This window comes from Manacus candei, unplaced genomic scaffold (genome assembly GCF_025592945.1).
Source record: "Manacus candei isolate 608988 ecotype Guabito, Panama unplaced genomic scaffold, ASM2559294v1 h1tg000041l, whole genome shotgun sequence".
Lineage (NCBI taxonomy): Eukaryota > Metazoa > Chordata > Aves > Passeriformes > Pipridae > Manacus > Manacus candei.
In genome coordinates this window covers 644,584-766,479 of record NW_026138089.1, presented here as the reverse complement: position 1 = coordinate 766,479, position 121,896 = coordinate 644,584, and the positions used below count along the sequence as shown (strand labels likewise).

The following is a 121,896-nucleotide window of genomic DNA, read 5'->3' as shown; positions in this document are numbered from 1 at the left end:
TGCTCAGATTACAGAAGAAAATCAAACTGAAACTAAAAAGCCCAAACCCAAAGCAAACAACTGCGTTTATGTGCTATTGAAACCAGTTCTTTGGAAAATAAAAATGCACTGCAAGTATTTATGTGCTTAAAGAATGTGTTTCAAGTGTGTTCACTACCTTATAAATATTTAAAAAAAACAAACCCATGGGGATGTATTAAGAGGTGGAAAAACCTTCCATTTGAGTTCAGTTTAGAGAACAAGAGGTCAAAAAGCTGCATGTGCAACAAGAGTACCATTTGCAGGAATCTGCATTGCATAGGCAGTTGAAAACAAGTAACCTCTTCATAAATGTAACATTTTGGGAAAATGAATTCAACTTTCTCATAATTAAGTTCTCCAAATTCAATAGGAGACTTCATTATTTCTGCCAGGCTGGAAATTGTTATAACAGGTATATCTAACTTCCAGAATCACTCCTTCTGTCATGAATAATATATACAAGGCTCCCAACTAGCACTTAAGCTTTATTTTCCTTCCCCCCCCCCCCTTTCATATGTTCTTCAGCAGGAGAATAGAATAGTTAACAACTTAAGATGTATTGTGTAGACTTGCCTCAGTGAAATCTGAGTCAGAAGCAGAAGAAATTAGTCCACACAGATTATCCACGCTCCTTCCTTTAAAGGAAGCTAATTCCTCTAAAACTGTCTCAGTCAAGTGTGGCCTCACACCTCTTACTCTAAAGGTACAGCCACAGCTCCACCCTTCCTTCCCCTGCAGGCAGCTTCCCTAAGACAGTGCCCACTATCCGTACTCTGCAAATAGGAACGCTCATGTATTGTACAATAAATACCACAGAAAAAAAATGGTCTATTCAAATGCTGATAAGGAATGTAAAAGAAGAGAGAGCACACTTGTTGAATGACCTAGGAAGAATAAGCTATTCTCCCTGACTCTGTATTTTCTAGTGTCAGATTAAATTATTTCCCCCTTGAGTCTGATTTACTTGCATGTCTACGGCAGGTAAAGAAATATCATAGGTTATTGCTGCCAACCCTTCTGCTCCTTCTTAGACACACACAGGCATTGTTAAAGAACACCTAAGGAAATGGTAGATCTGCACCTCCTAGAAAATCTCTGTAACTCAGTAATCCTTATAAACTGTACATAGGTGCAGTAGTATTTCAGGTTTTGCATAAATATCAGTCACATTCCTTCCTCCCTTTCTGGATCCTGAGAGATTTCAACCCTTGTTGGAAATAATCACATCTTATCTTGAGTTAAAATACACTCAGAACACAATACTGCAGTTTTTAAAAGATACAAAAGAAATAATACGAACCGCACACTTTTCCTAGGAATTATACTGATTAATTCAGATTTAACTAAGATACCATGGGATTCATTCCTTGAATTGCTAATCTACAATTAGCAATTGTAGGAGATCCTGTAGCCTTGCATGAGCTTTCCTAGCGACCTGCAGCTATTGCCAGTGGCATTAGAGTAGAAGTTCCATGTAGCATACACCACGAGAAGTGAGGGAAGTTGAGGGGGGATATCTGACAAAGCCAGGCAGGATCACTATAATCTTCTAGTACAAACTGCTGTGAATCCTTCTCTAAGGTTTGCAGCACACTCCTGAGCAAATTTATCTCTCAACTGTAGCCAGTCTTGGCTATAAAATTTAAGAATAATAGAGAATTCTTCATAATATTTGATAAGTGGTTCCAGTGTTTCATTACTCTCAGTCCTGAAAATGTTCATTTTACCACTAAACTGTACTTGTCTCATTTTAGATTTTGTAATTATGGGCTGCAATGAAATCCCCTGCTATTACATATTAGTGGTTAGTGTTGTTCACATCCCTGCCAAGGCTTTTAAGTGCCAGCTGAAGCACTAACAAACAAAACAAGGAAACTTCGGAAGAGCCGGGTAAGATGTCACACAGAGCATTCCCAAGTGGCAGCAACCAGATTTTGCTTATCAGGGAGTAACAGTGGCAAAACACCCTGAGTTTGGACACAGACCAGTAATGGGGAAGTCACAGCGCAGGCAAATCAGTTTAATGCTGTCTGTGGGGGCTGATTTACTGGCACTGTAAACTGGCAACTTTCTGATTGCTCCAGTCAACGTTGTTGGCTTTTGCAATTCCATCACGGGTCTTGCAACACCAGGGGTTTTTCCTGAAGCGCGAGTTACCAGCAGGTACGCAAGGTAGGGAGACCGAGATTCCATTTTATTAAGTCAATGAATATTTCTGCGCAACGCAGGGCAAAGCTTCAAGAGATGAAAAGCCGCTTTGGGGCTGTATCATAGATAAAAATATCATATCTCGGCCAATGCTGTGGTCACTCAGTTTTGCAGTAATACAGAATACGCGGCAGTATTCCCTCTGAACACAAAGATTCCCAGTGGACGTCCCGGCTTGGCGTACCCCGAGCGGGGATATCCCGCCTCAGAGAGCGAGGGGGTTGTTCCGATTACGAGAGAAACAGGTTTCGCTCCAGGGAACGACGCCTCAGGGCACAAGTGACCCCAGGCTGGTGCCCGGGAGCTGGTTCAGCGGGATCCCCCGGGAGCCACACGGTCCCCGCTCTGCAGCCGCCTCGGCCCTCCCACCTCCCCCCTCACGCCAAGGGGCGCCGGGGCGGGGTGAGGGGCGGGGCTGAGGGCGTGACGCGAACGTGCGTCATGTGACACACCCCCTCGCGCGCCCCCGGCCCCGCCCCTCCCGCTCCGCCCCCGCCGCGCCCCGGGCGGTGATTGGCCGCGCACCGACAATGCGCGCGGCAGCGCCCCCCGCCCCGCCCCCGCCGCCGGCTTCACCCGCCAGCCACGCGCCGCCGGCCGCGAGCTGCCCGTGCGGCGCCGGCGCGGCCGTTACGGGCGTTGAGCGACCGGCCCGGGGCAGCCGAGCGGGCACCGAGCGGGGGCGGGCGGGCTCATGGCCGCGACCGACCGGACAGCGCTGGGGCCGCTGGTGGGAGCCATCGATCAGGGCACCAGCTCCAGCCGCTTCCTGGTGAGCACAGCGCGGGGAGATCGGGGCGGCGCCGGAGGCAGGCAGCACCCCCCATACGGCCTGAGGGGGGGACCCGCGGCTCCTGCGCCTTCTCCCCCCTCCGCCCCGGCGAGGTCCTTGGCCGTGCCCTTGGGGAAGGGCAGGGGGAGCGGGCCCGCAGGGCCGGGGTGCGCTGACCCGGCTCCTGCCTCTGTGCCGCCGGTGGCCCGGGGGTGTTCCCGCCGGTGTCCCGGTGCCGCATTCCCGCCGGGAGCAGCGCCCGTCTCACGGAGCGCGGCCGGGAGCGGTCCCAGGGCGAGCCCCGGACCAGCGTCTCTGCTGCTCCACGGGACCGCGAAATCCCGCTGCTCCGAGCAGGCTGCGCTTTAAATCTCTGCCCTTTTAAATCTGCGGGTCGAGTGTCTCGCCCTGAACGGAATCAAACGGACGTGGTCCTCCGGCATTAGAGAGGTAGATCCGTGCGAGTTCAGGGACTGTGATTAGCTGCTGTTCAAACAATGCGATGACTCCGCTGTGCTCCCCTCTAAAACCTACCCGGGCCTGCTGAGTGACTGCTGCGGTTCCAGCCCTCGTGTCAGTGCATCCTGTGCACTGTAGGTATTCAGGTGGCTGAACCTGCACACCTTTGTGAAACACCGACTTGTTTAAACACTGGAGGAAGAGAAGTTTGTTTAAGAATGGAACAATTAATATATTAATCGTATATATAAGCCTTGAAGGATCTAGTTATTTGTATATTATGCAATAGACTGTAACTAATGTTATTATATATGAAAGGTATGGTATAAGCTTCCTGCTTGCAAATCTCTACAAATGCCCTGTCCCTTAGTCAGTAAGTCATGGTAATTTGACTTACTTGAATCCCACTGATAAATTCCTCCATGAAAGGGATAGAGATAATGACTAGATATAAAATGTTGTCAGATATGCACAGTATTGAATTGGGAAGTTGAATGTTTTGGTTTGCTTTCTTTTTTTTCTTTTTTTTCTTTTTTTTTTTTTTTTTTTGGTGAAATGTTCTTTCATGAAGCAGGAGACTAGAATATCTTCTTGACCTGTGTTACCGTTGTTACTCAATATCACGACCTTCATGGGATTGTCAAATGACAAAACACAGATCTGGGGGTGGAGAGAAACTCCAAACTGACAAATGACACCAGTAGGCTGTCCTGAATGCCAGTCAGGAGTCCTTTTTGGGAACAAGTCTAAAGAAGTTCCCTGTAACACATGAAGATAAATTCTATCTGCTCTTACATATACGCCAAGTTAATTTTTTCTTGTCCTGAAAGGATAACACGAGTAGAACTAAAAGAGACACTGCAAACTTTAAATTTATATGTACGTGCTTTTTACAAGTTCCTCTTACAAGGAATTTCTTACACTAGACACATTCATTGATGGCTTGTATGCAGTCAGGGGGCATTTTGCCTGTCTGCATGAGATATGTTTCCTCTGTTTGAGGAATCAGGTGCTCCCTAATTTTTTCAAAAAGTGTAGTGTGTCTGTCACTCTTCAATTCTTCTTGTATCTGTCTCAGTTTCTCTCAACTCATGTCAAAATACAACATTGTCTTAAACTTGGCAGTGTGATCATACTATTGTGATAATGAAGTTACGTGGATTAGAGCAAATAAGATATGTGATCACTGAGTTAAATCAGAACATGGAGGAGAGGGAAAGAAGAGGGCAAAGTGTGCAAGGATCTGCTACAAGCCACATTGGTCATGCAGATAACAAGTGTATCTGGAGAATTCTGTACTGGAAAGGGACTGCTACAGTTAGAAGAGAGACTTCGCTCTGAAATATTTTAAGCCAAAATATAATGTAGCGTTGTATGTGCTTGAGTTGTTTCCTTGGCTCTCTTATTGCCTCTTGATCTTTTACCATTAGTTGTTTTGCTGGCCTTTCTCAATGATCTCTCTACAGTTTTTTTTTCTGTAGTGCTTCCGACAATTTTTGTCTCCGCCAAGTCACAAGCCAAAATCAAGTTGTTGTTTACTTTGCCTATGTAGTTTTTTAAGGTGGGAGACAGATGATTTCGACCAGGTTAAAGAGTTCTGGGTGAAAAACTGACTGGTCCTATGAGGCCAAAGAGTAGTGTCAGCAGTTCAGTCTAAATTTACAACTACTGGTGGCAGATTTACCAGTGGCGTTCCACAGCAGTCAGCAATGAGGGCTGATACCCCACAGTATTTTCATCAACAGCTGTGGGGATGGGTTCAAATGCCCTCTCAGATGGAGGCAACCAGTTGTCTGCACCTCTCCAATCATAGTTTGTAGAGAACACAGAACCAGCCTTTTCTCAGACATGCATAGAAAAAGACAACGCACGATGAACACAAGTTGTAGCAAGTAAAGTTTCAAATAGATGGAAAGAAGAAATGTTTCACTATAAGGACCCAGAAAGTCTGTGGAATTTCCAGCCTTGCAGATACTCAACACCTCATGAGAAAAGGCCCTGAACAACATGGTCTTAAATTTAGTGAACAGTGAGTTGAGCTAGATGACCTCCAGAGATTAGTTTCAGAACAAATTATTCTGTGTAGGGGCACAAGTTTTCAGTCTGTTAGTGAATGAGGAGTCTGTGTGAGCACAAGTGATTAAGCACCAGAACTCAGGTGCATTTCTGTTACTGTCACTCCTTATTTATCTTTGCTTCTCATGCAAAACACACATGCAGTTTTAGTTTATGCTGTAGCTTTATCCTTCAGGAACCCTATTTTGTATCTCTACTTTGATAAGCTACTTTTGCAAAATTAACTATGTAACTATTTTTGAGCTTGCAACTTTTCTGTTAAGTTCAGTTGAACCTGGATAACAGATTCAGAGTTACCAGAGAGAGCTCAGTGGTTCAAGTACCAGTGGAATTATTTAAGGCTCATTTTCTTAAAGATACAAAGCAGGAAAATAAATTGAGTAGGCTAAACAAGTGTACACAGAAAACTAAATTCTGGCTGAGATGTTTTGTCAAATATTTTCATCAAATACTTGCATTTCTCATGTTCCATTTTACATTATTCATGAATCATATAAAAATCCACTATAACTTCTTTTGCAAAAGTCTAAGGCTCAATAGCTAATGGTGAGCTGAACCACTGTTTGATCTCTTGAAAAGTACTTGCTGGATAAAATCTTTCTGACATTTTATCCAGGAACAGCAAGAATTGAAATATACAGTGAAGTACCTGTACAGTACTAGGTTTGTCAGGCAGACATAGAAAATTTTTTTCTCACCCTTATGAAATATTTCTTTCTTCCTTTGTTTCATCTCCAGAAGAAGCATTCAAATAAAGATATATCACACTGCAAGCATTCTTTTCAATAAACAAAAACTGATTTTAGGTAAGGAAGAGATTAGTACCTACAGAGCTTACCTTTCAGAGGGGAATTCATTTCACCTCTCTACTGAAGTAACATGACCTTTTGGGAAAAAGCAAAACTTGATTGCATAGCTAGCCAAGAAGGGTTAAAAATATTGCAAATACATTTTTTTCTCTAGCTCCTATCACTTAAAATGCAGTGCAGTTTTGTGCTTTAATCCCATAATCATGAGCAAGGGAGGTCTGTTCATCAGGAGTCTTCCAAGAAAGATGATTTCTCGGAGACTCATTAAACTGTACTTATTCATAAATTCTGACTATCTGCATTCCTGGTTAAATGCTAAAGAGAGAATTATTGTTTGTCTATCATCCTTACCTCAACTGGGTTGATTTCAATGCAATTGCAGAACTCCAGATCTGAGCTTGTTTGCCTGCAAAGCCATGGCTGTTTCAGCTTAACAGAAACTCATGAGGATACAGCAAAGACTAACAAAAATAGCTTTTCTGTAGGCAGAGTTAGGTTACAAAAGTTGAGAGCCATGGAAAGTTACTTCTAAAATCTGTTTTCTATATTGTCTTTTCAGGTGTGCAGCTTCTTGCATCACTTCTGTGAGCCTCGTATTTCTTTTCATTCTTTGAAAATTGTTATAATGGATTGATAATAATTTTTTTCCACTAAGATAATAAAAACTGAATGTAATATGTAATAATATGTAATACGAGTAACTGCACCCCTTCATGTGATGTATTATATTAAAGATCCTATAAAGAGCTTGAATTAAGTGCTCAGCCCTTGTACTTGTCTGCTTGCTCACATACAGCATGGCTAAGTAGGTCTTTCTTCTCTCCAGTCTTGAGACTCAAGGCTCAAGCTCTAATTCTTTGTTGGGAGTGGAGAATGGGTGTTATTTATGCCTTCTTTATTCTCTCACCAGATAATTTAGTACATATCTGGTGACTTTCACTTTCATCTCTGTTCAAGATAGCTCTACGTGTCCAAATAGCATAGACAATTCTTTCATGACTACTGCTGATAAAATAAGGACAAAACTGACTTTGACTGTTTCCCCCATTCTACAAAATGCAAGAGATCGGTATCATAAATTTGAACCAGTTCTTAATCAATATGAAAGGAATGAAAGCCTCTGCTCCCAACAAATTACAGAAATATACTTTAAACCTGTTCCAAGAGGAATATATTGACCTTATCTGAATTATTCACAGAGTCACAGAATAGACTGAGTTGGAAGGGACAAGGATCATCGAGTCCAACTCTTAACCCTGCACAGGACCATCCCCAAGAGTCACACTATATGCCTGAGAGTATTATCCAGATGCTTCTTGAACTCTGTCAGGCTTGATGCTGTGACCACTTCCCTGGGAAGCCTGTTCCAGCATCTAACAACCCTCTGGGTGAAGAACCTTTTTCTAATATCCAACCTAAACCTCCCCTGGCACAACTTCAGGTCCTCTCACTGGTCACCACAGAGAAGAGATCAATGCCTGCCCCTCCTCTTCCCCTCACGAGGAAGTTGTAACTGCAATGTGGTCTCCCCTCAGTCTTCTCTTCTCCGGGCTGAACAGACCAAGTCACCTCATCTGCTTCTGGTACGGCTTCCCCTCAAGGCCCTTCACCATCTTTGTTGCCTTTCTTTGGACACTCTCTAACAGCTTAATATCTTTCTTATATTGTGGCGACCAAAGTTGCACACAATATCATATTTACTGTCACTTACTTCCCTATCTCACCAGTTGAAGAAAAACAGGGATTATATAGGAGAATTTTTTTTTACAACAATTGGGAGGTTTTGGAGGGAGTGGGCAAGGAAGGCTGTGAGGTCCCATTTGCTATATTTAATTTCTACTTTATTTATCATCTTTTATGTTTAAATTTAATGACTCTTTCATATTTGGCATCTTTTCACGCATCAGAATTCTATTTATCAGTGTAGAATCATAGAATCATAGAATGATTTGGGTTGAAAGGGACCTTTTTTTTGCATACCTTCATGTCAAGGCTGAACTGGTACATGAAACATAGATAAGTAAATATAGCAAAAAGAATATGGTGGTACTCTCTCTACGTAATCTTTCCAACTGCTAGGAGAAAAGAACAATCACATACCTTTTTAAGACTTCCCTTCTCAGCAGTGGAGAGTGAAAATTAGCTTTCAGTGTTTTCCAGAGGTTGTGCTGTTTTCGTCATCGGAGGTTTTCAAGACTTACCTACGAAAAAAGCCCTTGAGCAACCTGGTCTAATCTCATAGCTGATCCTGCTTTGAGCAGGAGGTTGTACTAGAGATCTCTTGAGGTCCCTTTCACCCTGAATTTTTCAGTGATTCTACTGTATAAGTAGAATGTTTCTAAACTTCAAAGTTTTACTCTGAAGATACACTTCAATGTTCCAAAGAAACTGGAGAATCAGAACTTCATCTCCTTTTTGTCAGAATTGTTCTAATAGTTTCAGAGTAAAGTGTACTGTCTAAATGTAATCAAGAGCTTATGGATTAAAAGCTTTAAGAGAAATTCCTAAAATTTGTGGAATGAGAAGAGAGCATTAACAAGGAAGTCTAAAAAAGATTAAGTTGTATCCTGGAGGGTAGATGGGTATAACTGAAATTTGTTTCTTTAGCATGTGAGTGGTTTCTAAATCTGGTTCAACTCTGCTTGTCATAAAAATTAATATGATGTCCTTCTGACATGTTCTGCAGTTCACCTGAACCTGTTGTTAGATTTTACTTTCCAGGTCCCTGAACATTCTTCAAGCAAAAGATTCTGCATGATGCTTGTGAGAAAGAGCCCTTTACATAGGAATATCATCATTGCCCACTCAGTTACTCTGGGTTACTCATTGTACAGTTGAGATGGATGTTTTACCAGGTGTCATCTTAACTTGGCCACAGCAGAGATTCCTTTTGGAAACAGGCTGCTGATGGTTAATGAAGATTGTTGAGCGTTCCACCTGACCTACTGCAAGGCAGAACCTCTAACTTATGATTCCTTAAGAACACCTGTTAAAATAGTCCTCATGATTCTCCACTCTGCTGGTTTTTGTTGTAGTATATCCAAATTTAAGCTACTTTTCTGCATGTTCTTCTCTTTTTTAATGTATTCTGTTGCTGCAGTGGCATTCTTTTCTTATCAGGTTGTTCATGAGCTCCGTACTTGTAGATTTTTTTGAGGTAAACTGGGTTCTGCCTGAGTGCTTTTTCTCTCTTCACAGTTTGGTCCCTTCTGTGATTTCTCACAGATTCTCGCTCTTCTTAAAAGTGAGCTAACCCAAGAAAACACATAGCTCTGGCATTACACTATCACAACAGCAACTAAAGAAATGTTATTGCCAACACCAAGGGGTATTCTACTGGGAGATATTCTAAAATGCATCTACAACCACCACAATAAAAAATGTGATTCTTTCCCAATCCATCAGGAAAAAAAACCAGTTGTGATTGACAGACTGACAGTAAAGTTTACCAAAATACTCTTTGCCTATCTTAATTACAAAAATGCATATATCTGAACCTAGGTTATATAGATAGCGGAGTTGCTGATAGACAATTACTATCCATTATCACAGCACTGTATTTGTTCAAAAGAATAAATGTTAATTGATTGTTTAAACTTCTGTGTTCACAGAAAATTCCGTTGTGCAATTTATTTGCAGGTTTTTAATGCAAAAACGGCAGAGCTCTTGAGTCACCATCAAGTCGAAATAAGTCAAAAATTCCCTAGAGAAGGGTATGAATTTTTTTTTGTTTTTTATTTGTGTAGAGCTTATGTATTTTTATCTGTGAGTGATCAAAACTCAAGTTGATTAATAATTATTAAGAGCATAGTATCCGCCATAAAAGACTGTATTGTAGGAAAAATGGCATAAAATAACTCACACTGGGTGTTCAGTATATGCCTTGAGTTACAAAAAATAAAAATACTTACTGTTTTGCTCTGATCACTCGTTACTGTATTTAATGTCTAAACTTCAAAGTTTAAAACTAAAATTTAAATGAGACTTAGCATCTCATTTAAGGGGGTCATTTTTACAATTTAGTCATAGTCTTCAGCTCGATCCATAGAAATATCTTAGTTTGTTTTCTGAATGAGTTTTTTTTTGTTTATTTGTTCCTAACTGACCTACCATTTGCTGCCAATGTCCCCCATGTGGAGTAAAACAAAACAAAATTCTTTGCTTTCTGCAGATGCATTTTTGTGAAAATGCAGCTTACAGTTTAAAAAGGGTTTGAAATTCCTTATATTTTCCTAGATACGTAAAACATGTTTTGTAGTTATAATTGTATCAAAATGTTCAGCTTATTTTTCAGACTAGAATTTCTTTTTTTTAATGTAATTTTTTTGCTAACTGGTGTTTACTGTTTGTTAAAGATGGGTGGAACAAGATCCAAAGGAAATATTAAACTCTGTCTTTGAATGTGTGGAGAAGACCTGTGAAAAACTGAAACAACTGAACATAAACATCTCTAACATAAAAGGTACTTAGGGGTAACTGAGGCCTTTAACATACTCGTGGTTGAGCAATTCAGATTCTCTAGTTTTTAAGTTAATAAGTAGAAAGGTGGCAGCATGTGCAGCCTCAAATAAAATGTTAAATTGGAGTTAAAAGAAGGTTTTTTGGGAGGAATAAGGAGAAAATAAGTCCCTTGTGTATATTAGCAATGCAGACTTAACCTAATCTTGTAAAATCAAAGACAAGTGATAAATGAAGAAATTCTGAAATTTAATTTAGGACTTATTGGGAAAAGCTAGTTTTGCTGTCAGTGTTGTTGCTATCTCAGTTTGTGACCAAAAAAAGAGAGAGAGATTTAGAGCATATAGGTCAAGCAGTAAAAGTTGAAAGATGAGTTTTTAGAAGTAACACTTCTAGATTATAACATGAAGTTGGAAGCTTTTTGTTTCCCATTTACTTTCCTCTTTTCCTTACCTGTCCCTCTCTCCTCTCCACCTCTCCTTTCTGCCCCTCACCCCCCTCCCCCCAAAAGAGGAAATCAAACCTTCTGAAAAGGATACTTCTTTCTATTTTGTCCTGAAGCCATTGGAGTCACTAATCAGAGAGAAACGACAGTGGTTTGGGACAAGACAACTGGAGAACCTCTGTATAATGCTATTGGTAACTACTATCCTTTCTGAATATGTAATATCATAATACAAGCATGTTGTGGAAAAAATACTTTCCCAGTTTCCTGTACAGATCTCGTTATGGCCTAGCCTACTAATTTCTTTGATTTTTTGATATCTGTGTCATAAGCTGTGTGTTTGTATACATACCAGTGCAGTTAAAAAAACTCTATTCCATGAAAATTCTAACTTAATAAATATCTTTATGGGTTTTCAAAAAGCCCCCAGTGTTCCTGAGGGGCTCCTTGGTTCCTTGCATGTAATGAAGTTCTGACTTGTGCATAATCACTTCCTTCAGAATTTTCAGAATGCTGTTGATTTAACTATAAAGGAAAATTGTGTTAAGTGGGTTTAAAGAATCCTATTGATCAGATTTTGCCAGCTGAAAAATAGTAATTGTCTAGAATTGCTCTTTTAGGCCGTGTCAAGTGACAGATACAGTTTAGAATGGTACCACTGAAAAACCAGGACTCTTCTATATTCAAATATGTGTAGTTAACAGCTTTATCTTAAGCCCAGCTATACCTTAATAACTGATATGGTCCTTTAGTTCAAAGTTTATAAAGGAATAGTAAATAATCAACCTGCTATTTGTTTTTTAACCTCTTACTTTAGTCACAGTCATCTGCTGCAAAGTAGCGTTAGTCATTTGCTTATACTCTGAACAAGTATATATCCTATTATGTAGAAAATTCTGTTTGATTTCTCAAATAATTTGTTCTTCTAAATTAAATGAGTTTACCTAACCATTTTTAATTTTTACAACAATGCATTTAAAATACACTGGCAATACAATATTCTTTCAACTACATGAAAAGATAAAAATAGACAGAAATTTACTGGCAAGAGTTGTAATTCTGTAGAAGTAGCCTGTACATGTCACTTTTTGTGTATTAAATCTGTTGATCAGTTAATTTTATTCATGTTTTTAGTCTGGCTTGACCTGAGAACCCAGTCAACGGTTGAACGTCTTCTTAACAGAATTCCAGGAAAAAACAAAGCCTTCTCTAAGGTAAGAGATATTCCAGAACATTTAACTGCTACAGTATATTATGTTTTGGATACATATATTTAAAATTCTCCAAAACAAAGTAAGTCAGTTGTAGCTTCTAATCCCTCCTTAGCTTGCCAAGTAATAAAAAAATGTGCGTAATACACTGATCTCAGACTAGAAAATGTTTCATTAACGCTTCTTACACATTTCACTAGAGAAGTTAAATGAGTAATAGTGAGACTCAATCATGTGCTATCCAGCCAATGATAAGTAAACATCACACAGAAAAATTAAGATCATGTAGAAAAAAACGGTTTGGGAAATAGTTTATTGATGTGAAATTAATTACCTATTCTCATCTTATGCCTTAATATTGAAATCTATTGCAGCCAATCTGATAACTGGAAAGATAGTTCACAAAGAGCAAATTCATTTTTATATATATGAGTATATATATAACAACTTGGAAAAAATGCTTGCTAAAAGGTGTCACAATTCTTTGATTAATATTGTCCTTGACTGATTGTATAAAAATTATGCATTTTTTATATTCTAAGTTTCTTGTAGGCAGGAAATGGGTCTCAAAAAACATACAACTTTTCTTCATTTTGAAATTCTAGTAGAATACAAATTTCATCTTTCCCATGTCTTGCTCATTTTTGTTGTTGTGACTTGTTGTCAAGTCATACGGAGATGTCCTAGATAAGACAGGACTTCTGCAAACAACTTTTCCACGTAAATGATCTTTGAACTGCATTTAGATCAGCTTTGATCTTTGTCCATTAATGCACTGGTTATTTGCTTTTGCTGTTGTATGCTTAATTAAATAACAAGTTCGTGTAATTTCTCTTGAGTTTTGCATCTTTGCTTTTTCACTTACTGCCACCATTTTTAAATACAACTACAGTATTTATGGAAAAGATACTTTCATGGCATTAAAATGATTTTTTTTTTAACTTTACAGTTTAAGACTGGCCTTCCACTTAGCACTTATTTTAGTGCAGTGAAACTTCGATGGCTTTTGGATAATGTGGAAGAGATTAAGAAAGCGGTTGATGATGGAAGAGCTATGTTTGGTACTATTGATTCATGGCTTATATGGGTATGTATTTGTGAATTTATTATCACTCCTTGTAAAACTAAGTTCTATGTCACGCAAATTCCCATGCAAAGTATTGTGATACAGCACTGTGATAGAGTACAGGGACACACTGGGATCACACAATTATGTTAATACAACCTACGAAAGAAATTCCATTAAAGTTCCTTGCAAGATGAACTTTTACTGTCCCTCTATCACTATATTTTTTTATAGATTCTTGTATGTAGTTTGCCATTATGTAGGTTGCTGTAAAATTTTACTCACACTTCCAGAAGAATCTTGGGCTCTAGGAAGTTGTATTAGGTCTGCCTCTTTAGTTGTTGCAGAAATATCAGAGTTCCCAGTCCCAAGCTAAAAGCTTTGTGACTTAGCATTTTTTTTGTAATTCGTTGAAGGAAGCCTATATCTTTCCTTGACAAATACTGTTATTTTTTTGTTCAGAGTTTGACAGGTGGGAAGAATGGAGGAATTCACTGTACAGATGTAACCAATGCCAGTAGAACGATGTTGTTCAACATTCATTCCTTGGAGTGGGATCCTGAGCTCTGCCAGTAAGCTCATTTTTTCAGTATTACTGTTAGTTAGACACTTTCTAACTCATTTAATAGTAAGAATCTCTTATACAGACTAAGATCAGCAGTTACTTTTTTATTTACTGTTGACATTAGTGACTAAGATTTGTTGTTCTCCAGATGTCCAGTTTACAATGGTCTGGATTAACTAAAAGTAGCAGAATCTGTCTGTAGGTGGAGGCCTGGTTCATGTAAACAGTGACATTTAATAGTTTATTACTTAATCAAATTTGTGAGGCAGTTACAATGATAATGTCTCTATTTTAAATATATATTTATTACCAACTGTATTATAAAGATATTGTTAGAAGAGGAATGACTTCCCACATGAAAGAGTTGCATATGTCCTCAAAATATTGAAATATATGCTGGTTTACTCCAAAAATCAATGTAATGTACTGTAACAAGTGGAAAAACACATAACTATGGATTAAACCCTAGAAATCAAAGTTCCTTTTATAGGTTTGGGTTTTTTTTATTTCTTAAACTTAAACTTATTTAAGAAAAAAATTGTAAGATGTTTTCTGATTTAGCACTGACCATATATATACATTATTTTGTATTGTGTTCAGGTTCTTTGAGATTCCTATGGAAATACTTCCAAAAGTACGAAGCTCCTCTGAGATATATGGCCTGATGGTATGTTTTCTAGTATTTGTATGAAGTTAATCTTGTAAAAATACAACTGTATCAATATGGATTTGACAGAATTTCTATAGATTAAGACTAATGACTTTTTCTAGACCCATATTGTTTGATTTCTGATTAGTGTGTTGTTATCTACTGTTGTATAATATTATATGAAGTTGAAAATTTGTTTACTTTGATACAGCACCAACTCTTCTGATATAGTGGCATCTAATTTATTAGCTTCAAAACTGGATAAACTGTATGTTTGATTTTGCATTCTTTTTCCTGGTAGACTGTGCTATTTTTAATTAAGAACATAGAGACATTTTATAATTAAGACAAGTTATGAGCTTTTTATTTCAAGTATAACTCTAACTTCCCTGAAATGTAAATATTTTTGCTAATGTGTTAATGGAAGTGCCACTAGAAGTCATTGCTGACTTATTTATGTGAAGGTCAGATGGGAGTGAATTGTATTAAGCTGAATGATTGAGGTAAATGGAAAAAGATACTACCTGACCACTACAACAGAATTGCTCATCACTTTAAATGTGAACTTCTGTTTCTCTTCCCTTTTCCTTCCATTTTTTTTTCTTTTTCTTCCTTTTGCTGGCTGTAGAAAATCTGTCCTAGCCTGGTGAGTAGAGGCTTCCATTAGGCTCACCACCTATATCTTACCCATTCTGCTCAGACGCTGTGCATTTTCATTGATTTAAGGATTAGTAAAAGTGCACTTTCTAGATCAATAAATTTGCCATGTATTTCCAAATCTGAAATATTAAAATTAAAGTTCATGCCAAAATTATTTCTAAAATGTGGTCTTGATGTATGTGTTTGTCTTAATTTGCAGACTGTTGAATATTTCTTTTTATAGTGAAATAAAAAATACGGCCACTGGTTAAGAGGTGTTGGCTATATCGTTTTATAAATGAGAAAATAAGGCCATTTTGTCTAAAAAAATATTAATTCTATTATAGTTAAATATCAGATTCATGCAGAGTTTTTTAGTGAATTTATAAATGCAGTTAACATAAATCCATTTAATTAAAATGGGAATTAAAGAAAAAAATATTCAGATTGGAAATACACTTGCATGGCTTTACTGCAAATGCATTTTCATCATCACACAAAGGAACAATTTAAAGAAAGAAGTTGAAATTGTCAAGAAATAGTTAAACAATTAAATGATACCCTCATTAAGTTTGCAGATGACACTGGGTTGGGTGGAAGTGTTGATCTGCTGGAGGGTAAGAAGGCTCTGCAGAGGGATCTGGGCAGGCTGGATTGATGGGCCAAGGCCAACTGTGTGAGGTTCACCAAGGTCAAGTGCTGGATCCTGCACTTGGGTCACAACAACCCCAGGCAACGCTACAGGCTAGGGGACGAGTGGCTGGAAAGCTGCCCAGAGGAAAAGGACTGGGGGGTGCTGGTTGACAGCACCTGAACATGAGCCAGCATGTGCCGGGGTGGATAAGAAGGGCAATGGCATCATGGCTTGTGCCAGCAATAGTGTGTGCAGCAAGGCCAGGGGAGTGATCATCCCACTGTACTCAGCACTGGTGAGGCTGCACCTCAAATCCCACATTCAGCTTTGGGCCCCTTGCTGCAAGAAAGACATTTGAGGTGCTGGAGCATGTCCAGAGAAAGGCGATGGAGCTGGTGAAGGGCCTGGAACACAAGTGCTATGAGTAGCAGCTGAGGGAGCTGGGGGTGTTCAGTCTGGAGAAAAGCAGACTCAGAGGAGACCTTATCGCTCTCTAAAACTACTTGAAAGGAGCTTGTGGTGAGGTGGGGGTCAGTCTCTTCTTCCAAGTAAGAAGTGATAAGAGCCTTCACAGCAATGGTTGTCAAGCATTGGAAAAGGCTGTTCAGGGAGATGGTGGAGTCACCATACCTGGTCTGGAGGTACTTAAAAGACACGTTGATGTGGCCCTTAGGGACATGCTCTAATGATGGAGTTGTCAGTGCTGTGTTAATGGTTAGACTTGATGATCTTAGAGGTCTTCTCCAACATAAATGACTTTATGATTCTGTAGCAGAAATATAACTGAAAAACTCTGTGGTAGTATTTGGAAGAAAGTCTCTATGAAGCTCAAAATGCTGTGTTGTAAAATCAGACACGTCTTCACTTAGGGCGTCACCACAGTCACAATTTTTTCTAGTCACTTTACCATTTTGCACTTTAGCATTTTACACTTGGCATTTACCACACAGATTACACGGAACTTAATTATCTGTATAGTATGATTTAAAGAGAATTTATGGTAAAAACTTTTGAGGTGACATAAAGTGTATCTCTAAAATTCCCTGCTTTCTGTTTCTTAGTGTTTTAGACATGAGCTGCATTAAGCTGAATTTGAGTGTACACCTGAACTGAACCATGTTATTTACATGGTTGTTTTGCTTTGAGCATTAGAAGTTTAGCTTCTTTTTCATTGCCTTCAATTGTAGTCATGGAAAGCTAACTCAGAGCTTTTTTTCTCTTTTTGCAAAACAGAAATCTGGAGCTTTGACAGGAGTACCAATTTCTGGGGTAAGTCCTTCTTCAATCTAGATTCTAGTATGAAAACCTGATACTGCAGGAAAAAAGCTTCACAGGAAAAAGCTTTAAGATGAGTGAGTTCTGCTATGAATTAAGTTGGTGGTTTTTACTTCAGGTTAAACATGAAGTAAAATTTGGAACATGAATTATTGGTTGGCTTGATTTATCATTATTAAGGCCTGGCTGTGGAAATACAGCTGATAGCTTTAATGCATGTGTGTAGTGCTGTTGGAAACTTAGGTTCTCTAAGTAAAGAAGTAACATTACAAAGTGGAAGCAAGCTCTGCTTCATACATATAAAAGAAGTTCTGTATATACGTAGTCCAGAAATGCTGGGCAGATTCTCATCTTTTTCCAATACAACATACATAAAGATAGTAAATTTTATTTTATTTCTCTAAATTGTTCACCATAAGTAGTACAACACATTTCGTTTTTAGTTCTTACAAAAGGAAGAATAATAAAAAGCATAACTTGTCTCTATAGGTTTTTCCTCACTTTCAGTTGCCTGTGTGGTACAAGTAGATTCAAGTTACAGTGAAATATATCTGTTCACAGTCCTTTTTCATGCACATAATTCATGTGCTGACATTTGCTAAAAGAAAATGTCTCCCACTTTCAGTGCTTGGGTGACCAGTCTGCTGCGCTCGTTGGGCAAATGTGTTTTCAAGATGGGCAAGCAAAAAATACGTAAGTTGTTATTAAAGTTGTAAGATAAACACTGCTCTGTTTTGAATTTAGTATTATGTTATTTTTCAAGCTCGCTGCCAAATGCTTTTGTAGTTAGCAGATCTACTTTTTGACTGTACTGACCTACAATGTAAACCATGTCCTGACTTTATTATATAAAGTAGCGAAGGGGTTGAAGTTACGTGGCTTGTGAGGTATATTTTGGAACACAGCCACTCTGAGAAAAACACCTCTGTGTGACAGGAGGTTTTCATTTTAAAATTTTCCAAAAGAGAGATTAAAACAGTTGCAGGTATCATTTAAATTGTGACCTAAAGTTAAGTGAATAGAAGCCTATGAGTTAAATTGCATAGACTTGAATGGCACAGCACTGCTGGATGGAAGAGGTTCGTTTCAGTTGCAGTACTTAGTTTTGCTTCTCTGTCTAGCTCAGCATGGAGAATATTGCGTTTGTTTTTTCCTATTTTTCAGCCTCTTCATGTCCCCTGTTTAAAATAACTGATCAGTTAAATAGGGCAACTGGTGTAATCAAACACTCATTTGAGAAAAAGCTCTCTGCTTAAATGACTTACTGTTCCATTTACAACCACGTGCTTTATGGAGCATGTAGGTACATGCACAGTATGGGACTTTCACAGGTATAATTACACATTCATCTATACTTGCGGCTAATTGACCTCCACTTTTTATTTTATATTTATGCACAAATTGAATGTTTAGTGACCTTGTGTTTTAGTAAAACAAACATGGTTCTAAGTAATATTATCACAACGTATTTTTACAATAAATGCTTTTATAACACAAGAGACCTTTTGAAAAAAAAGTGAACGGCACTAAACTAAAAGGTAACAGTAAGATTTTTTAGCTTATCTGTGTTATTGCTTTACTCTTTTTCTCTCCAAATATTACTGAAGACTATCTGAATACTGTTTTAAGCTATTAATTTTTGGGGGTTTAGAAAGGTAGGGAACTCATAATTTCTCAGAATAAATTAGAGTGTATTGTAGGATTTTGTACTCCTTTTATTAAACTGTCTGTATGCACGTGTACATGTACACATATACGTGATGTGGTCTTCAAATGAGAAACACACCATTTTTAAATGTTTTTGAATAGAATATATTTAAAGAAAACCCTCTTCTTTATGACAGGGACAAAGTTTCTTGAAATCTCCCCTTTAATATTGTGAAATATTTATTTTATAAAGTAGCTTTCATAATCAGCTTAAATTGAAGTAGGTAAACACTGCCACCAAAGAGGAATTCACACTTAGTTTTCAGCCATATCTGCTACTTGATAAAGTGTTATACAAAAAATAACCAGAGAGAGAGGAATGTGACTAGATTTTTCAGCTTCGGGCTGCATTTAAATCAACCTTTTTGAGGATGGTTTTATCATCAGTTAATGATAAAATAACCTTCAAGGGTCAAAATGTGGTGTCTTGATTCTCCACGAGGGACTCATGGATTGATGAGTTGCAGCAACAGGTCTAACATTTTGGTCTAACTTTGCTTTGCTTTCATGCCAGGTACGGAACAGGCTGTTTCTTGCTCTGCAACACAGGTCAGAAGGTCAGTTGCATTTTTTAGTTGTTCCCTTTTATTTTTTTACAATCTTTATTTAAGTTCTTGAATACAACTGTATGTTAGCCTTTCTTAGACTTACTAACTACAATCGTGTTGCCAGACATAAGGAAAAGCACAGACTAAAATCTGAAAGAATAGAAAATAATTGTTTGTTGAAGGTATTTCAGTAAGACTCCATTTCCTAGCTCATTAAGTGTCCAAACAGAACTTTTCATAGCAAGTTTCTTGCTCTTTCCCTATACAAGTTTCTTAACATCACACAGAGAGGCTCAAGTGTTGTGTTACTTTAACCACAGGCCTTCTTCCTTCTCTTGGCTATTTTATTTCTTCTCTTTACTTTTCTCTCATTATTTCTTTGTAGTTGGAGTTGAATAAATAACTCAAAGCTTTGGCTTCCTTCTCATTTCCATCTCCTTCTAAAGATCCCCAATTCTTTGCTATAAGGAGGCTGGAAAGATCTGTGGCAGCTTGTGGAAATGAGAATTAGCACCACCAATCTGATGGTTCTATGACAGATGTTTATTTAGAGTGACTGATAATGTACTATGTTTAAATTTTCCATATTTCATTTGAAGGTTTGGTTTCTTGTTTATTATAATTTGAATGTTTTAATTTAAATATTTCCTGCCTCTGCTCATGCTTTACCTTTTTTTTCCCATTTCCTCATTTAGTCTGTGTTTTCTGAGCATGGTCTTATAACCACAATAGCTTACAAACTGGGCAGAGACAAACCTGTTTGTTATGCACTAGAGGTAAGTTCAGTAGTTTCTTCCTTTTTTTAGTGATACATGTTCTTGTTTACTTCTGTTATCTGGTATTTTTATGTTATCTGGAGCTGCATGGAAATGTTTTAGCTTGTGTGCCTCAAGGTTTATGTGTGGTTTTGGTTATCCCTATCTCAAATCTGTATCATGTAATCTAATAAAATATTTCTTCATTGCTTCATTTATATTTTCAGAGCAAGATGGTGAAAACTTTTATTTTGTTATTCATTCTCTCAAATCCTTAATGAATGTTATAAATAAATAAACCAGAAAGATTTCTGTACTAAATTTGGTTTAAGAAAAGAGGGGGGAAATACTAGTGTTTCAGTTATCTTCTCATAATAAAAGTCATAACAAATGTTTTTTATTTCATTGTAATGAATTTTACTTCTACTTTTAAAAATCTGAACCAAATTTCTGGGACAAAAATCCTCTAACAATTTAGATTTTTTTTACCTACTTAGATTTAGATACCTACTTACAGAATTTAGTTCCTTGGTTCTGCACACAAGTCTGAGGGCATACAAATTCTGTAGAAAATTGTATTTTTACATCAGGGTTCATTGTTTTAAAGCTCTGCTGCTGAAGCACAGATCAGCTGAGCACCTATTTGGCACTAAAGCTTTATTGGGAACAGCAAAATAATTACTCTTCCACCTGTGCTGCTTAAGTGGACTAATTATTATAATCTAATAGTTATTCTCGAAACAGATATACTGAATTCTCTGCTGATGTTGAGCTTTTGCAGACACCCTATGTTTTCCATGAGAAACAAAGACAACACACAGAATTTTTTTCACTGGGAGAATAGTTTGTGGCTTTTAGTACTTTACTAGGATGTAGGAGGCTGCGTTCATTTCCTTTCCTAAGGAAAGTGAATCTTGCATTTGACATGTTCTGTCAAGCTTTGGGATTTTTATTTTGTGTGGGTGTGTGAGAGGTTTGTTTTATTTTTAAGCCATGTTCTGGAACTGTCTTGAGAGTGATTTTTATTTCTGTATGCTGAAACACGTGCACATGTGCTTTGCTTCTTCGCCTCCACGTCTTTATTGATATTGTCTGAAAACACAGCTTCAACAGAAGATGTTGAGTGTCTTTTATCCTATATCCATGGTAGAATCATCCACAGTCTGCTGCTTAAGACACTTCCCAGAAAGGCAAAAAATATGGATTCAGCCCTTTCTTTTAAATCAAACTGGTATCTTGTAACAGTAATAACCAACTGCTTAGAAAACACCCCTGCCCCTTCCAGCAATGGCTTTGAATGAAAATACAATACTGCTCCTGCTTTACTGGACACTTGGTCTGGTAAACTTGAGATTGTCTTGTGAAGAAGTCCATTTGCACTTTGGAGTGAGATAAGAGCCATGTCATTTATCTGTGGTATGATGGAGCCATGCAGGGCCAAATTCAAAAATTCAGAGCAATTTTTCTGGCAAATGCACCAGTGCCTAAATTTTCTGTCTTTCTGGTCATTTGTATTTAGACTGGATGTAATCAGTCTTGTTTCTTTAAATCAAAGCATAAAAATCTTATTTTGTCAGGAAAAGAAGTCTGAGGCTACTGGACCTCATAACTGTATATTCAGGAGAAGACATAAATTAGAAAGACAAGAAGACTGCTTAGGAAATGTCAGTGTAACTTCCCCTCATGGAAAAAAGCACACAATATGTACCTTTTCTGCATGGAACCTGTGTAATAGGCTGCCCTTTTTACACTGCAGTCTCCAGATGCCAAGAAACTTGTGGGTTAGTTGTGAGCATTCTTGGGAATGCTTCAAGCTGTGACTGTAAGCCTGCAGTTTGAGGCCACAGCTACCCCTCCTCTCCAGTCGTTTAAAAAGGAACACAAAACTACCAGTTGTTGTCTCCTAATGTGGTGATTTTGTTTCCTTCAGGGATCTGTTGCAATAGCTGGTGCTGTTGTTCGTTGGCTGAGGGACAATCTGGGCATCGCTAAGTCTTCACAGGAAGTTGGTGAGTATCTACAATTTGGAACTGTTCAGGTTTTAAAGTTTTCCAGTGTCATAATGTCTCTATTGGTGAATGAAAACTCAAAATATTAAAGAAAAGATGGAAGGTGCGTGTATTTCGCTATGTTTAAGTAATTTGCTTTGCATCCATGAACTCACTGTTATTGATACATGTATTTCATAGAGCCTCTCAATACAGCCTTGGAAACTTCGTTCTTTTGCAATCTGTACTTTTTAGTAGTTTCCCTAGCAAACAGATATTCAGTTGGATACTATATATACAATGTATCTCCTGGTTTCACGTGGTGTTGACTTTTCCAGAGTCAAGAGTATTTAAGTCTGTATTACAGGAATCAGCCCATATTTGATCCTGAACCTACATATTGTTGTCATAAACATGAGAACTTGAGGCCCTACATGTGCAATAATTTATGTAGAAGGCTTCATATCCATTGAGTTAGAGACCTCAGTTTGCAAAGTTGCCTCTTAAAAGGAGTTGTGAAGGAGAGTAATCTGTTTTGGCTAAGAATACAGTAATCCTTTAGCAGTTGCACAGCTGATGTTTTCTGATTGAGCTGAACTGAACAAACTGGTGTGTGACATTATAGAAACTAGGAATATATCAAATTTTGGAAAAGGAAAAAATATCAGAAGCATGCAAGGGCATAAGTTTGAAAATGATTAATTTAATAAGATTTAGGACTAAAAAGAGATTCCTTACATATTTTTAATAATTTGATACCTTATTGAAAGGTGGAAAAATTTAGAATTAAAATTTTATATAAAACTTCAAAGATTAAGCAAAAACTTAAAACATCATTCTGTTTTTCTGAAAGAAAACTTTGCAGATCATACAGCAGAATATAAACTACTGTCACATGAATTAGTCAGTTGTTGAGACACTACAGTACCTCTTCACAGGTTTGACTAGACCTTTGGAAGGTTTCAGTTTCAAGAACTTTAACCTTATCAGTGTTGGTAAAGTCATGTAGGACTTCATCATCTCTTTATGTTTCCCTAAACATGTCCTTCCTTCTCCCTTCACTTTTTTAACTCTTATACTTCACTCCTTTTAAGTGGAGTATAAAAGTACCATTTTAGAAAGACTTTTTAAAGTTTCCCTGCTATTTTTGTCTAGTACTATACTCCTCTGATCAATGCAAACAAAAAATTTACAAAAGCAGAAAAAAAATGCTTTCCTTTCTTGTTCTAGAAATGAGCTACACATAAGCATTATTTCCTTTACAGTTCTAGATGTCTTAATATAATTTTTTTAATTACAAATATTTTAGTATTGAGTTCATATATCCACAGTTATTACTCAGATATTAAGAAACTTTAGAATTCTTTGTAGGTGGCCTTGTGATTTAAATACGTAAGCTGAGAATTTGGAACTCTAAATTCATTTGAAGTTAATGGGAATTTAGTTCTTAACTCCCTTTGGTCTTGATCCAGTTTCACTTGCTTGTCTTGACTCAAATGTAAGAAAAGTGTGACCTTTTGGACTGCTTTGAAGATTGCATTCTTTACCCACAGGATAACCTTTGAAAACCTCATGGAATCTAGGTCAGAATATTGAGCACATAATTTGGGGGTTTGGTTTTGATTTTACATTTTACATTTCCCACAATTCCTTATGCTCCATATTCCATTCATACTGTTGCAAACAGAAAATTAGTTAACAAGGAGCAGAGTGCCAGCACTAGTTGTATTTTTTAATTGTATACATGGCTTGATTATTTTTGTAGCTACCTAATATATTCTGAATATTTGTCCAATTTAAATAATAACAGTTTTAAGTGATGTATTTAAGTGTTGGTACAGTTGTGAAAAGCTAACTGAAACCTGTTTGTGTGTGTGTGCATTAGAAAAACTGGCTGCAGAAGTGGGGACTTCTTATGGCGTCTACTTTGTGCCAGCATTTTCAGGACTGTATGCACCATACTGGGAACCCAGTGCAAGGGGGTAAGGATCTGACTGAACACTGCATTTGCAGAGGATTTTAATCATTTTGCAAATCTACCACGCTTGTCCTTCCAGGCATGGGAAATTGTTCTTTTTGTTCCTTTGATGTGTCCAGATACATCATTCTCTGTGGTATCTTAAAGAAACTACTGAGTTTCTGTTTTGTATTTAACCTGTTCAAAACAACAATTGCTACTGGGAGAAAAAGCAGGATTAGCCAGCTCAGCTACTCATCCTCCTCGCCCCTTCTTGCCCCCCTCTGAAAAAAAAAAAAAAAAGGAGGGGGGAAGGAGGGCAGGGAAAAGAATTTCTGGTTCTGAAAGGATTTTCATCTCACTAAAATTAGAAGAGGAGGTCTGCATTCTTGTGAGCTGTCAGGCAACAAAAGTAGGAAAGGAAGAATATAGTGCTGATTAGTCGTTTGAGTTCAGTTTCAGGCTACTTAAATCCTTCTGACTTTTTCTCCTTCCCCTTATACCCAGCTTTCTTTCCAGTCTATTGAAAACTCTTTTCTACTCCTTTTTTCCAACCCCTTTCTAGATAGTTCAGATGTAACTAGCTGTAGCAGTAGCCTTTCATTTGTCTTTTCTGCTGTTGTAAGCTTGCCTACTGTTCCTGGAATCACATGTGCCATGGGAATCACAGAAGCATATAAATTTATATATAAAATAACTTCCCTAGAGTGAGAAAAGAAGTCCTAAAGGATATCTAGTTCCCAAGGTTTCAAGTAGTTTCATCTTTAGAATTTATATGCTTCTTGTACGTAAGTAAAACAAAGAATCTTTGAGATAGATGTTTTTACCATTTTTCAGATCACAGTGCTTAACTTTTTATCTGTTAAAAGCTGATCTTTGGAATGGTAACAACTAAAACTGCCCTTTAATATCTTTGAACTTGCATGTATCCACGTATACCAAATACAGCAGCTTTTCTGTGTAGCATACTGCTGTTCCTTGAATGCTGAAATAGGATAAAAGGATGGTTATTTGCTCTGCTGCAGTTCAGAGTACATTGACAGAATTCATCTTACTCATGGGTAGATTTAGCAGAATTTCCATATCCAAAAACCTCTTTGAAGGTTCAGAAACAATGAATGGCCAAAAAGATCTGAAAACAATTTCAAGCATTTAGAGCACAGCACTGACCCAAACTGTGCTTTTCCATAAGAACTGAAAGCAATAGAGAATTTATTAAGATTATAGTGATAATTAATATTATTTTTAAAGATAAATCAGTCTCAAACTTTTTTTTAAGGCAGACTAGAATTTGTGGGGGTATTTGTGTGTGTGTATGGGTGAATATATATCCATCTGCATGCAGATTGGCAAAACCAAATTAATTTATGGCACCTTAATTGATTGGAGCCTGAAAGCACCTTTGTAAGGAAAAGGAGAGAGTTTAGATTAAAGAAAAACAAGCTTTTTAATATTAAAAAGGAGTCCTCATACAATGGACTGTATGAACTTTGAATTAGAAGACCTAGGTCTGAAGTAACAGTGTATGTCTGCTAAGAAGTGTGTCCTAACTTTGGGGTTTTTTCTCTCTCAACAGTATTATCTGTGGCCTTACTCAGTTTACAAATAAAAAACACATCGCCTTTGCTGCACTAGAAGCTGTCTGCTTTCAAACACGAGAGGTAAAGGAAAATTGGGTCCTAAATTCATTGTAAGTTAGTATGATAACAGGAACTGTAGCTCTTCAGGAAAAGAAGAGATTTAAAAGATGTAATGAAGTTTAATCATATGCTTTATATTGTACCTCAATGCTATTCTTGTCTTTGCTTATTGCTAATGTTGAAAAATTGTTCTTGTGGATTTATATAAGATTGACTGGTGCATTATTTTGGAGTGGCAATGCTGCCTTTTATCAGCACTTAAAATACGGTAAACATATTTTGTGAATATTTTGAGAGGCAGAACATAGAAATATTAAAATGACAAGGCCAACGCCATAACTACAAAGTTTCATTGGTGTAGGAGACTACATTTTACATTGTCTGCTGTGACAGAGGTGGCTTATATTGCTTCTGGTACACAAGAACAAAAATGAGTTAAAGTGAGACAACAGCAAACATACCAAGGGAAATCTGTGTTCACTTCCTGCCCATTACATCCTTCACTGCCTTAGCTGGAATCCTGCAACAGCAAACTGAAATTCTCACAGAGGAAATTAATCCCCCAACCAAATCAAAGGGATTGATATCAGTGTGGGCATTTGAATCTTTGTATCACCATCTACTCCTCCCTGTGTTTGCATTCAGGGTAAAGTTACAGGGAACTAAACTGACAGTCTGGTTTGTTGTCTGCTTCTCTTTCCTTGTCTGTTCTCCCATCCATTCCCTCTCGTGTGACAGCTCAATGAACTTTCCAGCAGAAAATTATCCCTCTTTTTGCTGGGCTATTTTTCCACTGGATTAATGACCTCAGCTGCCTTGCAGAGGAGTGCAGCAAATGTCAGAATGTGAGACAGGGCATGTGGCTGAGAGTAGGAGAGAGGAGAATAAAGCTCTTACACTGATTGAGGGTGAAGTTTACTGTTTGAGCAGATCTAATACTCCCCCATACTTTAGCCAATGTGCTTTTATCACAGTGACAGGAGTGCCTAATCAGGTCTCTGGGTACACTTAAATTAACAGATTAAGTCCTATTGGCACAGATAAAATATGTATACATTTTTCAAAGATACATTATTAGTTCTGTCTTGTCAAAAACAAAGTTCTTTTAATTCCAGTTAAAATGGAAGTCTTCAGGAAATCCCTCAAATTTCACATCCATTGGAGTTCTTGCCTGTTTTATTGTGACATTCTGAGTACTTTATAATTCAAAAAGCTCCTTCCTTATGCAGATAGATGACACTTGTTGTGTTTTTTCTTCCTGAAGGCATTATGGAAAAATAAGCAATTTTTCAGTTCTAAGAGGTGTACAATGCTGTCATTAAACAAAAGTTACATATTTGCTTTTCATCCAACCTCCATACAATAGAGATAGCAGCAGCCTGGTTATGATTTGTTTTATTCCTTTATCTTCCTTGTTTACAACATTATTTTAATTTAATTTTAATCTCTACTGAGTGCATGATGATCCAACATGCTCTTTCACAGTGACAAACAAAACCAGAGCCTCCAACAGCACTGAAGTTCTGAATGGTAAAATAGGCAGATAATATGGAGTTAAACAAATGTAAAATGATATATATGAAGAAAATAAGTAGTGGAGAGCAGTGCTAGTGTAGCACTGCCAGCAAGCTTTGCTGCTGTGCTATGAGGTCTGTTTTCCTGGTTATTTCTAGTGCAGGCCCATGGGCAGATGCTGCCACCATGAAAACTGGCCTTACTCTTACCTTGTTATTTTTAACCTTTATTTATCCTGTGGTAGTTTCTTTAGTTCCTTTAAAGATGTTGTGGTAAGGGACCTTGCTTATTTACTTTCTGGGAATGGGGGGAATCTACTGGACAGTTTGTCTCTATGTAGTTTTTTACTACCTTGCAAGACTACAAGTTTTTTATTCTTTTTTAAATAGCATGTTGACTTTTCCCAGTAAGGATTGTATAACTGGGTACTTTGTGAGCTACAGAACAGGGCAGAATGTGTTGTAGTTTTGGTCTTTTTTGTGATCTGTGTTGCTTTGTCATTTAAAGCTGAGAAAAACACACCTCCTTTTTATTCAAATAAATTGAAAAATTACAGAGAGAAAATCATTCTGCACTTGTTAATCCCTAACTTGTAAACAGAAATTATGTACTAACCTTACAAAGTGCATATGAGACATTTAACTGACTGTTTTTACAAAACTCTGGAAAACCCACTATTCTGTATTTAATGGTGCTTGTAGGGTAATGCTGTGGTGTTACCAGTAGCTAAGGTTTGAGGCAAACCTTATGTTTTTAGGAAATCCTCTAAAAAGCATATTGATAAGTATCAGTGAATTAAATGCTCCACTCATAGTTAATTAGCCTTTTTTCAGCTATCTGCTGTGCTCAAAAGAAGGAACCATAGTTTTATAAAAAATTACACTAACAGTTTATTTTTGCTGTCTATCTGGTTTAATGTAAAATTCTCAGTTTTCAACAACTAACTCAAAATATTTGAAAAGGCTACTCTTTCAAAAGAGTTCAACATTCCTCAGTTCCTACTGAAATGTCTTGTAGGTTGCCAGGTCCATGTTTTAATCTCTCAATTATTTAATGCATCAAATTAGAGGAAGTATCTAAACAACCTAGCTCAGCTAAAGGACTCCATTTATTATTGCTTCTTCCTTTGTTATCTTTGAAAAATGTTGTAGTTGTCATCAGCTTTTCTTCAAAATTCTTCTTCTCAGGCCACATGAGCAGCACATAGGCTACATACAGAGCATCAGAGGAGAAGGATTCCTACACTAGGATTTCTGTAATGAATAGATGCATGTGCTGTATAATAAACAAAACTCTATTGTCACTACTTCTGTTTTGCTCTTTCAATATATAGGAGAGGAGAATGATGTACTTAATGCTCTTCAGCAAGTGCTGAAGTATCAGTATTTAACACTCAGAGAGTATTATGTATTTCTCTGCAATTAAGTTGTAATGTATATTACTCTTACTTAAGATTTTAGATGCCATGAACAAGGACTGTGGGATACCACTAAGTCAGTTACAAGTAGACGGAGGAATGACCAATAACAAAATCCTCATGCAACTCCAAGCAGACATTCTTTGTATTCCAGTAGGTAAGATGAAATTGCAGCTCCTATTTTCTTTTTAAAGCTGCTGAGAGCAGATTGGATGCCTTGTTCAGTTGTTTTTAGATGGATACATAAATCTTTAGTTCTAATGTCATGAAAGTGACTTTCATTACAAATTATCATGATCCTCTCTGTGATTTATTTCAGTAAAACCATCAATGCCTGAAACTACAGCTTTAGGAGCTGCTATGGCAGCAGGAGCTGCAGAAGGAGTTGGAGTTTGGAGCCTGAATCCTGGAGATTGGACAGCAGTGACATCTGAACGATTTGAACCACAGCTCAACCCAGAGGGTAAAACCCTTTTATGTTATCTGAGTTGCAAACTTATCTTTTGACCAACGAGTCAGGTTTTTTCTTTATTGCAGTCTGACATACTGATATAAAATGAATATTCTATGAATATCCTCAAAAATGTTGAAGATCAAGTTGGTGGTGTTTGACTTAGAGAAAAGTGCATTTCCATTGCTCTTTTCTGCTCACATTGGCCAGTAAGATTGGAGGATGGTTAAAACAATGTAGCACCATTGAGGAATATGTTGGGGTTTTTTTTGTCTTCACTTTCAAAGCAGCTTGGAACTGGGCATTGCAGTCAGTAGCTTTGGATTCATAGCAAGTAAAATCAAAGAAATCTTGAAAATTTTTGATGGTGAAAGATGTCTTCTAAGCTCCTGTGCATTTGTGAGTTTTCACAGATGTAGAAAGGACAGACTGACTGTTTTGGGGAGATTCCTTTTTTTGGCTTTAAAAAGCTTACATTAATTAATGGCTTTTAACTATCTTTCTCATCACTTCCTAAGTGCTTGTAGAGGTGGAAAGTACGTACTTGACATAATTAATCCCTGTGCAAGACAAATGCTTTTTTGTCTTTTCAATCTTAATTTTTGGTACATACTTTTGTCTTACAATTTGATTATAATTACTTCTACAATCCCTACTTCAAGACAACATTTTCAACATTGAAGGGTTTCTACACGAATATCAATTGCTTCATTTTGTCCTGCTTGTAAATCTTCTTAATGGTGAACATGCAGAAAATTGATTTTATTTCTTCTTACTGTGCATAACTGTGGAGTTTGGGGTGGAGGTTTTTTAATCCAAAAAAGGATTTTATAATGCTTTTTCTGCAAACAAGCGATACTGTGCTAAAGAGTAGAAAACTAATATTGTAGTGTTTGGTTCTTAAATACTTGTGGTTGTATTCCTTTGCATTGAGAGGCTTTTCTGTTTGCTGGTTCCTTAATTTCAGAAAGTGAATTTCGGTACGCCAGATGGAAGAAAGCTGTACTGAAATCTATGGGCTGGGAGACAACTGAAGCTTCTTCAAATGGTAAACCAAAAATTAATGCAGGTTAAGTATTATTAATTAGCCAGTTAGCCTTTTCTGTTCATGCCATCTCTGGACTATTACAGTGATTTAAAGATCATTATTTAAAACCACTGTGGAAACAAAGCAGGAAAATATGTAGTTCTTCCTCCTGAAAGGAGGGCACAAGTAATATCTTGTAGGGCTCTAAAAACAGAAAATATGAAATCAAGACTAACTGCAGGTTTTGCAGAGTAGCATTGGCTTACAAAAGAAAAAAAATCTTACCTAGAAGAGATACAGCACAATTCTAAGACATTGCAGGGATTTTGTAAACTTTCTTATACTATAACCTCATGTTTCAAAGGAGAAGAGTTTCATCCTATGATTTTTCTTGCCATATCTTGCCTTTGTCATTTGCTGTATATTATAGAGGGATTGATATCCACATCAAAATCTATTTGACTCATAAGGGTTAAGAGCAAGAAGTTATCATAAAGCGAAGAATTGCATAGACCTATTGTTCACACGCAGAGAATATAAAAACACTCTTGAGGGACTGAACAAGATCTTTCTTTTGTAGTATAGGGCTTTCTCATCTGTCAGGTTTGAATTAAATTAAAGCTGCAGTCTTCTATGATCTATAATTTGAATTTATATTTGAACACTATTTCAGGATAAGTTTGCAGTCCTTAATCATCCTATAACACATCATTTGTGGGTTTTATCTCTATTTCATTTCCCTTTCATTGGAAAAACTGTTAGAATGAAAAGTATTAAGTAAAGAATCCTCAAAATATAAACTCCCCCCACAATCCAAAAACTACAGTTGGAGCCCCAAAGCTTCATGAAGTCTCTTTATTCTTGAAAGCTAAAATTTTCCTTTCGCCATCCTATATATTGATTTAAGTATTTTATTTAACACCATGTTTTACAAACAAGTCTGCCAAGGCTACTGGGAAGGGAAACAAGTAATTTAGCATGAGGAACAGGTAATTTAGCATGAGCAACATGAATCACTTCAGAATCATATTCAGTCCATTATGATATGAACTCTGATGCTTCTCCTACTTATATATCTTTATTTCCTTTTGAAGAATAAAAAATTCTGCCTTGAAGAAAGTAAAACTTGATCTTTCCCTTCAGTTCATGTGAAAAGAGACATATTTAGCAAAACTTATCTCAGTGCTTGTCTGGTTTAACACCTGGGGGGAAAATGTTATTTTCCTTAGTTCTTGCTTTGAAGCTTTGTCTTCTGCTTGCTAGGGATAGTTAAGATTGAAGAATATTAGAAATGGGCTCAACCTAGATAGTGCTGACAGTAGAATTTAGATTTGAATTCTTACATTGAGAGTCTGTTTTGAATTGTTGTGGGATTTGTGCATAATTTTTTTAGTTTTTCTGTGCATGTCACTACATTTGTTATCTTTTGCTGTTCATATGATCTTTAACACATATATTGCAATTTATATATATTTCTCTTTTGATTTGCTTGACTGGAAACACCCTCCCCTGGATGACATCAGGTGACACTAGTATCTTCTCTAGTCTGCCTTTGGGTCTTTTTATTATGAGTAGCATGGTAATGTTAATCGGAGCAAAGTACGTCTCAGGTTAGTTATTATTTGATCTAGATCCCTTTAAAACCTATCTGCACTAGTTTAAGTGTTGGGTTGGGGTTTTTTTGTATTCCATCTGTTTGTTTCCAGCAAAAATTACTGATGCTTTTTGTTGTTATGCACACGAATGTTTGAGGGTGTGAATCAGACATAATGCACCTAAGGGAGCCAAGTAAAGGCCATCTCAAATTCATCCTCATGTGCCATGAAATTTGTAGTTGTTAGATGCACATGAAACCTTGAACTCTCCCCTCCCTTTGTATCTATGCAGATTGTACAGTTTCTAAAAGGGATATAGGTTTGGGCAGCCTAGCAGAGTTTTGCATTGCCTGCATTGCAGTGTGCATTGCAGTTAGAATAAGGTTCCATCCTTTATCCTGTATTTCTTCTTGTAATATCTCTAATTATTTTGAGGATCTTGTTTAAATGAAGACTTTTTCTTCTGTGCCCAAAAGGCTTCATGCACCTCTTTGGTTTTTTTGGTCCCCTTGGAACTACTGTATTGTTAGAAATCTTCATCTACTAAATCTATAAAATATTCTTTTTGTACTTTGCTCTTGATGTATAAGTGAATTAATCTTGTCTAGAAGAGAAGAGACCCTAAAAGGCTTATCTGCAGAACTGTGGAAGGGACTGTGTGCATATGCAATGAAGATGCATCTTCAACTTATTAATATATGATTTACTTTAAAAGAAAATTCTTAATATGGATGACATTGTTATTTGCTTATGCCAGAAGTAACACATCTCATTAAAATATTCTTAGGGTGAGAAAAAGAAGTTCATATGTTACTGTCATTTCTTCTTTGTTGTTTCAGAATTTCATTCCAAAGAAAGTATTTTACAGTATAGGCATTGTTGCTGCTTAGTAAGCTGTTTGGGGGTGGTTGTTTGGTTTTCTTTCTTTGTTTTGGTTTTGGTGGGATAGGCAGGGGGTGTTAATTAAACAGACAATTGAGGACTCTAGCATGCTCCTATGATGATGTGTTTCTGTTCTGTTTCTACTCATTCAGCCTGAATTAACTATTCAATTGTTATTTTCCTTGCATGAAATGGACTGTCAGAGCTTGTAGAAGAACTAAAATCAAACTAAACAAATGCTAGGCAAAAATCAAACTGAATAAATGGATTCACATTAATTTACTAACTCTGGAATGTATCTGTGAATGAGAAAAATCTAAAAATCTTGATTGTGAAGAATAAAACAAAAACAGCTGTGAATAAGTGGGTAAATTTTTAACAAGCACAACAAAGCAACTTGAATATAAATTCCAGGTCAAGTTCTTCACCACATGGAGGATACCTAAAATAATATGAAAATCAATGATAAGCGAGGAGATAAGCAACTTAAATTTTGGATTTACTGCTTTTGAACAACAACTAATCACTAACCTGCATATAAATATCTAAACTTGCACTGCTGGAGCTCATAAGAAAAGGTTTCTTTTTCTCCCTTCCTTAAGCTTGTCAATGCCCTTCTGACCCACAAGTGGGAAACATCCCAGCTCACTGTGGCCTTAAGAAACCATTTTGTCCTTGTTTTCAGATAACGGTGACTATCAATATGGTTACTCTTACTATGTATGTATAGTTGCTATGTATACACCAACATAATTACTTTATATAATAACATATTGGTTTACTATTTACATGGTAAGCTTTGGGATAGGAGAAGTTGTGAAAAATTTCCTGCTCATATTTGTTCTAAAAATTATGATGTCTCAAAAGAAATAGCAACAGCAATGATATGTGCAGGTTGTAGTTTTGCCCAGCTGTGTTCTAGGGTAGAATATGATATATAGAATTTCTGTTGCTGATTGGAGCAGGGCTGCTTCCCTCTTAGACAATTTGGTAAATATAGTTCTGCTTTTAAAAGCCAGAACTTGCTGAGCAGACTTTCCTCCTAATTCAGTACAGAAACTCCATTTAATTAATTTGTTACATTCTATCTTTTACTGAAACACTGGAACTCCAACACAGTCATCAGTGTAGTAGGTTTGAGGATTGAATTTAGTGAGGACTGAATTCATCCTTCATGTGCTGAAACAGCAGTAAGTCTTGCATGGCAACAGTCCTGTTGCTGAATGTGTCTCTCTACGGCAGGGCCATGATTTTACAGCTGCTGAAACACGAAGGAAAAATCTGCTGCGCCAGAATAGAGAACACTAACGTGGCAAAACTCCATTTACAGAACTGCTAAGCTGCCTTTTCATGTGGCATCCGATGACTGAATTTGAAGAACAATACTGTATTCCATTATATCATGTCATAATTCCATCAAAATCCAGTCAATTACTTGTACCTTATTTTATGATCTTCATTCTTCTCTCCCAGGGGAGAAAGGGTCATTAGTTTGTTTTATTTCACTATTGAAGCAAACTGTGTGTAGCAACTGGAATACTTATGCTAAGATTTTGTTAAGTTTTTCGGGCTACTTTTGGAAGTGGACACCTGAGAGATTTCAATATATTTTATAGCTGTACATTTTTTTTGGTGGGATGAGGGTACAGTTAACTATAAGGATCCTATATTTTATTAGACTCAAGTTTAAATAAATGCCTTTTCGTACTTCAATTGGCATCTCTCAAGTGAGATATAGCAGGGATTGGCTATATATGGGATCTTATGTGACATCTGGGGTATAAAGTCCTTTGACTTTATTTTCACAGAATGAAATGTCAGTGCTGATAGTAATACTGTATTCTTCCTGCTTAAATACCCTGTGGGGGTATTTTTAATATTTTGTTTGTCCTTTTTAATTTCTTATGTTGTGATAGTTACTGCCAAATTGCATACTGATTTACATATAGGGATAACTATGCAGTTCTATAAGAGAGTTGCAATAATATTTCCCAAATTTCTGGAAGCTGAGCTCTTATTCAGAAGAAAATATGCTTGGATTGCCTTTCTTCGATTCTTCTACTTGTTAAAAATTTACCCATCCTAATCGTGTGGTCTCTGCTCTCCTGCTGTGTTCACATCCCACACACTCAAGCGCTGGCTTATTTGGTGTCACAAGACACATCTAATTTATAATTGCAGTAATTGAAAACAAAAGTTGGTTTTACTGAATTCCTCTTACAGCTCAGCTGTGTTATAAAGTATTGTTAATGTTTTAGAGTAAATTCTATGTTCCTAATGCATGCTTTTTCTTTTTTAAGATAAATGAGACTACTTAGTGGACATGACGGATGCAGCTGATTTTTTTGTCGCGGTTTGTTTTGTTGTCGGAAGAGATTCTACCATCAACGTGATTATGCTACTTGTGTGGTTCAATATATTCATGAATCCACCTGTCACCAGTCTCTGAGTAACCTTCCAGTGGTGCACTGAAAATTCAGTCTTCAGCCCTTCATTACTCTGTTCCCTTCCCCATCAACTCCAACTGCACTGGAGGCCTTTGCGTGGAGTATCACACGTCATCCTCTAAAATTTCACAAACCCAAGGTTTGTTTGAGAAAGTGGTATAACAAAAACCTACTGTCTCTAAGGTAGTGATGGCAGATGTTTAGCTGCCCCTTTCAGGGGTTTGGTACTTAATGCAACACACTGCAGAAAGTTAATGATGCACTATAGAACTTTGTAAACGTCTTACAATTCTTCCTGCTGCTCTGAATTTTCATAGGTCTGTGGTTGCCAGAGATGTTTTATTGTAGTGGCCACTGGTCTGAAACACCTTCAGTGGTACAAACCTTTGAAACACTAGCCCAGAATGGCTAACCAGGAGCACACGGTGCCACTGGTTTGGCAATGAATAGGTTGCTGATATGACCCACAGAGTACTGTTGAAGTGTTCAACCACAAAGTTTAAAAGTTCAGTTTAGCCTCTGCCACATTTACCCATGATAAGTATTTAAGACACAAAGTCTTGTAGTTGTACCTTTAAAGAGATGGGAGTAAAGAGGTGTTTTGTTTAAGGCCATGTTTCGTCTTCATCTAGTTTAGAAAGACAAGTTTGACTCAGCGTGATACATGACAGGACAGCTGCTTGGTCCTCACCAACTGGGAACTCTTAAAGCTACTCTGTACAATGCACTTTTCTTGACCAATACTGCACATATTCTGTTGTCCTGCTTAAGGATATTTTAGTTATAAATCATTATATTTTTGAAAGTTGAAACTAACTTAGTTTTCCTTAAAGAGGGTCCACTCCAAACTAAATATTAGCGCTTTAGTTCTTGATTTCACTTAGTATATCTCAGGGACCACAATCTCCCTTTCAGTTTCCACCTTCATAGTTTTAACAGCAAGTTGTCGCAAAATATGCTGGGACAATCCAAACCCCTGGCTCAGAGGAGTAAGTACTTGGCACCTGAAATGGGACTGGAATTCACGATGTGCTTGTCGACTGAGTCACATCCACTTTGAAACGTTTCATTTTCCACGTGTAAAGGAGTGAGACAATAATCTTACCTTCAACTTTCCTGTTTGTACCAACAGCATCCCAAATGCCAGCTCTTTTGGTTAGGTCAGAGAAAAGGTGTTCTTGTATAGTGCCCTTAGATGGGTATGGAATGGTAGTGAGGCTAAATGTGGGAACAACATGGAGAATTTCAAAGGTGTGTTTAAATGCACTAGGAGTTAAAGGGAGCATTTTTGTGTACATTTGTTCTTAAAGATTTTTGTTTTTAACAAAGTTTGTTTTTCTTTGTTAAACTATGATTAGAGGCTTAGTTTTTAAAAAGATGTTAAATATATGTGTCTGAAGCAATGGATTGCACAGAAGTTCGGGTCTGTACAATATATTTAATATCAAGTGCATATTAATTGCCTTTTTATTGTCAAGTGCAATGACCTTTGAAAATGTGACTTTTAATTTAGAAGTTAGAGAAGGAATATTTTCGTCCTGTGGTTGCATGTATAACTTCAGCAGAGAGGGAGGATTTTTGTGCACAGGTGAAAATACATCATTCAAATCCTGTCTCTTCTGTAAATACTCGTATGTGAGGTGTGACAGCTAAAATTTCTGATGTTTCCAGTTTTTATTGGAGAGGTGAGGAGTGGAAAAAGAACATGATCCCATAGAAAAATCTTCATACTTCTTACCTTTACTCTGAGCTGTTGCTGACCCCACCATACCCCAAGGAAGAGGAGGAACAGCAGCTTGTGGAGCACAGGGGGCAGGGGCAGCACACACCTCAAACACTGGACTCCTGAGTATGACATCTTGCCAAAATCACTGAAGTGCTGAACCTGGGAACGATTAACGCTGACATGCTGCCTTTGCCCGTGACACATGAGGCAGGGGAGAAGCTCGTACATTACAATTAGGAGAAGGATTTTTTGCTGCTTTTCTGACATCTTTTACTGGGAAACACAATTCCTATTAATTTTTCACTGAGTAAAAATCATTATTTTATTTTCAATTGCTGTCGCAAATGTTTTTTAAGAGTTTCACACCACTGTTAACTTTCTACCAACATAGTTGAAATATATTGTAAACTGCCTGTTGGCGGGGAGGGGACAAACTGTTTGAGTTAGCTTTTTGTGAAGCTGTGATTTATTTTTTTCTATAAATTACGAGTTTATAAATTCTTAATTGAGAAATGCATTAACTTGGTATTAAAGTACCATAAATTAATTGATATAAGATGTTGGTTCACTCTTGTACATTATCTTTCAGAAATATTGCCATTATCTCTCTCACAGACGTGCTTTAACTTGCTTAGATGTACAGGTCAAATATATGCAGTACTGCCTTCTGTTTCAGAGATACATTTAGTCTCAAGGACTGGATCAGGAATCACATTTCCTCAAGTCCCTCCATGTTCAGCAAAAAGCAGGAAAATACAAGTAAAACAGAAGGTAGGAACATAGTACAGGTTTGATCCAAAGGGATGGTGGGGCCAATACACCAAACGCTTTTTGGTCTTATCGTAGTCTGGTGATTGCTACAGATTCAAAGCTGTTATGAGCTGGAGGGAGAAATGTCCATGAAATGGGGCACCAGCCATAAGGTACATAAGGTGTTTCTGTTATTTTAAGAAAGAGGCATGGGGGTGTAGGTGGTGGGTTCATTGAAGGAGTGTACCTGCCAGATTCTTATTTGTTCTGTCTGTTAGTGGCTTCCAACTGTTTTCTACATATGTAGTACTCCATGATTATACAAGGATATAGCCTTCATTTGTAATCTGCACAAATTTTTAGTCCCCTATATCGAAATCAGTTGTGTGAGTCAGAAACAACACACACACACACGCACCCTGGAAACAAAAAGGCACTTAAATTTTGCATCAGCACCCCAACTTTAAGTAACATGTTATTACTCTTGCTCAATATCAGGCTTCTCCCTTGGCTCATGAGACTCCAGTGTTTTCCTTTCACACGGCAAAGGTACAGCCTTGCCCTTAACTGCCCTGCACCAGAGTGTACTCAAATTCTGTGACTCATCAAGCTGGATTATTATGAGATTAGAACTTTATTAATTTAATTAGTATCAGAAGTTTATAAATAAGTTTTGTTCAACAAAGGCTAATACAATGTTTAGTCTATTACTTGAACTCTATGCAGTATAAACAAGCTTCTTAATATCCATGTCAGCATCCAAGATATAATCTTTCCCTCTAAAGAACCCTAGATCTGTATCAAGTGTTGGAATGCTGTCCTATTACAAGTTGCAGCCTGGACCCAGTATGATTTTTTTTTCTTAATTATTATTGACTGGACTTTATAGAAGTAGTACTCATCAGTCCTGGAGATACAGACAGGCAAATGAGTAGCAGTCCTTTAAAGCTGGGAAGTGGCACCGGAACACTGCTGGAATGATTTGTCCAGATGGACCTATGCTGTCCTGAGGGATCTCGCCGGGCTGGAGAAAAGGGCTGGCGGGAACCTGACAGAGCTCAGCAAGGGAAGTGCGAAGTCCCACTCCTGGGAGGAACAAACCCAGGCCCTGGGACATGCTGGGAACCAGCTTTGCAGAAAAAGTCCTGGGAATCCTGGTGGATGCTATGTGGAACCATTGTTTGCAGCAATCGCGACGAATAAGGCAAACAGCACCTTGGGCTGGATTGTCACTAGCAGGTCAAGGGAGGTGATCCTTCCTCTCTACTCAGCCCTGGTCAGACATACCTGTTGCACAGAGAAGTTGTTGATGCCTCATCCCTGGAAGTGTTCAGTGCCATATTGGATGGGGCTGTGAGCAACCTGGTCTAGTGGAAGGTATCCCTGCCCATGGCAGAAGGGTTGGCACTGGATCATCCTTAAGGTCCCTTCCAGCCGAAACCATTTTATGATTCTGTGATACCTGGAGTGCTGGAACCAGCTCTGGGATTGCCAGTGTGATACAGACACAGGCATACCTGAGGGATACCTGTGGCAGGCCACAAAGATGGATAAAGTGTTGGAGCATGTGTCATCTGGGAGAAGCTGAGACACCTGGGACCACTCAGCTTGGAGAGAGCTCAGATATAAATTCCTGCCACATACTAAAGGCCACAGAGCCAGACCCTTCTCAGTGGTGCCCAGTGACAGGACAAGAGGCAAAGGGCACAAGGAAACACAGGAAACCTCATTCAAACAAAAGAAAACAATGTTTTATTCTGATGGTGATCACACAAGGGAGGAGGTTGCTTTGAAGGGTTGTGGAGTCTCCATCCTCCAAGATACTCCAAAGCCAATGGGACATGGCCCTGGTCTCACTGACCCTGCTCTGAGCAGGGTGTTGTCCCAGACAATCAGAGATGCCCTCCTGCCTTAGCCCATTAGGCCTGGTTAGGCCAGCCACAGCTCATCTCCAGCAAAGGCTCAAGACTTGAGCTGGCTCGGAATAAATGCCGGGGAAAAGTCCATCCCAGTTTACTTGGACAAAACCAGTTCACTTTGTATGAATCAGTTGTCACCCACTGTTGTATTTCAACATTATTCAGCTGGCGTTATTATTCTGTTACCCTGTGTACGTATTTGCTTTGGAAGAGTCAGGCCTATTGTGTGGGTTGATTATCCGGCTTGGTTTAGTCCTGAGAGACATTCTTTCAAGCAGCTGCAGTGTGAGTTGAAGTGGAATGATTGCTTTGATCCAGTACCTTATTTTTCATAGGGAATTATACCACCAGGTGGTTCAAAGTAGCCCAAAAGGCAAGCATGGGATAACATGTTTCCAAAGATAACACAGTTAAATTGCCATTAGCAAAACCTAAAAATATGGGTTCCTTAAATTTTTGTAATAGAAAGACATCAGTTTAGGAGTAATTTTTTTCTGTCTGTAGTGTTTATTCCTTAAACCTATGGGCTACCGGTCTGGGGGTTCCTTCTCTGACTGTTGTTCAAAGTACATCCACTTCAGTTGGAAGGATCTCCTGGATTTTCAGCTCTGCAGGGATGAAGCACTCCGAGAAGCAAAGATCCAGCAGCTCTCATGTCCTGATCACCTGACACACTTCTTGGGTCTTGTGCAATCAGCAAAGCTCTTGCAGACAGGATGGCACTGGCCATCAGTTGTCACTGTCTAGAACAAGCATTTTCCCTCCCACCACTAAAGCCATTGCAGTTGTATTCTGTTTGTTTTGGTAACAGGAGGGGTTAGTCAGTGTGCTCAACAGCACCTGTATTTCCCCTGCTACTTCATAAACAGCTTCAGGAGTTTTGAGTATATAATTTCAGCTACTTATTTTTTTGCTAAGTTTTCTAACTGTATTTTCATTTTGAAGAACTGACTCTTCAGCAGAAGAAACTGCTTTAACAAGGTAAAATGCTTTTAGAGATCTCACAGTACAAGTACTGGAGGCATCAGGTATTTCCCAAGTTTTCATGGTTTTGTTTTAAGGAAAAGGAGGAAAGAAGGGGAATCTGGAATGAGCAAGAGCCATGTCTTCATTGTGAGCAAAATACAAGTTAATAACTTTAATATTGTTCTCAGGTAAACTTCAAGACATGTATTATTAAGTCTCTTTAAAACTCTCTCAGGAAATAGGTTTGAATCATCAACACAAACTAATCTTATTTGGACCTTAGTCTTCAACAAGGTGCAAACCACTTCATGTGCAACATGATGCCTCTGTTCTCTGACTCTATAATACATAAATCTTAAAGAAAACAAACTGCACCTTGCCTTGCTTTGGATTTCAGCTCATTGACAAACTTCTGACCTGAGTTCATCAGGGGCTGTCATACTCAGTGATGCATTTCAGACCATTTCTTTGACTGTTACCAGTCTTTTTGTTTGACTGCTCATTTCACACCAACAAATGAGTGCATACAATGCAAGGTTTGCCAAACTTCAGAATGTTAAGTAATGTTAAGTAATGCTAAGCACAGTTCATATTAGTATAATTAATAATTAAATTAAATGAAACATAATCATGTTGACAGATTTTATTTGCTAATCTTGAAATAGGTTATTTGCTTATTCATGAGGGTGTGAAATACTGGGTCTTGATGTGCAAATGAGCTATGTTGTATATTGGAATATGCAGGTATGGTTTTATTTTTCAATGTGTGAGGTAAGCCCTGAGGAAAGGTAGAAAAAAAACATACTCAAATTTTTGCAGTTCAGAACACAGTGTAATGCAACGGTAGATCAATATAACAAGCAACAGGATAGTTAAAGTCATAAAGTAGGATAACACTGGTTTACAGAATATCTTTAAACATCTGAAATTGCTGAAAGATTTCATTATAGCTTCTTTAAAAAGAGGTAAATCAGCTATTCTGACTTGCTTTTCAAAATCTGATGAAACTATCACAGAAGTATTTGGCACAGTATTGTCAAAATGAAAATGTTGAAATCATAATTTAAATATTTATGCAAAACATGAGTCACAGCTCTATACCTTACAATAGAAACAAAGATAACATCAGCATGCAAGCAGCTCACTACACAGTAGATCAGTACTGCCAAACTAGTTTGCAGTTAATGTGGTACTAAACACATGAGGAAAGAGAGCAAGCTCTTTCAAAATAATAATAAAAAAAAAGTGGTGTGATAATTCTTGTTTACAGATATTCCCCTAAGATTGTTAATGTTACAAATTTTCACATAAAAGTCAGGAAGTTCCAGTACTAAGGTTACACACGGACCTAGTAGTCCATATCCATTAAAGTATAATTAGGTAATTTTTTTCTCTCAGTGGATCATCTTGGACACTGCCTATACTTTGAAATGAACTGATGTTCCATAGTGGGGAAAACGGATGTAAGTAAGATCTGTGCATTTTTTGTTTCTCTTTTATTTTGAAGCTAAAGGTTTTGTAGGGCATAAGACATGAGATCTCATTATTGTGGCGCTTGAAATTACACTAAGCTACAACCGTTGCACAGACACCTCCGAGGTACCTCTCATTCTCTTCTCTGGCCCTGTAAACAACACAAACACTTCATATCAATATTTATATCCTCAGAAGGCTGCTAACTCTTGTTTATTTTGGGGGGTTTGCTTATCTACTCCCTCACTCTGAGTCTGGACTTGGTGTCAGTTAAAGTATTCCTGTCTCAGAATGGGAACAAGTTGCTGGGGTTTCCCCATCTGTCCCCTCACCCTGGAGCAAGTCTGACAGTCTTAGGGCACACATAATCATGCATCTGGATGACAGGCAGTGTCATACTTCAAAGATACGTTTTTCAAACCATATACTCCTTATCCACTTTTATAGTACTAAATCCTGCCTCTTGACAGACAGCCATGTAGTTGCAGCCCAAATGAAACACTAATACAGAGAGATGAGCTAAATAAGAGTTCTTCTGAAGTCCACACATTGGGTGTTTGTTGGGGTATAGTGTAGTATCTTATAGGAGTTCTGATGGGTCTGGCTTACATCATGTTAAGAAGAGAGTACTGCTACTGGAAAACAGCGTTCAGGAGAGGAAAACATGTGTCTGATGCACTGGATACTTGCATTTGTATAAATTCAAATACCCCCTCTCCGTCCCAGCTTCATGCTGAAGCCAGGCCCACACTGAATGCCTTTGCCAGCAGAGCTGTGCTGCCTGTGGCCATAAGGGCACTTTGCTGGGTTGATGATTTGCACACACCAGATGTAGTGGCAGTGCTGCGCTTTCACTGCCTTCATGGGCATTTAGGTGGGGACTGATCTAAAATCTCTGTATTAGCACAGCAAAATTGCTTTGCTGCTTTCTTGTTTCTCTGCATTAAGAAAGGCTTTTGCAGAGCTCAGCTTGGCATTTTGGGCTTGAACTAAACCAGGCTGTTATCAGAGCAATTTCAACAGCTCGTTTTTCAGGGCAAGTCACATAATGCTTCTAACAAATTAGAACAAATACAGTCTATTCCAAAGTAATCTTTCTACAGTGAAGACAAACTTTCCAATCATACGAGAAAGGAATTAAGAGTTTACAAAAAAAAGCCCCCAGTGACAGTATCATTTCATTTGGATCTGTGCACAAGTAAGATCAATTGATTCCTACAGATTCCTTTGTCCTTGGATTGAGCTTTAGTAGCATCCCATATGGTGGAAATTTTCCTAAGAACAAAAAATAAATCTGTCGCTGCTGCCATTTTCTTACCAGAGCAGATGTTAAGGAAATGTGGTCCTGACTGTCAAAATGAAGCTCCTGTTTAATCAGTCGAATAACGAGACATTCCTGGCCCTATGTCTCATCATTTAGCAAGGCATATTTCATATACAACAGTCATTTGCATATATATTTATTATGTTATTATGTTCATTTTCAACAAACATACATTTGTTTTCCTTCTTTGACATTTTATCATTTGCTAGTGCCACCTAGGTTAACATTAAGTAAATGCCACAAGTCACTTGAGAGAAAATAGTAAATGATGGTGCAATTTTTAAACAACTGCAGTATAAACAAACCAAAACATATGATTATGGTAAGTTCTGCTTTAAATCTGAAGCTTTTGATTGATTAAAAGTTTAAAGTATAAATTGCATTTTCTGAACAGAGGAGCTTGCTTAATCACATTTTCCCTTTGTTGAAAAGTACCATCTGTTTATAATTTAAAAAAAGACACTTGTTGACTGTGTTAATTTCTTAAGGAATCTCAATTCATTTATAATTAAAGGCACTCACTTGGCAGTTTGACAAACAGAAACCCTTTCTTTATTCAGGAAACAAGTCATGCACAGGCAGCACGCTGAGTCTTGCTCTCTTCCCTTCATGCATCCCATTACAAGCAGATTCTTGCTTCCAATTAAAACTGGGCCACCTTTTTGGACATTAAGATGTCTGCTGAGATTACACTTTGTCCTTGTATATCTCCTTGTCGGATATGTACCAAAGGAGTGTTTAACACCATGGTCAATGGGTGATCAAACAATACTGGCCTTCTGTCAGGAACCTGTGGCTGGATCAGTCAGGTAACAACCTGGCATTGTTCTGGATCCCATTCAGTTGCCTTCTTTGCTTCATTTTTCTTCCCTTTATTCACTCTCTGTTTTGATATGGGCACACGCTATGTATTTAAATGGCTCAAAATAAGACTAACCATTTCTTGCTCGACCATTGCTGTGTGGGAAATGTCACTCGTTTATTAATTATTCTGCTGTATTTCCTTTTTTTAAAAGTACCTCGTTGTTTATCCTAGCAAAGATGAAAAGGGCAGAATCCCTTAACCCTGGTCAGCTGTGAGTGTAATCATCCTGTTTGCTGTGCTTACAGTTGCATGGAAATTTAAGCCTAACTTTGTACCCATCGAGACTAGTAAGCCTCCTGGGCTTCATCCCATCATCCCTATGAGTGTGTCTGGAAGTCCCTTAGGAGCACAGAGCCAGCTCTGGGAAGCAAAATCATACTTCCCTCTATGTGGCAGCACGAGAAGCCACACACACCAGCTCCAGTGACTCCCTCCAGACACAAGGAAACAAAAATATTCTTGCCTCCATTGCTCATTGCATTCAACAGTTTGGTGTTCTCTTTGCTTCCCCTAAAAACTGAGCACACAAGCTGAAGCCATGTGGTTCCAATGCCCCAGCAGAGATGACAGGCTATGAATGCCCCTCTCTCTTTCCATTGTCTGAAATCTGACCTTCCAGAGTACAGCAGGAGGAATCAGATGCCCTGGGAAGCAGCGAGAAGGGAGGCATGAGCTGCTCCCCAGCACCTCCTCGCCCGCAGGGGAACCCCTTCCTGCCCCTGGTTTTTGGGATCTCAGCAGTGGGACCAGCAGCTGGCCCTAAACTCACGCCCAATGTGCAGCACAAGAGGTACTTTGGTGGGGACTTCAGAGCGTTTGAGGAATAATTTTGCACCATGCTCACAATTCACCTGGGGTCACACAAGGAGTCTGGGATGCTTTTGCTCAGGGCTGTCATCGCAGGACCTAGACAGACACATGCAGTTTGATCAAATTCCAACTCCTTAACCAGGATGGCAATTGTGGTCGGCTCCCACTCAGCCATTCACTTCATGTCAGATGTGCCCAGGGGACATTTAGAAACCTGCCAGGAATCTTGAAAAAAATAAAACCAATTTAAAAATCCAGAATATTGCAATTGCACGTGTTTATCAACTTTCTCAATTAAATTGTGTAGAGGAAGTGGACTTAAAACACTACAAAAGTTTTAATTAAAATTTATTTCAATATGTAGAAGGAACCCACGAACTTTTATAATTAAATCTTGGCAAAAGGGTTTTAATGGAAAATGCCAGTGTGCAAATTGCAGTAATTCTGTAAAGCTACTCAATACGTCTTTCTCTGCTGCTGTTCTGATGGAGTAGGAAGGAGAATTAAAAAACCGTGCCAAAACCTCTCTGCACAAGAGTGGATATTAGTCACTTCAAATTCTTTCCTGTTTAATAGAATGCATTAGCTTAACTTTCAGAGGGAGGAAAGTAATATTCTCAGTGGTGAAAAACAGCTGGGTATCATTAACAGCTTCAAAGGGGAGGTGGTGCTTTCATCAATTCCATTTCGCTTCCCTCCCTCCTCCCTTCTGCCCCCTTTTCAGAGCCATAGCTTTCTTTTCCCTGTTCCCACTTAACTGACTCCCAGTTATAGCTTTCTGGGAAAATGTACCTGGATTTTCTGAGATTTCCTTCCGTATTTTGACAAGCAAGGCACTGGTGTACAATGTTCAACAAGTTTTCTTTTCCTTTGAATTATGTTCCTTTCCTTTGTCTGAACCACCTGTGCAAAAAACAACACAGTGAGAGAAGCCACCTACACCGTGTGTGCCTGAGCCCCCTTTCTCCTGGCTTCTCCACAAGTGGAGATGCAATTTTGATATCAAAAGGACATACAACTTTTATTATGTTCCCTCCTTTTTCCATACACAGCTCTTGTCTCCACAACTGTGGCTGCTGCACGCTGTGCATTCTGCTCTGGAGAGCCCCTGTTCTCCCCTTGACCTTCTGGAGCAGAAGGTAGGCTGTGTGCTGGCCTGGCTCTGCCACATCCAAGCTGTCAAAGCTGCATAATTTGAAAAATAATCTGATTTTTAGGGTACCTATGAGAAGGTGGTGGTGGCCAAGCACATTAAAATTTCACAAAAGGCTTGTTTTTCTGCAAGTGCACTCTGACCTCCACCCAGACCAAATACCACTGGTCACTCACTGGTCACCATTGGTCTCATCCCTTGGCATAACGTGGCAGAAGTTGTCTGGCACTGCTCCGGGAAGCACACACGCTGCACCTGACTAAGGGCCAGGAGTACATATTTATTAGGCTTAACCCCCTGCTGGTCTGTGATATGTCACTGATAGGGCAGGCAGAAACTGGAGATCAGGGGATAATGGTGCCTTGGGGATAATGCCCTCCACAGTGACGGCCCCTCTCGGGCTCACCAGGTTGCAGATAAAGTGTTGCACTGGGTTTATTTACAGACATAGCAGGGAAAGGGAAGAAGCAGCTCCCCATTTAGCATGCTGGGTTTAACAATCCATCTCTAATGCTTCCTATTTAATGCACACTTCATACAAGACTGGCATCATTTCTTTCTAGGCAAAGAACCTGATTTAATGCAATTAGCTCTGTCTTGGGTGGAGAGGGCAGGTGTGACGAGGTGGGTGGCCACTCACATCCAGCTTCTGCAGGGACCATGGCACACTGACAGCTGCCCTCCAGTCCAGACCCTTCTTCTTTCCTTTTTCACTCAGTCTCAAGAATGGTCAAAAAAACCCCAAAAAATCCAAGGGGACATTTTCCTCTTCTTAGCCCAAATCTTCCCCTCTGTGTTCTGTCGGCAGGAGGAAGGACAAATAGAAATGGTTTTTATGTGGTCTAGCTTTTCTCCCTACTGCTTTTCTGTTGTTGTCTTTGCAGACAAAGAAATTTTGGTGGTTTCTGAGAAATAAGAAAGGCTCTGCCTTTTGCAACTGCTCCTGCCTGTTGCTTTCCCCAGGAAAGAGATGTTGGCAAGCCAAGAGGAATTTAATTGGGGCAGTCCGGTAGCTGAAGATCAGATTTTGCAGGATTAGCTCCAGTCAGAGACAAAGTGCCATCATTAAGGATATGTCTGGAAAAGGTCACTAAACAGAATTGTTAACCTGTTTCTATTTCTTCCCTCATATGGTCAGGATCCAGTGTTACCTGTTCTCCCATACTCCATGACCCAATGCACATATTTTTCTCCTGATTCCTGCTTATCTATTTGGCAATACAAGACCCTGTTCTTTATTCATGCATTAGGAAAAGCCCCAGTGGCACAGTGGCACTTCTGGATGGTCAGTAAATGAGTTACAACTAGCGGCATTTGATTACTTACATCTATACCCAAACAGGTTTCAGTGATTCAGCCGTGGGTCTGTGGTGGAAGGTAAAGCTCTTCATTAGTAAATTGCTCTTCCCAGCGGGTCAGGGGTGGATGTTTTTCACTGCCACCAGCCCCCCTGTTACTCCCAGCATTTTAACACATAAGGAAAGCCATTACATCTCACCACTGCCCCAGGGATGGTGTGTTTACCAAATGAGGAAGGTGCACATCCTAAGGAGCACAGGCAATAATCAGGATTTATTCCCTTCCTGCAGGGGACTACAGCTGGTTACACAGTGACTGGTTTTTTGCTTTTCCACTTTCTCCCTCCCTGGGGATCACTTTTCCACCTAATGGGATTGCCATTGTTAACTTTAATTATTTTAATACAAGTTTCTCTATGCGTAGAGCCCTGGATTAAAAACATTAATTGCAGGTATGGTTGTGTGTGTATATATATATATATATATATGCATATTTTAAAGCTTCTAGTTTTAATCGCTTCTTAAGCTCAAGGAGAAGATAAAAATAATTATTTTTTTCAAATCATGTAATGTTTGAGTCGTTGGACTTGGCAGTATGTTTATGTCCTCTAACTGGAGTTTGGAAGACAACTCTCATATAGGTCTGTTGGGTCTACTAGAGATTATACATCTTTTTTTTTTTTCTCTGTGGTGTAGAGTAGTGTGAGTACATCAGGATTATTCCACTTGGAGTTAATTATTTTTCCATTACCTCCCTTCATGAAGTGTTACAAGATAAACTTACACTATAGGGCTTCATACATTTATAATATGTCAAATAGCTCATTTTTATTTTTTACTCCTTTTTTTAAATGAAATGGTATTTTCTGCTTTTTAGGATTTGATCTGTAACATGATGAATCATTGTCTTAATTGTAGTTTGATATTTTTTTCTGATGGGGGCAGAGGAAAGTGAATATGGTAGTTTCATTATTAGAATGCAAGAAGGTCACAAACTATTCTAAAATCAAAATGTGAGTAGGTGGATGAATATATAAAATCCTTGTAATTATTGTGCTTTCCAGACTGGATGGTGGAACTTGTATTATTTATATTCTGTCACAGATCTATTACTGTGATGAGCCATCAGCTCCAGATCAAGTTTTGAGCCAGTGTGTTTGTTTCCTTGAGTGATCATTTTAGTTTCAAAATAACCTTCATTCTCTTTCTGCTGCTCTTGATAGGGGTAATGAGCAGAGCTTGTATGAAATACCCCAAAGGCAGTTAAAACCCCAGAATTTAATTGCTGGTGAAAAACTACTTTTGCTGGAAACATTTCTATTCCAAGCCCTGATTAGTCATTGAAGATCGCCCAATTGATGTTTATGTAACTCCTCAGGATAAATATTTTGTAGTGAGCTGTTGATTGAGTCTCTAAATGTCTTTGGGGTTTGCTCAGGTCTTCTTTGCTCATTAATAATGTTTTCAAACACTGAGATTTCATTGGAGAGAGCAGGAATAAGTGAAGAAGTTTCGGGGCTGTGGGCACATCCTTAGATGTTGACTGGACCATGACTAGATCTAATGAGATGTTTACTCCAGCAGTTACCAAGACTATGAATTGGGATTGAGGGAGGACAGGATGCTTTCTCCTTATTTTCATCAATAGTAGGACCAGTTTAGCAGTGCCCAAGGACATCTTTTTTATCCTTCCCATAACTAAAAAATAGACAATCGAGTGCAAACAATGGAAATAGAAGTGACAAGGTTATCCATTGGGGGTTTAGTAGCTCAAGGGAAGCTGTTGCCAGTGGCCACAGGCACAAGATCTGCTGTGTGGCTTTTGCCCAGCACACGAGTCACTCCTGGGCTGCTGGGACCTGGAATGACTGATTCCCTTGGCACTTCCCACTGCCTGGCATCCTACAGGCTCCATCAGGCTGAGGAGAGCAGGTTGTGGGGGTGTCACTGATGTGTGTGCACACCCTGTTTCACCATTTGCTTTAGAAGTCTTGGCAAAGCAGAGTTGAGGGCTGCTGGGGAGAATAAGGTAATGGTTTGATGATTATGAAATGAAGAAGCCATCAGTCCCTCTCTCCAGTTACCCTTTCTGCCTGACATGGACCTCTCCCAGCAGCAGTGCAGACAGGATTTACCCTGCTCCTGTCTGAGCACAAACCTCACAAAACTGCTACAAATTCTGCACATATTGGGCAATACTTTTATTCTTGTATTAACTTGCACAGGGAAAATGTTTGCTTGCTGTGTTCTTAGTAAATGCCATGTGAAGGATTGGTACTTCGATTTTAAGAAAAGGAAAGGTACTGGCATTTCATCATGGAGAAGGATCAGGGAGACCTCTGTGTGGCCTTCCAGTACGTTCAGTGGGCTTTGAAAATGGAGGGAGAGGGATTTTTTTATACAGGCAGTAGTGACAGGACAAGGAGCAATGGTTTTAAACTGAAAGAGGGCAGGTTTAGGGTAGATATTAGGAATAAACTCTTTACTCAGAGGGTGGTGAGGCACTGGAACAGGTTGCCAAGAGGAGTTATGGATGTCCCATCCCTGGAAGTGTTCAAGGCCGGGTTGGATGGGGCCCTGAGCAACCTGGTCCTAGTGAGTGACATCCCTGCCCATGGCAGGGGGAGTTGGAACAGGATGATCTTTAAGGTCCCTTCTAACCCAAGCCATTCTACAGTTCTATTACTTTAAATTCTACAAGATACATCAACACTTTCCTGACAATATTTAGGCTTCTTTCACCCAGCACTGAAACATGGTTGAGTTTTGCTGTGGAGTGCAGCTGGAGTTTAAAGCCAATGCATCAGTTTGCTGGTACCTGCTACTGAATCTCTATTTGAAATTGAAGGGAGAGCATAGGTCAGTGTGCTGGGATATCAGCAAATGTGGTACCTCTCATTTGTAATTGCTACAGAACTTTGACATGAACTTTTGGAGCTTTCATATAAATCCAAAAATGTACGTGTGGAGTGCAAAATACAGCCTGTCCTTTAAGTTGTTTCTTGTCTATGTAAGCTGACTTTTGTGTAAGTATTTAAAGGGTGAAGTGTCAAAACTAGAGCAGATATCATAATATGCCTTTCTGAGTTGTGAATCCCTGGCACCTTGATTTGCAACTAAACAAAACTATTGCTGCCATTTGGTAGCTTAAGAGACTTGTAACGAAACAATGAAGAAAGAGTTTATCTCTATTTTATTTATAGCTGAACCATGATTTAAGATAAATAAATATTTGTAAAACAAAAAATGTCTAGTCATTACTTTTGTTGCATTTCCTCTTGTGCTTTTCCCATCTTTCAGCTGAAGGACAGGAAAGGATTTTAGTTGCTCCTGATGGTGGATTTTTTCTTTGTCTTTCAGGACAGGCAAATAAAAAAAATGGTACCCAGATCAAAGTGCTGCATGTAATAACTCTGATCCAGGGAATTGTCTTTGTTCAGAGAAGGTTTTTAACTGTATTTTAGTGAGAAAGAAGTAAGATGTGTTCTGTGTTTCCAGAGTAAAAAACCAGCTTTGACCAACTTGCAGCCTTAGTCCTTCTCCCCAGGAGGGAGAGGAGGTCTGGGTTCCTTGATGAAGGAGAACAATGAAGTAGAACAGACTTTGAAATACAGGATGCCTGAACCAAAGTGAAACCACTAAATGTAGGGACAGGATAGCAACACTGGATTAAGAATTTTTCAGTGGAAAAAAAAAGGAGTTAGAAAAAGTAATAAATGTTTCATTGTCTTTAATTCTAACAGGAGCTGAATCAATAATGGGAAAGGTACCAAAAATTTCTGTATCTCAGTATTGATTTTTATGTTATATTTATCCTTTGAAAGTCACTAGCACATCATTACTGAATTGGATAGAAGAGCCCTGGAAAGTTAAGGGCTTTTACCAGCCTCAAGGTATTTGTTACTCAAGGTTACAGTGACCCTTTATTTTTGGAAAACCATTAGTTCCACATAGTATGCAAGGAAGAACAGTCCCAGCTGTCAGACAACAAACCTGAAGTCTCTGTTGCTGTCTGTGAGGGTTCATACATCATCCTTTATGTTTGGAAAGAAGAAGTTTATTTTTCTAGCCTAACAAATAATTTATTAAGTTTGGCTTTTCAGTTAATCATTACCCAGCATTGCACCATTAGCTGATTTGTGACCCTCATTATTACAATTTTCTGTTAAACCTGTGGCATTTACAGGTTGGACCCCTGTATAAATAAATTCTGGACTAACCAAGATTCTGTAAAAGAAAACAAATACCAGATCAATGCCTAAAAATTCCCCTCTCCCCTGAGGGCACCTGATAACCTCTGCATTTGTATGTGAGTTTTCAGGGCTTGGGCCGTTCACTCCCACACAGACCCTCCAGCCAAAGGACAATGTGCAGCCCTGTTGTAGCAGCAGTAGCCAAAATTCCCACTGTGCAATGCTTATTTTACAATTTATCTATATGAGATTGCCAGCCAGCCTTCTGTTTAATTACAGTTTAAATTTAAATGCGTGCTTTTACAGTCAGAAAAAAAAATTTCTCTATCCTTTTTCTCTTTCAATATCTCATTTCAGTGCCAGTTTTTCATTTTCCCCTCTGCTTGATGACTACACTTTCTCTTATAGTTAGCTCTTTTTTTTTTTCTTCTGTTGCTTCATGAAGATATCTTCTTTGAACACTAAACATACAGTAGGACATAAAGAACCAGGAAACCCCCAAGTTAATCCTTCTATGTAGTTATGCTTTACAGTTTCATTTCAGTTTTTCCTTTAATAGACTACCAGCATCATCATAAACTGCTCCAGGTAACCCTATTTCCTCAACAGAAATTAAATGCTTTTGTTGGGAATTTTAAATTAAAGCCTTGACATTTCATAATAAATGTACTAGAAATGCTGACTGTGAATGACATTAAGTGGAACGTGCCAGGAAGGGCTGTGCAAACCCCTGACACTGCTTGGCTTCATCCAGTGAGGTACCAGTAAATAGCTCCACCTGGATCCTGTGCATAAAGCAAGACTAAATTGGCTAAATTAATTCTGTGTTGTTTGGGGGAGTTGTGAAGATTAGGGAAAAAAAAAAAAAGCAAACCCCAAACCCCCTGCCACCAGTGGTTTATTCCTCACTGATTTTCCTTTTTAGCGGGTAAAAGATGATCGGGATGTTAAAAATAGCATGGTATTTATAATTTATTCAGTTGTTTTTCTTTCAGGTTTTGGTGCCCCAGTTAATAGAAGTGGTGTTCAGGCTTTCTTTGAAGAAAAATAATTTCAAACTTTTCCTACAGTTAGGGATTTTTTGACAAGGGCTTTGTGCTGAGTGTCTGCTTCAATAATTCTGTAAACTGCAGTAAAAGAGAGTTACACTGAGCCTGAAACTCAACTGCAGCATCTTTTATATTCTTCCAGTGTGTAATGTCTATAATTTACATAGAATCTGCTGTGAAGTTTTTTTTCCTCTTTGTGAAAAAAAAAAAAAAAATGCTTCTTTTGCTCTTTTAATCAGAGAACTCTTTGCTGTTTCTTATGTAAATTGATGGGTTTTGCCAGACAGAATGGGAAAAATTTAATTTCTACAGTTTCATTTCTTCTCAATTTTGAAGGATGTGATTATTTCTGTTTATCTTTTCTGAAGATTGTAGGTCTTCAGGCAGGGATCTTTAAACAGTAATTATTGCTGTCAGAAGGAAAGGGAGAATAAATGGACTGCTAGGTATTTGCTATTACCTTTGAGGATATTCAGCCTTGTTCTAAATGCCTTGTCATTATGTTTACAAGACAAAGTAACCTCTGTGTTTTGGCACCAAATTCTGCTGCCTTTCTTAATGTACAAAGTCTGAGCTGCCCAAACAAGTACCAAATAGATTGAAAAGGATGCACTGAGATCTGTGGAACACGTGGACAAAAAAATGCTTTTTCTTACTGAAAAGAGAACTGAGCACATGAACCAAAGAGACTTTTTCTATTAATACTCTTCACTAAGTTCCCATTATTGCAAAGGTGTTTTAGTGCTGAAAATCAGAAATTGCACTAATATTAGAGCTGTTTTATTCCATATTTTCCTGTGAAATAAAATTGACTTCTATAAATAGATAAAACTGCATGTTCCAGGCTAATACATTTTTACTCTGCGTTGTAATGTCTGTAAGTACTACAGCTCAGATGTTTCAAGAACCCACATCAAACACTGAATGCTGGACGCCACAGATATTGAATTCTCCTAAATATTCCTGTAAAGTACATTAAGAGAGGGTGTACAAGTATGGGGTGAGCAGTGACACTTTGCTACTGGCAGAGGATGTTGGCTTCAATGCTTCCTCTTGGGAAGAAATTCTTTACTATGCGGGAGGTGAGACACTGGAACAGGTTGACAGAGAAGTTGTGGATTCCCCATCCCTGGAAGTGTCCAAGGCCAGGCTCAATGAGGCTTTGAGCAACCTGGTCCTAGAGAAAAATGTCCCTGCACACAGCAGGGCTGTTGGAACTAGATGATTTTTAAGGTCCCTTCCAACCCACAGAATCATCCTGTGATTCTATGATTCCCTAGTCACAAAACTTGGAGTGGTAATAGGAAAAAGGCCAGCTTTGGCTACATTTTTGTATAATTCATAAGATGCTGATTTTTCAACATAACTGAGAAAGATATTATAACATTCAGTAATTTTGGAGTTTGTCAATATGAGAAAAAAATAAATTAGTATAATTGGAACAAAACAGAAAGCTAAAAACAGTGAGGTTCAAACTGATAAACCTTGGTTGGGCCTTCCAAATAAATGGGTAAGAAAATCTTTTTGTAACTGTGCTTTCATATAACTGTTGTGCATGATTAGTATTGCAGCTCTCTAATGTTGTCGAGAGGAAGATGCTTGTATTTCAAATTTCCTTACTCTCTTCTTTTTGAGAGGAGTGGCTTGAACCATGAAGGATAACCACTACCAGCAAAATGTTAGTTGCAATGCCTTGAATACAGTATTTCATGTAAATAACTACACAAAGGTAAGAACATTTCTTTCTCTTGTTTTCCTCACTATCATCTCACTCTTCTCACACCTGAATACTGAATATTGTAAATAAAAAAAGCAAGTGGCTGTACTTTCTCACAAATTCTGTCACTAAAGTCTTAATCTGCCAAAACACTCTTACTTAAGCAGACACACATAGAGGATCCCGTTTTGCTTCAGCAGGACCTGCATGCACAGCTATAGAACTGAGCTCCCAAATACTCCCTTCTGACCAGGTATGGAAAGCAGGTAGCAGTCAGCTACACAGCACTACACAGGCACTACCTGACATTCAGATGTCTTTAGTGAGAACATGCTGCACTTGGGTCAGAGCAGTTTCAAAATGGGTAGTTCAGACTGGTTGCCCCAAAGTCAGAGACAGAAGGACAGAGGCTCCGAGAAGTGACCAAGATCATGAGAGGACCCTGTGTCCAAGGTGGTGCTGGGATTTCTGAATCCTAGTGGAACAGCACAAGTGGGGATGTCTTTCCCTAGAAAGTGGTATGACAGGTGTATCAAACACATCTAGATCACACGTGTCCGTGTGTCTGTCACACACTGAGTCTGCAGCATCAGTGACCTGCAGGAGCCCAGCGAGGCCTTTGCCTGCAACTGCCAAAGGCAGGTGGAAAAACATGACAGCTGAAGTGCATGACCTGAAAACAACCTGGATGTCTGCAGAAGTTAAAAAAAAACAAAACAAAACAAAACAAAACAAACCCTGACAAAACAAAATTTATCTCTGGGAGACAGTAAGTTATTCCTCTGGATATGGAACAGGTCCCTCATTTGTCAGGGCAGAGAATTTCTTTCAAAGCAGTTTCTCTTGTAGAACAAATCTGATGTCAGTAGAATTTGTGAGCTGGAAAAATAGCAAAGTGGTTATCTTTCACTTTCAGTTTTAAGGAACAGCTTTGAAAACCACTGGGAGACATTTACACACTCTGCATTTGTTGCTGTAATAAACATGCTTTCCTTTTTAAAGCCAAGTTTCACCATGTGGGAATTCCACACACTTGGTGATTTTTAAAGCTCATGAAAACATCTCTATTTCCCTCCGTGGTGGATAGATGATCTGAGTCACAACCAGAACACGTTTAAACAGTGTAGCCATATTTAGCATAACACCCTGCCATTACCCTGTTGTCACTGGTATCATTCTGGCCCTTCCTGGGTTTACGTGCTCCATTCTCCTGAACAACTGCACCTTCCCAAGTGCCTTTCTGTGGCTACACACACAAGTGGTGTGGAGTTGCCAAACCCTGCAGTCTGGGGTAGATCAGGAAAAGGTCTGATCCCACATTCCCCAAAGGCACATGGACACAGGCAGGTGGGATACACAGGTGTGGATACGTGTGGCTGGGCACAGATCCATGCACGGAACACACTTCACAAACACAGATAGTACCAGGGGTCTTGTCCCAGTCCCTTCCAGTGGGCCAGGATGGAGGTCTGTCAGTGGGAGCACACACAGATACACGTCCCGTGTGGATCCCCTGGCAGCTGGGCTGACACAGGGTGTCTCTGGGGTCTGCCCCAGCTCCTCACCCTCCCCAGCTGCTGGTCCCTGTGCTTGTGTGCACTTGTGTTTTCCTCCAAAGGCTTCTCAGTCTCCTTGGCAGAGGTAGGGGATCCACCCATCCTGATCTAGAAGTATAGCCTGGATCCCAATAATCTTAACCCCTGCAGTGTGGAAGCCTCATCAATGCAATAAGCCAATTCCATTTCATTCCCAGTGAGAGAGAGTATATTTGGAGGGCACCAGGACATGGCAGTGCTCAGAGATCAATGACCTGAGTGACTGGAGTCTCAGCATTACCATTGATCCAGGTAGATCAGAAACATAAGAAGGCACAGTGACTATTGCTTCTCAGTTCTACATATCAAAAACACAGAGCTGGGATTGTCAGCCTGTCAAGACACAGAGTTGAATTCCTACTAAGAATTTATCAGAAAAAATAGACACCATGACAAATCAGAAATTCTCAGGCTTTGCACCTCAGTTTCAGTGAAGGGTTTCCCCCCATATTTAGGGATTAACTAACAGACTAGGAAAGAGCAAATAAAAAAAAATACATTGATACAGTTAACACATTTCTTACCTAATATTAAATTCAGAGAGAACTTGAAGTTCTACATGAACAGTAGCACCTACAAATTGCATCAGCCACCATTCCAGATAGAATAACATCTCAGAATAGTGTTTCAATAACGGTTATTTTTCATGACACATCCTGCATGCATACAGCTGTTCAACACTCAGAGTTGACTTTAAACATTCGTGGTTAACCTATTTCACTTTTAGGAGTCTCCTTCGTTTACAGAGGTGCTGCTGGAGGGAGGGCAATGCTCACTCAGTGAACATCCACACCAAGAACTGTTGTTCATTCAGAAAAATTTTGCTATCCACCAGATAACCTCAGCTAAGGAACCATCAAATACCTGGGGAACCTCCTTGGGTTAGGATATATTTCATCTTGGACTAGAAGTGGAAAACAAGCAACTGGGAAAACATGATAGAATATTTAAAGGGCATGTTTGGCAAGTTTAATAGTGCTGAAGCTGAAAATAAAAAGGATCTTGTTATCACTCTCTTGAATGATGGCCCTTAATTTTAACACCGTAATACATGGACTTCTAAATGGGTGCTGTGCATACAAATCACTTCATCATGGCTAGGCTTCAGGAACAAAGATTTGGGAAGTGCTCCACCCACGTTATACAAATCACTTGTCACGTGAATAAAAAGCTAAGTCCAAAATACACATTTTAAAAATAAGCCTATTTCAAATATCTCACTTCACCATACAACACAAGGTATGCAAATTGTGCTGGCAGTTGCTGTTTTACCAGAGATAACAATTCTTCCCATCAGCATTGGCTTGAGTTTCCTAAAAGGGCACCAGGGTCAAGGCAGCCAGTCTGCTTCTCAGTTACATTAAAAAGCAATGGTAAAGCCTGCAGTAAGTTTCAAAATTACATGTGTTAAGATCTGCTTTACAGATTATTAAAGTATTTATGCGGTTCTTTGTCTGTGATACAACACTGACCTGAGGTACCAGTGTTGTGAAGAAGAATGTGAACGTACACACAGCTCATTACCCACTGACTGCAGCTTCGAAGTTTTCAGAGGTTGAAGGATGATCAGGGGCAGCTTTGTGGTCATACATTAGTCATCATTATTAGCCAAAAAAAAAAAAAAAGGAAAAAGGATAAAGGAACATCTGTTTGGCTTACAAACAATCAGTCTTGAGACAAATGGACCAGGAGAATTTAAAATCAGTTACCTGGAACAGCAACCAAGCCATCAGGTTTCAGTATCTGCAGTGATGAAAGATGACCAAGGCCACCACAGCTGTTCATCATAAAGAAAGCAAATCATGTACACAAACTTAATTAGAGGAAAGGATTCACAAGCTTCCATAAAGCCACAAGTCATTGCCTGCAAAGTTCTCTCAGACCCTGCTTACTCTAAACTCACGTATCTGCCTGGAAAGTGTATTTGACTGTCATTCTCTGCCTCCTTGGGGGGTCAGAGGGCTACACGTGGATCTGGATTGTGGGTGGACACTGGGCACTCTCCAAATTACCCAGGGTAATTTGCAAAGAGACTCACTTATATTGCCAAAAGCAATTCCTGCTTTGCCAAGTCATTAGAATTAATTGAATAGGCTCAAAAGTAGAGAAGAGTAATTTCAGGTGAAATGAAATATAAACCCCCATGTCGGGAATATGCAAGACTGGCTCAGGACACTCAAGAACAATCCAGCAGAGTCCTTGAGAGCTTGGGATGAATATTTATCAAGCTGTGACTTACATCTTTAATGCAGGGCAGGGAAGCCCCAACTTTCTCCAACTCAAACTCACAACGTTCAGGCATCTCCCGAACCACCTTGTCCACAAGGGTGGGGAGTGTTTGGTCCTGATTTTTGGTTGGTGTTTATTCTTTCCCAAAAGGCCAAGGATCTTTCCTGCTGTGGTAATACCTACCCCTCAGATGCCTCACCTGCAAGCAGGCCCTGTGAAGCAATGGCCAGTGGGCCAGTGCACCAGTGGGCCATACCAGTCTGCAGCCAGAATTATCATTTTCACACCTATGGAAACCTCCCTCAACTAGCTATTTTTTTTCCTGAAGTAGTCCATATTTTCCTAAAAAAATTGCCACATGCCTAAACTTCTTTTCCTAAAACACTTCCAAAAAAATAAGAAGCCTTTAAGTCACAAGCAAAGCAGCACCTGTGTTGCAGGTCTCTCATTCACAGTCTTTGTTCCTTTGTTTCTAAAGCAGTAACAGAAGCCTATCTACTTTTTTTTTAAGCAAACCTGGCAAGAGAGCTTTTAACTTCAACACAGTCCCAATGGTTTGGGAATAAAGGAAAATTAATTTGTCAATATCTTCGAAATGGAACTTGTAAAAGCAGCAAGTTTTAAGTCTTGCCTATCCAGAAAGAAAGTATCTGCAGAGTGGAGTTTTTATGAATGTATTTTCACTTTATAATTTATTCTTTTTAATCAATACATACTGTTTTCTAGAGACAGAACATTTTGTGAAACAAAGAGGCGCTCCTGCAAAACAACATGCTACAATCACAGACCCTCCAGCTAAAAATTAACAGAGCCCCTTCTCTAACAACTTCACAAGGTTCCCACAAAACATCAGGTAACCTATTCAGAATGTAACACTTTGAGTCCACCTGTTCAATGAGGTATCTAAATCACCTCCTTCCAAAAAGTGCACTTACAATCAGAGAAGGTGCAATTAAAGAATTTAAAGCACTTACCCACCACACCATGGATCATCCTGATTAGAAGCAGTAGCACTTAATTCCAGGAATACTTACCAGATCACAGGGCAAATCATCTCTCAATGAGCCACAGGTTTAAGACATGGTCCACTACTGTCAAAACCAAGCAATTCTGAGGAATAAATCAACTAGTTTTATGCAATTCAGGCAGACCCTCCTCATGACTTCAGGGAAAAAACAGTGACCACTCAGCTGTTAGACTAGCGTCTTTTAGCTTTGTGTGGTCTCCATCAGCACAATACACTTTACAAGTACCTTAACTACTTCACAGTTTTTTAAAAAAATTGAGTTTCAACTGCAATGATTTCTAAAGCAAAAGAATCAAATGCTTGATTAAAATATAAACCTGTCCTGAAATTGTGATAAATCCAATTGAGTAGAAGGTATGCAGAACTAAATTCTTACCTATGTTTACTGACCAAAGCCCAAACCCAAGGCTGCAGCAGGTTTGTTAGACGAGAACGTGGTGAATGACAAACTGTGTGTGAGCAAAACAGGGCTGCAGCACAGCTGTGGAGCTTCCAAGGTTTAGATCATGCTGAGCTGATACAATCGAGGTAACTGAGAAGACAGACCAACGAAGTGTCTATTTGTGCATTTCCAGTTCTCCACCCTCTCCCAGAGCAGCGCCCTTCTGCGGAGGTTAGAGCAGGAGATGAACTTCTGTAATCCAGACACTCAATATCACTGCTAATAAGCAGGAAAGTCTGTCAGCCAGGCTACAACCCAAAGCAGGTAAGGTGACTTCTTTAATAACAACTTTACATTCAAATATAAGAGAGAAGTGGTAAGCTCAACTTCACACTCTGGACATCCCAACTGTTTCCACACCAGAAGCCGCACAGAATATCCATCATCTAAAAGGGGCTCCTGCTTATCCACATCCATGGGAACAGGATTTGCACCCCAGTTCATTATTCAGCAAACGCCTAATGAGCACCTAAACAAAAATCCCAAAAAAGCCCTGAAACAAATGTTCAAGTGGGAGACAAGAAACAAATTAGGCTATGAATGCCAAAAATGGCTGTATTTTTTAAATGCTTCCAACTACATACAAGAACAAATGCAGGATGTGATGTTTGCTTAGTTTTATTAATTTATTTTTGCAGGAATCTGCAACTTGGAGTATGCACTTTCTGGAGGTACCATGCATGCATAGCCTCTGAATGCTTTTATACAATTGCATCTCTTAGTAATAAGTTCATTCACAGCATACACAAATCTAGAATGTAGACACCATATATACAGGATTAAACAAGATCGTGTCTCCTTTCTTTAATGAAAAAATTTAACAGGGTTTCACACAGCAGGAAGTATGGATTAGATACACTGGTGCCACCATAAATAAATAAGTTTCAAGAACACAGTTTTTTAAAATTGGTTTCAAAGGTACTGGAAATCCAGGATTATAATATTGCATTAATGCCACTGATTTCTGATTATTCAAATCCAAGAAAAATATTTGCATTTATGGACATGAACAGCAATGAAAGGCCCAACTGAAGAAATGTGGCAAAATTCAGTTATGTCTGGGTTCACATAATATTGACATTTTGAAACGAAAACAAATGCAGCAGCACATAGAGACAGTACTGACTACAACATGTGATATCTGTGCCTTCTTTCCTTGTGGGATTTGGAGTCATGGAGTATAGAGCACGTAAATTCTGTGGTACCAAACGAGCTCTTGAATGGTTTGTGTCCAACTGTCCACATCAGGATAGTCATTTTCACATTCTAAGGTACACCACTGAATTCTAAAACAAAAACTACCATCCTGAGGACAAGCTTGTTTTTAACATATTTAATATTCTCACATTCTTTTTAAAACATTCTTTATTGGTTTTATTTTGTCCCCATTTCAACTCAAGTATTTCTATTTCCGTTTCAAGGGATTTTACAATCAATAATAAAAGTATTTAGGAATTGAAGTGAGAGATGTATAGCTGGGACAGAAAAAGTAACTGAAAGAAAAGTTGGATTTTTTTAAAAAAAATGTGATTCAGTAGCATATCATAATCAGAAAGTACTGAGACCAGCTCTTTTAAGAATTATTACACCTTTTCACCACACCTCCCATTTTTCAAGGGAAACACACACATACCACAGACACACAGATACACAATTCAATCTGATCTAAGACTACATTTTACAAAGTACTTCCTTTTGCTTGACTTCCCACCCCTTTCCTCTTCACCCAAACAAGACTAATAATTACATCAAATGAAAAGCAGATCCAAAGTTCAGGATTTCTTTTGGTTTACTATGTTCTGAATAGTTTTCCACAAGCCCCACTCTAAATAAACTTTTAAAGAACTACAGTAGTATCCTATAATTAAAGGGAATTCATCTTAATAGCACAGTAAATATAAAATAAGCTTTATAAAATTTCAATGAACAGTGAGATCATTTTGAATAACTGAATGTCCAAGTCAGTTACAAACTCTACCAATCTAGTAGCATGGTTGAGGGAAAGCTCAGTCATTAAGGAAAAAAGAAAACACAAGTAGTGCATTAACTCAACACAACAGCATCAGCATCCCACCATTCTCACACACACACAGGTTGTATACAATACAGTGCATTTTGTATGCCAGCTGACATTAGGGTTTCATGTGCATTCAATAAATATTACATAAACCAATCTTTTTGGTATAATCTACAATTCAGTTGGGATGTGAATGGCATCACCTGCTTTCAGAAGTAAAATGGATCTTCCCATATTCAAAATACAATTTACATTCTAACAAACCAGCAATATTGAAGCACCATGTAAAGTCTACTATTCATGTTTGAGCATGGGCATTTACAAGTAAAAGAATACAACTGAGAGGTGTGGGTGTTGGTTGTTTTCTTCTTTTTTTGTACAAGCAACAAATGAGAGTAATTGAAAAACTGGGGTAAAATTATCGGTACAAAGGAATTCTTTTTCAATTTCGCAGTGCTTGCTCACTCTTCCAAAAAATATCTTGCTGTCGTGGCAGCCCTTCCTTCTCTTCCTCTGGTGAAGCTGGACTAAGATTTGCAAGTCTCCACATATGGTTATTGCAGCTTAGGGAATTAGTGGACTGGAGGTATATTTTCACAGCCCCCCCCCTTCAAAAGTAGCATCTATTCTGTCTGAAAATGGCACAACTATATTTTTGCTTGACGCACCTACTCTCATTTGCTGACTGTCACTTCAGTTGCTATCTTTTTGTAATTCCAGCAAAAACAAATGGTTCTAGAACTTCAACAGAAGTACAAATGAACATAAAATTGAAATAATACAAAGGCAAAGGCATCAGGATAGAAAAGTCATGAAGTTACTGGTATTGTTTTGGGTAATTCATTATACAGTTGATAACAGCAATGCTTCTGGCTCATCTGTTTTCTAGTTATCTCAGTTCTGTCAGACTGCCCACTGACATGCACAAAATTGGTATCTGCCTTCTGATTTCATTTGACAGTAACTTTTTACTGCTTTCCACATGTGATGAGCTCCCCTCACAGAATTATAAATCATTAGGAAGGAAGGAAAGCTATCTCTGATGCCTTTGACTTTGTTTTGCTCATCAGTGGTGCACACTGATTGCTGGATCTCTCTTAGCTTATTTAAAATTATCCTGAAGATTTAATTAGTGCAAGAACATATTGAAAAATGCCAGATAAAATATTGGTTCCTCTTCTAAGATCAATAGTTTGGTTCTTATTGTTGTTTTTATAGACTGTGGGGAAAGAAGACACCAGATTGAGCAATGCAGTCAAGATGAGTTTTCCTCCACCCACCCCTTGGCAAATACTGCTTTATTTTAAATAAGGATTCAGACACATGATTGTTCTACCACAGCTTAACATGTTATCACACATCAAATGAACTGTGGTAATTGACCATATAGATGTGGCTGCCATGAACTAAGAACAGCTTAAAAGGTAGTAATTTAAAACTGCCCTGGCAAGGTTTAGCTGGCAAACTTTGCCTTACGGTCAGAAAGTCAATTACCATAACTCAGCTGAGGTGCTTGGTCACGTCTGAATTGTGATGAAGTTACACCATAAAAACTCAAATGCACTGTACCAGTCTCTGACCAGTACACAGGAACATCCCACTCAGTCACACAGTTCTGTCACAGTCATTCAGCTGCCCAAACCCAAGTTCGAGTTCACAAGTATCGAGTGTTTTATTACAGCAACCTGAAGCATTCAAACAGATTGAACATCACCTTTATAATACAGTATATCATATGCAGAAAAGTACCAATATGATTTTCAGTTGCAAGTCTCGTGTTCTTCAACCTACAACAAGTATTTCCTGACCACAATAAAGAGAATACAGTGTGTAATTTTTCAGGATCTGGCATCTGCTATTTTGTACAGGCTGGTTTATTACCAATGTGCAAATAAATCTTTACTGAAGAGCTGATTAATTATTTTTCAGCTAACTTTGATCTGGGGCACAAAGTACCTTCTGTGCTGTAAACATCATGAATTCTTCACAAATTGGAGGCTGAAAAGGCCTAAGGAACTCTTAGGTACAAACTCTTCTCATACACAACCATGGCTGAGCTCAAGTCTTGCAAACAGAATTTGGGGTAGCCTGTGTTTGGCATATGTCCCCGTGCTGTTACACAGCACAGGCTTAGAAGATTGTTGTATATAAAAGCATACTTTTAGCTTTGAAACACGACGGCCCAATGAAAGCATGCAGCAGTATTTTCATCTGTAATGTGGTAGAATTCATTCTCGGTTTATTACCAGTGTTGACACAGCCAGGTGAGCACTGTACAAGCAAACAGGATTGTAAAAAATTACCTCTGATTAAACTCTCTGTAACACTCATACGGTTTCTCATTTAGTCACCTCAGGTTACTATTTCAAACAGCAATTTTTTGTGGACATAAGTTACCCTGAAAAAAAGCAGCAATTACAAATACCCTTCTCCTTGTTTTTTTTTTTTGTTTGTTTGTTTAAACATTGCAAATTTTATCATTGCATTTACCTGTCTTCTTTTTCAGTAGCTTACAATCTAGAAGCACAGGGAGCCTTTGTTTTCCAGCTAGCTGGGGCCAGGATAAGTCAGCTCTGGCTCTTCAGTTTTTCTGGTTAAGTGTAATACTTCACACCATTACTAAGAGTCCTATAATTTTTTTTTAAAAAACAGTAGTTTTGGGTTGGTTTTTTTTTAGAGCCACTAAGCAGTAACTATAACCACAGGACTAAAAACCAGTAGTTATTTGCTTTCCTGCATACATTCTTCTCAAAATTAATCCTTGTACGTTTTCAGGTTTCATTTTCTGCTCCACTCACTGCAATGGGAAAGAATTTAACCCTTAATTTATTTATCTTTTAGTGTAGCAGAAGCAGAAACATCTTAACACATTACTCCCACCCCTTGCAATATGAAGATTGTTGACTGGCAAAGGCCGGGCAGATGGACTGAAAGGTTCCCCATGTTTCCTTCTCCTACAGCTGTTGGCTTGAGAGCCTGTTTTCAACCCAATGTAGCCCCTTCTTGAATTTCAGGTGTATCGTGGCATCTCACACTGTTCACAGCGATTCAGTGCTGGGTGATTTAGAAAGGTGCAGCTACCACAATTCCATGGAGCCCCTTCAAAGTCTTCATCTCTTGGCTGAGTCCGTGGAGTCTGTTTGGAGCTATTTTGATGCTCTAAAGAAAAGTCAAAAGAAAACATCTTATTTCAGAAGAGAAGGATTATTGTCAAGATCATATTTCTGGTTGGTCATCTAATTAAACAGTCTGTTTTAAAATGAACATGGAAACCTTAACATTAAAGGTCTTTTCCTAAAGCACTTCTAATTCGGTTTGTGAAATCTGAATATTTAAAGTATTTCACTTCTGTAAAGAGTCACCTAACCATAACATCTTAAAAACAAAAAGAGCACTGCTGGGTCACTGATACTGCTCAAGGTTTACTGGCTTAAAACATACAATGTTTGTTACGGGCACTGCATCACCAACCTGTTAAGGAATGACTTCACAGGTTTACATAGAGCAGTCCATTACCAAATTTTAAATTCCAATAGCCCTACTTTACCTGAAGAGAAAAACTACTTCTAACTTAGATTCTTCAAACAGTCTGATAGATGACACTTTTTCTGCATCTTTTCTAGCATTTATCCAGGCTGAAAAAAATACAATATAAAAAAAAAAACAATAGGCCTGTTTCAAAATAAGACAACTACTTTTCTTCCTAATGGCTTTGCAGCAGGAATGTGTGTATGGGAAGGAGCATTTAAGTCTGCTTTCACTCATAAAATCGGCATGTATGCAAATCATACATGAGGTCTTAACCCACAGAAAGACTTGGTTTTCCACATCTCCTACCACCACTTCAAGACCTCAGGTTATCTACTAAAAGTGACAAATACTCCCAGGACTAAGAGCACAGTGTTGCACAAACTGTTAATATTCAAAACAACATTAATGCATACCTAGAAGGTAAGGTTAAGACACTCATCTGCTAAACAAACATCTGTAGAGCAGCTTTATTATTATTAAAAGAGAACTTATGTACAACAAAGGTCTGGGATCTGCAGTTGCACACAAAGTAATTTGCAGCTGCACACAAAGAGCACATGTCTCTGCCCCATCTGCTAAAAACGCAGCAGACAGCTGACAACAACCTCAGTGGAAATAGTACTTAGGTTTGTCTTGATGCCTCAGAGCTTTTTGGATTTTTTTTTTAAATTTTGTAGATATTAGTAGTAGTTGTGTAGTGAGACAAAGGAAATAGAAGGGACCTCCTCACTTAGATGCAAGCACTCTCCAGCCCAGACGCTGTGCAGTCACATTAACAGTGCCTGACCTCAAACTCCTCCTAAGCAAGGGGCAGTGTGGGCACTTGACTGGCCAGATGGCAGCACAGAGCAGACCCTTGTCTGCCCACACTCGTCTGCCCGCCCACCTTCAACAGTTGAATGTTAAAGAATACTTGTTATGTAAGAAAAAAAAATCATCTTTTTAATGTCATCATGTTAAAAGCCAAACTCAGAATACAGTAGGCCAACCCTAAAACTGATCTCTAATAAGCTAACAGGCAAAACTGGGAAAGTAGTCATACAAATCCTTACAAGGCATTATCTTTCCAAGTGCCAAATACAATTAATTTAATGCAGGTTTTGCACATTAGTTTGCTTTGAAATAATAAATCAAAATGGCTAGTGTGGTAAGAGAATCCCTTCAAGCATCACAGCGTAACAGTTCCTTAAATCAACCATATGATCTCTGCAATTTAACATGAATCCAGGCAGCTGCATTCACACCATGGCTCACCTGCTGCTCTCCCAGCTTTCCTGGGCACTACCACCAATGCAGGTAACTCATCCCAGCATTATCTTTTCTCTGAACCACAAACAGCAGTTCTGGGCCTTTTCTTTCTTTCAAAATTTCCACACAGTAATAATTTTATTACATTGAGGGGTAAAATGCTTCAAAAGAGGGGGAAAGTTTTGTTACATGAATTCAAAATTCAACTACAGAAACCTTTGTGAAGTGCTCATCAGCAACCAGAATTTATTTACAAAATTCATAGTGTCAAGAAGTCTATATAATTACTGATTCAGAAGAGTTACTTCTTTCCTACTAAGAAGTGTAGTACATGCTAGTTACAGTAAGAGGAGACACAGTATTATGAACCTTATCACACAACATTTTCAGAGAAAAGAAAGCTTTTTCTCTGTGTCAGAGTATAGGATCCCAGGATGGCTACTTCAGCAGAAAGGCACAAGGTGTCTAAAAACTTCCATTAATATTTGAAACCATTCTTTTAACAGATTTCAGGAAGAAAAATGTAGGTCAAAAAATATCTAAGACAAAAGGTAGAGTTCTGATCTGAAATCACCACTAAACAGAGTTGAATTCAGAGAGTTACTGAGCTACGCAGTGACTGTGTGTCTGCTTGGGATGTGTTGAGTCCCTCTGGTACCTATTGACTGGATCTCCACTGGACAAGAAGTGAGACTAAATTACGTAGCTCTTATGCTTACATAAAACTTAAGTGTCCTGAGCTGGATATGAATCCTGATACTACATAATTAGCACTGAAAATTAATGAACCTATACAAGTGGGACACTTATCTCTTTTGACCAATGTGAGGAAGTGTCCTCCTTGGTCCTTAAAATATCTGAAGCTCTTGCTGTGCTAAAACTTCAGGGCTACTGTGAAATTCATACTGTGCATAAAAATATAGGTATAAAGTGAGACCAGGCAAGTTAAAATATAATTAAGAATATAAACAAAAATTTAAAAAGCTGCTGTGACCAACTAAACTTGTATAAGACTCCAATTAAACTATAAAATCCTAATAGCATATATTAGAGGACAACTAAACAAATCTGACAGAGCTTTTAACCTAGAAGTATTTAAAAAAGAAAAACATTAGGAAGCTCAAGTAAACATGTAAAAATTTGTATATTTTCAACTCTTTTTCTAACAGTGAATAACAGTATTTATAGTCAAGGTTTTAACACAACATTAATTTGCAACAATCTGTCTGAGGAAAACAAGTTGTTGTCAAGATTAGTGCACTTATATAAAAGTGTTATGATTTGATTTATACAGAAACAAAAGTTAAATAAGTGGAATTACTTCCTGTCACCAAAGAGATTTTTTTAAAAACAAAAAAAATCTCTCAAAGCAGATTAGGTAACTGGATGCATGTTTGTTAACCTACCCTTTTTATATGGCTTTGGTGGCACAACAGGACCAGGCTCTATGTTATCATAGAAGTTACACGTAGCTTTCGGATCAAAGTTTCCTGTCAGAAAAGTAAGAAAGTGTAACTTGAAGGTTATTTGAATTCCTATACCCATGATATGAACATCTAGAGGCTTCTGATTTTATACATCTTTTTATTATGACATTATATCTTAGCTTTTTCACAAGTTCTGACACATATTTTCAGTTTTGTGTCAATCCTAGTAATTTTTAGCAGGGTAATCCCATATTGAAGAATCAGCTCCAGCTCAACGTTTTGTGTTGTTCTGTGAAATGTAAATCTTTCTATAGGATACTTCCTTGATAAAAAAAGGAAGACTGTGCATATCCTCATCTATTTGATTCTATTTATGACAAGTTTCTGTTGCAAAAAAGATTTTGCAACAGATTTTTGTTTGCCAATTTGTTGGTTGCAACCTCCAGTTCTGTTCGGTATTACTTGGCCACAGCCTTTGTCAGCAAAAAGTTTAAATTTTAAGTAAAGGATCTTCACAAAGGAGTAATTTTTTTTTAATATGATCCTGACAAAGTCTCCACTTTCTTGGTAATGTAACTTAACTTGGCCAATGGAAATACTAGCAAGTCAAGCTTATTAAGTTGCAACTGAAAAAAACCCCACCTTTTAGAGGTAAGTTGTCATTGCTAATACAAATCGAAAAAAACTCCCAAGTACTCACATTTAAGCACATACCATATGAGAATCACAGGATCACTTAAGCTGGAAAGGAGCTATAAGATCACTGAGTCCAACCATTACCCCAGCACTGTCAAGTCCCGCAACAAACCATGTTCCCAAGCACCACATCAATGGGATTTTTAAATACCTCCAGGGATGGCAACTCCACCACTTTCCTGGAGAGCTTGTTCCAGTGCTTGACAAAGCTCTCCCAGAAGACATTTTTCCTAATATTTAAACTAAACCTTCCCTGACACAACTTGAAGCCATTCCCTGTCACTTGTTACTTGGGAGAAGACACCAACCCCCAACTGGATACAGCCTCCTTTCAGGTAGTTGTAGTGAGCAACAGAATCTCCTAAGCCTCCTTTCCTCCAGGCTAAACACCCCCAGCTCCCTCAGTCCCTCCTCACATGACTTGTGCTCCAGACCCTCCACCAGCTCCACTGCCCTTCTCTGGATACACTCCAGCACCTCAGTGTCTTTCTTGCAGTGAGGGGCCCAAAACTGAACACAGGATTCAAGGTGTGGCCTCACCAGTGCTAAGTACAGAGGGACAATCATTGTCCTGGTCCTGCTGGCCACACTAGTGCTGATACAGGCCAGGATGTCATTCGTCTTCTTGGCCACCTGGGCACACTGCTGGCTCATGGTCAGCCACTGTGAACCAGCACCCCCAGGTCCTTTTCCTCTGGGCGGCTTTCCAGCCACTCTGCCCCCAGCCTGGAGCACTGCACGGGATTGTTGTGATTGAAGTGCAGAACCCAGGACTTGATCTTTTTGAACCTCCCACCACTGACCTCGTCCCATCGCTCCAGTCTGTCCAGATCCCTCTGCAGAGCCTTCCTACCCTCCAGCAGATCAACATTCCTGACCATATCCAAATTGTCTTTTTTTTAAAAGTATCAAGTCAATACCTCTAGATTGAAGGAGATCAACTTCTTTAAGTGTACAGTCAACATTTATTTGGAGTTGTCTGTTGAGGCTTCTCAATCTGGTCATTTCCTCAGGCTAGAAAGAAACAACCCAAAATACTCATTGTGGGAAAATCAGCATCTTATTTGAAACAGAAATAACATTGCTATATCTTTGTTAACAGCTTTATTAGAAACTGAGTATAGATAAGGCACTGAAAAAAGCCAATTTGCCCTCAAAAAACATTCTTCTATTGGCATGTGAGGAGGAAAACAAACAAGTTACTTAATACTAAAATTGGTTAGTAAGACAGCGTAGCTGAGATCAAGTTTATAAAACCACACACCTTATAAAACTCTATAAATTGATGGCTTGCTACCTGAGTTTGCATCAAGATAATTAGAAAACAGAATACAAACTGCAGCCCACCTTAACTATTATTTGATTAAAACTAAGGTCAAAAGTTTATTTATTTGCATCACCCCAAGGAGCTTCAACAAGCCAAACCTTCAAGCTCAGTATATTTAAGTCATTCGATGCTGAAGGATGGTAATTATCCTTAACAGTAATCAGTTAAGTCCATATATTTACATATCATTAAGAACCCCTAAGTTACTGGAATATAAAGCATTCTTAATACTAGCAGCACTGATTACTAACACATATGTAGGAATAACTGTCTTATCCCAGGATGCATTCTGGCATCAGTCACAAAATCACAAAATGTCTGAGGTCAAATGGAACCTCTGGAGGACACCTGGTCCAACCCCTCTGCGAAGCTTCCAACCAGACTTTGTGCTACTGACAACCACACTCTTGGCCTGGCTTTTCATCCAGTTTTCAATCAACCTCACTGCTCACTTAGCCCACACCTCATCAGCTTCTCTATGAAAATCTTATAGGAGACAATGTTGAAAGCCTTATCAAAGTCTAGACAGACAATAATCACTGTCTATCTAGGTCATCAGGACAGACTTTTCATCCTAGAAGTTTATCAAACTGGTCAAGTTTGACTTCACCATGGTGAATCCATGCTGATGACTTTCTTGTCCTTCACGTGCCTGGGAATGGTCTGCAGGATTAGCTGCTCAGTCACATTCCCAAGGATCAAGGTGAGGTCGACCAGTCTGTAAGTCCCCTGGGTCTTACCCTTCTTGAGAACAGAAGCACTATTTGCTCTCCTCTAGTCTTCAGACACTTTCCCACACACCATTAATCAATCAAAGATTATCTAGAGTGGCCTTGCAATGACATCTGCCAGCTCTCTCAGCACTCATGGGCGCATCTCATCCAGGATTATGACTTCATGTATGTCTGCTTTGCTTAAGTATTCCCTGACCTGATTATCTTAACTAAGGGTATACCTTCTCTGCTTCACACTTTTCCCAGGGTCTCTGGGACTTGGGATTCCTAAAGGACTTTAAAGACTGAGGCAAGGAAGTCATTCAGTATCTCAAGCCTTTTCCATGTTCTGTGTAACCAGGTCCCCCATCTTGCTGAGCCCATGTTTTCACTGGGCTTTCTGTAACAGAAGCCCTTCCTTTTGTCTTTGACATCCCATGCCAGATCCAACTCCAGCTGGGCTTTGGCTTTCCCAACCTCATCCTTGCACACTAAGTGCCTCTGCATTTCTCCCAAGGACATACCTGCCAAATGCTGCCTTGACACAGGTGAGACATACAGCAGTCAGTAGCTCCTACTGTGCCTTCCAGCCCACACCAGTGTGCACTGCTTATGTCAACACAGTGAGTAAGTCTGAACTGATTTGGTTAACAGCTGCACACAGTGGAAGTTGTTTTTCAGCCACATAAACTCCCTTATCAGAGCCATACAGTTGTTTGAGCTAGAGTCACTTGCAGGTGGAAGTCACACAGATAAGAAGAATCAACAAGGAAAACAGGAGAGGGAGGTGCCAACTATTTGAGCCAACACTGCCACTGACAAGTCACTTGGCACATCCTGCACATACCAGATGAGAAATACCATCTACGAGATGCAACTACTGCAACAAATAAAATACCTTTAAAAAAAAAGTTAAACCCTCCTGCATGAACACCAAGCACTACATAGCTCAGGCTCATTGAGTAGACCTGGATATACTTTTATAGGTTGTTAGGAAAGCAACTATATTCAGTTCTGTAGTCCACAAAAGCACATGCATACAACTTTCAGAAGTTCTGTTGTGAACACTAAGAAAGCTGGACACGTTTCATAAATTACAAGATTTACCTTATGACAAGTCAAGAACTTACAATAAATTATCACCAAAACCTCAAGATTTTATGCTCAAAAGTTTTTGTACAGTACTTCATTAGAAAATAAAAAATAAATCTGTATGTTGAATTAAAATACTAACAAATTGCTTACTGTTGGAATTGCAGTTGTACAGCTCACTCTTCGAAGCCGCCTCTGCATTAGATCATGCTCCATACCATTGACTTCGGTTTTCAAGCGTTCAAGCTCTTCTTTCTCAATCTTCAGTTCCTTTGCTAATCTCTCCATCCTTGCTCGTTGATGTAACAGCAAGGCTAATGTTTTACATAGATGAAATAGTTACTAACACATAAAAACTTTGAAAACTGAATTCTTAATTTATGCGTAAGATTCATGAGTGACCTTTCTGGGAAAAAAAAGTGATTGTAAACATGCAGCCAAGTATCAGTGTGAAGATGCTTTCATGCCAAATGAACTACAATTTAGAACACAGTTCTTCCAGAATTAAAAATACATTTTTAGACAGTAACTTGAAGTTGATATTACCATTTTGGTCAAAGCTTCTGTTTTTGCATTTGGTCTTTCTCGTCTCAAAAATACAAAGGCACCTGTACAAGGAGACAGCTTCTCAGGATGAAACAGCAACCTAGTCATTTTAATACTCTACTGACAAAAAAAAATAATAAAAATACCAGAGGTAAGATCAGAAGGTAAGACACACTTCATACCTGCTGCTCAACAGCAGCTGACACATCAGCCTTGAGACATCAGCCAAATGTCAGTCCTAAATTGTTTTTTTCCCCACTGCTATCACAGAGTATGCTATAGCAACTTTAAGTAGTCTTAGCTTTTCAGGAATCCTGAAATACTCAATACTTTAAGTTCCCCAGAGTTCAAAGGCAAAACTATAGAAGTTCAACAAAATAGCCTAGAGAATCCACGAAATAAAAAGTGGGGTCAGCTTAGGTGCTTCAAACTCTAATTCTACAACAGAGCTGATTCCTCTCACCTCTCTCTGTTGTTAGTCATGCTCTCATTTTTGTCTTGGTACTGAAATTTATGATTGTCACAAGTTGATGTTGGGCTCCCAGAGAACCAAAGAAAGCATTCTGACTACCTAAAAGATAATACTCAGTTTCCTCAGGAAGAGCATTTCTCAGTATTTCATCCTGATGTAGAACTGGCCAAGTTAGTGTGATGCTTAATCCTTTCTGATCTGGCTGGTTTTACCTGATTGAAGTCTGCTAGGATAGAGAAAAATAAGACATTTGATGTGGGTATTCAGACAAACAAGCAGCTCATGTAACAGTGTTCCAGTAAACTGTTCAAAATAAAGATGTTGTTGAACCTTCAAAATGCAATTTTATAAAAGGCTCCAGCCAGCACTTGCTCTTTTCTTTACCCCTATCCAACAAAGGCAAAGTACATAATATCGCAAGAGTATTTGCATGTGAGCTAAAAAGAAGTTAGAAAAATAAACCACATGACACAACTTATTGCAGAACAACAAAAAAAAAACCTCAACAAAAAAAACCCTCAAGCTTTTAAGGGGTTTTTATCAGATGTCAGTATTCTGCACAAAAATGTAGCACTATACTTTGGATTTTGTATGGATCTACCAATTCACAGCCAAAGAATAAACACTGAACATCCCATCCAAGAATAACATCAGGTGTTTTTATACTACAGGCACCAGTACTACTGAACAAAATTGTTCTCTCCTTTTTTAAAGTAGCATAGTCATGCAAACAGAATTAAGAAAAGACAGTGCAGATACCAGGCTGTGTGATTTTCTACTATTATTACCAAACCTTGTCTTTGTGTGATTGCTCCAACTTAACATGGTATGACTACATTTCATAGCTTCACATTATACTCTCAAAGTACAACTCAAACATGACTCATACTACAGAGAAACAGTACAAGTACAGAGAGCAGAAGGAATTCTTGGTAACGCTTTTCACAATGATTCGCATGAAAGAGAAAATTATACAAACTTGTTCTACGTATTAAGCTGTTAAATATACTCTTCTTTAGGATTCCTTTTGTTGCAGTAAAGAATATAATGTTTATTCTTCTACAGTTTATTTCTGTCAAGAGTTCGCAGTGCAGCAATACCAAAGGCTCTGGTAGGTATTGCCACAAATGCAAATGCCCCAAAAAGCATATACTAACTAATTCTATTTAGTTTGTTTTTCAAATACAAAAAACTAGTCAAAGACACAAAGGTAAAACCCGATTTTTACATTTCAGAATATGTTTTTCAAAGCTATGTGAAGCTACTTGTAGCTTTCCCACATAAATGACAATGTTCACTGGAGCTGTAATAGGAACATTACCAAACGTGTTCGGTTACAGATCTACTGGCAATCTTTCTTACTGAAGAACTGGGTCTAAAGAATTTCTGATTGGGTCTACCAGGTACAAACCAGCACTATTTCAGCTCTCTAAAGTTAAAAATGGATAGAAGAAACAACAGAGGAATAAACTCTCTTTTCAAAACACAAATTTGGAAAATAATTGTTGCTGGTTGTCATTCTGTCATTATCCCAAATGATTTGCAGACTTATTAATTTGCTCAGTTTAAAATTTTTCAAATCTACACAGCAGATGACTCCAATAGAAGTAGTTTTCAGCTAACATTTCAGTTAAATTTCATCTTTTTTTTTCTTTACTGATTTACTGAATTCTTCATTTATGTACAGCATTAAAATTATGTTCTATCCCTACACAGCAGAACACACATCTTAAAATTTGTCTGCCAATCTCTTCCTCCTCTTTAAAAACTCTAAGTGGGAGAAGCAAACTTTGGATTAAGTTCTTCAAAATAATTATTTTCATACTTTTTGAAACTAAATTATTATTGGTATTGACAAGGTTTTTTTAGCTGCAATCCTACCTCCCGCCTCTTGCACTTAATATTCTTCAATCTACACCAAATAAACTGGATTTAAATGCCAGTGCTTCAGGTCTTATAACACATTTGAATAAGGAACAAATACAAAAAATTTTAAAAATGCACATGGAAATTTATGACAATTCTTCAATGCAGAATTTACAAACCAGACACACAGTGTATGAAGACACCGCTTACTTTTAACTGCAGTGTTTTGTTTTAAGGAAGTCCTCTAACACCAAAAGCATAGCAACTTTAAGACTCTCAGAAATTCTTTATGCATTAGACTGAAACTTAGCAATTTTTTAAAAAAATCAGAATAAACTCATTCCATGATTTTTGGTGCAATTTCTACTTTACTCTGTACAGGTTCCAAAATTCTCACTTCATAAGTAGTAAAATCAAGCTGAAAATGCATTTTACAACACCACAATTCGCAGGGTTAAACATTTACCTTGAGTGTAAGCATAGTCATCCGATCCAGAACTAGAACTTCTCTGATATTTATGGCTTCCTTTTTCTCCTCCAGATCCTGGGATTACAGAAATAGGCTGAATAGGTTCTGGTGCTGCAGAACGCTCTTCTTGGTCCACTAAATTTAAAAGATTCTCAGTCGGTGCTCGACCTACTGTGATTTTAAAAATGGTTGGGTTTGGCTGAGATACCATTACCCGAGGAGACTGTGTTGGTGCACCTGTAGGTCCAGTTGGTTGAGTGTAGGTAATATATACTGGATTAACACTAAATGGAGGTTTGGGTTGCCCCGACATACCTCTTGACGGAGAGCTTGAAGGAGGAGTAGTGGGTGCATACAGCGGGTGCTGGTTTCGTTGAGATGGTTGATTACTTATTGGTGAAGGGCTTCTGTTCATTGCAGTCCCAGGTCTTTGCGGTGGCTCAACTGTAATTTCTATTTTATTCATGGAACCTTTGGATAAACTAGGTCCAGCAAAAGGAGGAAGGTACGACACAGAGTGACTGCCTTGTTTTTGAAAAGTCTGGGATGCTTGCTGATATGGATGGGGTGGGACAGTTGAAGGGCTAGGAGGCATGAAAACATGTGAACTCTGATGACTCAGCTGAGGAGGCTGAACTTGGTGTTGAGGAGAGCCAAAGGGAGAGGGACACTGGGACGCCGGTGGCGATCGAAAAGCCGACTGAGGGATCTGGGGCTGTTTCGGAGAATACTGAGAAGGTTGGTAGTTCTGTTGATGTGGATATACAGGTAGAGGACGGGGAGTATAATGTGGAACTGGGCCCTGTGGCGATGAATGCCACTGTGTATTCTGAGGAGTCTGTCGTCCTGAAGAACTTTGAGATGTTTGTCTTATATAAATAGAGCCAGGAGTCCCATAAAGATTGCTTGGAATCTGTGGAAGAATTTGTAGAGCTCTGGGTACGCTCTGTCCAGAGGGGAGGTTTTGTGATACTGTAACAGTAATGGGATTTGTACTGTACCGAGGTATGTGCATATACGTGGGAGGAGGGCCTTGCATAGCAGACGTGTTCATTCCTGGTTGTATGGAAGATGGCTGTGGAGGTGGCTGTGGAGGAGGAGTAGCTGCATTTCTATTCTGGTCATTCATGAAAAATGGATTGTAACTAGGAGAAGCTGCCACAACAGCGGGAGCAGAATGTGGTTCTTGAACTAAGCAGATGAGCTGTTTACCTGCTGTGCGCTGAGGGTCAATGTGTCCATCGCTTGAGCTGTGTACCAGTGTACGACCACCATTAAGTTGAGCTCCATCCCCCGCATGATAGCTGGTATGAGGATGAATACCCAGATTAATGTGCAAAAGGCTATTTCTGTTCATTCTGCTGTCATCAGGGCTGTGGTACTCCATGTACAGGTATTTGTTGCTCTCCTGTGCAAGGGCTCGACAACAGGCATCGAGGTTGTTGTTGTTCTAGGAGTAAGAAGAGACACCTATTACTGTCACATAGCACAAGGAAGAGCCACTGCTCAGTGTTCAACAAGCCTTCAGCTGATGCCACAACCAAGCCCCAGCTTGAACACAACTAGGGAGAACATTTCATACATAGGAATTTTGAAATAAAGGTAGTACCTGCTAAGTCACGGTATGCAAGTCGTACATAGCTCACGTTGCATCTGGAAAAATGCTCTGGTAACACGAGCTACACTATGACATATTAAAAAAAAAAATCAAGTCCACTTTTGGGGAAAACAATGGTTAGAATTCTTCACATGTTCTTCAAGGACCAAGTCGGTACAATTAGCTACTTCTAGTAACAACACAAATCAAATTAAACTAGATCAAAATTGGAAACTCTGAAAAAGCAAAACAAAAATGCAGACGACATTTTAATGTTTACCCAAGTGGTTACTGTTTTCATTTTTCTTTTACTACTTGAATAGTTCTCTTTACCTGAAATTTGAAAAGCCCAACATTTTAGGCCAGCTTTTATTGATAGAACAGTATTTAATGACTTAAAAAAGCAGTCCAAGTCAGTACTGCTTGAAGAAGTACTGCCAATTCCATAAAGCACCTTACAGTTCTAACAAAATTTCAACTGCCTTTAAGAATTTCAAGCTTAAGGCTAAAAAAGGTTTATTCACACATCAGTAAGGAAACCAAATAACCCCATAAATGTTTGATTTGTTCTGCAGTGCTAGCAGTTGAAACTATACAGACAATAAATTATGAATCAAATGAGAAATCTAACGGGGAATTCCCTTTCCCTTCTTGCCCTCTCCCCTCATTTTAACTTAACCTCGTCTTATTAGAAGAGCAACACAAATGATGGTTTTTCCAAAGGAATAAAATCACTAGAAGGCATTCCAGATGGTGGATTTTTTTTCTCTCCACTTTCTCATATAACAGCCTGTATCAGCCGTGGTTCAGATTTTAATTTAAATAGTAGTTAAAGAAAACAAATTTCACTTTAAATTCAACTCAATCTGACCCTCAGCACCCAACCTTTGTTACATATAATCCAAGACTGGTACCTTCTGTGACAGAGCACCTTCTTCCAGAACAAGTGTGTACATATTTATAGACACATACACCCCCACCTTCCTCAGTGTGCTAAAATTACCATTCTAAGGAATATGCATTAATAATGGTTTCACTTCTATTTTAAACACTATCCCTATATAAAGTTTTATACATAATAATACACATATAGCCTTGCAATACAATTTTCAACAGCCTATCAGCTGAAGTCATGTTACATTTCTTTTCTAAGGGACCAATAGCTAATTAGTCTTAATAGTAGAGTGAAGATAACTTTCCCAAAAATTTCATGATTTCACTAACAGATGAATACACATAATTCAGCACTTTGTCATATGAAGACTTACTACTGAAGATAACAGAAGACAGAAGAGTCCAGCACTTAAATATGAATGGCTCTCACTCTATGGATACTTCTCTCTGACTAATTCCCTTCACGTTAAGCTCTCCTTCTAGATCCCAATGGTCAGTGGGAATATCCAGATATATCACCAAAAATTTAAGATCAGAATACATGGGCACCAGATCCTGTAATAACAATCAGCACCGTAGTGCTAAGACAGCAACCTCAAAGTTAACCACTACCATCAGCCACTTGCCATCTAAACAGAACTTCATAAACAGAGTCCTCAGCTTCCTTAGGTCACTTGGTCAGGGTACAGGTAGAAAGAGCATAGACAGGACAGGCCCTAACCTGATTTGATCAGGGTATGGAATATATCTGTCGTTTCAAAGGACCTTCAATTTTTGACAGGTCTAAAACTCAACCTAATTTAAATCTAGAGTATTTATTGCAAAAAGTTAAAGAAAACCAGTTCGTGCATCTTTAAATAAAAAGTGGGTTTGGAAACTAAATCTACACTTAAAAAATAACAACTATTTGCCATGTAATGTTAACCAGCTACCCAGAATGCCCTATTACAGATACAGAACACCATATGCTTCTGCAGCATTAGGGGTTCTTTAATTTTATTGTTTAAAGACGACTATGACAAACACAGTTCATCAAAAGGATCATGTACTTAACAGTGCAGAAGAAATGACTGTCAGGACAAATAAAGCTTTAAATTACTGGGCTTCCCCTGCTTTACATTTGTGTGAAAGCAATTAATTTGTATTTGTATGGTTTAGAAGACACAAAAGGCAAAAATTACAGCCACTGTTCCAAGCAAGCCTACTCATCTGCCAGGGACAGGGAGGATGCAAATACAGTTTTGTTATGTTAGCCATGGCTACAACAAGGTCAAACCAGATCTTGTATGTTTCTGTTCCATTCCTGAATCTTCCCATCAACTGAAGGTATTCCCAGATGACCACTACTTTGAAAAATGATTTATCTGTGATTTTAGATGAAGAATGGAAGGACAAAATGGAAAGGAAAAGGCGGGGAGAGGAGGAGGGGGGAGAAGAACCATCACCACCTGACTTGGAAACAGAGAAGTAAAACTAAACCTTTGGAGAGCCCTGGCAGAAAGATGACATGAAGCTGAAAAATCTCAAGATTCCTAGCTAAGGTCAGCTCCTCATCTTCCAAGGAGAGTCACTGTTTGCTAAAATCTTCTTCACTATGTTATTTATGTAGCCATCATCAATAAATATCCCATTAACCACTTCCCTTATTCCCCATATGCATAACAGTCGCAGGTTGCACAGACAAGGAAAAACTGTCAGTGGAAAAAAAAATAAATCACAAGCCTAAATGAAGAATGACAAAAAGTTTTGTCCCTAAAACACAGGACAGAAATGCAATTAGTGGAATCTTCCAATCTCTTAAAATAAAACCAGGGGAATGGAAATCTGTGCTCCACGTACACTACTGAAAAGGGTTTTCATGCTAAAGCACAATCCCCAGAGTGTACCGTACCTGAAGCATGCACTGAGATACCACCCCCTCGGGTATCTCAGGGAAACGCTGCCGGAGATCATGGAGTACCTGCACGTCAAGCTGTTGACTGCCCTGCGCCATGCCAGATGGATGATGTTCCAGATTACCAAAGAATGGAAGTCAACAGGCTTTCCAGTGATTATGGTCTTCTGAGGCTTCTGGCATTTTCTGTAAGAAACAAAACAATTATCTTTTAAGCCATCATAACTTTTCCTCCTTCCCAAACTGCATGTGTAGATAAACTACTGTATTCGATTTTTAGATCTAGCTATCAAGAGAGACAACAGGTTAAACACAGGAGTAGGAATAATCATGTCTCACAGTTTTAAATGAAAACACTCATTGTTCCACAGGTAGGTCCTATATGACATTTCACTGGAATGTGCTACTTCAGGTCTTTACTCAGTCTCACTGTCGCACCACATATACATAACTTTAATTAATTTGACCCGCGTAAAATGGAACTGTTACATATTTACTCCCAGTGATACCCTGAACAGTTTGCAGGAAAGTCTGAAGTCATCACCAAGCACAGATGTCTGTTATTCACAACATGTTAGAAATAACAGGTTGGAAAACTAAGCAGCACAATTATCCAAAATACTCCTCTACTAATAGGGCTTAAACTCTTTTGTCTTTACATCACTAGAAATCCAAGAGGTCAGAAACAAATTTTGTGAAACATAACAAGAATTAAACAGAATTTAAAGAGTTCTTGTTAAGATTATGGTGAGAATCTATTTAATATTTTTGTAAAGCACCTGTTAAATTCATACTACTGTGATTAGTGACAAAAATAACCCTCTTTCCATTTCAGGATTCTTGCATTCAACATCAAAAAGATTCTATCTGAATTTCAATACCCACAGACTACTAGAAGGCAAATACAGTCTGAGTCAACAAATGCTTTTCTCGCTTGTGGCTCATGATCACAGCAGTAATCAAAAGGCAGCTGAAATCTAAGCAAAGATTCACAAAAACTTTGCATGAAGGTGGTGTATGACACAGCCCTTCTAACACATCCATCATTGCTAAGCTTCAAAAGCCTTTCCAACAATACTGCTCAGCTGAATTCTTAACTGCAAGAATGCAGTGCTGTGTTCAAAAAGGAAATGAGAGTCAGATACCAGCAGAGTCGGTGTTCAAGTAATATATTAGCTATCCAAAATCCCAAGCTTAAATCACGCTTATCTCAACCTCAGTGCAACTGTGGTGGCACACAACACAGGTATTCCAATCAGCTTTCCACCTGAGCTCAACTTCCAGCAGCAGTCCAGAGCAGCACAAAAGATTAGCAATCATATACATCTCTGTGCATTAACAGATTCCAACAGCTTCCCAGGTCTTTCCTTTGAAAATCTCTCAGTTTTCAGAGGCAAGAAAACAGAACACAGTTCTTCAAAGAAAAGTAAAATGTCAGGTTTAGGGTAAAAAAAAACCAAATCAACTTTGGTAAAAGCTTTTAGAGGTAAGAACAGCAGAAGTCCACTCCCGTCCACCATCTGGGTGTTTTGTATGTGGACAACTCTCAGCTGCCACCAGCATTCATTAAACACCACATGTGCTCAGAGTTCCTCCCTGTCCTACCTCATATTCCAGCATCCAATATTACACCTGTCACATCATAAACCTTTTCAAGATAAATGAGACAAGTTTAAAGAACAGTGAGGTGAATTATCTTGCTGTGACTTAAGAAATACTGCAATAAACTTACATTGTATAATCACAATGCATTTTTGTCCACTGCAGTAATGCTGCACACTCCTTTCATTTTAAAAGGAAATGAGCTTCCACTGACTACAAGAGCCAGTTGAAAATTCCTATCTACACTCACAGTAGGGATTTTTTATAAAACTTATTTTTTTTGTAAGTGACAAACAAACATCATAATCTGAAAGGCAGACCATCAGCACAATACTCAAAGAAAACCCGACAGCAAGCAAGGTCTATGTGGTTCTAGACAACTCTCCTTTTCCCAGGAGGAAGAGGCTGAAATGCAGTAATGGAGGGGTACCCTACCAGAATGAATTGCAGTTAAAACCCCTTTAGAATAACAAATGACAGTATCTGAAACAGAAGATAATAATTTTAAGAATTTCATTTGCATGAGCAAGAGCTTTTGCATCACTTCTCTCTTCAAATAAAAATTCAAACATAACATGGGTGAACAGACTGGAGATCCATTGTCAATACGTGTAATGTTTTTCTACAATGGTTTTAAAATAAAGTTAAAATTTTTTTATGTTTTCCCACACTTCCTGAATATGTGTGGTGAGCAGAGGTATAATACAAAGTAATTGGCAGTTACTGGCGAACTATGAATTTTGTCAGACTTCCCAATGCAATGCACAACAAATTTCCATTTTCATTCTGAAGAGTCGAAGCTTCCAGCCTTTACAGTTACACATAGAGCCTTGAAAAGAAACTCAAAACAACTGCTGAGAAGCATGAACAAACACACAATCATTCAGAACTCCTTGGATTACAAGGTTGAACTACTGCGGAAATTTGTCAGGTTTTTTTCCCAGTCAATACCACAAAATTCACTACTGTCATTATCGAGCAGCCCAGCCTTTTGTCCTGTGTATTGTCCAGCATTTTGTACTGCAAATTCTGCTTGACCTGCCTACAACTGCACATTTTCCACTCTAAGCAGGCACAAACTGGCTGGAATACAATACCCACTTCCCATGTTGCTCCACAGTACGCGGCAGGCAGAGAAGCAAGTTATTCAGAGCCAAGAGCTTACAGCACAGGCCACACAGCTAAGATGCTTGGACAAGAACTCCTGCTGAGCCACAACAGACTAAGAAAGCAATCCTTCAAAGACTTTCTTCCACAGCATCCACAGGCTAAGGGACACACTGAGGTGCATTATATTACCAGCCTTATAATTACTGAAAGTTCAATGCATCAAAAACCAACCCAAAGTCACAATGAAAGCAAGACCTGTAATTTTCAGAAATGAGCTCAAGGTGCCCAAACTCCAAATGGAAAGTATTTCATGAGGACGGAATAAATTAACACTGCCACAGACATGGCAATTCTAAAGGCAAAACCAAAGCACATTGTCACAGAATTGGTCCTGCTGTGTTAACACACACAGACAAACTCAAGAGCCACTAGTGAATCTTGTGGACTACGCAAACCATGATTCAAGTCCTAAACAAGTATAACAATCAGTTTTTCACACCTTTTACATGCCCAAATAAGATGTACAGGAAAACACTAAATTTAATCTTCTTTCCTTAAGCCATTTGTGTACCTTCCAAGTTAAGAAAACAACTAACAATTCCATCTATCAACCGATGTCACTTCTCTGAAAGATTGAAAAAAAAAAAAAAGTAGAATTACTGTAGTCTTGTTACACTTATATAAATTGAAAACCATTCAGTAAATTACATTTTTGGTAATTTCTGGAATGACATTATCCCTTAATAAAGGGCTGCTTTAGGGTAGATGTCAATTTAGCTGTAGAAAAATAGATGCAGACAAACTTCCATCTGGACACAGGGCTACAGTCCTCCAAGGATGCCCAGAGTCATGGCATAAGAGGCAGCATGAAATAACAGTGAGATCAATAGTAGTTACCACTCATATACAACTAAACAGCTTTCTGAATCTTTCTTCCCACTCAACTCAGTCAAACTAATTCAACCTGCTAGAACAATTTAAAAACAAAACCCAACACTTTTAACTAGTTTAGTAAGCTTAACCTGCACAACACATACCCACTGAACATCACACTGCTGTAGAAAGGAAGAAGAAAGGTCCAGAGAAGAGCGACAAGGCTGGTGAAGGGACTTGAAACAAGTCCTGTGAGGAGAGGCTGAGGGAGCTGGGGTTGTTCAGCCTGGAGGAGGTTCAGGGGAGACCTCATCACTCTCTACAACTCCCTGAAAGGAGGCTGGAGCCAGGTGGGGGTTGCTCTCTTCTCCCAGGCAGCTATCAGTCAGACAAGAGGGTATGGTCTTAAGCTCTGCCAGGGGAGGTTTAGGTTAGACTTTAGGAAGAAATTCTTTACAGAGAGGGTAATCAGGCATTGGAATGGGCTACCCAGGGAAGTGGTGGAATTCTCTGTCCCTGGAGATTTTTAAGCTGAGACTGGATGTGGCACTTAGTGCCATGGTCTGGTAATCACGGTGGTGTTGGATCAAGGGTTGGACTTGATGATCTCAGAGGTCCTTTCCAGCCCAGCTGATTCTATGATTCTATGAAGAAAGGGTAAAAAGGGGAAAGATATAGAGGAGCAAGAACACCACCTCCCTCTTTTAAGCACAGGTAAGCCACCTCATCAGTTAAAGCCACAACAAGAAGACACCTTCACCTGAAGTAAACTTAGAACACCAGAACCGAAGCTGTTCTGGTATGAACAGCACTAAATCACGATGGGATTTTGCCAAGCACTGTCAACACTGGAGTCAGACACTGACCAGGTTGTGGCACTGCAAGAAAGCTGCTCTGTCAGCTGAGCTCTGCAGGTACCACCAGCAAAAGGCCATTTGAAATTTTACTTCAAACTCCACGTCACTTGCCAATCATGCAGGCAACACTGCTCTCTATGAAAATTTTTTCTGAAAACTATGACAGACCAAGCTGATTACAGGCAGCAGCTCTTTGTCACCAATATGATTATACCAGCTACATCTCCACTGATGCATTGGTTACATGCCTCAAAAGGCTGGGATACCCTCCATACAACTCACTGCATGCCAATAGTAACATGAGAAGACAACAGAGTAATTAGCTCAGCTGACATATTTAGAAAGCATTTCATTAGACTAAGTATTAGTATCTTTGGGTTTTTACCTAATATTGTGGTTTTAACAAATAAATATGATTTCAGCCAAAGTCTACATTACTGTATCATCACATCCCAAATACAGTAGTGGAACTACTGTATTTCACTACTCAAGTAGAGGTTAAGGTGTGTAATTATTGTGGTACTTCCTACAATGACTGCAAACACACAGCAGAGAAGCTCTTAAATAGCAACAATTTTGTAAAAAAGTTTGCATAAAATCATGACATTTGAAGATGAAGATTCGAACTGAGTTTCTTCGCACAAATCATTAACTACACAAAAACACGTTTTTTAACATCTCATCCCACACATACCTGCTATTTAATAGGCATCAATTATAACCCTGCAAACATGCCCAGAACATGACCTGGCTGCAGATGCAATCACGTAATCCCACCTCTAATCCTTGAGCAGCCTCTGGAACCACTGCTACCTTAAATTCAGAGGGGCCTGCCTGCAGTAGAACATTAAACTGGCTGTAATTGCTTTAAAGGCATCACAACATATTAATTCCAAAACTGGAAATAATGAAGAGAACAATTTTGTACACTAAGTTTCCATTTATTTAACCGTTAAACAAAACCAATTAACCCATCTCACGAATGTCAGAATACTCACATCAATCCAGCTAAAACTTTAGATTGCTCCTTAAACAAAGGCAAGCAAATGCTTTTATATAGTATCGTGACACCATCGTGACACCTTTATAACGATTTGCTAGCTAGATGATCTTAAAATCTCAGAAACACAAGAAACTAAGAGTGGTATAACAGCGCCAAGAGCAATTTTTCCTCACAATCATCTTCAGTCACACACTCACTCTGTTTAAACATGAAATGTATGACAGAAAAACAAGGATTACTTTTCCTGCAACAGTCAAACTAAAATAATTTTTAGGATTACAAAGAGCCAAGAACAACTCTCCCACCTCAGAAATCACAATGCCCATTTCCTGGAGTTTTCTTTATTTACAGGGTGATCCATCCCACAGCTTTGGGACTGTATTGCTTCACAGGATAAGAAAGAAACGACAGAATTTAAAGACACTTTGTCAGTTCACACACACGAAGTTCAACAAAGCAAAAGAAAAGCAGTCAATATTTAAAGTTGAGCTCAGCATGCTGCTGGCACTGCTCTGAATGACTGGCTACGTCACTAAAACCACAACTTCATGGTTTGGCAAGCTGTCTGCTGATGAACAGTCTTGTGTAAATGATCACAAGATTCATAAAGCCCCTGGGTGGTAGGAAGGTGATGTGAACCACAATAAAGAGGTATACAGCAGAATGAAACTAAAAGTAAAGCTGACAAGCAGCTTCATCTAAGTCTCTGCGAGGCTGCATCACATTCAAGTAAATACTTCTCTAGGAATTTATGATTCTCTCGCTCCAATGAGCAACAAGAAGCGTGTCTTACTACAGAACAAAGTCACAAAAGAGTAAGTTTTCCAGGCAGTGGGATAGCTCAGGAATGATGCTACTATGTCTCAAGTACCAGCTTCCAAAAGGGCTCTGCAGAACAGCAGGTGGACCCAAAGCTGCAAACACAAATGAGTTTGTACTGCTCACAGGTAATCCTGAGGTTACCACAAGTATCATGACAGTGCCCAAAGCTATGAGGACAATGAACTGGCTTTCTTACCAGGGCATATGATCTATGATTTTTGACTGTTTGTGAAATACTGTCTGTGGCTGGGAAAAATCCCGCAGTGAACAGTGCACTGTCAGATTTCCTAATTCATCAACTTCAGCATTGGCCCTGCTAAAAGCAGTTTTATGATGATGCAAAAATTTTTTGGCAGTTACATCCTATTTTGGGAATCAAAATGAGCCAGAAAGGATACAAGAAAACATGAAACTGAGTACACACTACAAAGTATTTGAAAAAGTCTACTGCAAATCCACCGATCATAAACTTCAGCTTTTTCTTCATTTTAAAGTAGAGTCTGCTATTCATATTTCCAGGTTTAACAACTACTAGAAGCTGAGGTTTACACTAGAGGGAAACTGAGCAAACCAACTGCAAAAATACTGGATTATTGCTTAATACATAATTTGTTCCAGAAAGAGAGCTTCCTTCTCAGAAGCATGAGATTAACATTTTTTGAAGAAGAAATGTCTCCAAGTATCTCTATGGATGGAGAGTTATCTGCAGGTCACCAGTATGAATCTCAACCAGCTCAACAGGAATTTACTACTGTTCCAGCCTAACATATGTTTGATAGCTCCTACAAAAGTGATCCTCAGCATTAGCTCCTGCTCCAGCATCACAAATTCATTGCCATGCACTGAATTCGCTTGAGGTACATTTGGAACAGGCTTTGTTCCCAAGATATATTTATATTGGCCAAAATACAATCAGTCCTTCCATGAGACAATTCTACAAAACAAAACACTGTATGTACTTTTGCAGGAGTTCAGATCAGTAGGAATTCACTAAAGCCACAAGTTTCAAAATGCCTGAAGACCTATTAAAAAAAAAAAAAAAAAAAGAAAGAACCAAATTGTAATTTGGATTACCCACACAGAACTTGTGATGGTTCACTGTAGCAGTGTTGTAAACAAGTTTTAAATAAACAGACTAGTACAATTTCTCTGTTAAGCCTCTGATGAGTTTTTCTATGACAAACCCTGAAAATATTCCATATTCAATGAACTGACTGAATCAAAGATCCCTATTTTATTGAAAACTGCATATATGGAAGAGCTTTACAGGATGCAGATGATTTTTGTAACACACCTCATCATCACCGTTTACGTTTTTCTGCATCGAGAAAATGACCACAAAGCATATTTACACCTGTAAAGAAGCAGCATCCCTTTTCCTGCAGAGATGAAAGCAGACTCTAACTAGGACTAGTTTCAAGTTAAGTGACCTGTCTAAGTTTATCAACATTCCATATAACTGATAACTCCACGAAGTCTATTGCACAGACTGCCCACATACTGTATTCACATCTTCTGCACCCAGTATGACCAGTTGAAACAGGAGAGAAAATGGGAGGTGTGAATACCCATGCAACACTCTGGCCTGATGACTACCAGCCTCTCCTCACTTTGGCCATCTTGAACTAGAAGAAAAACCCTAGATTAGAAAGAAGTGGAGTGAGGGGATAACAAAACCTCCTTTCAGGATCCCCAGCAAACACAAACTGATGACTCCACACAGAGGAAACAGAGGAGGGAAGCAGACAGGCACATGTAAACGGGAACAAAAAGTAGAGACACAAGTAAGCAGAAAACAGATACAGGAAAACAAGAAACAGTCAGGAGTCAGGAGAGAACAACAGCAGAGAGAAACATGAAACCACACTCCCTACACACCAGAAAGCATCAACTTCCATTTCTGAAGTTTTGAGTTAAGCTTTGGTGTCCTGACTGTGTAAATTTCTTTGACATGACTAATTGCTACAAAATACAGTGAACACGTTATGCAGCGTGCCTGTCTTTTCTATCATTCCAGAAGAATTTGTTAAGATAAGGAAATGTAACACAAACCTTGCTGATTCTGTAATATCTTCTGACAAGTCTCTGCATGAATACCCACTCACAAGGGTGCCACAAAAAAGTCATATCAAGAGGTTACACACCTCATTAATGTTATTTATGTTTTTCCAATATAACACATTGAAGTTATCTATAATCATATGGGTACATGTATAGATGATTGAGTATCTGCTATAGCTGAGGAACTGCTGTGCCCAATTTCCTAGCAAGACAGAAGACACCTTAAAATAAAAACATTATCTGCAAACAATATATACACTTGTACATAGCTATATATATATATGTATGTACAGAGATGTCATATAAACCCTAGTTTACCCTTTTTATATCTTTTTCTTTTGAGGGCAGAGTGCCTTAAAATTAGATTTTTGTTTCTGCAACATATTTTATTTTCTTTTAAGACCACAATCATCTTCTACTAACATTATTTTATCTCAGCTTAGCCCCAGACTGACTTTCCAGGGAGATGTGCCTTAGATACTATACAAGGCAGACATTTTAAAATGTCTTCATTCTACACTCAGTTTAGTATTCTCTATTAAAAAATACTAATAGGACACCAAAAAAAAGGTCTGGTGGAAGGAAAGCTGGGAGTTTCCCCTCCTTCCATAAGCAAAGCCTATGTTACAACTGTGGCAGCAAGAAACGTTGGTCTGTAAGGTGATGATTAAACAATCAACACTCAGATAAAGCTGTAGCTGTCCTGTCTGTGGAACTGCTTGAAAAGCAAATCTCCATAAGGAAGTCTAGATATTTCAGATTCACTTGTTCCATAATCTTGGACCAGAAATAGGACAAGCCAAAAGAGATAATGGAAAGATTAGAATAAAATTGTTTGTCCTAAAATGCACTGATGCATTCCTGCCAAAATTCTTTTACAGCTTTAAAGGACTTGAATGGTATCCAATACCTTTACTTGATCAAAGCTTTAGAGTATCCTCTTCCTTACTGAGAGCTCCAAACCAGGTGGGTTTAACAGCAGAGAGTGCAGGCTGAGAAACCACAGATAACAGCAGGAGAATTGCTGTCACCTACTCTGAACTTTTCCACGAACAAAATGAATTTCTGCTTTGAGTCACAGAATGGTTTGGGTTAGAAGGGATCTTAAAGATCATCTAATTCCAACCCCACTGCCATGGGCAGGGACACCTTTTTATTGGTTTTCTTGAATTAAAAGTCTACTTTTAATAGCTACTCAGTAAATTCCTCTGTTTCCAACTCAATGTAGTATTCAAAGTTTGTACATTTGAAAAACCAATACTTACAGCTAATGAATATTCTACTCTAATAATGCAGCATTCTTAGTATTGTCAAATTACTTTCCTGCTCTTCAGTGTGCTCTGGGCAGAAGACACAATTGGAAACTGATTTCTTCTAACAATTTAATACTTAATTGTGAGCTCAATGATTCATTTGTAGGTTAGTCATAGCTGTGTAACAGCACAAACTTCTCTTAAAAATAAAACACACTTTACCTCTCTCTGAGGCTTTAAAGTCATGACTTCGGTAGGTTAACCAAAGTTGTGTCTGCAGTCTGGACACCTTGGTTACTCAACTCAGTGACACTGTCTGCAAATGCAGGTTGTTGGTATTCAGGTCATCAGTCTTAACATTTGTTTATTTTTGTTGGTCTGACACCAGAAAATTTCAAATTCAAGTGATGAGATTAATGCAATTCCTGGCTGGAGCATGCATGACTTTTTACATACAGCTGAGAATAAAAAAAAAATAATCAATTTTGTGATGATGGAGCTGGATGCCCCTTTCACAGAGCCTGTGATTGCAATATATTCCTCTGACAGGAAAATGTTAAACAACTCTTTGGTTTTATAGAATCAGCTTTACAATATAGAAAGTAAAGAGACAAAAATCGTGCCAGTCTCTCCACAGTTGACACTGCATGGCTGTCTGACAGTGAAGTTACAAGCAAATTTCACTTTCATCAGTTACAGCTATAGAAAAAAAAAAGCTATAAATCTGAATATGAGACAAAATGAATGAAGCACACTCTATGAAACTTTCAGGAATAAGTAGTATTTGGTTTTTCAGTGCATTTCACCCAAAAGTCTCTGTTCACAATTTCAGTTTTTAGAATACCTTATTTTTATTCTACATGGCAAATAACCTTCCAGATGTAAGTCAAACATGCATATTAAACACTTTAAGCAATCAGTATGTCTCTAAAGCCAAATCATTTCCACACTGATCTGCCTTACTGTACTCCATTTAAGGTTGGTAGGATAAACTGCACTGATTTCATTTCCCTTTTAGGAAGCTATCCTCATAATCCTGCTTTACAAGAAGAAAAAAAACTAGGGCTCAAAGGCAGCTTCAACTTAAAAGTTACTAACTAATTCTACTTTCTAAGAGGTTTGGATTATTTCAGTTCTCAAAAATAAAAAGATGTTGTCCAGCAGCTCAAAGTAGGTGCATCCTCCAAAATCAATGTTCTCCTTTACCTCCACAGACCTTTGTTCTTATCAGATTTATGGGGTCTTAGGGATAACTTTGTAAAGCAGCAGCAAAAGAACTTGAAACATTCTCTACACTACACTGAACTTGCCCTGTTATTTGTGCTGTGCTCAGGGCTCTTCACCTCCACCAGAAGAGTGGAACTGACAGCCACTCAACAGTCTGAGTGGCTGCAGATGTGCTGCCAGGAATGTAAAAGCCTTCTTTTCACCTGATGTGACACAGTGCTCTCTTTGCTTAGATGCTGCAGCACAGGAGGAAATGTGGTATTAAGTTACTTCTTTAACCAATCTCCCCATTTCTTTACTGTTAAGAAGTGGCAATGTCCATATGTTTTGTAGAAAGGAACAATATGGAGCATGCCCAGCTCTTCAATTAGAAACCAAGAATTTCAATCTGAAACACAGATCTTTAGGGTTAACTCCCTGCAGTCTTAAAAGAGCATCATTTACTGAGAACACAGAGGGGAAAAAAAATAAATCAAGGTCATGTATCTTCCCATAAATCTAGTGCAGTCTGGTACACAACAGGAGGTTAGACAGCAGAAAAATCCGAAGTTTAAAATAATTTGCAGTCACCCCCCGGGCAGCCAAACACAACTGCCACCAGAGCATTCCCCCGAGGCAATAACTGACACACAGAGCCTGCCCTGGGCAGGCAGCACACAGTGAGACACTTCTACATTTCTGAACCAAAGAAGCAGTTGAAAGAAAAAAATACATCAAGACGGCATTGTAATCTGATGCCTCGATTCCAAAATCACAGCACAAGTCACATCCTCTGCTTAACCAAACAGCCGATGACTTCTTCAGAATTCTCACAACATTAATGCAAACTCACAGCTCTCAGCATTTACATGATCCGCACTCAAGTGCACACTTTGAGTTCTCTTTGCTTTTAGAGGAGAGGGAGAAGGAAGGACATGAAAGTCTTTGACATTTTTAGTGCTGTTTAAAGCACAAGCTTTATTCTATGCTGTTCTGTGTCATTCTTCCCCTACAGGATGGGAAGCAATGCTACACAAACAAACACTATTATTTTATTTAGAAACAGAATTCAAACCTATATGAAAATTAGATATTAACATACTTCTAAAATGCTATGAATAAGCACATTTTAAGAATAACTTTGCTAAACAGCCTTGTGTATTTAAAACTTGGTTTTCAATACCTGAATGACCTGAGGAATACAGTAACAGGTCTGTCACCTGTTAGACTATATATCATATACAGTTCTCTATTCCTCCCAATTGCTGGAGAAATATGCAAATTAAGTAGTTAGATACCTCTAAGAAGCCTGTTCTTTGTTTCAGCATCAGCTTTAAAAAATCAAAGGTAATTTATCTTTTAAAAAAACTCTGATAATACAAAAATAATTGTATTTTATTTTCACGACTACTTCAGATCACCAGTTTTCCACTGTGGTGAACTAAACTCAGTACTGTTTAAAGACTAGATTTCTTCTTGGTTGAAAAAGACTGGACTCTTCTTATTAAATACTTACTCAAGAAGCACAATCAGAAAAACCTCCAGTTACCAGATTTACATATATGTTTTAGCCAACCTCTGCCAAGAACAGTTACTGGGAATTCAGGGTATACACGAAACCTTGAATACTTGAGGGCCACTAATTCTCCATCACTGTCTACATAGTTTAACCTAAGGAGTTACTCTAGGTTCAAATATCTTTCTACATATTTTGTCTAATTGTCAAATGGATTAAAAATAAATTCACACCAATTTGAAGACTTGTAAAAGAAAATGTACATTCAACTCTCTGTACATATCGTCTCACATACAGGATCTCTACTGCTTTATTTGTCAGATTTCCACACCCAACTTAGATGAGAAGTGCAACTTACTACATGTTTGAAAACTAAATTAACTGGACACAGACAAAACAGTCTAATGAGAAAATGCCTTTAATAAACACATTTCCAAGTATGTGTAAGAGTAAATACATTCTTTCTGTAGTTATACATGCTCAATTCAACTGAACTGAGTCCAGAATAAACAGAAACTACAGACAAACAAAACAAAACAAACAACAACAAAAATACAACCCCCCCAACCAAACAAACAAAAAACAAACAAACAAATAAAAACAAACCAAAAACCAACCCACAAAACCGAGCACACAATTAAGCTACAAGTTAATACACTGTAGTATTGACTTACTACTTATTATTGTCCAAGCATTCACTATGTAAAGCAAACTTTCAATAACTGAACAACATGAATCATAATAAGCATGCCTAAATTGTATTAAAAATTCTCAATATGCATAATTTATTACAAAAAGTGACTTTTAAAACTTGAATTATTATTTTCAAATAAGAACCAAATATTTAAAGGAAATATCAGTACTAGAAATTGAAATTACATGTGCCAAATGCACAGAATTGTTCACACAACTGCTTTTACCTCAATAAAACTGAACTCCAAATGTATTTTACATTTTAAGTCAGTTTTTAAATTACTAATGTAAAACAAATGTCTCTAGTGAAGACTATACAACAATCTAGACTAGCCTAGGAGTCAGTAGAAAGACAACTTACTACTGAATTTTGTAATATTAGAACTGCTTATTAAGATGCTGTTGAATGTTATTTTTTGGGGGGAAAGAAAATAAATTCTTAAACATCAGAAATGTAAAATAATTAACAGAAGGAAAAAAAAAATCACCAAAAATTACAAACATAACCACACCCAAATATCAAGCTTCTTACAAAATTTTTTAACAAGGAATACAGGGCTGCAATCTAATTCCCTTCTATGCAGAGACACAGAAATACAGTTACAAGGGAAAAGAAATACTGAACATCCCAATCCACCCATTTTCTTGTCCAGCACACAGTGTCACAACTGAAAACACCAAACAAACAGCAATTCCAGAAAAAGAGTATTTTGCTATTGTTGTTGAATTCTGGGAAAAAACAAACAAACAAACAAACAAACAAAAACACCCACACAAAAAACCCAACATTAAAAATCAAAACAAGTGAGCACTAGGCACTAGACATTAACTTCAGGAAATAAGTTGTGGAGGGGGAAAAAAAATAAATCTTTGTTCAGGGAAGTATTTATCATCATAAAATGCTTAGCGACAGCACACAGTCTGGGTACTTCCACAAGAGAAAACTGTCACAAAGGAAGTCTCATCTATTTCATAATCACCTTAAAACAGTAAAAATACAGTATTTCTGAAGAAAGAATTTGCTTCTCCTTTCCTTTGAATGCTTGCTCCTCCCAGCACGCCACCACAAATTTAGAGACAGCAAAGTGGACATTACCAAAGTTAAACTTTGATTTGCCAACACTAAATACTGGCCCAGTCGGGATCAGCTCCGTGATTCACCTCAAAACTCCACAAAACCTTGTGTCACAGTCAGACACAACACTGAGACAGCAGCAGGTAGCCAAGATGAGAGAGAAGTGTTAGATCCAAGTGTCACGATAGGATTTGACCAGGAAGATCTCAAAGCAGACTCTCCCTTCAGGTAAGACAGAAAAAACTATCAGAAATTAGACTTTCCCATTACAAAAGCAGTCCAAGTCATAACTCTTCAATTCCATTTAGCAGATTTCCTTCTGTGACACGGGCACCTCAATAGTTGCAACAAACCATGCAAGTAACAGCTGTGGTTGCAACCAATATATCCAGTTGGTCACTCTTTACTTAGTGATTTAGACGCTGAAGAACAGGTAACATTCCTACAAGTCTTCTTTCCAAGGTTAAATGACAGTATCCCTGTGAAATCCAAATGATCTACAATCAAGCAAACCAGAAACCTAAACCTTGGAGAAGCAATGATTGTCCTGAACTCTGTGTTTGAGTCTTTGAGTCTTCATTTTCTTTTTTATTTGGAAGAATTGGGAGAAGCTCTTAACCTCGACCACAGGAAAAACATAGCAATCAAACCAGATTAGTTATGAATTTTGGGGATTAGCAAATAAGAACAATCACAGAACAGAGAAAATAACCCAAAAAGTAGGCCAAACTATACAAAATACCTACACTGAAAAACGTTAGTATTTTGAGATGCATACAAGTGATAAGTTTAATCTAGTGTTAACAAACAATTAACACACACTTAAAGAGAAGTTTGCAATCCTCACAGGTCCCTCCTGAAAAGTTACTCAGCAGAAAGATTTACAATCACATGAATAAACTCAGAAGTTACTAATCTTTGACTATCTGTAACTATTTCATAAAACTAATACAGATTACATGTACTCAAATATATGCATAATAAAAACTTATTTGAATCCCACCTCGAGGTTTGCACCTTAGTAAACTCATTTAATTTTTAAGCATTCTTTTTTTCATAGCTAGTAACATCATTAACCATTAAAGGAATTCCAGTTAAATACTGCTTCATACAAATGCAATATAGCTATTTTACTGGTTTTCAAGAAGACATTATTCAAATAATCACCACTACTTCCTGCATATTGGGGAAAACAAAAATCCAGCAATTTTTTGGTAGAGTATTTGTCTGCTGGATAGTCTTCTAAGAGGATTCTGTCATGCTGTACTTACTATCAGGTAACCAAACAACTAACATGGGATCATAACTACTACTGAACAAATAATCTAAACTACCAAGTTTTTCTGATTGCTTGACATTTATTATAACTTAATAAAAATTAAGATTATTTATGGTTACGTAACATGCTTACATAATTCACAGATTCTGGTATACACAGAAATAACTCACCCTACAAGTCTAAGTGTATCACACACTTGCTGGGAACACAAAACAAACACCACCCTCATCCCCGGAAACAAAACCAACTGTGGTTAAAAAAAAAAATCAAAACAAAACCAAACTCAGAAAAGCAGACAAAAGAAAGGTCTACGCAAGTCTAAATGCATTCCCCTTAAGCATATAGAGTTTTCATTTTCTGAACAGACTAAATAGCCTGTACCATAAATAGTTTCACTTAAAAATGAGTGCAGCTTACATAAGCATGAGGCACTCAACCATTTTTACTGATGGCAATACAACCAACAGTGGCAAAAAAGTAGTACATTAAACATGCTCAGTTCAGCAAATAGCATTCAGGAAGCAATTCAAAGTATAAGTAGCCTTTACTCTAAGGTTAACTAACTAAGGCTAGTAACAAAGCTTAAACTCAAATATTCCATGAATGGACAAGTGGATACAGTAGTCCAATGACTATGCTCAGGAAAAGTTATTCAGAATAGCCCCAAAGTAGAAATTTGCCATGCTCATGAGGGCACAATTCGTCCCATAAGACAAATTCGTATTTCTGGAATCTGTGTTTTAGCACATAATCAAAACATAAGAACAAAAGATACCAAAATGTCAGTGTCATAACTACTTTCTTCCCGCCTGAATCAAAGACTATAAATCAGATAGAAACACTTAAACCTTTTGCGCTTTTTTTCCTCTTCTTCTAGCACTCTAAGTACTTATGAAAGCCTTACTTTTCAAAACTTCCAAAACCAAGAGACATTAAGAGAATTCTTTAGACTTCTTTACAGAAAGATGGGCCAAACAATGATCTACAGGGTAGATTTTAACAAGACTCGAAGGGGGCAAAACAGATAAGGAGTGCTTGGTTTTGTGGGAGTTTTTTTTATACTCAATTCACAGAAGACAGTCAAACTTCTGATGCTGTCCTGTCAGCTCCCTGACACCACTTCCCTTTCATCTTGTTCTAGAGCCATTAAGTCTAGGAACTGCAATCCCCACAGGGACAGATGGCTTCAGTAAGCAATACAAAACTTCTTCCACCTCCCCCAACCACCAGAAGAGTGAGCAGAATTTTCTTTTTCAGGAGATATGGATTCCTTAAGAGAAGTAGGAGCTCTTCCTTCATCTTTGCTGAGTTTCCAGGAGGGGAATCTTCCATCAGACAGAAGACACCAGTCCACTAACAGTCAGTAACAGATGTATATGAGAACAAACTGCACTGGGACTTCTGAAGACAAAACCCTAGAACTGAACTGCACAGATAAGAACCAAACAGAACAAGCCTCCATGCCCTGATCACATCTTGGGTAACATATGCTCTTAGGAGATGTGTCATGAATTTTTGCTACAACTTTTACAGAAAGATGTCTCAGTTAAAGAAAAGCAGCTTTCAAGTGTCTGGTGTTCCTCCAGAAATAGAAGTACTGTTTATCACAGTACCAGGAACGTCTGTGTTGTTGGTACTAGTGCCTTGCTGAGTAACAACAACAAGGATCAGTGAAGATGCCTCAATGTCCACATTACTATAGAAACATGTCATCCAGCTGATGGAACTAAAACCATCAAGACCTGCTGTACAGAGTTGCTGAGAGGACTCTTTCTTGTCTCTGGAAATCTTAAAGTTGTCCTGTACAGTAGCCACAGATTCATCTCCCTCTCACAGACCACTTACTGTCAGATAAAGGAACTATTTCAACGCTTTGGTGATTTTTTTTTTTACTCTTTTTCTCTCTCTAATTTTTTTACTTTTTTTCTTTTTTAAATACAGTAGATCATCATTTCTAAAGACAGAGCAAAATAGCTGATCTTACTTAGGTCTCTCTTAGGCCTAAGGGTACCTTCAGCCTCATTTACCTCAACTCCCAAATCTTGAAAAGGATTGGCAGGTAGAACATTTACTTGACTTGGAACTTTCTTTAAAGGAAAAGCAGCATTTACTGTATTTAGAGACATGGCTTCAGAAGCAAAGAGGCAAATTTCATTTAAGAGGGTCTACATTCTGCCATTTATAAACTTATAAAATTCAATTGCAATAGATATGATAGAAACTGCTTTCTTTGTCTGGCCTCTCTTACTTTAAGCTGGATATTCCAAGAAAACAATAATAAAAGAATATATTTGTTACAGGAACTGTTAATAAACTCACATTGACACAGAAGGAAGCTGAATGTGAACAGGGATAATTATCTCACTGTCACTGCCTGCTACTGAACCCAGTACATGGGTATCGAAGGCCAACATCTCCAGTCCAGAGTCAAGACAAAGTACAGAACTGCAAACATTTCTGAACAATTACTCAAAAAATTTCTAAACTCACAACCCATGAAGCACTTTCAGACCAACAATGAGATTAATTTTTGAAACACCTGTGTAAGCCACTGATGTTCATGAAGAAGGAACAGCATGCAAACTTTTATAACCGTGTTTTCAGGATGTTGCCCAAACAGCGGGAGATGAAGCACAGACAGACTAAAATAACTGCGACCCCATGCTGCCCATTTGAAATTTAATGAGTTGCAAAACCCACCATAATGTACAAAATCAAATTGTATTTTAAAAATGACATTTTTGTCAGTGCATAATCTTATGCACTTTGTTCTTACAATCTCATATAAGCATTCCCAGTCCAGCTGCAACACTTACTCAGTGATTACTGAAGTCACATTTGCACACCACCAGATCACCCAGCAACTAAAACTTGATTTTTACCAGGAAAAGACAAACTGGTATTTCAGCAGAATACCCAGAAAATAACAAAAAGTTTTTAACACCTTCAAGTCAGCAGTGGGAAGAAAGATGATATTTGATGTAACACTTGCTAGCAGAAATTTATCCTATTAACATTTTTTTTGAGCAAGTATGAAGCAACAGAGTGAAATTATACCAAATTAATACTTTGCCTTACCTAGACACATCATTTCTGATCCAACATTTAGCAGGATTATTGTGAGAATTACTATTCCATCAAGATAATCTTAAGAATTTCAGGAAAAAAGGTAAATACACTTCAAGGCAATGCTCTGAAGAAGACCTAGTGTCTGGCTTACGGTTTCTGCAAGCTGATCTTCAAGAACATCAGCATGAAAACCAAGTTCTACATTTCTTTCATAACTTGCACAACACCTAGGTAAAAAAAAAAAACCAAACAACCACCTCCTATTTATCAAGTATTACTAGTCCTATGCCCAATGCCAAAAAAACAAAGAACAAAACAAATCCACAACTCTTTCAAGTGCTAGGAAAAAAATGTCCACATTTTAAGTCAAGCCAAAGTATACCAACTCCCCAAAGAACAAAAAGAATTATACTTGAGGATTTATATCAGTGTAACAAATGACACACATAGAACAAACCAAGCCTTTCCCCAGCCATTGTCCACTGAAGCTGTGACATTGTAAACCAGTAAGAATTGTTCAAATAGATGAGTCTTTGGGGCAAATCACCTTAGAATATAACCAAGCAAGGGAAAAATAAAAGCTTAAAGCTGCAACAAGATTAAAATACTAGCACTGCTACCAAATCTGATAAGAAACAGTCAACACTGAATAGAATTTAGAAAATCATTCAAGATTTTTCTGCCACAACATCCAAGACAAATATTGATAGTAACAGATTTTTTTCCTAAAAATTCCATTTGTTCTTAGATGAACCGTGATTTCACAGAAATTGATCCGCTTTTCAAGTTAATACACACTTCAGTGGATATGCAATTTCATTTGAAAGCAAGTTTTTCATTATGAATGTGGAACACAACTGATTGAATGCAACCTGCTGAAAAGTGTTTTTAAGAAAACACCCTCAATGAGCCCCCAGCAAGTCCACAAGCAGACAGAAAAACATCTGTATTTCAGCTGTGACAGCCAGGTTACTGAACACCACTGTAGCAGAATGACCTCTCTCTATGTAGTCTGTGACTTTTCTGTTTGCTTACAAAGCCCCCTGTTTTAAACAACTCTCTGAAAAGAGCAAAAGTAGAAGTAATTTTCCTTACAATACAGTTAGATTAGGATAAAACCTGATAATTCATTGAAGATGCCTTTATAATACAGCTACTTTGAATTCAGACCCTGAATACAATGAAACCACCTGAAATTCAAGAACTAATGCTTCTTGAGAACACAAAGCTGTATATAATCTTAAGAGAGGTGGCATTTTTCCCTTTAGTGTTATGCTGGCTATTGTGAAACAACACTTGAAAAGAGAGAAACATTCGATGTAGTAATCAATGGGGTGTAAGAATATTGAAATGTTAGTTCTACTCTGACATTAAACTGAGACACGCAGACAGTATGATCTATCTAGTATAATTAATCTTCAAAAAGAGATAAAGAACAAGAAAAATGTTAAGCAGTGATAACTCACTGCACAACCTGAGCTGTATGGTTTATTAGTAACACTGTGGCTTTTATATACTGAATTTTGTGAGATGTATTTCAGCTTTTCATGTTGATAAAAAAAGCCTCAGTGATGTTTCTTCTGGAAGTTGTGCACATGAGTCTCCTGGATACTAAAATCACAGTGCACTGACTGACACAGCACAGAAGTTGTTGACCAACTCTCCATCTCACACAGGATGAGAGATACTCAGTACCAGAGAACCAACTACACTGTCAGGTTGAACTCACATCATCTGTCTGAAGCTGGAGAGATGTATCTGCTAAGTACTACCAGCACATTCATAATGTGAAAGCCTTTCAAAGGACAACTTTGACTGACACTTCCAGGTTTGGCAGAGTTCAAGAACCTATTCCAGCAATGTTTTCAACCAACACCTTCAACATTTGCATACACGAGTCTAAACAAGTATTTCAAAACTCTCATCTTTCCATTTAGGAAGAATGCTTCTCACATGGGAACTGGTACCACGACATGACCACACATTTAATCTCAACAAAATGATTCTTGGTCTTTCAGGAGAACAAGACAGTCAATGTCACCCCTCAGACAATATTTTACTCTACTGTGCCCATACATAAATAGCAGTCTGCAGAAAATTTGTATTATCTACATAGCTGAAGAAAAGCTTCAACCTGCAAGAAAAAAGACAAAACCAGAAAAGTTTGTCAGGGATTTGAAAGCAAATCTGTACTACTGTACTATGCAGCACCAACACTTTTCAGTTTGGCTTTATTTTTCTGTTTGAGTAAGGGCAGCAACATGGACAGGAAAAAATATTGCAAACCCACAAGCCACAGATATTTCTACTGTGTAATTTAAAACACTTGCAGTCAAAAGTAGTCCAAAAGGTGCTTATGAAACTGTTTCAGGCTTTGTATGAACTGTCTCTTAATTTCACACTCCATTTGTCACTTGCCTTTTAACCATGAACATACCATGTAACAAAAGTGATTCCTGTACTTGCACTTTAGTTGACCTTCTGTGTGCACACACAGGTACAAACACACCAGGCACTGCTCCTACTTCAGCTCCCAGTAGTGGGAACAGCAGCATCATACAGATGCTCCTGGAGCAAAATGTGTCATACCATAGTTCAGGTGGATGACTAAGCACACAAGACAGACTTGACATTACCCAAAATTTACTAGATTTGATCATTTACTCAATGTTTCAATCACCTCAAAAATACCTTTGGTGTCAAAGAAGTAAATCAAAGGCTTTTGCTTGTGTTGTTAATGATCTTGCTGAAACACTGCAGCTGTGGAAGTAAAAATGTGAGCTATCATCCCACATGGAGATACAGCTCTTTGAAAAACAACTCAATAAAACATCTGAGTTTCCTATACTTCAGTACACAACTCTTGCCCTAACCAAGAATACTTTTGCAGGTCATACTTTGAGGCTACTTATGCTATTTAAAAATACATACAAAATGAATCATCACAGGTTTGAAGTCAGGAGAAAGCGACTACAGAACAGTGCAAACAAAAACTGAACTTCATTTCATTGCTACACAATTTTTGAGAGGGGACAGAAGGAGACAAGCTACTATGGGATAACCTTAAGAAACACATTAATGTATTCTCTTGGATGACTTCAAAGGAATCCTTTTCCATTAGGATTACTCTTTACTCTGCAACTCAACTGACAGACATCAGCACAGACATATCACCAAAGCTGAGTGGAAAAGACACGTTTTCACCACATCTATTCAAGTTCCCTTGTCTTCCTCAAGATGACAACTAATGGAAGGAAAAAGGAACCTCAGTGAGATCCAGGAAAGAACAAGAATGGCCACAGATCTCACAATACTCTCTTTACATTTATCTGCAATCACTTATAGCAAAGGTTATGACCCAAGCCAGATGAAAATACATCACAAAAGTATAAAATCATAGCAAGAATTCCTCACACTTATTCAACTCACTGCATCTAAACCAAAATATGTAACATTAAAGGTAGACCTAAATGCTGACCTTATTATCCTTTAATAAAGTGTGTAAAATTTGACACCTTGGTAGTTTTATGAACTGAGACAGTCCATATATACATTAACACAGGTTGTTATGGCATTCTTCAGATTGCTGCTATCAACAGACACCATTCACAACATAGGACAAAGGGCAAGCTTTAACAAATGTTGTGAAACACTTTATTTTTAAAAATCCTGTTCCTCTCTCTCTACAAAGAGGAAATGAATTTAACATTTCTTCTTTTTAAAAGAAATATGTTAACTGAAAATATACTTGCAGAGAGGTAGAATAAAGTATTGCTTTTCTCACAGATCTGGAAAACAAAATTAAAGTTACCAGAACAGTGACTGGCCTTTGACCACAGAAGCTTTACCTGTAACTTTTAAGAGTTCTGTTAGACAGAGGGCTCTGAAAACAGAAATGGTCAAGTGGACCTGCCACAGAACATGAGCCCATAAAGAAATACTACTCAACTCTGTCACAGCAAACACCTGCACTAAAAATAACAGACACATATCAATACATCAGCAGGATGGGTTGACCTGACCACTCTCAGTATTTACTTAGAACACAATAAGAGGGGAAAAGGAAAAGCTACTCTGTAACATCGAGCTTAAACATATTGAAATGTACTTATTATAAAAGCAACCACAAATAGCCTTTAGCCAATTTATTTAACTAATATTTACTGCACTCATTAGCTATAAAGGTATCAATAGACCACTAATAGCATCTTCAAATTGGTTACCACTGAGACCTTCCAAGACAGTTTAATGCATGTTTACCTGAACATAGTGTCTTGGTTTAAGTTTTCCCACTACTTTCCAAGTCTGCCTTATCTGAGCCACTCCGTTTTTTTGGAGGCAGGGCATCTCTACCAAACCCTGAAGTACTGTTACTCCCAAGCCACCAAAGCAATTGCCTTTCCTCTCCTTGTTTTCTCCTTGCTAAAGCAAGGGAAACAAGAGCCAATATCACGTTACAAGTCATGTCTGAACAAGGGGAAAGCACAGTGACTGCAGCCAAATGTTAACACTGAGCAGTATCAATCCCTAAATACAAGGTGCATCCTTCCATCACATCCACCTATATTAGAAAAACAAACCAAAATGAAACCTGAGCTCGTTTTCCCCAGTGCCAATACAAACAAGTGATAAGATCTCAAACCCGACCCGAAGCCAAGACTCTGGACAGAGCAAAACCGAGGCCTCGCTACCTCTGGGGGCCTCTCTATCCCCGGAGCCAAGGCTCGGCAGCAGCATCATGCTGCTGCAGTCACGTCCGAGGGGCAGGGGCAGCCTTTACCTGTGAATCTACTTGCCTTTTATTAATTTATTTTTTTTTTAAAAACTGCAAGAGCAGCATCGGTGGCCCAGCAGACACCACGGGGGACACCCCGCACAGGAGGAATCCCCGGGCTCCAAAAACAAAGACCAAAGTTTTCCCTGCTCGGCGCTGCGTGGGAGTGCGGCAGCAAAACAGGAGCCAGGATCAACACGAGCCGCCTCCCGGCACCACACCCGGGCCCACGCAGGGCAGGACACCCCCCGCTCCCGGGGCTGGGAACACCTCCCGCTCCCGGGGCAGCTCCAGCCGCTCCCTCCCGGGCAGGAAGGGGACACGGCGACGCTCCCCGCCCGGCGGGACGGGGGGAGCGCGGGGTGTCCCCCTGAGCGCCCCTTCCCGACTCCCTGCCCACCCCCACAACCCCACCCGCTCCCTCACCGCCCCCCCCTCACCGTGCTGCGCGGGGGGCTCGGCTGCGGCTCCGGCGGCTGCATTCCCGCCCCTCGGCTGTGCCCCGGGGCCGCGGCGCAGGGTGCTCCCCGTTGCTCCTGAGGGGAGGGAAGGGGCGCCGGGAAGGGCCGGAGCAGGACGGAGCTCCCGGGACAGGGGTCCCGGCGCGCGCGGCCGGGCGGCGCTTCCGGGCTCGGGGCGGCGCGCGGGGGCCGCCGGGCGGGGGGCGGGGCCCCGGCTGCGCGAGCGGCCCTACGACACCGCGCGGCCCGCGCGCGCCGGGCGGATCCGCTCTCGCGAGACTTGGCGAGGGCGGGAGGAAGGGGCGGGGGAGGAGGAGGTTTGAACGAGTGGGGGCGTGGCCACGGCTAATGGGGCGTGGCCAGGGAAGGGGGCGGGGCCGGTGTGAGGGAGGGTTCGGGCTCCCGCGTTCCAGGTGTCTCCCGTTCCTGTGTTCCGGCATTCCCGAGCTCTGGTGTTCCCGGACTCCGAGATTCCCGGGCCCTGATATTCCTGGGTTCTGGGATCCCGGGCTCTAGGATTCCTGGGCTCTGGCGTTCCCGGGCTCTGAGATTCCCATGTTCTGGCATTCCCGCACGCTAGGATTCCCGGCATCTGGCATTCCCGCGCTCTGGCATTCCCGGGTTCTGGGATCTCGGGCTCAGTTTCCCGCATTCTGGCAATCCCGGGCTATAGGATTCCCGAGCTCTGGCATTCCCAGGCTCTGAGATTCCCATGTTCTGGCATTCCCACACTCTAGGATTCCCGGGCTCTGGCATTCCAGGTTTTGGGATCCCAGGCTCAATTTCCCGCATTCTGGCAATCCTGGGCTGTAGGATTCCAGGGCTCTGGTGTTCCCGGGCTCTGATATTCCCTTGTGTCCCCTCTGCAGCATCACACCGCGAGTTTTTCCTCAGCTCCTTTAAAACAAAGGTTTCCAGGAGCCGGCGGGACACAACGCTGGTTGTTCGGGGGATGTGGACCCGCAGTCCGACCTTCCCCCTGTCCAGAGGAACCTCCTGAGCAAGGCTGGGTGGTGGATAAAACTCATGGGTTGTTTTCTGAGTACTGGCAGCGACAGTAAAGTGTGTGGACACAAAGGTTCCAGCACAGTTCACAGTCAGCGGTTCAGATTGGAGGGGATCACCGTGGGTCATCTGACCCAAACCCCCTGCCCAAGCAGAGAATCACAGAATCAATTGGGTTGGAAAAGACCTCTGAGATCATTGAGTCCAGCACTTGACCCAACACCACCTTGTCTACTAGACCATGGCACCAAGTGCCACATCCAGTCTCTTCTGAAACACCTCCAGGGACAGTGACTCTACCATCTCCCTGGGTAGCCCATTCCAGGGTCATCCCAGAACACATAGCATGGGATTGTGCCCAGACAGCTCTGGGATATCTCCAGTGAGGGAGACTCCACAGCCCCTTGGGCAGTCTGTTGCACTGTGAGTTCTCACACAGCACGAGATGTCTGTGAACAGGAAAATGCCCTTGTGCTGTGCTCCTGCCTAAAGGGCTCATGATCCTGTACCATTCCCAGTAGAGTTTTTGTGTCCCTCTGTTGGCAGGGTACACTTGAGGCTGTGATTATACGAATTGATCCAATGTGAACTTTTCATTGACATCCATGGGGGCTGAAATATTCCTGTTGAGGCAGAGCCTTGCAGATGGTTTAGTGGGTGTACATTGATTTTTCATCCACAGACTGGGCCTTCACTTGAGATTATGTTCTGTTTGTGTGCCCGTGTAAGCTGGTCTAAAGCATCTTTTCCCAAGTGATAAAGACCATGATTTGTGTTTTTCAGGGGGGAGGTGGTGGTGGTGGTGTGTTTATATGCTTTTCTTTGTTTAGTTAGCATCTGTCTTGTGTAGATTTTTTTTCTTTCTTTCTTATCACATTTTGTCAGAGCCACAGAAACACCATTGCACTGATACCAACGGGAGCAGATGCAGAGTTCTGTAACCACCTTCTTTTTCTCTCTGGTAAGGAACTGGAAGTGCAGGGAGGATGTGCATCTTGTATTGTCATTACTGATTCTCCACGTCATCTTCCATGTGCAGAGGCCTCAGGTCCTGTGTCAGAGGTTGTGTGAAGTTAATTAAGGAATTCCTGTATTCTAATCTCTGCATCGGAAACAAGCCAAGCCTTCTGGAGAGGCCAGATGCAAAACTGGGAGTAAACAGGATCTCGGTGCAACAATACTGTTATCTAACAGACATCGATTCTTATCCTGTGATTGGAACTGTTATCAAGATGCTGAATTGCAAAAATCCATAATTTCCAAATAAAAACTCATGCTGAATAGTTCCAGCAGCTGTATCTAGTTTCCCTTAAAATGGAAGAAACAGCTCTTGTTACATGGGAGTCTCTGTGCCCTAGGTTACCTGTACTGGCCATTGCTTCTTCAGTGTTTTTTGTGTTGTCCAGCTACTGACTTGATTTGTCCTGTCTTTTGTTGCTTCTAGATTTTTCAAATCAGCATCTGAGTCAAACCTCTCCTCTACTGTTTCTCACTGCCTCTCTGTAAATTCACTGTCCTACAGCTCCATTGTATCTTGGCAAACCATTGTAGCTTCATATATAAGTGGGTTCCACGGCTCCGTTTCACTTCAGCAGCAGTCAGTGATTTTTGTTTGGAAATTATGCTTTTCCTCCGCAATCCTCCGCAATGGACTGTAATGGATGACTATAATCTAGCAGTTGCCTGACTCATACCCCACTTTCAAAGCAGAAGTGTTCCAACAGAAATTGCATCGGCTCAGAATTTTTCATCTGGTCTCAGCTAGTCATCGGTTGGAGAGCAGGATTGTGATACTAGGAAATTAATCAGTCTTGAAACTTCACAATTAATCACAGCAGAGCCAGTGCTCTGCTCGAGAGTTTAGGAGAAAAATCCTTATGGGTATTAGGTACCTGATTACCCCAGAAGTCAGATTGTGTGTGTTCTGACTTTGCTGAACACATCTCTGAAAGGAGATCATTTTATTGCTGATCCAGCTTTTTCGTCTCTTATCCATATGACAACTACGAAAATTGATTATACACAAAAGTAATATTAGGAAAGTATTTAATGTATTTTTAGCTGCTCCTAATGGGATTTAGCAGCTGGAAACAAGGAGAGCTGGCACTGAGTAGTAATCAGGTCAGTTCTTAGACAGCTGTGTGAGAACCAGTGTGTCAGACCGGGCTTTGAAATATGTCTCCATTTTTTTCTGTATTTTAAAAAATGTAGTATATGCTATGAGGAATCTGAAAACTAGGCCTCAATACTTGCAGCTCAGTTAACTCGAAGTCAAATGGAATTCATTGTTAAATCCAGGCCTGTAATAACTTCTAGATGAAAATGCCTCTGGGTTCTGTGTGACGTTTTTATTTTTAATTTAATGCTTATGGCACTTATTACTATCCTTCTTTGAAAGGCCTCAGGTTTGGATTTAAATTCCATGCTACGTTCATTTTTAAGCAGAACAAAAATGTAGTTATTTCTGCTCCCCTTTTCTCTTTATGAGCCACAGTCCAAGAGACCCATTTTCCTATTTTGGAAGAAAGCAATTTTCTGCATGTTTGTGCCAAGGGATTGCAATCAGAAAAGTAGCTTGAGAAAATGGCCCTTCCATAGGTTTTCTGTCTGAATAATTCCTATACTCAGTTAGTTCCATTTACAAATCAAAAGCATAATTTTCCAATGTAAGCACTGTAAACGGACTCTTGAATCTAAAAAAGGCTGAGTTCTTTCTCACTATTACACCATGGGCAGTGTGTTGTTACTGAAACACACCAAAAGGTTTATAAGTCCACCCCACTTTTTTGTGTTTCATTACATTTAAGGCCTTTCCTCATCTTACAGTGAATTCTATGCCCTGAAAACAATTTCTAGAGCACTATTCATCTACTAGATTCCAAATTTAGGTTTGGACCTATACATAACCCTTTGTACTTTTCCTTTTGCTAAAGGTATTGTGAAGCTGTTTTGACTCTGCTAGGTACCCTGGCTGTTTTTTGATTTCATACTGCTGTCAGCCATGTCACTCTGAGAGAGCAGTATAAAATGTTTATTGTTTTAGCAAGGATCATGGATCAAGAAGTTGAGTTCAAAATGAAGATGTCTTGGAACTTATCAGTAAGCACAGCAATACTGAAGTTGAGAAGTCAAAATAAACCTCTGGGGAAATGGCAAATATTCCCAAGAGCAGCCAAAAATGTTACTACTTTGTGTTAAGGTGGAATCTTTGCTGCCTTATAAGGTGCAGATCTAAGAGTTTACACCCTCTGAAGGGCCACCTAACACAGTTTGGGGAACCTGTTGGTGTATGTGTAAATGTGTGTGTATTTCCAGGAAATGACAAGGCATTATCCCTCACTATTACCTTTTCTGTCTCTTGTGTTCTCCACTTCTGACATGCAACACTGGGATCTGTACATATTCCAGAACATTTTCAAGGTGTGCCTTTGTACTCTCAAGTTATGTGAGTGAGTCCAACAGGCGGGAACAGAACTCTGCTGCAATTTGGGAATGGTCTTCTCACCCACAGAACAACACAGGCACTGGGAAGAGCAGTAGAGCTCTGCTGGCCTGCACCTCTTAGTGGGCTTGGACACAGCAGTTCCCATTTTTATTTTGCAGCTTCCGTAATTAAGTTTGCTGCTTTGCAGATTAGTCTGTAAATTGGAAGACCGAGATTCTACAGAAACACAGGTTCTCCATAAGCACTCTTAAAGACTGAAAGTGTTCCTTCACAAGGTCTTCTTAACAGCTGCAGTCCTGGCATAGCTGTTGTCACTAGAGCTATTTCGTTGGTGCTGAACGACTGAGGAATTGAATCAGTAATAACATAAAATGTTGTGATTTTTGAATGTTTGAATGGGATATTTAGTGTGACGAAAGTGAAAAGACATCCTTGTATGTATGCCTTCATGAGCATGCATTTTTGTTGTTAGGGTTCAAAGGCTTTAGTAATATAATTCAGAGGAAATTTGTGATTTTTTGTTTTCCTAACGTGACATGAAGATTGTGCTTCTCTCTTGGATGATATACAAATACAATTGATTCCCTTGGGGTTATTTTTTCATTGCTATTAGCTTTGGTGCTCTGGTCAGATCCAGTTTCTGAATACCTCGAGTTCCCCTGTGGTAGCAGGAATTTAAATGAATGATGTCACTTGCTCCTTCTGTGCCAGTGCTATTGTGTGGAACTACTGTATTCTGTAAAATGAGCTTCTGTTTTTATCTTAGGTGGGGCTGCCCTTCTACAGTGCACACAATGCCTGTGGTTTAAGTCCATTGTACTGTTTATGTGTCATATAGATGCACCTAGATGGGAGAGTCTGTGATTTTTAATATTGTTTTTAAGAATTTTTAAAACTCTTAAGGATAAAAGAAACACATTTGTAAATTATCTTGATAGAAGATTGTGTGTACTTTCCTTAAGATGATTTGGTGGTTTGCAGTTTGCTCAGGATGAGAGTGACATTTTTGCCCCAATTCCTGTCGTCAGATCTAGTGGTAACAGGGTGTTTTTTCCAGTTCCCAGATTTTTCGCTCAAGTGTGACGTTTGAAAAGGAGATAGTGCTTTTGAGTTGAACTGACTGCTTGTCTAAACTCATCATCACATGCTGGCAGTGGCCCAGTCATTGCTTAGTGCCGGCTTATCCTGTGAGCAGGAATACGGGCAGATAGCAGATCACCACATCACATCAGATACTGCTGCTAGTAAAAGCTATCAGAATGATTGGGTCAGAAAAACCCAATCTGTAGAAATGAAATACCCATGCTTATGGGAATGCAAGAGAGTTCTGTGCAGCATATAGAAAGCACTACTGCCTGAGGATCAAATGTTCCTCACACTCTTTCTTGCTTTCCTGCTCATCTGTTGGGCAAGAGAGACACAAAGGGTGCTACAGCTGTGTGAGTTGTTCCAGAGGGAAGGAACAGTGTGTTTTGACTGTGATGCAAATACTTCCCTTTTGATATCTGTTGTTATATTCCTGGAAAGATGTAATAGAAAATGATTTTCAAACCATGCTCTGTAATACCACACAAAGGTGCAACCGTGCTGAAGGATATGAATAAAAACCAAGTACTTACATGAGGTTTAGGGTGGTCCAACTCGTTATATAAAATGCAATAGATTTCATTCTGTGACTGTTTTGATTGTTTTATAGCCTGCTATGGAATGTTTAGTTTCATCTCTACTAAAATATTTTGGGGCAGAAGTAAGACTGCTTTAGTGGGCCATAAGTTGTGTGGAAAACACTTAAAATTCAGTCTATTGAGCCAGCACTTACAGTATCTTTACTCAGTAAATGGTGGTGCATAACCAAACTAGGTTTAATCTAGCTAGCATGCAGTTTAACAATCATATAAATACAGCACTCTAGGTTTTAGTGAGGGTTCATAAACTTAATATGTATTTTATGTAGGGTTTTCTGCAGGTTTGTACAGTCATAGATGAAGTGTGGGCTGCTGAGTCTGTATTACTCCTGTTGCTGTTTCTAGCTAAATAAAAGTTAATGTGAGTGTGCCCACTACACTGGAACCAGCTCTTGTGGCAGAGGCACCTGCACAGAGGCTGCAGTGGTGTCATAGTACAGACTGGGTTAGAGGCCAGAGATGAATGTAATTTATGACCTACATGTGTTGCTAACTAGTAATGGAGAATTTTATCTCAAGTCACTAGGCAAAGCATGTAACTTCTTGGACCTTGAAAAGGAAGCTTTAAGGTAGATCTCTATAGTTAAATAGTTAAAAGTGTCTTGACTGTTGATTTCTAGTTTACTACTATCTTGCTAGTCCTGCTGAACACCTTATAGACAGGGTGCTTCTGTAACTCAGTAGCACCACTTCAAGAGGAGGGGTGGGGTTGTTGAAGGGCACTGATACAGTAGAGTTGGGACCAAGGCATTTTTTAAAACTCAGCTTGTGCTGCAACACTTCATTGAAATAGTTTCCCTCAGAAGGCATCTGTGACTGCATTTCCTGTTCCAATCTCTCACCCCAGGACAATAATCAGTAAAGTCCCAGCAGTCTGGAATGTCTGTGAGCTTTGCAAAGGTCTAATGATATTCTAAGGCCAGGGCAGAGCACAGGACAGTGTTGGTGGCTCACAAGGACTGTGCACAATGTGACCTCGGTGCTTCTGCAGCCGTGGCACTACGGGCTGTTTTAGCAGGAATGAGATTTTACAGAGTCACTCACAGACATGTCTCATGTGGAACTGGGCACACACAACTTCTATTTTCAAACTCATACTGGGTAATACGTTGTGTTTGAGATGTTATTAAATTTACTTGCTGAGTTGCACCAGTTTCCAAGCACGGCACTTCTCTCGTCTCTAGCCAGCTGAAAAGCACCATCCCTTCTTCCGACCTGATGCTGGGGTCAATACTAGCAGGGGCTTCAACACTTCTGGTGTGGTTTACTCTCATTGAAGTGAAATGTAAGAACAACTAAGGAAAAAACCTAAAAACTTCTTACATGTGTCTCTCTGTTCATTTTCTTTTGCTTTCTGCTACGTATTCCCTGGTAATAACTTTAAATTAATTAAAGTATCAAGCCATAAGCATTGAGTATCTATGATTGTCTTTTGATCCTCAAACCACTGTTTTTTGAGGGAAAAGCTAAATACAGGGCCTGATATAAAGCATATGAGAACTGGAAACAAATCCTGTTGTCATCAGGTAGAGTTAGATAAACGTTAGACAAGACCCTTTTTGGGAAATTCCAGATGGTCTATGGAAAAGTCTTTTCACTGGGGTACTCACAGTAAAGATTCAACACTTTCCACTCTGCTTAAAACTATACACTCCTGAAACTCATTCCACCATTTTTCTTCTTAATGAATAGAAGTAGATTTCTCTGAAGACAAGGAAGAACTTCCTACTGCTGGTTTTGTATGGAAGACTTAAATTTTATTGAATTGGGCAACTATCCTAAAATGCATAGCTTACATACATTTGTTCTGTACTATTTGAGGCTTTCACAGTCCAGCCTTTTGTGTTTTTCTCTACACAGGTTAGCAGAGCATGGAAACAGGTTCTTATTAACCTTCTGTCAGGTACTGCAGGAATAAGAGCAAGCAAAAGGACAGAAATTCCAGCAATTCTCCTGAATTATACGACCAGACAAAGTCAGGGTGGGTGTTTTCCTGCAGGTCAGTAGTTTGAAAAACAAGGCAAAGTTCGCAGCACAGAGTGGAAAAAAAACAACAAACAAACAAACAAAAAATGAAAGTATGAATGCTCAGCTTTAGAGAGACATAGCTCAAGGAACTAACACCTTTTTAATAAACCTTTAATCTGACATGCAGCTTTCTACCACAGAAATTGAATGTCCTTTCCAAGCAATGTATTTTCCTCCCTGTCAAATCTGTGCCAACACAATGGTAAACACAGTGAATACAAGTCAAAAAGAATGAAAATGTCCATTATTACAACGAAATTATTGGAGAAGAGAAAGTGAATGCTTCATATTTCAGACAAATAATAGGAGGGGACTAGGTGAAACTGTAAACAAATAAGGGAAATATTTTACTTTTCATTAATGATAGCGTGACTATAAAGAATCATGTTTTTCAGCCTCTACTGACAATTAATTCCTTCACCCACACTTTCAATTATATGTAAAATGAGGTAGCTACTCATTTTGAAAGACAGATAACTATGTATTTTTAATTTATGTTGTCACAAGGGGGTCACACAATCCCTTATTGCAGTAAAACACAAAGCGTGTTCTTGGCATGGGTTACATTTTTCACATCAGACAGCAGCTGATGGCACTATTATTGCAGAGTGTGCTTTAAACGGTCTGCAGCTATGGAAAGTTACTTTTTTATCTGCCTTGTCCCCAAGGGAATGTTTTGTTTCAGAGTCTGCATATGCCTTTGAAAATGTACTTTCAGCAATACAATAGCTGGAATAGTGTTATTCATCCTTGGACAGAAGGATTCTGCTCCAAAACTGTTACCCGAATTTAACAGGCTATGTTGCATGTGGTTTCAAGTGAAAGGCATTCAGTTTTACAGTAATTAGAAAGTGAAGTCTAAAGAAATAGCTGCTCTTTAAAACAACCTTCCAAACCTCACTCACAGAGGGTCTGCTACTTGTTAACATTCAAGTCAAGGCAAAATTATTTGCGCTTCCTTTGGCACAGAAGTTAATCCTCCTGCATCGTTTGCATGGGAAGGCAGCCAGATCCAAAGCATAGACAAAACTCCAGGAGTATCCCTGGAGCAGAGGGTTTGCAGGACTCCTGGCCCTGCGCCTTTCTCAGCAACCCCATAAATCTTCTGGAACCCATTAACATAGGGGGTGGCTGAGGCTGATCTTTGCCGCTTCTATTTCCTATCTCACTGCAGTCTTTCAGCCAGAAGATGTGTCTGCCAAGGTGTACATAGAGGGAGCTGGTGTAGTTCCAGGAGAGTGTTTGTGCTATTGAATTCTGTCAGCCCTGCAGCTTCACTCAGATAAAAATGTTAGTGAAGTCAATAAGCTTGCAAGGACTTGCAAAAAGCTGTGTGATTTGTTGTTTGGTTTTGTTTAAGGATGAGGCAGGTTTTAGGACAATATTCGAATAGGACCAGCATTGATTATTTTTCAGGTAACAGTAGGAAAATTGCATCATGTGCAGAAATTAGCTCTTAAACCCATCATAGCTGGTTTTATTTTTAGACTTTTAAGGAGCACACTTGAACCTAACAGAGCTGAAAGATTTCCCACTGAGTTTGTGTGCATAGGCTCAGATCCTTAATATCTGAGAAGAGAATCAAGAGGAAGACATACTTATTTGAAAGAGAATTAAACATGCATATCTTTCTTCCTGGAGGTAAATTATTTTTTTCTGGACTTTCTTCTGCATGACTTATGGCCATGTGCAAATTTTCACTGCTGTGTGTGTTTCAGTTATTAATGGCAGGATCAAGGACATCAGAGAAACCCGTACTGTCAATTTGTATTTCCATTTCAGCCCTCTCAGTTGTCAGTGGAAGCTGAGTTTTATCTATATTTTAATGTGGCAGGCTAATACCCCTGAAACCAAGTGACCACCCAGAATCTCTTACAAGAGCAATACACTCATTAAAGATTGTTAATAGACCAAAGCAGCAGTTGCTTTCCAGGTCAAGGTCACCAGAGGCTAAATTGTTTGAAGTTTGATTCCACGTAGCCTGAGAACAGGAAAAGTCTATAATTATGTCTGTTTAGATCCCTGTCCTTTTGCCATTGTGGGTGCAGTGTGGAAACCTGGAGTCCTAATAGAAATGAAGGATTTTTCAGCTCGGTCGAGGTCAGTGTTTACAGGATGAGCTTTGTAATTAAAATTCAAATCATAGTTCTAGTCTAATATTTTATATATATATATAAATTTTGTCAAATTCTTCGTTTCCACCTGAATTATGTCTTCATCTCTCTTATCTTTGACCATTTATGTTTTCTATGTTACACTGCTGCCATGGTGCAGAAATCCCCTCACCTGTGCAAACTTGTTCCTGCTGATTTCTGTGAGGCCTTAGCATCTCACTAAGTTTTGTTAGATGCCAGTTCTGTTTGTTCTGCAACTATTTCTAAGATAAATGGAATGGTTTATTAACACTGATGTGCATGTAAGCACTTATAACCTTGCAGCACATCTCATGTTTTGTAATGGTGAAGAGCACAGTGAAAGTGTGTTAGGGAACACTCTGGGCTGGAATAGTAGCATTTCATTGCCATTTAATGCTGACAGAAATTGATACACAGGTTTATTTGCTTTAGTGTGCAAAGTACCTGCCTCAGTTACATCTCTGCATCTTCCATGGCACCAGAACATTCATAATACATGACACCAAGTCCTGAACTTGGCCTAGAAATTGAGAAGCAGTTTAAATTTTTTCTTGCTTGTGATTTTGCCAGTACAGTTAGATATAGTTTTATTGAGACATTTGCTCTCCAAAATACAAACCACTTTTTTTTGGTTCTCCAAGTGTTCATTTAAAACAGACAGTTTAGCTCATACACCATGATGGCTTCCTGAACAATGGAAATATACTTCCCTAACAGATCTCCTATTCATTTATCCTTCCCAAAGTATTTTACATAGATAATTAACACGGGGTAATTAGAAGTATCTTCAGTCTGTGTAATTGTACAGCCTATAATTTTTCATAGTAATGTGATTCATTTTATCTGAAGTTGCTCAACACATATCTTTGTAACAATTTAATTTGCATGCCTGGTTGGTACCGCCTTCCCTCGGTTGCCTTCATTTTGTGAGATGCTCAATTAGTCACAAGGCTAAAGAGACAGATTCAGGCAGATTCACAGCTTTGAGTACCCTTTGCTCACTCAAATCCTTTGTAGGACTTAGAAAACACACTATCCTTAGGGCTAAACCTCCAGCATAGCAACACAACCTTCAATTTATAGATAACACACCAAAAGGGAGCAATTCCATGGCCATTACTTCCTAGCAAAAGGAGGCAAGCATCCGTGAAGATGGAGGGATCTGTTAGCCATGTGTATCTTTTTCCACAGCTTTACAGAAAGCTCAGGATATTGACATTTCTGTTCTCCCCATCATGTGCTTCTGTGCATTCTCTGGAAAAACCCTGCCTCTCACCACCCCTGCTAAGATTGGGTCTGCTTGCTCTGGGCCACAAAGCTCAAAGGTCTAAAGCCATAACTGCATAAAATTCAGAATCCGTGTAAGAAAAATAAAACTTAGCAGAGCTTGGCAGTAATGTACAATGCTTTAGTCATGGGGTCAAAAATCACTTTTGATTTTATTTTTGGTAACTCATTGTGATGAACTGTGTTGCCCAAAGAGAAGAAAGGTCCATTCATACATGTGAAAACAAAACTGTTTCAGCCGTGACTTTCTAAAAATGTCTTATATTCTGTGCCAACTCCTGCATATGAGATGATTCCCCAGGCCTTTCATACTCATGAATCATTTCAGTAAACCTTATTCTTTCTGGCTTTATTTGATTTTTCTTTCTTAGGATGTATCACAGTAGACAAATGTGCCATTCTTTGTCCAGTGATCATTTCCTCTCTGCTATAGAAAATCTTTGAATTTGGTTTTCTCTTCCATTAGATCGTGTAGTGAAGCATTTGTATCCTTCTTAAGCATCATAATTACATCTTTTCAAAGTTTCTCCATCACATTAGCTCCTACACACACGTTTCTTTCCATGTTATTGCTAATCCACTGTATCTGAATGACCAAAGCTTAAAGTGTCAATGAAGGAGGTGTTGCGGAGGATTGAGAGGAACAGTAGCCAAGAAACTAGCTAGACTTCCACTAAAAAGGAAGAGACTGAAATACCAGCCTCCAGTATAGAAAGAGAGACATCTCTCATGGAGATCTTAAATGTTTGCAGGGAAAAAAGATTGTTTTTTGTTTATTTGTCATCTCTGTCAGCCTCTTGGCAACTAGATGTCCTTCATTTGGTTTATAACAGCTCATGACTATTCTGACAAAGACTGGAGACATAATTAAGAATAAAATATAAGGTTCTTTTTTATAGTGCATTTTGTCCACAAGAAGGGATGCCATGGACTGAACGTCCTAAGGCTGCCTATGATGAGTTTTATAAAAAATCTGTGGCATGGACAAGAAGTAGACTGAGCACATTGTTTCTTTGGCTTTCTCTTCCTTTTGGCAAGGGCTGTGTGAAATTTTCACTTGATAGAGATCCAACAAAAGGTGAGCATTTTTGCTAATTTGCTACCATTTGCTAGTGATTAACAAAAAGGTAAATGTAAGTGGCTGAAGTGTTCATTTCCCAACCCAGATTGGGTGGCTTTACTAAATCAGAGGACTGCATTTGAGTGAGGTCTACAATGGGGACAGAGTTTAATAGAACTTTTTACTCTCAAGTGCTGATAATACTTCTGACAGAGTCCAGAAACAAATTCAGAACATGTTTTGATGCAACGTCACCACCACCAAAATAACCCAAACTTCCAACAGAACGCATCTGAGTGGCACTGTGACTTACACACCCATGGCTGTCAACAGATTTGAGTCAAATTTCATTCTCAGTTACTCAGCTGAACTTAGAGATTTGGTATACACCCGTTTGGACCCGTTCCTGCCAGCAGTCTCTCCCAGTTCCAGAAACACACAATATAATTTCCTCTTGTTGTAGGGAGACTTCAGGTTGTGGATGTGGGGTCATTTTTAGGGACTGAATCTGTAGCAATCAGCTGACTACTTTCTGATCCCTTCATTGATATAACAGTCCAATGCACATGGCATCACATCCACATGACAAATCTGGAACAGAGCTGGCTTCCCTGCTATCATTAACTTGGGTTCATCACGATGCTTCAGCAACCTGCCAAGCGCTCCAGTAGTAATGAGATAAATATAACCGGCTGAAGCAACAACACGAGTGTAAGCAGCAACTTTATCTTACCATTTCAACTTTGCACTTGGAAAAAAGAATCGTTCTGAACAACTATCACGGCAGTTGCTGATATTAGCCTGAGCTGTTGATGGTGACAAGGTTGCCAAAGGAGACTTACAACGTCCCAGTGGATTCACGTTTTATATACGTCAGCTTGTAAATGGTCGGAACTTCCTCTTGGCATTACAAGGGATCAGCAGTAAAGAAGCTACATAAGCCAAATTCTCTCTTGTTGTAATTGATGCAGTTGACTTTTCAGACAGCCTGGCCCCGATTACACATTTAATGCTTTCAGCACTGGGGGTTTTTTTGTTCATTTTAGTGGAAAGGCTTTCTCTGGTTTGCCCAGGATTTATATGGATATAAATGTACAAAGGATACCAAATCTGGTTCCTGAAAGTGACCATCAAAGAGCTCAGTACTGCAGAAGAAGGGCTAAAAGTTTATCTCATCTACACTGTTGTAAACCCAAATTAATACCAACAAATCAAAATAATTTAGCTTGACAGGAAACTATGATACCTAATACAGAATGTATATATCCTTCAGCACCCACTGTGGTAAATCTGTGCTAACAAACAGTCCACCTGTATTGATGAGACACTAAAGGAAAATAGTTACTTTAGTATACAGGGGGAAGGAGGAACAACCAAAAAACCTGGTTCTAACAAAAGAGTACAGGAAACACACCTGCAAAGCAAAGGGAAGTGAGCAAGGGTAGATTACAGTCATTGTCCAGCTTGAGCAATTCTACTGACTTCACTAGTGGAACTGAGAGCAAAATGTGTCCACTATATCTTTAAGAGGCCAGCAGCCTTAGAACAGCAAATGAACCTTAGTCTGCAGTCTGTATGTTAAATCAGTCTGACTGTTTAACATATTTCCTCTGAGAGTGCAGCTGCACATAGTGTGGGTGTATCTGTGCTTCTCGTTACTCCTTCAAGGATGGCACCTCCTATGTTATGCTTGCTACCGTTGTACATTAATCTGCTTTAGAGTTTTATGTCAAATACTTTTTTGAAATCCAAGTAGATTATGTCCATTAATCACTTTGCCCAGTCTGTGTTCCTTGTGATCTCATCTCTTATTAATATCTTTAGGATCTTGCTTACCACCAAGGTCAAACTGGTCTATAATTTCCTAGCTCTGCTCCTGGCCTTTTTAAAGAGGGTTATGTTTGTGTAACTATGTCCTTCAGTAGCTGCTGCCTTTTCAGAAGGCTATGAAGAATCTTTCACCTGGTTTGTACGGTTTTGATTTCTAAAGTTTTCTAGAAATCCTGAAAATGTTGCTTTGTTTTAGTTGTGTTAGTTTACCCTAGTGGTGCTTAGGTGTATGTCTGGCCTATTCAGTCCTAGAATCTTTCAACATTTGGTATCACTTCATCTTCTTATATAGAAAGCAGATCGCTTTATTTTTCATTTATCTCTTTATAGTGCAAGCTTTCTAATTGCAAATTGAAATGTCTTCATCTTTTTTTTTCACTTTTGTGAACATAGCGATTCTTTTTGCTGTCAAAGTGTGGGCAATATACAGGATTGCTTGGACTACACAAATGTTCTTGATTAGATTCTATTTTTCATGGGTGAAAATCCAAAAGAATTCCTAGGAAAGCAGTAAAACTTTTACTAATCCACTGAGGTCGTAATCATGCCTGTCTGGCTCTCATTGTATCTTGTCTTCTCTGTGTATATCCTCCTAAATATCCTGTATATATTCTCTTTTATATGTATATATATAAGAAAGAAGGTTTTTGGAGGGAGGACCATTTCATTTTGTAGCCTTGAACATGTCCAAGTGTAGCAATGGAATTTAAAAAACAAAATGAAAGAGAAATCACGGAACAGTAGAGTGATATACAGATTACAGGCTAAAGACTTCTGATGAAGAAAAATTAACAGACAGAAGTAATGTTTTAGTACATTCTGCAGGTAAAGACTTTGTCCAGATTGAAGTAATTACAGTTGTGTGGATGAAAACAATCTCTAGAAAGTTAATTAAATAAATAACATCCTCGCCAGTGGTTTCAACAGAAATCTAAATAGACAAATAGACTTATCAGCAGCAAGTACCATACCTCTGATAATTAGAACAAATGCCTTTGGTGTGGCTTGGCAACAGTAATGAGTCACAGAAAGAAGTTTTGACTTCCTTTTGTCAAGTGTATGTGTGACATGAGAGTAAGCAGGAGATTTCACTGGAAATTCTAGTTAGGAGTCCTTCAAGAGAACGTTAAAATACGTTAAAAATAAATCATGGGAATTTGTTTTTTTGATTTTAAAGGCAAACCTCTTGCTGCTTTAAAGTTTTCCTACCCTGATAATTTAAATCAGTGATATGACTAGAAACATGTTTTCCTTGTTTTTGATTTGGATTCTCTGTCTGAGTGAGATTGCCCGTTCATTCTCTATGCAGAGCAGTGCAGATGAGAGCACAGAACATGCCACGTACGTGGTGTCAGCATTCTCAGCATGTAGCATAGCTTCAAAGGCATGTCACAAATTAAGATCATGTTTAAGGTACTGTTGTCTTTGCTGATGCTTATGAAATTTGCCACTAGTGTTACAGCTTTCTTTGCTTTTTTGTTTTAGAGCCCAGCCTCTCCTGAAGGAGTTTACATACGTGACTTGGTTAAGGATGCAGCATAATGGATGTACCTTTTGAAAAAAAAAAACTTTTTTTACCAGCAGTAATTAGCAGTATGACGTGAGAGGGGCCATGAGTGGTGTTCCCAGTCCTTCCAGGGAGAGGGAAAGGTTTGGGCACGAATAGATGCCTTCAGTGGATTGACACTTAGTGCATGGCTGGTATTGCAGACAGGAGTTTGGCTCCTGCACATGCACAATTAGGAGGAGCAAGGACTTTAAAGCAGAAGCAAGACCCACCTGACAAGGTGTGGCAAAATGAGTGCCTTTGGGAGCCTTCAAACAACCAACAGGTTGTAGGTAACCTGGTGAAAGTTAAAGAGAAGTTAAGGCACAAGGAGCAGTGGGGAAGTGACAGCACAGTGGGGAGGGTCTGGCACGTCTCTGTGACGGGGCTCATTTCAAGTGCCCACAGGCCAACACCTCCTGCAAATAAAGACAAGAAATTAGAAGTCTATGCATTGGGACACAATGTGGTGAGATAGTTTATAGGACTGGAGTGCTGCATAGGTGGGTATAGGATCTTCAGGAAAGACAAGCTAGGAAGCAACGAGGAAGGCTGTGCAAGGGGATGGCTGGCGATGAACTCATTGGGAGCTCATGGATAATAATCAGAGGATGTTTTCACTGGCAGGGTGGTCAAGCACTGGAATAGATGACCTGAAGAGTGGTGGGATCTCCATCAAGAATGTACTGGACAAAAGATTTTTGAACATGCTTCAAGCAGGGGCTTGGACCAGGATGACCTCCAGAAAGTCAGTCCAGTATAAGTTATTCTCTGATCTAGTGGAGAGCAAGCATACAGTGTTTAACCTACTGATACTCCATGTTTAGACTTATTTCAAAGAGATCACACATTTACTTTAGCTGAAGAATTAGTAAGAACCAACCATGCCAAAAATAAAACCTAAAATCCCTTTTTTTCCACTTAAAGAGTAGCTATTTTTTTTTTCCTTCCCTTTACACAAATAGAAATAACCACCTGGAAAGAGAGGGCATAAACAGCAATTTATGTATTCACATAGTATTCACTGGAGGAGCAGAAAGAGGGGGTTAAAACCCTCACACTGAGCAAGGATAACACAATAAAATCAGTGAGTTCCAAGAGCTGTTCTAACATTGCACCTGTCAGAGGGCAGCAGAACCTGCAGAACAGGCTGCTTCCTTACTTTTAATTTCACATTCAGGAAGAGCCAGAAAAGAAAAGGAACACTTTAGAAAAAGAAACACTTTAGAAACACTTCTGGTAAAAGCTAGCTTGATGCCTAATTTTAATAACCTTGAAGTGGTCTAATATAATTCTGAGCACAGCAATTTTCAACAAAGCAATGTAACTCAAATCACCTGTTGGTGAGAGCAGCTATTCTGCATATATTGTGGTAGAAGAAAACCAGACTGTTTAGGAAATTAATGTTTGGTAGCATGGAATTTTAGATGAAGGTTTTCAAATAAGAAACAGAAAAATGTATTGCAATTTGCTACAGGGATATAGAGCTTTGTAGCAATATTTTATTCAAATAACACCTCTTAGAAAACAAAAGGGTTATTCCCTAATTTACAGCAATGTAGGGATTTCCCACACTAATGCATTTTCAGAGATTGTATCCACAGTAATAAATGAATGGCATTCAGAAACAATGAAAAGCTACAATTAATATGGGATACAGAGAAGATAGTCAGCATAATGATCTCTCTAAATGTCTACTGTGTCATACAGAAGGATTGAAATTAATGGCAATAGTTTTTATCTGTAGATGACACCTTGAATTATGTTGGGAGTAGCAAGTGAGTATAAATAAAGGATGCATTTTGCTCTCTCCTTATCAGTTATTAACAGTATCTTGAAGTGCTTCATGTAATTGTTGGAAAGTAAATAAATCCAGGAAGGTTACACTGAAACAAACAATAAAAGTATTTATTTGAGTAAAATGTTGTTACTATGCCAAAGGAGGACCCTTGCAGAAAGGGGTTTTAAAGGGATGGAAACAGGACCAGAACCCACTTTCCACACCTCTGTGGATTACACGGACATTTGGACACCTAGTTTATCCATTTATCGAAAATTCATGCAAAGTCTCACTCAAATCTCATCTGCTTTCCCATTCAAAGAATTTTCAGTGTATAATATAATACATACAGGCTGAGTCCTGGTAATGGCACAGAAGACTGTTCAGGCAGCTCAAAAACATGGAAACCAGTCAGCTGAAATCATTCAAGCAGCCTGCTCTTCACTTCTTCCCCCAAGCAAAACCATAAATCAGAGCTCAAGGAGAAAAAAGCAACAGATCCTTCCTCTGAGACAAAAAAGATCTGTTTGCAGAGGGTTTCCAGTCCATCCTGCTTCAGGAGGATGCAGCTCACTCGTGGCTTAGCTGACATTGTTTCTTTTGAATATCACATCCATCACCGTAAAGCCTTGCATGCTCTTTGTGTTGGATCAGGCAGGTGAATTCACCCTTCCATCAAAGACACATCGCAGTGATCTCTCAAACTAAGAAAAAAGCAGAATATTTTGACAAGGGGCAAGGTTTTGGTGAAAAAACCACTAAGGCATGCCAACTGTAGAGTTTCTGAATTGCGCTGTTTCTTTGGATTTTTTTTTAAAATATATATTGAGAATGTGTAATGCTTGGGGCTGAGGCAGAAGTGCATCTAAACCCAATTTAGCAGAAACTGGATTTCCACAA

The 121,896-nt window shown here is 38.9% G+C and overlaps 2 protein-coding genes across 11 annotated transcripts; one reads left to right on the top strand and one right to left on the bottom strand.

Moving 5' to 3' along the window:
- The first annotated feature begins 2,831 nt into the window (after window positions 1–2,831).
- Window positions 2,832–81,214, top strand: GK (glycerol kinase). Of its 5 annotated transcripts, none has more exons than XM_051795072.1 (21): window positions 2,832–3,001; window positions 9,985–10,058; window positions 10,701–10,807; window positions 11,365–11,442; window positions 12,383–12,462; window positions 13,409–13,546; window positions 13,988–14,097; window positions 14,691–14,757; window positions 15,368–15,385; window positions 17,246–17,281; window positions 17,913–17,980; window positions 19,509–19,551; window positions 20,238–20,318; window positions 22,228–22,306; window positions 24,171–24,267; window positions 25,819–25,903; window positions 28,851–28,971; window positions 29,134–29,277; window positions 30,233–30,313; window positions 31,816–31,902; window positions 33,372–33,514. In XM_051795072.1, exons 1-21 carry the CDS (start codon window positions 2,924–2,926, stop codon window positions 33,497–33,499), a joined length of 1,800 nt encoding a protein of 599 aa, XP_051651032.1. In that variant the 5' UTR covers window positions 2,832–2,923; the 3' UTR covers window positions 33,500–33,514. The 5 variants fall into 5 exon arrangements, with proteins under 5 accessions (XP_051651032.1, XP_051651034.1, XP_051651033.1 ...); XM_051795074.1 differs by lacking the exon at window positions 33,372–33,514 and adding an exon at window positions 35,070–37,274 and having other exon boundaries at window positions 2,834–3,001; XM_051795073.1 differs by lacking the exon at window positions 15,368–15,385 and having other exon boundaries at window positions 2,834–3,001.
- On the bottom strand, window positions 60,525–103,360 carry TAB3 (TGF-beta activated kinase 1 (MAP3K7) binding protein 3). Of its 6 annotated transcripts, none has more exons than XM_051795068.1 (8): window positions 103,175–103,344; window positions 79,539–79,727; window positions 75,472–76,606; window positions 75,154–75,327; window positions 71,957–72,117; window positions 69,592–69,685; window positions 67,955–68,038; window positions 60,525–64,928 (listed from the first exon to the last, which is right to left on the bottom strand). In XM_051795068.1, exons 2-8 carry the CDS (start codon window positions 79,638–79,640, stop codon window positions 64,780–64,782), a joined length of 1,899 nt encoding a protein of 632 aa, XP_051651028.1. In that variant the 5' UTR covers window positions 79,641–79,727; window positions 103,175–103,344; the 3' UTR covers window positions 60,525–64,779. The 6 variants fall into 6 exon arrangements, 5 of the variants coding, with proteins under 5 accessions (XP_051651028.1, XP_051651030.1, XP_051651027.1 ...); XM_051795070.1 differs by having other exon boundaries at window positions 75,154–75,231; window positions 103,175–103,343; XM_051795067.1 differs by having other exon boundaries at window positions 75,154–76,606; window positions 103,175–103,342.
- Between the last annotated feature and the right edge of the window lie 18,536 nt (window positions 103,361–121,896).

Bases quoted from the DNA above. Each gene is read 5' to 3' on its own strand.
- GK (XM_051795072.1), top strand. From the start codon at position 2,924: ATGGCCGCGACCGACCGGACAGCGCTGGGGCCGCTGGTGGGAGCCATC. The intron at 11,443-12,382 runs GTAACTACTATC...TCATGTTTTTAG, and splicing joins ACCTCTGTATAATGCTATTG to TCTGGCTTGACCTGAGAACC. The intron at 17,981-19,508 runs GTAAGTTGTTAT...CTTTCATGCCAG, and splicing joins GATGGGCAAGCAAAAAATAC to GTACGGAACAGGCTGTTTCT.
- TAB3 (XM_051795067.1), bottom strand. From the start codon at position 79,640: ATGGCGCAGGGCAGTCAACAGCTTGACGTGCAGGTACTCCATGATCTC. The intron at 69,686-71,956 runs GTAAGCAATTTG...GTTTCTTTCTAG, and splicing joins GTACAACTGCAATTCCAACA to CCTGAGGAAATGACCAGATT. The intron at 68,039-69,591 runs GTATTGACTTGA...CTTTTCTGACAG, and splicing joins TGATCTCCTTCAATCTAGAG to GAAACTTTGATCCGAAAGCT.